Consider the following 144179-nt stretch of genomic DNA (forward strand, 5'->3'; position numbering starts at 1 on the left):
AAGCTTGTCTTTCTTATATATAATATATTAAAACTCGTTTCAAATTTATAATAAAAACAGTTATAACATGAGAATAGGCAGATTAATAAAGTAAATAAATCCCCAAACCAGAACCAAACATAAGAATCTACTGTATGATAAAGATGACATCTAAAACTAGTGGATGATTGGACATAGTAGTGCATGTCTATAATCCCAGCACTCATTGTGAGTTTGAGGGCAGCCTCGGCTATATAGTAAGACCTTATTGCAAAAAATAAAATAAAGCCAGTGGAAAAATGATGTGTAATCAATAGATGACATTGGAACCACTAGGTGCATACTTGTTTTTAAAAAGTTAAGGCCAAAGATCAGATGTAGCAGCTCACACCTGTAATCTCAGTTGCTTGGGCAGATATCGGGGATCAGAGTTCCAGGCCAGCTCAGGCAAAAAGTTAGCAAGACTCCGCCTCAACCAATAAGCTAGGCATGTGACCCAGCTATGCAGAGGCCACAGGTAGGAAGATCACTGTTTGAGGCCAGCCCCAGGCAAAAACATAAAAACCTATCTGGAAATAAGTAAAGCAAAAAAGTGGCTTAGATGGTAAAGAGCCTACCTTGAAAGCACAAAGCCCTGAGTTCAAACCCCATTACCACCATCAACAAAAATAGTAAGAAGACTAGAATTTAAAGCATCATCTGGAAGTAGCTGGGCAGAGGTGAGGGAAGGAACTTAGACGCTTTAGACAGAGGTGAGGAGGGAGAGCAGTCAGGAGGCAGCTGCATAGAGACCTGCCTGCTATGCTGAACAGGCTCAGACTTGATCCTAAAGTGGATGGGAAACTGCTGAAGGTTTTAAGCAGGAAACCGTTATGGTCAACTTTTCACTCATTTATTTATTTATTTAATAGACAGGGTCTCATGTCCTTGTCTGGTGTTGAACTCCTAAGCTCATATGAGCCTTCTGAGTAGCCAGAACTACAGGTACACCCTACCACCACCATCTTAGCTTTTTATTTTAATAAGACTACTCTGCTGTCTGCTTAGAGGATGGATTCAAAAGTCTAAGATTAGAAGCAGAGTGGCCATTTAGGATATATTTATATAAGGTGAAGTTTCCACAAACATTTAGGAATAGAAGCCAGTTTATAAAAGTTTAGGGGAGAAATACAATAGCCGCTGTGCCCTTTATTCTTGGTAGATACGCTTCAGGACCTGGTTCTCCTACTTGGTAATTCCAACTGAGCTCTACCCATGAGACACAGAGTAATGTCAGTTCCTTTGGATAAATACCCAGTAGTGGGATTACTGGGTCATATGCCAGTTCTATTTCTTGTCTTTTGAGGAACCTCCATAATCTTTTTCGTAGTGGTTGTACTAATTTACATTCCCACCAACAGTGTGTCAGAGTCCCCTTTCTCTGCATCCTTACCAGCATTTGTTTTTGTTTTCTTTTGTCTTTGATAATAGTCATTCTAATAGCTGTGAGTATGTATCTCACTGTGGTTTAAATTTATATTGTCCTGATGATTAGTAGTGCATATACCTGTTAGCCATTTCTATGTCTTCTTTTGAAAAAAGTCTATTCAGATTCTTCATCCATTTTTAATCCTATTATGTGTTTTCTTGCTATTGAGTTGCTTGAGATCCTTATATATTTTTGTATTAATCCCTTATCAGATATATGGTTTGCAAATATTTCTACAAGGGTATAGGTTGTTAACAACAGTCCTAGCCTCTAAGATCCACTGCCAAAATGGAAGGCTATCACCAGTATGGTGGTGCAAAGCATGCTGTAATCCTAGCACAAGTTCAAGGTCAATTTGAGCTACAAAGTGAGACTGTCAAAAAAAAAAAAAAAGGATGGCTGTCATGGAAACAAGTTAATTATATTACATGGCTATAAGGGAACGTAGCTAATGTGCTTTGGGAATCAAATATCCACAGAAAAGAGCTTCTCCAAGAAAATCCCTTGTAACTTTTTAAATTGTTCCATAAAGAGGATACTTTGCAATCTCTTTCTTGCTCATCCATGGTGCTGACTTTGACATTGTGCTATATTTCCTCAATTTTGAAACTTCTATTGTTGCTGATTACCCTGGAACTGATTTCTCTCCCTGATTCTGTTGCATTCAGCCATATGGAAGTTCACTTCTGAGTACTTCTAATCTCTTACTTCTACATATATGGGGTAAAAGCATCAACCTAGTAAGATGTGTTGAGAGAAATAAGTTAACATATATAAACACATAGGAGGGTGGTAACAAATGTTAACACAAGATGTTGCCATATGATAGTCTGGGAGGCCTAATCTGTCCTCATGGTTTTAATGACCTCCTATCACCAACCTTCAGATTCCAAATCCAGGTCTCAAAATCAGTAGGTCTAGAACTCAGCTCATTTTGTTCTTCTCAGGGAGAATCTGTCTCCTGCAAGAGTCTCTCAGCTAATAGCTCCTCTTCTACTTGAGATACCAACAGGAAACGTTCAGTATTCTGGATTTCCTCCTCTCCCTCACACTCATAACTTAAGCCATATCAAATATGGCTTGTTTTTTGTCTACAACATTTTGGAAACCCGTTCTCTCTTCTGGACTCATCATCCCTACCATTCTACCCAGTCAGACTTAGCATCTTTTCTTCTGGACTTTGGCCTCCTAACTTGCCCCTTCTGTCAAGGGGGCTCCCTCTTCCACACATACAGAGTGATCAGTCCAAAATGCAGGGTCACTTTTTGAATTAAGCTGTTCGCTGTTCACCTTGAAGGTATGAGATTAAACCCAATCTATGCATCGTAGCACTTGAGGCCTTCCATGCTCTGTTTGACTCTTTAGTTAGATCTCCTGCCCCTTCTAGCAGTGCACTCTATATGCCGATTTTGCCAAGCATTTGTGGCTTCCCTGCACAACTGTCCCCAAAACAACATCCCTTAAACTCTTTAGTAGCTCCATACCAATGTCTAATGCTTAGATACCACCTCCTCCAGGCAACACTGCTTGACTTTCACCTTGAGCCAAGTGCCCTTATTCGGGGCTCTCAAAATACCACCAAACACCCAGCATGTGAAATTACTTAATGATTGCATTGACATTACATTAGATGAATTACATCTGATTAATTAAACTACATTAGATGAAGTCCTTTCTAGTGCTATAATACTATGGCAGGTATTTTTTTCTGCTAATGGTTCTATCGAGATATAATTTGTATACCATGTAATTCATTTTTTGAAGTATGCAATGTATAAGAATTTTTTGTATATTCATAGAGTTTTGTGACCATCAATGCAGTCAGTTTTAGAATATTTCACACACACACCCCAAAAAACCTGTAACATTTAGCTATCACCTTACATTTCTTCACAACCTCCCTAGTCCTATGCAACCCAAATCTACTGTCTGTCTCAATGGATTTGCCTATTGTGGACAATTCATGTAAATGGGATTGTAGCTGGAAGAGAGGCTCAAATAGTTAGAGCGTCTGCCTAGCAAGCACAAGGCCCTCTGCTCCACTCCCAGTTTCTGTCTAAATAAATAAACGAATTAAATTGAATTTCACAATTGTACAATATGTGGTCTTTTATTTCAATTAGCAGAATGTTTTCAAGATCCATCCATGTTATAGCATATCTCAATAGTTCATTTCTGTTTATTCCCAAGTAATATCCCATTATGCAGGTATGCCACATTTGATTTATCCATTTATCAGTTGGTGGAAATTTGGGTTGTATCCAATTTGAGACTGTTATGCTGCTATGAATATTTTGTATAAGTGTTTCTGTGGCTGGGTGTTTTCATTTCTCTTGGGTATACACCTAGGAGTAGAATTGCTGGGTCATATGATAACTTTATGGCTAGCCTTTTGAGGAGTGACCAGAATATAACTAGTATTGCGCCAATGAAACTGTGTTTTTTTGTTTGGGGTTTTATTCTACCAGTCCTACCCAAGTGAAACTAATGCAGACTAGAATTAGGGAGAGTTTGGGACTCATAAAAATATACGACAATATTTTATGTGTATGTATGTAGGTTGCCCACACCTGACCCAGAGACAGCTTGGACTGCCTGCACCTGGGCTGTACCCTGGGCTGCCTTGCCTCCTCCCCACTCATTGATTGTTGGATGGGAATCACCTGGCTCCTGCCTTCCCCTAGGTTAAATAACATAGGTTTTTAAAGCACCTGCAGAAGAGTAGCACAGGCTCTGCTTCAGGGTTTCCACTTGTATTTCTCTTCCCTTTTTTTTGTAAATGTTATCAGGAACAACACAATATTTTATTTTTTTTCTTTTGTTCATATGTGCATACAATGTTTGGGTCATTTCTCCCCCCTTCCCCCTGCCCCCTCACTTGCCCCTCCCTTACCCCTTGCTACGGCAGAAACTATTTTGCCCTTATCTCTAATATTGTTGAAGAGGGAGTATAAGCAATAATTGGTCTTCCTCCTTTTTGACCACCCCGCCCAAGCACCCACAGTGGCCAGGGGAGGGTGATCAGTGCTGCCCCAGGGCACTGGATAACGCTAGCCATTGTGGCCATCACCCCAGGCTCTTGGGCTGAACCCCTCTTGGCCTGACCCAGCTGGCCCCAGGCCTTAACCTGCCTCCTGGGGGACCGGAGACATGCCCACTGGCCAGGCACAGGAGAGACACAAGTCTCCATGGGCACCACGCCCCAGTGACCCAGGTCTCTAGCCCCACCTCTCAGTGCGGGCTTGGGGAACCACATCTGCTGTCAGGAACGGAGTGTGCACCGCCTGCAGCCCATGGGGGTCCCATATAGCTGGCAGGAGGAGGAGGGAGCAGCCCAGACAAAAAGCAGGGCCAGCACCTGCCTGGCCCTGCTCCACCACCACCACCAGCACCAGCGCCAGCGCCTGGGAAACTAAAGGTGTTTCTGGCACCATAGCCTTGGGCCTCAGGCCAGACCCCTCCTTCCTGGGGCTGCTAGGTATCAGCCTCCTTCTTCCTCTCCCTCCCCTGGCCCGCTGTCTCGCCAGCCTCCTGCCAGGCCTCTGTTTGCCCTGGACACCCAGTCCCAACTCTCGCCCGTGCTCTTTGTCCTCCTGGCCTGCAGGGGTCACAATCCGCTGCCCAGGGCCCACCAGTAAATGACCCGCACCCTTCACTGATGGGATTAATGGCCCACCAGTAAATGACCCGCACCCTTCACTGATGGGATTAATGGGATTGTTTATCAGATTCTAAAGATAGTTTCTAAGTCTCTTTTCTTTAGGGAAGCCAACAAGGACTCACAGAATGGCTCAAGTAATAGAACATCTGCCTAGCAAGTGGGCGGGCCATGAGTTCAAATCCTACCTTAGTTTGTTTCAATTATTTAGTCTCTTCATTAGGATGACAGTTGGGCTACCATTCAGAATCAGCATTCCACTCAGGGGCCCCAGGAAGGGATAGAGAGGTAGGCTCTTAGGAGAATGGTTGACTGGAAGCCAGGGGCCTCTGCTACTCATTCACTCCAGAGACATCCGACAGAACCAAGTAGAAAGGGACGCCTCAGAATCCAGGATGTTTTCCCTCTCTCTCAAAGGGCAAAATTCCCTCTTCCCTTTCCCTCTCCACCAGCCAGCATAGAGGAGCCCAACGTATGCACTTGGCTGTATCCTTAAATACTGGGAGTACTTTGATCCTGCCACTCGAAAAAAGATGACGAACTCATAGGTCTCTTGAGGGAGATGTCTTTTACTCCTATAACTGATTGCTATTTTGAGCCTGTATATTGCATGAAACATGTCTTTGTGTTCCATTTGAGAGACCCTTTGGAGAGAGCATACGGTCACAGGAAAAGCTGCCCCCATGATAAAGCCACCACGTGTCCAGCACCATCTTGCCACTCCTTAGGGACAGGAAACTCATGGGTGACGCCATCTTGCCATCCTCTAGAAAAATAACTAACTTGTGGTTAAAATTCTCTAAATTAATATAGTTTAAATTCACTTTAATCTAGTAAGGATTGGACAAAGAATAGAGTATTTGTGTTAAAGATCTGTTATAAACTACTTAAGAATCTAGCTGATTAATCTAGCTGGTTACTAAAAATAATGACAAAGAAATCATTTGCTTAAGAGTTCACTCTGAATTAATGTCATTGTTTTGTGAGCCCTTGTGTGTGTTTTCTGTGTATGTCTTTGTCTCCTACCAATTGTGGCCCCTGAATTTTTACTTTTTTGAGCTCATACACCCATGCTTAAATTGACAGTTTTGACACACCTAAGTCAAAACATTGGTGTGTGTTTAGATGTCTTTAAGATAGTTCTTAAACTACTTTTATGAAGTTAATGCGTAAAACTGTCTCAAAAGTTATCGAAAGTTCTAATCCCAACCAGACGTAAATATCATCTGCCTTAGGACTAAAGAAAATTTATGGACAATAATCTGTTTCATTCTATAGTGCTTGTAATTTACATTTAACTCTTTTTTTTTATGGTACCAGGGTTTGAACTCAGGACCTGCACCTTGAGCCACTCCACCAGCCCTTTTTTGTATTAGGTATTTTTGAGATAGGGTCTCGAGGAATTAATTGCCTGGGACTGGCTTCGAACCTCAATCCCCCTGATCGCTGCCTCCTGAGTAGCTAGGATTACAGGTGTGACATTTAACTCTTTTATAATTAGGTTTATTAACCCATGTGTTCTTGTAGATTGCTATTATAAAAAAATAGTTTACTTTTCTTCCTGAGTCTTCTTTTAAGGTATAAGGTTGCTAAGAGTTTTATTAAAAACAGTGTTATCTCAATTTGGGTTTTTACAAAGGTTGTTCCAAGATACAAATTAAGGTCTTAAAGCTTGTAAGTTTATATGTGTGTGATTGAGTTGGCTATAGTTTAAAGTTTGCCTAAGAATTTTCTGAGATCAAAATTTAACGTAGTGATCTATGTTTAAAAATGGGTTTCTGTTTTATCACAGTAACTGTCAGGGATTTTTGGTGCTATAGCCTAATACAAAATTTTGCCAAAACCAAAAAAAAGTTCACCCACCAGATGGAATGATGAAACCTTACATCTTTATTGGGGTTTACTAAAAGGTGATCAATCCTAAAATACTGGGTTGTGCATGTCGTTAGCTCTGTGACTGAGCCTGTTATTCTTGGGCTCTAGGGCCCGTATGCAGGTCAACAACAACCCTGCCGCCCAAGCTATTCTGTTAGTTAACATCAAGTCTGGGATGTGATTTCTTATTATTATCCAAGCCATGACTCTCGGCCATTGGGTTTCCTAACTTTATGCTTACTCCCTTATCTCTGTTTCTGTATCTAATCATTTGGGACACTAATCTTGTTGGTTTATTATTATCTTTTTAGAAAATGTACTGTTCCACCATCATTCTCAGTTTATAAGCTGACTACAACTCTATGGCCTGATATGTACCCATGCTGCTGACTCCTTCCTCACAGCCATAAAATCCTGAGCTTTCTGCCCATATCTTCTCACTGCAACAAGCAAAGGACACAGGTCTTAAGGATAACTGACCACAGACTATGGGTTTGTATCAGCCGAACTTACCTTGGTATGATTAGGATTTGGTAGATAATTCTGTACTGGTTACAAAGTTCATATTAAGATGTTTCCTTTTAACACTAAACAGATTCTCTTCCTTTATATTATTGTCTTTTCATTTACATGTTATTTTTGTTATCTGTCTCTTTGCCCAGTGTATAATAGTTCTGATATTTTAGTGTTTATTGATAAACATATCTTAAATGTTTTTTTAAATCCCATCAAACTCAATGAGTAAGTTCTCTTAACCCACTTAAAAGTATTTACTATTCTTAAATTAGTCTCTTGCCAGATGCAAAAACCCTAAGGTATTTTTCTGGTAACACTGAGGAAACTGAATTTAAATTAAGTAAAGTTTCCTTTAAAAGGTTCAAATATTGCTAGTGCCTTGCACATGTATGTAAATATTATAAAATCATTTACAGAATTAAGAGTGTGTACATGTAAACAACTATTGCTCTTTAAGGTGCATTCTATCTAATAAGGTTTTTTGACATTTCTGCTCTTTACGACAAATGCTAGAAGTTCTGCCATTTAGGCCTGACATCTGTTTGTAAAATAAACAATGGTTTATCTGACATTGGCTAGATAAACATTGTTTTATATATATATATAATATGAAATTGAACATTTAAAAAGGGACTATTTGGGATTACTAATACTGCCTTCCCCTAACCATTAAAAAGTTTAGGGTTTTTAATTGTCAGTACTGTACTGACAGTACTGACAACCACTATCTTGTTACTTTACCTAACCAAATTTCAAGGTTTAAACTGTGATGCTGCTGCTGGCTCCTTCATATGTTCTTCATTTATGTGTTCATTTATGTTCTTCAAATATATAAGCCTTATAAAATAGTTATAAAAAAGACACTGTACAAAACTGGTATCTTAACTTTTACAAGTTTGTGCATATGTTCCCAGTCATAATAAGAAGTTTAGTAATACTACATACAATTAGAAGGAATTAGACTGTTATGTTAATTGCTAAACCGTTAACCGTGATTACTTTAAGTTTTGTCATTACAGTTAGGATCCTTCTGAAACATTTACAGACAAGCCTATGGAAAACGACTCTGACAAGTGATTATCTGTCAACCAGGACAGACATTCTTAAGTATTGGGGTCATTTTGTATATTCCTTGTAAGACTTTATAACTGTTGTCTGCTGACACTTTATAACAATTTAAAGGTGTCACTACATCCTCTGTGGGACAATTAGATTTAATTAAGCCCAGACTGAGGGCCATTTTTTAATAAATCTGTTTGTTGCTTAATTTGGCCAAAAGGATCACATTGGCACTGACTTCTGATCTGTTTGATGTGTTACTTCCCCTCCTCCATGGGACAAATCTGACTTTCTGGGAGAAGTTATGACTTTCCGAGAGAAGCTACTCCTGGCTCCAAGGAACAAAACTGGCAAATTGGCAAAATCTTCAGAGGCAACTGTTCAGAGAAATAGTACAGAGGACTACAGTTCAAAAGGACTACACAAATTAGAGGACTTCTTCAGACCTAGAGAAAATCAATTATGCCAGACCCCTAAAAGTAACCAAAGCCGAGAGATTTTAAAAAGGGACTCTAACACATATGCTCTAATGTTTAAGCCTTCTAGGCTTCTGGCAAAAGGCAAACTCATGTCTTTAGCCAGGCCTCTGTTTAAACAAAGGCAGTATCACTTTCAATGGTATCTAACTTCTGCTTAGGGACACTGTGAATCTTCTTTCCAGAACTGACTCATTAATGTTACCCTCTAATTGTAGATATTGCCCCAAACAATCAGTCCTTAACTGCCCACTACAGTGGCCGTCCAAATTCAAGAGTTAAAAGTAGCTACAGGTATAGACACCTATAGAAAAAATAACCAATAGACTCGGTTGTCACCTTTGAAAATAAAAATTTTAATTCTTTATCCTTCCTGCTACACCTGGCAGGGCCCCTTCTGTGTTCATGTTTGGGTCATACCTTCTAAACCAGATGTATCTCTTCCAGGATAAAAGCTTTTAGGACCCAAATCATGAGACAACAGGGTTATCGATTGCTATAGATGAATGAGATCTCCATGAGGAACCTTAATTGTACTGGACAATAATTCAGACACATTTTGTCTAAATGAACCCCCCAGGAAAAAAATAGGAGAGACAATTTTTCTTCATATGTAGGGTCTTCTGCCCCTTGTCACCTTGGAGCAGATTCAGAAAAAGAGAACTCCAGCTCCTCAGCAACCTCAAAAAGATTTTTTGGGATCTTATCTCTCAGGGGGAAAATGAGGCAGGCTAGAATTAGCAAAAGTTTGGGACTCATAAAAAATATATGACTTAATATTGAATGTGTACATAGGCTGCCCATGCCTGACCCGGATGGTTTGGACCACCCTGACCCAGCCCAGAGCCACCTATACCCCACCCTAGTCATTGATTATTGGATAGGAATCACCTGGTTCCTCCCTTCCCATAGGTTAACATAGGTTTTTAAAGCACCTGAAGAAAAGTAGCACATACTCTGCTTCCCAGCTTCCACCAATTGTTCCCTTCCTTAGCTTTTAATAAACTCCATTTATACCCACGTGTCCTGCTATGGATTCTTCCCAGTGAGACACAAAGAATTTGGAAGTCTGCTCATCACAGACTCCACCCCTGATGCTAACAGAACTAGGGATACCATTTGTCTTTACTGAAGTTTTGTGCCATTGACTGAAGATCCTGAATGAAAGAACTTCTCGTTCAGGTTAGTTGACCTTTTGAAGGACAAACATTGCACACCAATGCCTGACAGACACACAAAGAGCTCCTTTCAAGGGCAGGACTCTGCCCTTGGCACTTTAAGTGAGGTTTGGAAGATGACTTCTAAATAAGATCATCATCGTTTTCATCTTCTCTCATCTGCCCCCCAGCTACACATTAACCTTAAATTAATGCATTTGAAATATGATTTTTAATTTTATTTAGTTATTCAAAGTGTGTGATAAACTACTGGCTATAACATTCATATGTAGATGATAGCCACAGGTTGTATTTTATGGTGTTTGTTTGATTTTCTTTAACAGAATAAAATACTAAGCTTTAATTATACCCAGACCCATGTACCCTGCATATATTTCCAAAGTTTACTGTCTGCCAGGTCACTACACTGTTCAAAGACCTTCTGTTCCTCTGGGATAAAGAACAAACTGTGGGCATGGCTTCCAGGAACCCTCACAATCTGTCCAAGCCCCGTCTCTATCTTATCTTCCCCACCACACCCTCCAAGAATTTCTGTTCTGTAAACTCTGCTCAATCTCTCCTGAACACACCTTCCTGAGTCTATCTCCTGTCTCTCTGCACCAAGAATGTCTCCCTCCGGTTATGAACCGGGTATCTTTCACCTTCCAAACTCTAGGCCAATGCCAATTCCCTTACGAAGGCTTCCTCCTGCCTCTGAGATCCTGCAGCATTTATTTTTGCCATGCATTGTTGAATATGTATTTATGGACATAGCATCTTTATCTACTAAGTTGTAAGTTCCTTGAACATAGGCTAGTAACATGCCCTTTGCCCCTTATCCATAGTTTTTAGCCTACAGGTACAATTTTGGTTTATTAGATACTTAACTAAAGCTGTCTTAGATAATGTATATAGGATTTACTATAAATAACTTTTCCTTTTAACTACTTCAGTAAGTCCCTACATTCACCTGGTTCTGTGCTTAGCTTTTGGACTTCTTATTGTGTGTGTTGAATTTATAATCAATCTTTAGTAAGTACTTTGGGCAAGGTACTGGAAAAATGATCCAATCACACAGTGTGTTTGCCCTTATAAAGTTTGCTTTCTAACAATCCAGACTTTTAGGATTGTGCTATAGGAACTGGTGTTCAAATCCCCAGAAAGGACAAGCAGATGTGGCGGCAGAATGGATCAAAATTGGGAAGAGGACTCGGGGTTTCACAGACTCCGGGATATAGTAAGTTTACCTGAGAAGTGAGCGTGTAAGCCTGCTCTTTTACCTTCTGCCCCTCTGTCCCATTACACTGTGTTGAATTTTTGTTCTGCTACCAAGTTCACACTTTCCATTCTCCAGACACTTTTTCTCTATTTCCCTTCAGCTCAGTTCAGCAAACATATATTGAGCACCTACTGGGTGGAAAAGCACTGGTTCCCTGATTTTTCAGTAAATCTTATACATTGTTATAAAATGCATTATAGACTTAATTTATAAAATATGTGAATTTATATATACATGCTTTTATAAGTGGAATAGAGTAGTGATTTATAAGAGGGTAAGATTCTAAAGTGAATATGTTAGGTGAAAAACCAAGTAAAAGTAAAATTACCCTTGCTAAGTCCTTAACTAGCCTATAACAGCAGACCAGAAAGAGGTAGGAAGGGAGAGCCACCTTCATGCTTGTATGGCAGACTCACTCCTGGGTGAGTTTCTTGAGAGTAGTACCCATGAACAGTGCATTTGGTGAGATTTTGTTGTATGCATGTTTCCGTGTGTGTGCCTGTCCTTTTTTGTGGAGAAAACAAAACTACTGTAAAGATAAACACACCAAATACTACAAAGCATAGTCTCTTTCTCCTTTTCCCATTCTAACTTTCCCTACACACCTGTTCTCTATTCACCACCCTGGCCATATTCCAAGCTGCTGGGTCTCTGAATGTTCCTTCTATAATGTCATAGTTCTAAGCTGCCACCTTGTGACTATTAAGTGTATGTGTTTTAACTGCCTGGAGTAGAAAGCTCACCCAGGAACACTTGTAATTTGAAGCCATTCCTTTTGCTTTCTGCATTTTCCCCCCTGGCATTTAGGAACAATGTATTGCTCATATGACACATAAAGAGTAGAAACGTGCTTCTCTCCCAGCTTGGGTAGTTTTCCTGTCATAAAATAGTGAAAATGGGTTACAGTACTCTATATCCTTCAAGATAACAAGTGTCCCAAGACCCCAAAATCACTGCAGGTTTACTCTGGAGTCTGGGCATAATTACAGTTTTGTCCCAAGTTACCTTACATTTAAAAAAAATTTTTAAAGTCTCAGGATTCCACAGGCAGTTCCAGATTCCTCTCAGATACATTTATTGAGTGCCTATTAGTCACTACCTTCAGGAACTCCCAGGCTTGTGAGAAAACATATGGGACCAGGTGACAAGTGCTGTAATGCAGGTGGGTCTTAGTACAATGAGCAACTGGCAAGAAACACACAGGTCCCTGAAGGGGTCAGTGATGTCTTCACAGAAACATCCAGGCTAGGCTTAAGCCAGAAAGTCAAGGGCCAGTGTTGGGGCTGGTTACACATTCCCAACAGAGGGAAGAGCTTACTATTTCAGTGAAAAAGAACACATACAATTCTGGGTGTGTGCCAGGTTTCACCAGCCCAAAAAGCACTTTCGGGATCTCGTTTTTCAGAATGTTTAAAAACATTCTATATCATTAAAATCAGTTATTTGGATAGCTGAGTGTTGTAGTGCACACCTATAATCCTGGCATTTGGGAGGTAGAGGCAATAGGATTATGAGTTCTAGACCAGCCTGGACTACATAATGAAACCCAGTTGCAAAAAGCACACAAACAAAAAAGACAGTTATTTGGATTGGGATGGAGTTCAGTGATAAAGCAGATGCTTAGCATGCATGAAACCGTGGGTTCAATCTCCAGCATCAAAATTTTAAAATAAAATACATTAAAAATTAAAAGTAAGATAATCAAAGTGATGAGGCTGTTGCTTGTCGTTCATCCTGCCACATAAAAAGAGGCCATAACAAAGAATGAACAACTGTATTCCACCTGGAGGGACTGAAGAAGTAACTGGAGACTATCAGGACAGTGGTGAGATGCCTATAGCACATGAAAACCCAAAACAGGACTACAGATAGGAAAACAAGGCACCTGCCTCCACCACACTCTCTCCAACCTGAGAAGTTCAGAGCTGAGAGAGCTCTTCTTTGGGGGAAAAGGAAAGCTGGAGGCTTCCAATTCTTCCCACTACAACAGCAGACAACCGCACAGGAGATTGCTGCAGCCCTCACAAACCCCATACACAGGCTGGAGCGTTGCCTGGAGTCCATGTCGGTGTATCATCACAGAGTAGGATCAGTGTTGTACACCTGCCATCTCCCATGACCTTAGCTACTCCCACTCGGTGCCATCTTTTTTTTTTGTTGTCTTTTTAAAAAATTATTATTTTACTGGTGTGCATTGTGACATTTAACAAAGTTCTTGCAATATATCATAGTTGAATTCACCCCTCCATCATTCTCCTTTATCCCTGTCTCCCCCATTCCTGGAATAGTTTCAACAGATCTAATTTTTCCATTTTCATACATGAGTACATAGTTTTTCCACCATATTTGCCCTCCCACACCCTTTCCTTGTATCCTCCCCTCTCCCACTGTTGCCAATCCCCAGATAGGACCTGTTTTTTCTTCCTGTTCTCCATTTTTGAAAAAAAGATATTTTTGTTTGTATAAGGTAGCTTGTACAGAGAGTTTCACTGTGACATTTCCATGTATATATGTATTATAACCTGAGTTGGTTCATTCCCTCTATTTTTCTTCTTTCTACCTCAGTCCTCTTCTTTCGGTGATTTCAACAGGTTTAAAAATTCTATATTCACTCTTGTATAGGAAGTACATCAACCGTATTCTTAGTGCCATCTTTAAACAACACCCAATGCTAGAGTGCACCCAATGTTGGGGGCTAATGGCCACAACATATCTTCATTCTTCAGATTCTGCAATCATTCCACTCTGCTCACACAGGTGGGTACAGGTGGGTACCACGCTCTAACTGCTCAGAGCACAGGCCTAGTAAAAAGACTGAGACCCTGGCTCACAAACCCACGCACTTCCGCATCCCCCAGGGAGCAGGCAGACTTGCACTGAGAGGAAGTCAACAAATAGCAAGCAGACTACATGTACCTAAACCTGCACCCAGCCCATCAGCCAGTCATGTGTCAGTCCCAAGCTCCTTAATCGGCTTGTTCCACAGCTAGACAGCCCATTGTACCCCACTGTATCTGCAGCTGGCCTGACAACAAACTAGTCAGTGGCCTCATCCCCCTAGAGATCCCACTGCACTGAGAACCAAACTAAAGTACCCCCATAAATGTCCCCAAACCCAGCTCAACAGCCATCCAGGCAGTGACCTTGCCCTTTGATAAACCTGCCACACAGATAGCCACCTATACCACCTCATCCTAGCCCATTCCAACAGCCTGCCAGGTGGCAGCTTTACAGCTGGTCAACCTGCAGTGTCTGCATGTGCCTAGGCATGGCCTGACAGCCAGACAAGTGCTGGGCCTGTCCACAAGAGTCCATCATACAGTAGGAGCCGCAGCAGCTTCAGAGGCTCATGATCAGCCTGATGCTTTGCCTGGCAGCAGCCCTGCCCCCAAGAAAAACCAAACCACACCACCACTGTCGATAAACACCCACAGCTCCCATCACCACCGGCGATAAACACCCACAGCCCACGTCACCAGCACAACTTCAGGCATTGCTGATGAGGAGTACAACTGAAGTAACTTCACAAAGGCCATACTACTGAGTCTACCCAGAATCAAAACCAACACACTATTCTTAACTGGCTCCCTAGAACCCATCCATAGAGGTAAAATCTTCTCCCTGTGGGAAAAACGAAAACAAAGACCTCTAGAAAATTGGAAAAGGCAACCATTGCACCAGATATCAATGTAGGAACATAAGAAAGAGGAAAAAGCAAGGAAACACAATGCCCAAAGGGAACAAAATAGTTCTCTAATATAAAAGGCCCCCAAGAAAAAGAAAACTTATTAAGTGCCTGAAAAATAATGATGTTTAAGAAATTAAGCAACCTAAAAGAGAATACAAGCAATTCATGAAATCAAGAAAACAATTTATGATCTGAACATGAAATGCAAGAGATAAAAAGGAACCAAAGAGATGTATCTCAGTTATAGAGTACTTGCCTAGCATGTGCAAGGACCTGGGTTTTATCCCCAGCATTACAAAATAAATAAATAAAACAAAAAAAAAAAAACAAAATAAAAAGGATCCAAACAAGCCTCATTAAGTGAGCAAATACTCACATTATGGAAGTTCCAAAAGATGAAGAGCCATCTAGAAGCACAGAAAGCATATTTAACAAAATAATAGCTGCAATCATCCCAAGTCATGGGGAAGAATGAATACTAATATTCAAGTAGCTCACTGAGCACCAGTGGCTCACACCTATAATCCTAGCTACTTGGGAGGCTGAGATCAGAAAGTTTGTGGCTCGAGGCCAACCTGTGCAAATAGTTTACAAGACCCTATCTTCAAAATAACCAGAGCAAAATGGGCTGGAGGTCGGGCTCAAAGGGTGAAGTAACTGCTCTGCAAGAGTGAAACCCTGACTTCAAACCCCAGTCCCACCGAAAAAAAAAAAAAAAAAAAAAAAGAAAAAGATTCAAGAGGCTCAAAAGTCAGGCATGATGGTGCTCACCTATAACCTTAGTACTTGGGAGGCTGAGGAAGGAGGATAACAAGTTTAGGTCAGTCTGAGCTATATAGCAAAACCCTGTCTTAAAAAAGGAGGAAGAGGAGTAGAGAAGAGATGTAGAAGAAGCTGTGAGAACCCCAATTACCCTCAACCCCAAAGGTCCTCTAAAAGACACATTATAAACACCTTCCCAAAGTCAAAAATAATCTCTCTCTCTCTCTCTTTTTTTTTTTTCAGTGAAAGTAACAGTAAAGTTTATTAGGAAAGCTACACTGTCAACTGACTGAAAGCGGGCGTCAACGGGGTCGGGGGGCGGGGGAGAGAAAAAAAGAGACATTTCCTGTTCCCCGTGCAGGAAATGAGAGCAAAAGCTCCTCTCTCTTTTTTATTTTTGTAGGGGAGAGGGAGGAAGAATTCTCTTGCATGTACCACCATGCCTGACTGCAAAGACAAAATTCTAAAAGCAGCTAGGGAAAAATTTCAAGTCACGTATCAGGGAACTCCCATTATACTCACTGAAGAGTTCTCAGGAGAAATCTTGCAGGTCAGAGAAAATGGAATGACATATTTGGAGTGCTGAAAGAAAAAATACTACCAGGCAAGAGCACTAGTACCCAGCAAGAACTAATTTTAGAAATGAAAAAAGAATAAAGTCATTCTTAGATAAGCAAAAACTGAAGTAATTTGCCATTAGACCAGCCTTGCAAGAAAGACTGAAGGAAGCCTTATAATCCAGAAGCAAAATCTAGATAATAACAGCCCATACCAGATGTGATGCCTCATGCCTATAATCCTACCCACTTGGGAAGCTGAGATTGGGAGCATCATAGTTTGAGGCCAGCCTGGGCAAATAGTTTGATAGAATGCTTGCTTTGTAAGTGCAATGCCCTCAGCTTAAACCCCAGTCACCCCGCCCCCCGAAAAAAGATAACTGCCATTATGAAAACCCACAGAAGTATAAAACACTCTCATATAAATAAATAATGATAAAGAAAAAGGAATAAAACCTATCAATACAGAAAACCACCAAAACACAAAGATTAACAAGAGAGGAAGAAAGGAACAAGAGATATATGAAACAACCAGAAAATAACAAAATGACAACAGTAGGTTGTTACCTATCAATGATAACCTTAAAAACTAGATGTGGCAGTACATACCTATCATCTGAGCACTCAGGAGCCTGAGGTGGAAGGATCACAAGTTCAAAGCCAGCCTGGATTACATAGTGAGTTTGAGTCCAGCCTGGGCTACATAGTGAGACCCTGTCTCAAAATAAAACTTGAATGTAAACAAACTAAATTCCCCAATCAAAAGATATAAACTGAAGTTGGGTGCTGGTGGCTCACACCTGTAATCTTAGCTACTCAGGAGGCAGAGATCAGAAGGTTTGCAGTTCAAGTTCACCCTGAGCAAATAGTTTGCAAGATCCTATCTTGAAAATAGCCAAAGCAAAAAGGACTGGCAGAATGGCTCAAGTGGTAGAGTGCCTGCCTCATAAGTGTGAGGTCCTGAGTTCAACTCTCATATACTTTTCACATATCCTGAAAAGCCAGGTGTGACAGTACATGCCTATAATTCCAGCACTCCAGGAGGGTAAGGAAAAAGAACCTAGGCCTGCCTGGGTTGCATTGTGAGATATTGTCTCAAAGAAAAAAATAATTGTATGTGTGTGTGTGTGTGTGTGTATGTGTGTGTGAACTATATGCTGCCTACAAGAAACTTACATCACTGGAAGAGACATATGTTGACTAAAAGTGAAGGGTTGGCACACTAAGATTCCACCTCACCCCTGTTAGAATAGCCATCATCAGCAACACCACCACCAACAGGTGTTGGCGAGGATGCGGGGAAAAAGGAACCCTCTTACACTGTTGGTGGGAATGTAAACTAGTACAACCACTCTGGAAAAAAATTTGGAGGCTACTTAAAAAGCTAGACATTGATCTACCATTTGATCCAGCAATACCACTCTTGGGGATATACCCAAAAGACTGTGACACAGGTTACTCCAGAGGCACCTGCACACCCATGTTTATTGTGGCACTATTCACAATAGCCAAGTTATGGAAACAGCCAAGATGCCCCACCACTGATGAATGGATTAAGAAAATGTGGTATCTATACACAATGGAATTTTATGCAGCCATGAAGAAGAACAAAATGTTATCATTTGCTGGTAAATGGATGGAATTGGAGAACATCATTCTGAGTGAGGTTAGCCTGGCCCAAAAGACCAAAAATCGTATGTTCTCCCTCATATGTGGACATTAGATCAAGGGCGAACACAACAAGGGGATTGGACTTTGAGCACATGATAAAAGCTTTAGCACACAAGGGAGGGGTGAGGATAGGTAAGACACCTAAAAAATTAGCTAGCATTTGTTGCCCTTAATGCAGAGAAACTAAAGCAGATACCTTAAAAGCAACTGAGGCCAATAGGAAAAGGGGACCAGGAACTAGAGAAAAGGTGAGATCAAAAAGAATTAATCTAGAAGGTAACACACACACACAGGAAATCAATGGGAGTCAATGCCCTGTATAGCTATCCTTATCTCAACCAGCAAAAACCCTTGTTCCTTCCTATTATTGCTTATACTCTCTCTACAACAAAATTAGAAATAAGGGCAAAATAGTTCCTGCTGGGTATTGAGGGGGTGGGGGGGTGGTAAGGGAGGGGGTGGGGGCAGGGGGGAGAAATGACCCAAGCCTTGTATGCACATATGAATAATAAAAGAAAAAAAAAAGAAATTCTACTTTAAAAAAAAAAAGTGAAGGGTTGGGAAAAATAATCTATAAAAATGGAAGCTATAAAGCATGCAATGCATGAGTAGCTATATTCATATAAGATACAAAAAACCATATCAAAAATGTAAAAAGAGACAAAGGTCACAGTATAATTATTAAAGGATCATATCATTGATCTTGGCTCAAGTGGTAGAGTGCCTGCCTAGTAAGAACCTGAGTTCAGTTCTCAGTAACAATTCAGCAAGAGGTAACAATTATAATTATGAATGGACCCAACACCGGACCAGCCACATATATAAAGATTATGCTATTCATTCAATACAAAGGGAAAGATGGACTCCAACACAATAAAATAGTTGGAGACTTCAGCACCCCACTTTCATCAGTGGACACATCATTCAGACAGAAAAATCAACAAAAAATATCAGAGTTAAACTGCATTGTAGACTAAATTTTTGAACCCATGTTTATAGAACATTTCGTCCAACATCTGCAAAATGAATATACATTCTTTTCATCTGAACATGGAACATTGTATAGGATAGATTATATTTTAGGCCACAAAACAAGTCTCAATGAATTTTTACAGTCAAAATTATTTCATACCAGGCATGATGGTGCATGCCTGTGTTCCTAGCACTCAGTAGGTGGAGGCAGAAGGATCCCAAGTTCAAAGTCAACTTGAGCTACATTGCAAGTTCAAAACCAAGCTACATAGTGATACATGCATGCGTGCGCGCACACACACACACACACACACACACACAGTCTCTCTATATATGGTCTCTCTCTCTCCATCTGTTTCTTCTCTCTCTCTCCTCTCTCTTCCTCTCTTCTCTCGCTCTCTCCATACAAACATATATATGTCTTTTGGGATCATAATGCTGTATAATTAGAAGTAAACAAGCTGGGGGCATGGCTCAAGTGCTAGAGCATCTGCCTAACAAGCATGAGGCCCTGGGTAGTCACTACTGCAATCACTGAGCTTCATAACATGAAGTGAAGCAGATGTGAGGAGAAGGTAAGCTACTATGAGTTAGAGATGCTTGTGAGATCATTGGAGATGCTGAACCAAGAGTTGGATGAATAGGTCTCGTGCTCCAAGAAGAGACACAGATGAAAAATTTGAGATTGGCTAAAATAAAGCTGGTACTTGAAATCTGTATGAATGTGATTAGTAATGACAGTGAGAGATGAGAGTCCTTGACCTCAGGATAAAGTGAAAGAGAAGGAACAAGACTGAGTCCTAAAGAGCTCTGACTCCTACAGGTGAGCCCACAGAGCAATTTGAAGAGAACCAGGAGAGAAGTATGCCACCCATGACAACAGAAAACAGTACAACCCAATAAAATGAAACAATTACTAACCAGCTATGAGAGCTCTATGTAGGAAAAAGGAGATTTTCAGCATTTACACTCAGGTTGCAAACCCTGGCTTCCATCTTTCCTAAGAAAAATACTGTTAATATTAAACTAAAAAGAGTGCCATCCATGTAGTTCATGGGAAATTGAAGCTCAATATACATGAATAAAAGTAAACAGCTGCTTCAGGTGAATTCTTATCTCTATGTCCAAATAAAGTATATTGCAGTGTGATAAGGATGAGAGTGAACATGTGAAAACAATGACAACTGTTTGTTGAAAAACTTTCAGTTAAAAATCTTCATGCCAAGCCTGTAGATGGCATGGCAAATCAAAAAGGATAGCTGTATTCCAAGGATCTACTTTTGCTAAGATTTGCCTTAAACTAAGCCACACCACAGCATGCTCATACTTCATTCCTCCTTCTCCTGCTGTGTGGGAGTCTGTGGACCTGCATCTCCATCCTCAAACCAGTTAATTGTGGTTCACCTCTTTCCTCTGAAATCAGTGCATTAAGTGGCCTCTGGATTCACCTCCTGAAGTGTTTTGGACATAGCTCACAACCCAAGATGTACAGTTCATAATTGCTGTGATAATAACTTTTAAATTTGTGATGTTATCAAAGAACTACTACAAATAATCCTTAACCAATGATGAAGGCAGGTATAGAGACAAGTCTATATTCCACCAGGCAGTCCTATTTTAAAGTAAGGTAGACACAGAACCATGTTGACTTCATGTGAGCATGTCCAACATGGAATTAAATGATACAATGCCTCAAACTCAATTCCAAACTGTTATAAAATAAATATATCATTTCCTGTATTATCATTTTCATAAACCTCTGATCAACTTGTCTCTTTATCATGACATTAACCCATATCACATGGTAAGCAGCAGAGTATCAGGAAAATGAGAGAAACAAGCCTGCAACTAAAACCTTCATATCGATTTACACATGTTTGTACTGAGTAGCCTCATGCTCACATCAGAGGCTTTTGATAAACTCTAGCCACTCCGTATTTAAGAAAACTTGTCTGGGGCTAGGGAGGTATCTCAGTGGTAGAGCACTTGTCCAGCAAACATGGAACTCTGGGTTCAATTCCCAGCACCAGAGAAAGAAGAAAAAAAATACTTTCAGAACTGGAAATTTTGCTGGTGAATGAGTTTAAACCCCAGTACCACAAAAAAAAAAAATCTGAGAGAGCTAGAAATGTTCTTCAAGATATTGATGGTTTGAATAACAAGTAGAAGAAATAAAAACATCCAGCTCCATAGAAATAATACAGCTATCACCAATGGATGATAAAATATCCCACATGGAGTCTCCTTCAATAAATCATAGCTAATAATCCTGTTTTTTCCAAAGAGAATGCACACTTTGGAAATTAATGGTGAGAATTACATAACCTGATAGAAGTCCAGGATATCTGACTTGTAAGCATTTAGGAAAAAATAACAAAGGAATTCAATGTGTCAAGTCAAACTAAGTATATTTCATATTTTGATATATTTAATAGGTGAGAAGACTAAGAATTGTTAGTGTTGGGGACAATATGCTGGAGTCTAGAATATTTAAGTATTAATATTAAGCAATAGTTAAGTTTAACAACTACAAATATATTGATTAAATAGATGGATGCCAGTGTAAGGTGGTCTTTAGTGGTTTGTTCCTGGCTGATCTTGGGCTTCTGCAAAAAAGCCAAGGCCTTGCTTATGGATCTTAGAGTTGAGCTATCTGTTGTATACCAAATAAATAGTTGGGAACAGTGGGCCAATCAAGAAAGATGAAATTCAGAAGGCATAAATGCAATCCCACATTACAAAAAACACTGTAGGGTTATTATTGACCTAGATGGCTATTAGTATACATGGAGTCTTGTGGTACTTTGATAAAAATATGGTTTGGGACTAGAAGTGTGGCTCAAGAGTTAGATCACCTGCTCAGCAAGTGCAAAGCCGTGAGTTGAAACCCCAGTACTACCAAATATATATATCTGGTTTCTAATACAGTGCACATAATCATACCAAATTATTTTGCATTAGGAAAAAAAAATGTAAAGCACTGGATTATAATGGAGGACCCAACACTTCAGATCATTAATAAAACTGAACTGAGACCAGTTAATGAAGACCAGAGAGATAAGTGATCCTAAAACCAGGCCATGAGAAGTGCTCAAAGAAATTAGTAATTTTAACTTGAAAGGAAGTAAATTTGTGTTGCGACTGTAATAGTCTCTTATGCATTTAAAACGCAGAGGCCATCAGCTTCCATTACATAGCAAGATCCTGTCTCAAAAACAACAACAAAAAAAGCAAGGCCCATAAAAATAGTTTATGCTGGGTATTGAGGGGGTGCAGGGGAGAGGGAGGGGGCTGAGTGGGTGGTAAGGGAGGGGGTGGGGGCAGGGGGGAGAAATGACCCAAGCCTTGTATGCACATATGAATAATAAAACAATAAAAAAAAAAGCAAGGCCCATAATGTTATTTGTATTCTATCAGATAAGCATGAAATGATGAAGTCATTTTACAGAGATCATGTAGATAGTCTGTCACCATGCAACAACATAAAAATGTGTAAAAGCTCACAAGCTGAGAAAGTACTTCTTTGAGCTCAGTGGCTCCAGATCCATAAGTAGTAATCATTGTTTTCTTTTTGCTAAACCATCATTTTGGTTCTGGTTAATCTTCACATCTGCCAGCATTCTGCAGCTTGTCAACTGAAGGGATAATTTAAATTACAAAAGACACAATTTAAACTATTTTCCTCATAAAAAGCACTTTTTAAAAAATGTCCACACATTCATTAGTTTATTCTGAAAAAATTCAAACTTAAAGAAAATGTACAAGACTTCATGCATTAAACATTTTCTCACATTTGTATATGTGTATCCCTTTCCTCTTAGAGTAACCATTTAAGATATCATGATCTAATACTTCTGATGAACGATGACATTCTCTTACACATCTACTATACATAGTGGCTGAGGGATGGATATATATATCCACGGAACAAAACAGAGAACCCCAAATAAGACACACACAAAATGTTCAAGTGATTTTTTGCAAAGCTGCAAAAGCAAATTCAATGCAAGATGGATAGATTTTTTTCAACAAATGGTGCTGGACCAATTGGACATCCAGAAGGCAAACAAAAACAAAAACAAAACTTCAGCCTAAACCTCACCTTTTATATGAAAATTAGCTCTAAATGAACTACAGATTTAAATGTAAGGCACTTCTTTTTTTTAATTTCAGAAGAAAATATCACCTGAAGAGCATATGGCTAAGAGTTCTTAGATGACACCAAAAGTATAATCCATAGAAGAAAAAAAATGAATAAACTGGACTTCATTGAAATTAAAAACTTTGAGATAGGCATGGCAATACATGCCTATAATCTCAGCTACTTGGGAGGCAAAGATCAGGAGAATTTCCATGTCAGGTCAACCCAGGCAAAAAGTAAGATCCCACCTCAACAAATAAGCCAGGTGGTAATACACACCTGTGGGGGAATAAGTAGGAGACTTAAGGTCCTAGGCCTGCACAAGCAAATATGCAAGACCCTATCTGAAAAATAACTAAAAAAAGGGGTTGGGGGTGTGGGTCAAGGGTAGAGCACATGCCTAGCAAGTGTGAGGTCCAAAAAACAGAAAAACATTTAAAACTTTGCTCTGTGAAATACCTCTGTAAGAGGAAGGAATGCTAGGAAGAAAATATCAGCATCCCCTATATCTGACAAAGGAATTGGATCTAGAAAACTACTCATTACCTTGCTTGTCATGTTGAAATTGAATTACTCATATTAGGAAATTAAGAGGACTCTGGAGTTTGTCAAGTAAGGCTGTGAAGATAGACATGGGATTTAATGTATTTAGGGAAGAGGCTTTTTTCTTCTTTCTCGATGCTTGTTCCTTTTAAAAGATGCTGAACCATCACTCTGCTTTGAGATGATTTCTCACTGGCTCTGGCATCTTGCAGGAACTGAATGTGCCAAAATTCAATTCCTTAGAACTACGGTTGCAATACATGGTCAGGAATCAGCTTTAAATATACCTTGTATGTAAATCATGATAAACTAGTCAAAGATGAAAAAAAAAAGTAGGCAAAAGATATGAACATATTTCACTAAAGAGAATATACAGATGTCAAATAAGCATGTTAAAATGTTCAACATTAGCCATTAGAGAAATGCAAATTAAAACCACAATGAGATATCACTGTGTACCTATTTGAATGGCTAATGTTTTTTCTAGTTCTTAATACCATGTACTGTCAAGGATGCATGGAAACTGGATGCCTCATACACTGCTGGTAAAATGATACAGAAATCTAGAAACAGTTTGGCAGTTTGCTATACAAAGATGAAGAATAGATGAAGTATTTACAAAAGCTAAAGATTTGTTTTTTGTTTCTTTTCTTTTCTTTTTTTTTTTTTTTGAGACAGGGTCTCATGGCGGGGCCCAGGCTGGCCATATGAGATGTGTGCCAGGAAGCCCAGCTAAAACCTGAAAGAAGTAATGAGATCAGCCTTTTCCAACTTTTTAGGGAAAAGAAGTACAAGTAATTAAAATGGCTAAAATGGAGTTCTTGTCACATGTATTCATTGTCTTAATCTTTACAATGACTTTTGCGGCAGAACATTTCTACCCTCCTTTTATAGATAAGGAAATTAAGACCTTATTACAGAGATTAGATGATTTACCCAAGGTGAGAATAAATGTCAGGACCTGGTTTTAAACCCAAAGTTGAATGAGTTAGAGCTTAAAGTTCACTATTCTGCTTTTCAAAAACTCCATGAACATAGATTTATATTACTTTTAGAGAAACCTACATTCCTTTAATCAGAGCTTGTTTTTTGCTTAGACCCATTTCTTTACTTTTAAATTTTTTATGGTAATACTGGAGTTTGAACTCAGGGCCTTGTGCTTGCTGGGCAGGCACTCTATATCTTGAGCCACACTCCACCTGTGTTTAGACACAGTTCCCAGAAGCTTGGTTATTTGGTTTCAACCAATCTGTGGCAAGGTAAAAAATGGGAGTAAGTTTAATAAAGAACAATCACAGACATACATTTTAAGAAATTGAAAGCAATATAAATGTGCAAATAGAAGACAGCAGTACATCCACACAGTAGAACACAGTAGACCCATGGTATCTATGTGCCTGGTTCCAAGGACACTGTCCTTGAAAAAAAACCCGCAAATGCTCAAGATGCAGCACTCAGGGCTGTACTGTGGATGTTTGATTTTTTTTTTTTTAACCCATAACACTGCCCAACTTCTACTAAACACATACCATCTTTCAACAAATCTCAAATTTTTACTTTATCACTTCAATTAAGCACATTCTTTTATTTTGCTTCCTGGGCATCATTTGCTTTTTTTGAAGGCATACTGTATTTTCACAAAATTAAGGGTAGGGAAACAGCAGATCACACGATTTAAACACAACTGACTGATGCTTCTTTGCATCAACTGAGCTGCAGAATGCACGCACAGGAACTTTGAAGTTTTTTGTTTTAAAATTACTTATTTAAGGCTGGCAGAGTGGCTCAAGCTATTGAGTCCTGCCTAGCAAACATGAGGCCCTGAGTTCAAACCCAAGTATTGCGCCCCCTCAAATTATTTTTTAAATTATTTTTTTTTTTTTTTGCAGCACTGGGGTTGGAACCTAGGGCTTTGCATATGCTAGGCAAGCTCTACCACTGAGCCACACCCATGCAAAAAAGACTTACAGATGGAGTCACTGGTCTCAGGCTTTTTTCTTTTTGTCAGTACTAGAGTTTGAACTCAGGGCCTTGCACTTGCTAGGCAGGTGATCTACCACTTGAGCCTCACTGCCAGCAATTTATTTCTGTCTATGCTTGGTCAAAACAGCATGTTATAGCTCTGCAAATAAGGCAGACCTGCTGCATATGAAACTACTAAAAATATCACAGACTCAGATGCTATCCCACCATTATAACTCAGGTAACTTGAAATCTTCAGGAAATTTTTGTTATACCTAAGAAGAGACTTACTAAAGTGGTCTATTTAAAAAGCATTTGAATACTAATGAACACGATGGTGTTCAAACTTTTTTTTTAATCTTTATGAGTGGTGCTGAGGATCAAACGCCAGGGCCTCACACATGCTAGATTAGTACCTGAAAAATAACTGAAGCAAAAAACACCGAGGGGCCTGGCTGAAGTGGTAGATCACCTGCCTAGCAAGTATAAACCCCAGTACTGCCAAAAAAATTTATTAAATAAAATAAAAATGGGTGAGTTAAATAAATCATTAATCCTGGGAATACATTTAATTGAGTACTATGATTACCAGCTGATTTTTTTAAATAAAGATTCTTCTCAAAGATATATTATTTACTCAGAAATTCTTATAGCCTAGGATAAATGTAACTCTTAGAGACAATATCTCAGGTCTTTCTACAAAAGTTGGGGCTAGTAAATAAAGACTAATGATCCTTTAGGATCTATAATCTAAAAGGAAAGAAAAAAATACACTTCCAAAGGATTTTATAGAAACTGATGCAGGACTGCCTGACAAATACAATAGGTAGTTTGTTCTGGATGCTCAGTGATAGTAAAGATAGCGGGCTCTAATCCAAGCACTTTGTATATTATCTCATTCAATCTTGACAAACCATAGGGATAAACTGCTAAGAAAATTGTCCAAAATCATACAAGTATCAACCTGCAGAATCATCAAAACCAAGGCTGCATGGCCCAAGAAACAGATCACTAAAGTTCTGTACTTATAGCCTATGACTTAGTAACTGACTGCATGGGGAAATGAATGAGAAATAAAAACATAAATAAGTAAAATAATAGTGTTAAGATTTAAGGAAGTTCACCAAAAGCTGTGAAAAAAGAAAGGGGGTAAGAATGAGTAATAGAAGGGGTGATATGATCAAAGCACAATGTATGCATGTATGGAAATATCACAAAGAAACCCCTCTGTGCAATTAATATATGCTTGCAAAAAAGATTTGAGGAAGTTTTTAAAATTTACCTAAGATTGTGTGTGTGTGTTACATGAGTACTGATGGATATTGCTGATAAAACAGGAGTTATTCTTTCGTGTTCATTAAAGCAATCTTAGGTATTCATAAATACTAATCCTTTATGAAAAACTATGGTTTATAAAAAGATCACTGATTATTGATATTAACAGAATTCAAAAAACACTATCCATGCTACATATGGTGCTGTGTGCCTGTAATCTCAGCACAAGAGGCTGAAGCAAGAGGATTGCCAAATTTGAAGCCATCTCTTGATATACACATACATATGTACATATTCATATATATGTACACACACACATTATAGATGACCACAATGAAATATATATGTACACACATATATATATATATTTCCATAGTAGGTTTGAGTAAGATTTGGGTGCTATTGTAAACTAAAGAAGTATTGTATATTAGAAATAAGAAATACTTTTGCTTCCATTTCTTCAAAAAAGACTTGGTGGTACTAGGGTCTTAACTCAAGGCTTCGCATTGTTAGGCAGGTGCTTGCACTTGAGCCACACCTTCAGCCCTTTTTTTCTCTGCTTATTTTGGAGATCTGGTCTCACTTCTTTTTGCCCAGGCTGGCCTGGACCGCAATCCTCCCATTTTACACTGCCTAGCTGGGATGACAAGCACTTACCACCACACCCAGTTTTTATCTATCAGGATGGAGTCTCATAACTTTTTTGCTTGGGCTTCTCAGGAACCTTGATCCTCCCAATTTCAGCCTCTCACATAGCTTGCAGGAGCACAGAAGCGCCACCACACCACTATTGGTTAAGATGGGGCCTTGTGAACTTTTTTGCTGGAGTTGGCTTTGACCTGCAATGCTCCCAATCTCAGCCTCCCAAGTAGCTAAAATTACAGGTGTGAGCCACCAGCGCCCAACTGTGTGGTTTATTTTTTAAGAGGGTTCACTCTTCAGCCCAAGCTAGCTTTGAAGTTGCCATCCTCCCTCAACCTTCCTAGCGCTGTTTGTCCAGGAGTTCACCACCTCACCCAGCAGTAGCTTTTTCCATTATCTTACCCTAAAGAGTTCCGGTTATACAGGGGCTGGTAACTTAGTGATAAGAGCACTGTGCTTAGCAAAGGCAAGACCCTGGGCTCAATCTCCAGCGCCAAAAGAAAAAGTCAAATCTGAGCCAGTGGCTCACACCTCTTATCCTAACAAGGTTGGGAGGATTGCAGTTTGAGGCCAGCATGAGCAAATAGGTCACAAGACTCCATCTCAAAAACAATCAGAAAAATGAATTGGAGTTGTGGCTGAAGCAGTAGAGCACCTACTTTGCATGCACAAAGCCTTAAACTCAAACCCCAGTACCACCCCTCACCAGAAACTGTTCCATAGAAAATTGTACAGACGTTTAATAAGATTAGTGGCAAGTAGTCATCAGGACTGTCCTTTCTTAACCCCAAGATTAAGACAATCTCAACTGAGGTGTGAGTTGTGACACCCATTTTTTCCTGGGGTTCCTGAATCTCCTTCAATCACTTTATAATCTCTTGATATGCTTTATCTCCATTCCTTTTTTCCAAAAGTATGGAATTTTTTAAAAAATCACATTTTACATCAGAAAGTTGTGGAGTGCATACTTTATTTCTATTATGAATTGTATACTACATATATTCACATTTTCTATGCCATATCTCTTCTATATAGCCTAAAATATCACCTAGTCTACAAAGGGTTACTTGAGTAGCAGCACTAAGGGGGTTTTTATAGAAGCCATGGCTCACTGGAGATAACAATACCTAACCAAGCAATCCAGGAGGTTAAAACATTGCATTTGGCAATATTCTCTTAGAGCCCTGATATCTCAAGGGTAATTTTTCCACATAAAGGTATTTATTAACCAGGTCACTAGTTTTCTGCCTAAGAGGGCCTAAAAATCTTGCTACATGGATACTTTATAAAGTATTTAACATTTGAAACAGATAAAAACAAGTTTATAAAGTTAAATCCAAAAGATGGTCTCAGTATGTACTAGCTTTCACCTATCCACTTTTTAAAGTGCAAAATAATGGATTATCTCCTATATGTCTTTCAGTATGTTATGAGCTAAAATGTTTGCCTCTGAACAAAATTTTGAATAGACACACAAAGTAGGAGAAAACCACTTTTAATTGAAAAATAAAGCAATACATCTCAAATAAGACTCTGTGTTTCACAACATAAACTAATTTGCTGAGAGAAATAGCTTTCCAAAGTGGTATGTAAATTTTAGGTATCAGACTATTAATAGTTTCCCTCCCTCAACTATAAAGCAATATTAAAATAAGGACTTTTTCCCCATGAATTTAATTTCCACAAATTAAATCTGTAAAGTCTATCCCTATCCCCCAATCTACTGACAAAAGGAGGGGAGACTTTGAACAATTATTTCCATACTGAGGAGTTCCCAGAGAAAAGAAATAAAAATAAGTATTTTCCTTATGAAAAAGCTCGTATGTAAAACACACAAGACTATTATAATTTAACTCATCCACAAAAGTTCAAAATACAATTTCATCAAAATGATCTCTACTATAATTTTCCTTTAAAGAAGCTTGCAAATTCCAGAATGGTTTAAGTTGACATACTCAGTATATTAAAGTTAGAAAGAAACTACTAAAATTATTGCTTTAAAACTGGAAAAAACCATGGTCAAAAGCCTCTTTTTAAAAAGAGTTCATTATACAGTCATTCTTAAAATTGCACTCATGTAACCACAGAGAAAATGCTTAACCACATAGTAAACATCACTCTTCAGAACAACAAAACAAAGGCATTAAGATGTATGGCTTTTTTGTGTGTGAGTGATTGTATTACTATCTATAAATAAAGTCATTACTGTTTGACTGAAAAAGGCTTTTACAAAACTCCACTTGCAAAATTAACGTTTTTATTAAATCAAGTAAAAAAATGTTCACTGTAGAAAAGTCAACAAGGGTTTTAAGAAAAACAAAATATACCTTTTTATACAATATATGTATATATTAGCAGCAAACTACTGAGATTTTCTCTTGTGTTTTCTTTAGTTATTTTAAAGCAAGCATAAACATTGTATTAGTATGGAATGTCAGCGAATTCACTCTTCATCCTTCATCCTTCATTCTGTAATTTGGCCCTTTTACAAAACACATTTCCCATTACTGAATACTAAGAACAAACCTAGTTTTGGTTAAAAAGTAGTGAAACAGTAGATGTTAAAAATCTATCTCATTACATCAGTCATGCTTTATTTTTGAGAATAACAAATGAGCACCGTATAAGCAGATAATTGTGTGTATAAACTCATTTTGAAGGTATAATAGCAGCCAACTATACCACTTAGCATTTGACTGTTATTGTTTTAAAAATTTGGTGACATACAAAATTTTAGTCAAATTAGGTAAACACTTCAATCCTATACTGCTTGTCCATTTTAAAATCCTTAACAGAAAGACATAGATATATATGCGGTGTATGTATACATACATCCATATCTTTAGCTTTGAATGCATTTCTTTACTCACTTAAGTGTATCTGTAGAATATATCACCAAGTCAAAGTTTCCAATAAAAGTTTCATTTTAGCTAATGAGAAACACCAACTATTGAAACTCTGAGCTGTTACATAGCTTAGTATATTTTAAACTTACAAATTAGTCAACAAGATTGAAATTACCAACTGAGAAACAAATTTTTCTCAATATTTCCTTTCTAATAGCAAAAGGAAGTACCTTTACAATGCGCTTTCAGAGTTACAATTATTAAAGAAATCTCACTAGTCTTCAAAAATAATAAACATTATATAAATATTTTTAGTTGAATTCTTCAGCTAGAATCTGTATTTAAAAATTTCCTTTTAGCACTTCAAGTTTCCATTTTGCAGCTTTGAAAACTGGCTCAGTTTTTAGGTTTGTATTAATCACATCTTTCAGAATTTGCTGTGTGTTATCTGTATATCGTGGTAAATAGAAAAGACTATACCAAATTTCAAAAGCAACACAGTAATGAAAAATTCTAGAATATGTAATATAAAAAAAGATAAAGTACTACAGGGATTCCCTTTTCACATCAGTGAAATATAATCCTTTGTATGCTTTTAAAATAATATTGGAACTTTAATTTTTTTAACTGTTAAGAGGATGAAGTTTTAATGTGGCCCATCTTTATTTTTCAATTAAAAGCTAAAACAATAGACTGAATTACTTTTATTAATATACACATCAAGTTATTGAAAGTGACTTCATGTAGTTTTCCCCTTGAAGATGGCACTTGCAGGTACAAAGATGCAGAGATGTCTATAGACTTCAGATGTTTACTTGAAAAGATTCTTCAACAGCAGTTTGATATTGGGTTTCCTCATCTAGCTGAAGATTCTTTAAAAAAAAAATTAAGATGTCAATAGGAAAGCAGTCAACTATTAAATATTTGTTCAGTACATTATACATGTTTATATGTATTATACGTACTCAGGAGTTTATATACAATATATAGCATCTTTATAAGATTAAATTGGGCATGGTGGTATGTGTCTGTCGTCCCATCTACTCAGGAGATAGAAGAAGGAAAATTACTTGAGCTCAGGAGTTTGAGGTGATCCTGGGCATAGTGGAGCCCAGTCTCAAAGAATTATAATAAAATAAACTAAAATAAATTTAAGACTGTAATACATAATCTTTAAAAACGAAGCTCAGCTATAAATGTTGGAATAACTAATAAACAATATATTGACAGAGAATGAACTATATACTGCCTAATAATCATTAATCACAATTACGCTTAATTATAATCACAATCATAAGTAAATAATAACTTTGTGTCATCTTTAGAAAAGAGTGACAAATATCTGAAGGTAAACTAATTGTAAAGAATTTATCAAATGAAGAGTTGGGTACCAGCATCTTAATCACAATTAAAACTAAATTCTATAGCTCACTCTTTCTTAGTTATAAAACTGCCCGGTGTGAAGAGTGCTTGCTCAGCATATGCCAAGGTCCTAGCACTTGCGCACACATACGCTACTCTTTAGCTTTAAAAATGCTATTTGCTATCAATTTTATGTTCCATGGGTTTGCTTTAAGATTTGACAATCTTAAATAAAAGTACAGTTTCATATGGCAAGGTAAAAGAATTTGATAATTAGATTAAAAGTAGTAGAGAAAATCTATTTATTTTTCCAAATACAATTCTCCAGACCTTATGAGAATTTAATAATGTACAATTATGCCATAAAATTGCTAAAGCAATGAAGTATAAGTGAATTTTATATATTTGAATTGTTTTGAGACAGCAGACTAAAACTGAAATTTCCACAAAATATTTTAAAAAATTTATCAAGAGGCCCTTCAACTCTGGAGAAAAACATACATTTTATTCATGACATTTTGAGAACTGTGCATGTCTGTGTGTACCTAAACTGGAGAACAGGGTTATCAGCCATTCTTTATCAGAATGAATCAGATGAGTATCTCTCTCTCTTTCTCTCAGTTTTTTGAGGCAGGGTCTCATATATATGTATAAAACCCAATCTGACCTCAAACTTATGGTCCTTCTACCTCAGCCTCCCAAGTGCTGGAATTAATAGGCATTCATCACCATACCTGACAGGGTTATTCTAGAATTAAATAAGGTCTTAATTTACTAAAGTTGAGTAAAATTTCACAATTAATAAATCAGAAGTCATCATCTAATTAAAAAATGGACCTATTATGACACATTCAGGAAGTAGAAATTAACTCCACATTTTTGCTTTGAAGAGTCACTTTTACATTCTGTAACTTCTCTCATTCACCTTGCTAAGTAGACAACCTGGCTTTGCCTGATAATTATTATCATGGAATTAAAAAGCAAACACACACTCTAGGAGAAATACATCCTCCTTCATATGTTGTATCAAATTTGCTTCTCAAGTATGTATAATTTTCCTCTAATTCTAGGCAAAGTTTTTATATAAAACATCATTTTGTTAATCTGGATGTGCTCTTCTATTAATTTTGTAGTATAGACAGTAAATTTAACTTTCACCACCTCCTATAAAGTTCACCAATATTATTACTAGACACCAAAGAACTTGCTCTATAGTCATTCAGTATGACATAATAGCTTGCCTCAAAACTCAACTCTGGAGTGAAAAATTAATTTAACTTGAACATGTAAAAAGTACTTTTTTTTTTTTTAGGCAAAAGGATTTTATTTTTTAATCACCAACATGCAACTTTCCAAGATTCCTGGTGTCTAATTTAGTTCTCTATCGCATAAGAGGAGAAAATAAGTAGTTTTCAATACTCAAATCTAAAGTGCACAATCTGATGAGAACATAGAAATAAGGCGAGGCAATTCAAAGTGAACCTAAATAAATTTTGTTCAACGAGTCTAAGTGACCCAAATAAAACTTCTTTTGTGAAATAACAGGAAGCTGAAAGACAAAAACAAAAAGAGTTCTTTTTAAATTTTCACTTGGAAAACTGAAGAGAAGACATAGAAAATAATGAAAATTCTTCAGAAGCCTTGGCTTAAAAAGTACTCAGAAAATCTAATTATCTCAGGAAGCATAATAGAATTGACAACCTTTGTACCTTCAAATGAATTTAGAAAAGCAAAAGATCTGTGAAAATGACCTTATTTTAAAGATAAAAGGAGGTAATAAGACAGATTTTAGAGCAAAGGGAATCAATGAATGCTAGATAATACAAAAAATAAAAAAAAAGAACATTGAAATAATTATCAAAACCTCATCTAAATTTCAAGAAACAAAATAAAACATTTACATTAAAAGAATAGAAGATAAATGCTGCAGACCATAAAATAATTTGAAAGTAACTCATATTTATGAAATCTGGGAAGTTCATAACCTTTTATTTTCTTTCTCCTTTTATTTTATCGCTTTTACATTTACTTACATGTGTATACATTGTTTGTGCACCTCCCCTCCTTCACCCCCCCCCCCCCCCCCCGCTTCCAGGCAGATAAATAGTACTTTCTTAATCTCCAAGAATTCACTTACCACAAATTCTCCATAATCAAACTGATGTCTTTGATTTAGATGACTAACGAAATTTCTAGTAATCTGGCTAGGATCTCCCCAAGGAAGAGACACACAGATAGGACATGTCTATGAGAAACAGATTGTTTTAAACAAAAAATAGTCAAACATCATATAATTAATGATAGTATTAAAACAACCACACAAACTTTTGTTACTAAAAACACCAAGCAACCCTTGTTTTACTGTACTTTGCTTTACTGCATTTGTAGATATTTCACTTTTACAATGAAGGGTTGTGGTAAACCTGAGTCAAGGAAGTCTATCAGCACCATTTTCCTAATAATTCAAATTTGAACATTTTTTAGCAATTTTTTAAATGGCACTTTTTAAAATGTACTTTGCACAATTAATAGACTATGGTATAAATGTGACTTTTGCATGCACTCAGAAGTCAAACAGTTGTATGACTCTTTTTTATTACAATATTTGCTTTATTGCAGGGGTCTAAAGTCAACCACGATACCCGAGGTATGCCTGCACATGAAAAGCATTTTTCTAAAAGCCACATTTCATGATGTCATTTCCCAACCAAATTACCTTAGGTAAATGACACTAATACAGGAGAGATCTTAGATGTTCTATTACTTAAATCTCCAATTATGTAAATGTTTGAACAGAAACTGTGTAGCCTTTAATAACAAAAATTATAATGACAGTCATCAATAACTGCCAACAAAATATACGGAATATAACCGCATTAGATCTACATAATAATCATTACACATAACACAATTATCAGCTTCATTTCACTTACATGTAAAATTAAAATGAAGTAAACTACAAAGTTTAAATTGCATCCTTAAAGTTTTGAATGAAGAACTTCTTAAGAGAGAATGGACAGCTGGGGGTAGTGGTGCATAATTCCAGCACTTGAGACACTGAGTCAGGAGGACTCATACATATGAAATCTCATGTCTTCTTTGTTCCTGTGCTTGCTTATATAAAAGAAACTGACCCCCCTTCCTTCTAAAGAGCAAAGTGGGTGATCCAAGAGTTTAATGGAATCCTCAACAGTTACTGAGGCATACTTTTTTCACCAATTTTCTAGTTAGTACCCCCACTAAAATATTTTAGAAATATATAAAATTGTATTGATACATTTTCCTTCATTTATTTAATTATTCACTTATTTATTTAGTTGGTGCTGGAGATTGATTGACTGATTGATTTAGGTGGTTATGGAGATAAACCCCAGAGTCTCATATATGCTGGGCAAGCTCTGTTCCACTGAACTACATCCCAGCCCTTGGGTTTTTTTTTGACACTATGCAGCTCAGGTGGCCTCAAAATCAGGATCTTCCTGTCTCTGCCTCTGGAATGCTGGGATTACAGGTGTACACCATCATGCTTGGACTATTCTTATTTTTGAAGACAATATACATGGAAATGTTTATCTAAAAGACAAGTATCTCTTACAGTTCAGGTTCTCCTGTTCCATTACTGATTAGCTGTGAAACTCAGATTCTAAATGACTTCTTCTCAAAGTTGGAACCCTGTGCTCTGCTTTATTTTTGTCATTCATCAAAAATGTCTCATCATTTTATAACTCACCCTCAAAATCACATCCTATAGCTCACTGCCTAGTTTGAATCTCTGTGCCACCAAAGGGGGGAAAAAAAAAGAGATAAAAAGAGATATGTTTGCCTCAAAAATAACTTTAGCAAAATGGACTGGAGGTATTGCTCACAAGGTAGAGAACCTACTTTGCAAATGTGAAGCCAAGTTCAAACTCCAGTTCCACAAAAATAAAGTATGATTCTTTTCCTTCCTTGCTTTATGCATTCATATAAGTAAGTCTGCAAGGATATGATTTTAAAAATGTCTACTGGATTTATTCTTATTGATGGCATTTTCACCTGCATCAGATCTACCTGACTGGATGGATCCAGTTGTCTGCATCATATTGCACAAGAAATTGCCACTGCTCAGTAAGGAGTCACCGTTCATCTTTCATTATTTACTCTTCTTCAGACTGTTCTACATCTCCTCACAATAAACAGCTTCCTTTTTATGCCGTAAATCACTAGAATTTTAAACATCTCATTTGCTTTATACTAATCATTTACTGACAAAAATGTATTTTACTGATAATGCCCCACCTGAATTTAAATCAATAACCTTCCCTTTGGTATGCATGAAGTAAGATAAACTGAACCACATCCTAAAGCAGAAGACTGTCTTAAACATTTGAACTTACCACAGGAACTATCTGAAATAGGTGGTTACTGTTACAGTGATCCAGTAAACGCTGTCTGGTAAAATTTGACTCTTGACACAAGGGACACTTAAAGGTGGGATGTCCAGAAGAACTACAAAATAATTTTAAATGAAACATACTTAATTCAAAATCATTAACATAGGAAAGTAACTGAAGGGTTTGAATAGACCAAAGTAAAGTACACCCACAATGGGCATACATTGAGACACCCCTTTGAACATCAACTTAAATATTAATAATGAAAACCAGGACTGTAAAATAGGTACAGTGTGTATGTGTGTGTATGGGGGGGTACTAGTGGGAGGAGGATGGGTGAAGGAAGGAGATTAAGGTGATGGTATATGGCAGATGGGCTTCATATACCTATAGGAAACAGAACTAAGAACCTCTTGCAATTGGCTTAAGTGGGATGGGGAGGAGGTTGAAGGGGACAGATAATCGGGTCAATGTAAATAATGTACAATACAAGTCTAATTGGAATTGTCACTATGAATCTCCCCCCCCATAATGAATATATCCTATTAAAAACATCGTTAACATAAAAATCATGCTGTCCTATTTTTTACTAATTCACTGTGGATTTCTATTTTTTAAAAAGTTGTAATTTTTAGACTATTCAAGGATTCTCTCATTTTGAAAGGGCTTTTAACAAATGATCTAGAATAGGATTTCTCAAACAATCTCAGTTTACAATTTACAGTTTCAGTTAATATTTTTCATGGTGCCTGCCCAGCCCAAAAACAAAAACCAAGCTGACCATGGAGGGCACATACGTAATTCTAGCACTTGGGAGGCAGAGACAGGAGAAAGAGTTTAAAGCCAGCCTGGGTTACATACTTAGACCATGTTTAAAACACAAGGCCAGGTGTTGGTGGCTCATGTCTATAATCCCAGCAAGTCAGGAGGCAGAGATCAGGATTGCTATTCGAAACTATCCCGAAGCAAATAGTTCACAAGAAACTCTTTCAAAAAACTAAACATAAAAAAGGGCTGGTGGAGTAGCTCAAGTGGTAGAGCACCCGCCTAGGAAGTGTGAAGTCCTGAGTTCAAACCCTAGTACAGTAAAAAAAAAAAACCTCCAAAAACCAAAAAAAACCTAGCTGTTTTTAAGTAATCAGGTCCAAACTTAATTATAATCATTAATGTGATATAAACAGATGTCACTGTGGGTCTTTTAAAAACACTACACATCCTGTAGGGAACCATAGAGTGGAAACCTTGCATCTAGGAACTTACAACTTTTAGAAGGCTTTCTCTAAATTTCATCTTTATTCTGTCACAGGTGCTAGGAATCTCACATATATAATTCATAGAAAAAAAGGATAAACAAAAGCACTGATCACTAGAATGAAGCACATCAAAACATTCTGAAAATCAAGTATCACAGGGTTTTAAAACCTCTGAATGTCAACAAAGGACAGTGCAATACTGACAGCTTTATCAGAAAAATGCATGGAAGACACCTGACCACCATCAAGAGACTAGCTAAACTCTTTCTATGATATGATTCTTTCATTTTTTTCTGGGTGTGGGGGTGGGGACTAGGGTTGAATTTAGGGCTTTGCATTTGCTAGGCAGACAGACACTCTACCACCTGAGCCATACCTCCAGTTCATTTTGCTCTGCTTATTTTTAAAATGGAATCTCTCAAACTATTTGCCTGGGCTGGCCTCGAACCATGTGACCCTCCCAATCTCAGCCTCTAGGGCTATGGCTGTGAGCCACCAGTGCCCAGCTCTAATGTGATTCTTAAAAGCACCAAATATATTATTTCTGAACTTCTAACTTCTAACACTATATGGTCAGTGACTTAACTGAACAGAAGTTTAATTTAAAAATCTATTATTGGAGCTAGGCATGGTGGTATATAACTGTAATCCCAGCACTTGGGAGGCTGAGGCAGGAGGATAAGACATACATACATCCATCCATACATATATATATAAAGACCCTGACTCAAAAACAAACAAACAAACAAAACACCTATTATTTGGGCCTTTAGGTATAGTACTGTGGTAAAGTGTCTGCCTAGCATTCTCATGAGGCTCTGGGTTCATCCCCAGCACCACAAAAAAGAAAAAAAAAAAATCATCTAGCTAGGTATGGTGACTCAAGTCTGCAATCCTAGCTATTTGGGAGGCAGAGTCTGCCATAAGGTTCACAAAGCCCTATCTCAACCAATGGCTTGCGTGGTGGTGTGTATCTGTCATCCCAGCTGCAGGAAGGATCAAGGTCCAGGCTGGTCTGAGCATGAATATGGCACTTTATACAAAAATAACTAAAGCAAAAAATGGCTGGGTACTGCCAAAAAACAAAAAAATCTATTATTATCTGATAAAATGATGAGTATTATTTATTAACGTAGAAGAATTTTTTTCAAAAGCTTACCTTGTATTCTCTTGATAAGTTTCTGTGTTATCAGATGTGGATGTCTCACTCCTATTACTTAAGAAGCAGGAGGGAGGGGGAGAAATGTTAACATCCCAAATAATAAACATTAGGGGTTCATTAACTTGAACTGTTGATGAAGACTAGTCTGAATTTGTTTTAAAAGTCTGAACTTCAAGTAGTTCTGAACTAGGAGATAATTATGGCATTAATTGCTTTTCAAATAAATTAAGATAGGAATACTTACTAGGTTTTTATTTGTGACTTTTAAAATCTGCAGTTACAGCCAGGTGTAGTGGTAACAATGTTGTTTCTTTATATATCGTTCACACAGTTCTTTGCCGTTTAGCTACATACCCCAAAAGACTTTTTTCTTTCTTTTATTTTATCGTTTTTACATTTATTTACATGTGTACACACTGTTTGTGCCACCTCCCCCTCCCTCCCTCTTAGCCCCCCTTTTGGGCCCAAAAAAACTTTTAAAAACCACTACTATGCACCTTAATACCTGTTCAGGTATAAGAAGCACTTTTTTTTTTTTACAATATGAGGAACGCAAAAGCAAAACCTATTTTTTTTTTTTTTACAATAAACCCAAATTATAGAGAATGCATTTAAGGGGGATATTTTGTGATTTTGTGACCAAACCCAGTCTGTGATATCTATTTTAAAAAAGGAAAATCTCAAGTCAAGACATAGTGGTGCATTCCTATAGTCCAAGATACTCAGAAGGCTGAGTAAGGCAGGAGGATCACTTGAATCCAGCAGTTTGAGGATAGTCTGGACAACATAATAAGACCCCATCTTTTTTTTTGTTTTTTAAGGCTGGGCACCAGTGGCTCACACCTGTAATAGTAGCTACTTGGGAGGCTGAAATCCAGAGGATCACAGTTCAAGGTCAGCACAGGCAAATAGTTCAAGAGACCCTATCTATAAAATAACCACAGCAAAATGAACTGGAAGCCTGGCTCAAGCAGTAGCATGCCCGCTTTGCAAGCACAAAGCCCTGAGTTCAAACTCAAGTCCCACAAAAAGAAAAAAGTAAACTCTTTTTTTCTGGGGTTTGAACTCAGGGCCTCACGCTTGCTTGGAAGGCATTCTTGCCACTTGAGCCACTCCGCCAGTCCTAAATTCTTCTTTAAAAAAAAAAGTGCATATTTTAGTTGAGCATGGTGGCATACACCTGTAATCTCAGTACTTGAGAGGTGGAAACAGGAAGAAGGGGAGTCAGAGGTCAGCCTACTAAGACCCTGTCTTAAAAAAAAAAAAAAAAATAGTTGGGCTGGTAGAGTGACTCAAGTGGTAGAATGCCTGCCTAGCAAGCAAGCATCAGGCCCTGCATCCAAACCCCAGGGCCACAAAAAAAGAAAAAGTTGTGCATGTTTTAAAATGTACATAAAGTATCCATGATTATATAAAAGACATGCACAGTTTTTAAATAAACATACAAATACTGGGAATACAATCTCAAGTTTTTTATTGATGGGGTAGGTCAAGTAATCACAACACCTCTGATTTAAAGCATCTTAATAGCAAAATTAATGCCCTTTAAAAATGCTTTCTCAGCTGGGGCTCAGGTGGCTCACATCTATAATTCTTGCTACTGAAGAGGCAGGAGTCATGAGGATTGTGGTTGGAAGCCAGTACAGGGAAATAGTTCAAGAGATCCTATTTCAAAAATACCCAACACACACAAAAAAAGGCTGGCAGAGTGGCTCAGGTGGTAGAGCACCTGCCCAACAAGCATGAAGCACTGAATTTAAGCCCCAGTATCACATAAAAAAAGAAAAAAGAAAAGAATATTTATGTTGGGGGTAGAGATACAGCTTACAGGGATACAGTAGAGCACTTGTCTAGCATGCATCAATCCCCATCACCATAAAAAAATGTTGTCTAGCAAGCATCATACTTAATAGTATAATTATAGGTGCATTCCCACTAAAATCAGAAATAAGAAAAAAAAAAGATGCCTGCTATTTAACACTAGAGAGAGATCCTATTTAGTGCAATAAACCAGGTATGTTATTAAGCATTAAATTAAAAAGCAACAGACAAAACTATATTAGAAAATACTGTTTTTCATAACAAATCTAAAAGAACCTACAGTTAAATTATCAGAACTATTACAACCAAAGTTACTGGATATTAAGATTATGGACAAATATCTATAACATCCCTCATTAGTAATAACCAATTAAATTACTAAACAGAGAAAAAAAAAGACCCATTTGTATAGCCATAAAAACTATATGTTATTAGGAAGAGATGAACTAAACATTTACAGATGCTTTAAATGAAAATTTTTTGTTTTGCTTTATTTTGGGTGCTGCTGGGGATTGAACCCAGGGCCTTGGGCATGCTAGGCAAGTGTTCTATCACTGAACTACATCCCCAGCCTTAAAGATCTTAATTGGCTTCATTGTTGATTCTAAAATCAAGCAAAACTTCATTCCACAAAACAGAGTAAGGGTTCCTTATAAAAGGGAAAGATAAACTATATTCTTAAATTAAAAAAAATAGCATTATAAGATGCCAATTCTCTCCAAATTAATTCATGATTTTAAGAAATTAAATCTTCATAATGCCTTTTTTAAAAACTAGGGTTTTAACTCAGGACTTTGAGCTTGAGTTATACCTCCAGCCCAAAAACCCATAATGCTTTTGATGAAAATCCCTACAGGGAGCAGGCACAAGTTTATAATCCTACTACTGAGGAGGTCAAGGCAGGAGGATTGAGTATTTCAGGCTAGCCTAGGCTACTCAGCAAAAAAACAAAACAAAAAACACTACAGGGACTTCTAGGAAACTCAAAAGTCTGACACTAAATTTTGCATGGAATAGCAAAAAGCCAAGAATATCACAATTATTTTAAGAAAACATGGGAAGAAATAAGAGACTTATCATTAAAGCCATAGGAATTAAGATAATAGTATGACACTAGAGCAATAAATGGACCAAAAGAACAGAATACAGGTATGTAAGAAAGAAGTAGCATTATAAATCAGTGGGGGAAGGAACAGACTCCTTAATGAATGAACAACTGGTTGGTTAATCACATGAGGAAACTTTCCTACATTGCATTATGCATCCCAAATAAATGTGAAAAGCACAGCTTTGTTTTTTTTAAAACAAAACACAACACAACACAACTCAGGGCCTCTCTCTTCGTAGGCAGGCTCCCTGCCACTAGAGCCACATCCCCAACCCCTGTGCTTTTCTTTTTCTGTGGTGCTGAGGATTGAACTCAGGACCTCACACATGTTAAGTACACTCTACCACCGAGCTATACCCCTAGTCCAAATGTTTTCTTCTTTGTATTAACTACCTGAAGTTCTGAAACAGCACATAGAGTAGTATAATTTATTTGACTACAAACTCAAATTCTTACATACTAGACACCTTGCCCTTCCAGGCCTATTGTCCTATATTTTACAACTATGCCCTGTGTGCTCAGAGAAAAACCTGCATCATCAGGCCCCGTGGCTCTGTTTTTCCAGTTGGGTCCAGCCAAGGAGGAGATTTGGTGGCACAAACAACAGGATGGTCAAGATTTAAAACTTCCTTGCAAAACTGCCTTGACTGGCTGCATCTCTCTGACTGTCCTCCCCATTCAACTTTCTTTCAACAGGTTCTGGTATCTACTTCCTGACTTTCAGTAGGCTGAAGATACATCATTATTCTTTGTGGCTTCCTACATCTGTTCACACAATGTACCCAATATACTACTCATTGAAAATAGTTCCTTTAGCTGGGTGTGCTGGGCCATGCCTGTAATTTCAGCAATCAAGAGGTACAGGCATTAAAGATGGTAAATTCTAGGTCAGTTTGGAATATATAGTGAGACCCTGTCTGAAAAATCGAAAAGGCAGGGTTGGAGGCATGGCTCAATGGCAGAGCACTTGCCTCGCAAGCTCAGGCCCTGAGTTCAAATCCCAATACCATACACACACACAAAAAAAGAGAGAAATAGTTCCTTTACTATAGTCTCCTCAAAGTGCCTGGAACACATTAGGACCCTGACAATACTCTGGCATCATATTTTATATTTCCTACCATTAAAACAACAACAACAAAAGCCTTTGTTTTGCTGGACATGGTGTTACATGCCTGTCATCCCAGAATTTGGGAAGCTAATGCAGGAGGAACACAAATTCAAAGTCAGCCTGAGCTATATAATCAGACAATGTATCAAAAAATCAAGGTCTTAAACTGGAGATGTGGCTCAAGCCATAGAGCACCTGATTTGCATGAAGCCCTGAGTTCAACCTCAGTCCCATATCCACCACCAAAAAAAACACAAGGTTTTGGGATATAGCTAAGTGGGAGAGTGTTTACCTAGCATATTCAAAAGGCTCTAGGTCCCAGAGTTCAACACCCAGCACTGCAAAAAAAACAAACCAGCAAAAGAAAAAAAACCCTTTCTTTGCCTACTTCCTTACTAAACATTCATACACAAATTCAATTCTTCCCACTCCAATTAGAACTTTGCATAGACTAGAAAAATGATTAAGACTAAGAAGCCTATTTTACATAAGGATATATACCACTAAACAAATAAACAACAAAATCTGGAGTCTCTAACTGGAGAACAAAGTTCATTTCAAGACGCCAGGAAAGACTTCACAGAGTAGCTGACATCTGGTCTAAGTTTTTAAGGAAAAGAAAAAGTCCACTAGCTGGCAAAATATGGGGAGGGGTAGTGAGGAAAAAGGAAATACAAATGGTAAAAGTATAGAGGTGAGGGAGTGATGATGATGAATTATGATGAAGACAAGGGTAATGAATTTCATCTAATGACAAAAATCAAGTAAACTGAAAACCTGAAAGAATTTTACAGCCCAGGAAATGAAAAATTACTAAAGACCTTTACTAAAGCAGTTTTAACTGAGGAGTATGTAAAAAGCCTAGTGCATTAAGCTAAATATAGAGTGGTTAAGAGTAGTTAAATTACTAAAATTAGCAAATTATATAATGAACAGTGACTAAAATAAAAACTTATCAACTCTAACATACTGTTTCCTAGGAGTTTCTGTAATAGTGGCAAAATTGCCTTTAAGACAGTTGTGCATAAATTTGTTTTTCAAAATTAAACAAAGCATTATTTAGGAATACACACATGATGATAACATATAAGAAAAAGCAAGGGAATAATAATCCAAATAGGAAGTCAGTGGTTTTAGGAGTATAGGTGCAAATGGGCAAGAGCCCACAGGAGATTCCAGGGTTCTGAAAAATGTTCTATTTTTTTTACCTAGTTTAGTGGATTACTGGGTATCTATTTTGTTACTATTTTTCAAATCACACATGCACATGCTGGTCACTCTTCTGTACATATTCTAAACGCATTTAATATACATAAATTCTGAGACAAGATACAAAATCAAATCAAAACCTAGTTTAAAAGAAAATTGAGAGGACTGGTAGATTGGCTCAAGTGGTAGAGTGCCTGCCTAGGAAGTGCAAAGCCCTGAGTTCAAACCCCAGTACCACCAAAAAAAAAAAAAAAATTGAGAATAAAATACGATTATGAATTTAGTTGTACCAAGCCTCAACTTTTACATGAGGCTACTAGAATAAAGACTTCAAATAACTTTAGGTCTATCCTTTAGATGACAGTGAAAAAAGTTCCAGTGTTCAAATACATTACTAAGAGGAACTGTCTCTAACTTTCAAATTATTTCATTGCAAAATCAGTAAGAAAAAAAGCCTTCCACTCTCGTCTGATTTTTATTCAAAGAAAAGTAGATTCTCAGGATGATTTTAAATAACACAAGCTTAACTATATCATGAAGTTGATCTCCTAGACACAGTATTATATGTACCAAACAAATTTTGAAGGCAAATGCTGTAGTTCTGGTAGTATAAGTTACTTTAAAAACATACTGTTATATAATTATATAATTTCCCAAACAATATCCTTTTCAATTTAAAATTTTTTCTTTTCAGATTAAAAGTTGCTTACCTGTTTCCTACTGAATCTTGAGAAATCTGAAAGTTTGGAATGACAGAAGAAACACCATATTCATCCTGATACTTCTTACAAGATTTGTAATGATGTCTCATGCGATAGAATTTAATCTGTAAATTATTAAATGTGATTGTTAATTTAACATAGAACTCCACAAGGTTTGAGACACTTGTCAACCAGAGAAGTAAGATAAAAAGATAACTAAAAATTTCACTTAAGCAAGAAGTTTTGATTTTTGGTTTGGTTTTTTTTTTTTTTTTTGGAGTACTGGGGGTTGAACTTAGAGCCTCTTGCTTCCTAGAAAGGCACTCTACCACTTGAGCCATTCAGCTAGCCCAATAAGAAGTCTCTTTAAAGAAAAATCAGTAAAAGTTTTAATTCTTAAGTAGGACCTAAAAAGAGGAAACATTTTTGTTGTCTATTAGATGCACAGACCATGGAGATGAATCTACATTTCATAAACTTACTACAAAAGAATTAAACAATTTTACACTTGAAATGATAATATTAATTAGGAAAAAAATAGTAAGAGGTTGCTTCATGCTATTGGGAATTTCTTTATTTAACTACTAAAGCCTGGCAGAGTTAGAAGGCACATTTAAAAAGGAACATGTTTTAGTTTCTCACGGAGGAGCAAAGCCAGAAGTTCTCAAGTATGTTTTCCAGTTTTACTTCATTGACCTGTCAGTTACACACCTTCCTCAGAAAGATGGAAAAGTAGATCTGACTTGGGTGAAAGCAGGAAGTAGCAACTGGTTTTGCTCACTGACTTTATTGGCCATTAGAAAAAGTGTCTATGATAAACACCAATAGACACATGAATATGCTCAAAGCCTAAATATTTCTCACCAATTCACTCCTCTAAATAATAGAACAATAAAATCCAGAGTAGAGAAATGATACCAGTTATTTTCCCACCTGTTTCTTAAAACTTAACCAAAGTCTTCTGCCAAACAGTTTGTGATTTCTTAGGTTAAACATAGCTATAGAGTTCCATGGCTATGGGCAAACTATTAGCATTTCTATGAGCCAAGTTGCAATAATGATGCTACTATCAGAAAAACTAAGGGTTGAATCTGTACCTCAATGGGGAACAGGTGAGCTAAATGCTCCTTCAGTTAATTTAGTAACTAATCAGTAAATGTTTGCTTTGAATTTACTAAAAATTATGATAAATACAAAGATTTTATCTTTCAGTCTCTGTTCTCATAAACTCATAATCTAGTAAGATGTACAGCCACAGCTTTTGGCCTTTTCTAACCAATTCCCAACCTATGTGACATCTTTCTTCTCAAAAACAACACTTACCAAGGGAATTCAGACTATTTCAGAGTACAACTTTAAAAGAGCTATATTATATTTACCTGTTTTGCACAGCATCTGCAGCTACCAGAAAACTTCCTCATGATATTTTCAAGATCTAAGGCCCGTTCTGGACATGCTCTTTCTCTTCTAGTCACATGTCCACGACACAAGGGACAATGTATTCCACTTTCTCTCATTGCAGTCAGGAAACATTTTCTACAAAAACTAACCCAAAACATTTGTGACATGTTAATTACAGAAAACAATTACTCTTTTTATTTCCATGATTAAACATAAACAAGTGATTATGGATATGTATTTATGCTAAATAAGTCAGGCTATTCAAATGCACATACATCTCAAAATTTTAAGAACTGGATGAGATGGGAACATAAAAGAAATAACACTCAAGTGTGCTTTACAACTTTTTAACAGAGTAGTATGAAAAGTAAATATTACTATGAAGGGTGGCAAAAAGGAAGAACTGGATCATATCCCAGCTCTGCCATTTGGCTGTGTGAAGCATCACACCTAACACACTGAATATCCATCTCTTCCCCTTATAAAATGAAGGGATGAAGTACATCAGCTTTTGTCAAAAACTGATGTGTGTTCAGATACTATTCCACAAAATACTATTAAGTCTACTACCAAACAATACACAAGTCTGGGGGTGTAACTTAGTGGTGGAACACTTGCCTAGCATGCATGAGGCCCTGGTTCAACCCCCCTCCAACCCTAGCAAATAAAAAAGAGTGCATAGATCGATTTGAGAAATTCTAGGATAAGGTTTTAACAAGCCTATCTGCTAAGGAAAAACAAGTGTTGCCCAAATTTATTTGATCAATAAATATAAAAATTTTCCACAATAGTATGCATAGTATGCAAGGGAATATTTGTTGGTACTGAGTTTGAACTCAGGGCTTCACAATTGCTAGGCAGGTGCTCTACCACTTGAAGCCACCCTTTTTTGTGTTGGGTTTTTCGAGATAGGGTCCCTCAAACTATTTGCCTGAGCTAGTTTTGAACCACAGTCCTCCTGATTTCTGCCTCCTCACTAGCTAGGATTACGGTTGTGAGCCACTGGCTCAAGTGAATATTTAAGCACACTTACAGCTTTAAACATCTATAGTTAGCATTCTAAGTGGAACCACACTAAATAATATAATTTTTATTTTCCCTCTCACATACGATCATTTTGCTTTTAAGAGAACCATAGAAATCACAGAAGTCTGAAGGGAATGATAACCAGAATATACAGGGAACTTAAGAAACTAAACTCTCCTAAAATTAATGAACCAATTAAAAAATGGGCAACTGAACTTAATAGAACTTTCTCAAAAGAAGAAATTCAAATGGCCAAAGAACACATGAAAAAATGCTCACCATCCCTAGCCATAAAGGAAATGCAAATCAAAATCACACTAAGATTCCACCTCACCCTTGTCAGAATAGCCATCATCAAAAACACCACCAGCAACAGGTGTGGGGAAAAAGGAAACCAAATCCACTGTTGGTGGGAAACCAAATCCACTGTTGGTGGGAATGCAAGCTGGTACAACCACTCTGGAAAAAACTGGAGATTCCTTAAAAACCTAAACATAGACCTGCCATATGATCCAGCAATCCCACTCCTGGGGATATACCCAAAGAAATACAACATAGATTACACCAGAGGCCCCTGCACACCCATGTTTATTGCAGCGCTATTCACAATAGCCAAGTTATGGAAACAACCAAGATGCCCCACTATTGATGAATGGATCAAGAAAATGTGGTACTTGAACACAATGGAATTTTACTCAGCCATGAAGAAGAATGAAATCTTATCATTTGCGGGTAAATGGATGGAACTAGAGAACATCATTCTGAGTGAAGTCAGCCAAGTTCAGAAGACCAAAAATCGTTATGTTCTCCCTCATATGCGGACATTAGATCTAGGGCAAATGCAGCAATATGTTTGGACTGGGACCACATGACAAGGGGAGAGCACATTTCAGTGTTATAGGTAGAAAACCCAAAACATGAAAGCGTTTGATGTCCCCACTCCAGAGGAACTAATACAGAAACCTTAAAGCAACAGAGGTTTATCATGAGAAGGGGATCAGTAACCAGGGTAAAGATCAATTAGAGATGAATCAACATGGGTCATAACACATGTACACGAAAGCAATGCTAGGAATATTTCTGTATAGCTATCCTCAACTCAACTAGCAAAAACACTTTGTCTTCCTTATTAGGCTTGTCTCTTTTCTTCAACAAAACTAGTGATAAAGGCAGAATACAACCTGCCTGGAACTGAGGGGGGAAGGGGCAAGAGGGTGGGGGAGGGGAACAGGGGAGAGAAATGACCTAAATAATATATGCACATGTGAATAAAAAAATAATAATAACAAAAAAAAGGAAAAAAATAAATAAATGGTTTGCAAATCTAAAAAAAAAAATCACAGAAGTCTGTATTTGGGATCCAAAGTAATAATGCGTTTAATCCAATTCTGTATACATACAAATATACTGATATTAATCATTTATGCTAACAAAGGTAACACAGAACCTGAGGTTCCAAACTTCACAGCATTGAACAAGTTACTTTTTCACTCTAAAATCCACTTCTTCACCCAAACAACCCAACTACAATTGAGTTGTTCAATTGTAAATAGATCAACACAGATAATGTATGTAAACTACTCATCACAATATTTATGTCAAGAAAGTGCTTGATAGTAGCTAATATCATTAAAGTAGCATTAGAAGTGGTTAACACTTCTTAATTACGACCATAAACTAAACCATTAAAATAGTCACCATAACTTGGAATCAAAATAATGCAAAGCAATCAAGACCAAGAAATCAGTTTATATTTGTCAAACAAAATACAGTTTTAAAAATAATATAAGCCAGTGTGGTGGTATATGGCTGTAATTCCAGCACTTAAGAGGCTGAGGCAGGAGAATCTGGAGCTCAAGGGCAGTCTGGGCTACATAGTGAGTTCTAGGCCAGCATGGGCTACATAATGAAACCCTGCCTCAAAAGCATAAATGAAAAAATTTTAAAAATAAGCACCAGGTTGTACTCCCTAATTATTTACACAATGTACAATATGTACAGTATGTCTGCTGAATGAGACACAACTGGATGATCCATATAATTAATTTTTAACACCTACATACATCACTGGAAACTTTCAAATAATGATTTTTCAATGTCTAGTAGCTTCCAGAGAAGGAATAAAAAGTATTTAAGTAGATCACTTACACAGGAATGAAGACCAGATTATACTAATTGATAAGAAATGGCAAAACAGTGGAATGATGTGCTCAAAGTTCTGATGAAAGATGATTTATAACCTAGAATCCCACCTTCTGGATATTAAAATCATTTGCCGTATATATGTACTTTAGACTTCTTGCAGGGGGCACAGTACTGGGTTTGAACTCAAGGCCTTGTGGTTGCTAGACAGGCTGTCCTACCACTTGAGCCATGCCCTAGCCCTAAGCATTTCTGACATAATGCAACATTTGAAATACTGAAAATGTTTGCATTCTATGTAACTGTACACTAAAACTTACATGGCTTGTGGGAAAAAAATGGTTGGAGTAAACCATCTGTGAAACCTAGTCACCAGAATATTAACAAAAGCACAAATAATCCTAATAAACATAATAAGACATTTTGAAAGTTATTTAAATTCCATCTAGGCATGGTAGTAAATGCCTGTAATCCCAGAACTCAAGATGTTGAAGCAGGAGAACTGAAGAGTCCCAAGCCACCTTGGGCTATATAGTGAGACCCTGTCTCAAAAAAACAAACCCAAAAGTCCCAAAATGTACCCAAAAGTATTTCCTGACAAAACACTTTCCCTTAAAATCTAAAACAAAAACAAAAAGCGGGGAGGGGGAGGGAATAAGTGTTTAAGGATATCAACTAGAGAAACAAATGTAAAATGCATAAAGGAAAAGAGAAGAATGCAACAGGTATTCCAAGAACTCGAGAAAAAGAACCAAGAACACAGGGTAGGCATCCTGTATGAAAGGGTTTAATTCTGTGCCTTGTTATATTGTATATTTCAGTATACTTTTTAGCTGCCTTTGATGATGTTGGGGGGTTTTGGGGTGGGGGAACATACACAAAGCAATCTGTTATCTATTTAGCCAGACACACTGCATCACTCACTGCTCAGTTTATCCTTTGTTTAATCTTGTTTGTGGGCCTCTGAAATGGGAAATTTTAAGTTGGTAACATAGTCTAAATTCATCCAGGTTCCCTAAAATTTCTCTTTCTTTCTCTCTCTCTCTCTCTCTCCCTCTCCCTCTCAGTGGGACGGTTTGAACTCAGGACTTCATGCTTGCAAGGTAGTCACTCATACCTCCAGTCCTGTTATCTAACATTTCATTTTGTGCTTTAGTAGTCTTTAGGTGTTTTTCAAAAAGGGTCTCCAATTTTTGCCTGGACCCAGCCTGGATTGGGATCCTCCAATTAATGCTTCCAGTAAAGCTGGGTTGACAGGTGTGCACCATCACATTCAAGAACTTTGAGATGGGGGACTTGAGAACTTTTTGACCTTAAAGAACCATCCTCCCCATCTCTTGCTTCCCACACAGCTGGGATTAAAGGCATGAGCCACCACACCTGGCTTGCACTTTAGTAGTCTTAAGGTTTCTCATGCTCAGAGATTCCCCCTGCATTTCCTTCTAAGTTACAGGTTTTTTTGGTTTTTTTTTAAAACTTCATTCAGGAGATCGTGGGTTTCAAACTCTGGATCTTCTGACAGCTAGGCTAGTTAGTGCTCTAGGACTTGAGTCACTCTGCCAGCCAAAGTTATAGTTTTAAAGGTTTTTATCCACCTGAAAAAAAGATTTTTATGTGCAATATACAGTGGAGAGCTCATAGGCAGTCACTGACTATATACTTATCTTATTCAGTTAGTTGTTTTCCCCCCTCATTGATTTACAATCTTTTATCTGTCAAAGATAGAAGTCCTGAAATATGTGTGGGACTATTTCAACTCTCTTACATTTTAATGATTATTTATCTACTCCAGAAATCAATACCATACCTATAGTTTCATAGAATGTCATAATCTGATAGGGTTGGCTTTATTTCTATGTTCTACTTTTTCAAAAATCTTCTTAGTTACTCATGGTCATTTACTCTTTTTAAAAAAATTTATATTAGCAGCCAGGTCCCCTGGGCCTCTCATAGTGTTCAAAGCCAGAGTGAACTGTGCCTGGCCTCCGCCTGTAGGATGCTTGCAGTGAACTGGGTTGGCACAGTGAGAAAAAAAGAAAAATTTGTACAAATGGGTTTCACTGTGATGTTTACAACATGCATATGATGTACTTTGATCAATTTCATCCCATCTATATTATTTTCTTAACCCCCTCTTCCTTCTCCCCTCATTTTTAAGTTTTTGGTGGGTTTCATTATGCTATTTTTTGCTATAAAATATTCACACACGCCCATCACCCTCTCCTTTCTCCCTCCACCAACCACTGGTTTCCCCCCTCCCAAATGTCATTAACTCTTCAGATCCAAAAAAAGGCCAGGAATTTATTGGAATTGCATGAACCTCAATCTAAGTTTCCCACATTAAGTGAAAGTTAAAACAGATCATAGGTGGTATTAAAGTGAATAATGGCTACCCAAAGATAGTTGCATTTCCTAGTTTCAAGAAAAGTGAATCTTATCTTATGGTAAGAGAGCTGATTAAGAATTTTGATGAGAGAAAGATTAGCCAGATTTGTCATCATGAGTATCTTCGTAAGGAAGATTTGATACAGACACAGAGAATTCATGTGAACAGGGATGCAGACATTGGACTGCTATAGCTTCTTGCGTCAGGAGGGAACACCTGCCAACACCTTGTTTGTGGCTACTGAAATTGATTTTAGACTTTTAGTTTCTAGAGTGGTGAGAAAATAACTTCCATTGTTAAGGTTGTGGTAATTTGTTAGGGAAGCCCTAGGAAACATACATGGACTTAAATGTAAAACATAAAACGGTTTATTTTGTTTAAAAAATAGGATAAATATTCATGATACAGAGCTCTAGAATGACTTGATATTTATAGCACATTCCATTAAATATGGACAAAGTAGAATTCATAAACATTAAAGGACTAGATGTGTGGCTCAAGTAGTAAAGTACCTGCCTTGCAAGTCCAAAGCCCTGAGTTCAAATTCTAGTTCTAGCACAAAAAATAAACACACACACACACACACACACACACACACAAATGTTGGGCACTGGTGGCTCACGCCTCTAATCCTAGCTGCTTGGAAGGCAGAGATCAGGAGGATCGCAGCTCAAAGCCAGCCAGAGCAAACAGTTCTCAAGATCCTATCTTGAAAATACCCAACACAAAAAAGGGCTGGCAGAGGTTCTCAAGTGGTAGAGTGCCTGCTTAGTAAGCATAAGGCCCTAAGTTCAAACCCCAGTACCACCAAAGGGGAAAAAAAAGCCATAAACATTAAGAAAGACTCTGTTTAAAAAGATGAACAAAATCAGACTAGGAGAAAATATCTGTATATCAAGTACCTAACAAAACACTAAGATCTAGAACATGTAAAGAAGGCTCAAAGATTAACAGTTAAAACCCAAACCATCCAATTAAAACATACACAAATCTGGGTGTGATGGCACAGACCTGTAATCCCAGCAGTCAGGAGGCTAGAGCAGGAAGATCTTAAGTTTGAGTCCAGCCTCAGTTATATGATGAATTCCAGGTCAGGGTCATATAGCAAGACCCTGTCTCAAAAAAGAAATAAATAGGGCTAGAGGCATGTCTTAAATGGCAAAAGCACAAGGCCCTGAGTTCAAACACCAGTACTGCCAAATAAAACATGAAAGGTATAAAGACATTTTACCTAAAATGATATATACTAGGTCGGAGGCATGGCTCAAGTGTAGAGAACTTACCGGCATGTGAGAGGCCCTGAATTCAATTTCCAATATGGAAAAAAAAAAAAAAGACATGCAGATAACAATCATTATACATTAGGGAAATACAAACTAAAACCACAAAATATAGCCAGGCATGATGTTATGTACCTGCAATCCCAGCTATTCAGGAGACAGACAGGAGGATCTTTTGTTCCAGGTCAGCCTGGGCAAAGTTAGTAAGACCCTATCTCAAAAACAAATAAAAAATTCCCACAACACCTATCAGAATGCCTGTAATTTTTAAACACTACCACAAAATGTTGGTAAGGATGTAGAGAAACTAGAATATAAAATGGCACAGACACTGTGTAAAACATTTTGGCATTTTTGAAAAAGTTAAATATGCAACAACAACTGGCACTCTGGGCATTTATCGCAGAGAAATGAAGGTTAGTGTTTACACAGCAATAAAAGGAACAAACTACTGACATACATAACAAACAACCTGAATCTCAAGAAAATTATAATAAGTGAAAAAAAAAAAATCCCAGGCTTAGGGGATGGCTCCCAGTAATAGAGCACCTACTTAACAAGCCAGAGACCCTGAGTTTAATACCCTGTACTGTCAAAATAAATAAATTACTAACCATCACCCCATTTACAGTATATAATTAAATGGGTTTTACTACATTTACAGAGTGGTATAATATGTGATTCTTTTTTTTTTCTTTTATAGTGCTTGGGATCGAACCCAGGGCCTCCTGAATGCTAGAAAGCACTTCACCAGTGAGCCACACTCCCAGCCTTAGAAGATTGTTTTTGGAGACAGTGTCTCCTTATGTAGCCCAGGCTGTCCTAGAACTCATGATGCTCCAGGTTCTGCTTCTCTTATGCTGGGATTACCAGTGTGTGCCACCACACTTGGCTATATTCTTGAAATGACAAGATTATAGAGAACAAAAGAACATTAGTGCTTGCCAAGGGTTAAGGAAGAGGTCAAAGTGGGGATAGGGTAGGGCAAGCAAAAGGAAGTTGGGGGTAGCTACAAAAGGGTAATGTGAGGGGCTGGGCATATAACTCAGTGGTAGACTTGCCTAACATGTACAAAGTCCTAGGTTCAATCCCTAGTGTGACAAAACAAAAACAAAAACAAAAAAGGCACTTTGAGGGATCTTTATGATGGAAATGTTCCATATTCTCATCAATGTAAATATCCTGGTTGTGATATTTACAAGATGTTACGTTGGAGGAAACTGGTTCAAAGTATAGAAGAGCTCTATTTTTTAAAAACTGCATGGGAATCTGTGATGATCTCAAAATAAAAAGGTTAATTTTAAAATAAAAAAAGGCAAAAATGGGCCATGCACACACCTACAATCCCAACACTTGAGAGACAGAGCAGAATTATGAACTCAGTGTCAGCCTAGACTATATAGCAAGACCCTGTCCAGAAAACAAAACAGCCAAAAAAAGGCAAAAGCGATACACCAATCCTACCAGATTTTTAAAATTATGTCCAGATATTATAATGCACATTCAGTTGATAAATATGCATTAACTACTTACCATATACCAGACACTAAGTACACAACTTGGAATAAAGTGACAAAATCCCTACCCTGCTGAGACTCATATGAACGCATGTATATGTGCAGGTTTCTGTGTGTATGCCATTCTTTCCCCACCCCAACAAAAATTAAGTCATATTACATTTTGCTAAAACAGCAAAATTAACAACTGAAATTGAAGGATTCCCAAAAAAACAATTTTTTAATAATTAAAATATATTAAAAAGATATTTAATACAATGAAAAAAAGGCAATCCCTTCTAATAAACATTGAGATAAGGCTGGGGGTGTGGCTTAAATGGTGGAGCCCCTATTTTGCACGTGTGAAGCACTGAGTTCAAACTCCAGTCCCACCAAAAAAAAGAAAAAAGAAAAAAAATTGTGATCAACTGAATAAAAGTGGCAAATTAAGTAAGATTCAAATGAACATATGGGCATTTGAATTCCAGGTGGGTTCAAAAACAATTTTTTAAAAGATCAAAAAACAGAAAAAAATTGCAAGGCATAATTTCAGCTAGGTCCTCAATCATCTCAAAATCTGAACATACAGGAAAGTAACTGAATAGAAAAATATGCTTAAATAAATTATCATGCTTATCATCAATACACAGCCACAGATGAGATCCTAGATAAACCTATGACTTAAAATAATTATGTAAAAAATTGGGGGGGTTTGAACTCAGCCTCATACTCACTAGGCAGGCACTCCAGCACTTGAGCCCAAGCCCCCTGCCCAATAATTCTATGAAGATTTAATATGAGCTGCAATCCCAGTACTCAGGAAGCCAAGACAGGAAAATCAAAGTTCGAGGTTAGCCTGGATTACATAGTGAGGCCCTGTCTCAAAAACAAAGCAAAACAAAATTTAACAGAAATACAACTTTGCTAGCAACTAAAGAAATAGATTTTAAGATGACTTCTAGACACCACTTGAGCTGTATTAAACTAGAATAAAAATGTTTAAAAACAAATTGATAAAGAATAAGGAATGCAGATACATGTTTATAAAAATAGCTTTGTCCATTTATTGAATATTTAATGTGTACCAGGTAGGGTCATGAAGTGCTTTCTATAAGTGAAAAGGTAAAAATTCTCAATTTACTAAGAAAAGGAAAGAAGTTGCATGCTTAGGTTGCTGAGATTTGTGGTAACAACAAATTTTCTATCCATGAAATTATAAGGAAAGAGAAATTTGTGCTAATTTCGTCATTACACCTCAAACCGCAAAGTTATGGCCACAATGCTTAAGTGCTTAGTTTGGATGGAAGAGGCATTCAGTCTGTGGATAGAAAACATTAACCAAAAACATATTCCAGGTGGTGGCAATGTATTGCAGCACAAGGTACAGGGTTTCTGCAGTGTGCAGTTTCAGGCATCCTCTGGAACTCCCAGGCAGATGTGGGGGGGGAGACAACTATACAACCTTATTTGCTGCAGCATTATTTTGAACAAAAAAAGATTAAAGTAACCTAAATGCTAACAAATATGAAATTGGATAAATAAACAATGAAATATCAAATTACTTTGGGGGTTTTAATTTTGTTTTGAGACACTTGCTATGTAGCCCCAGCTGGCCTTAAGACTCACAATCCTCCTACCACAGCCACCCCAGTGCTGGGATTACAGACATGCACCACCATGCCTGGCTGATCAAACTACTTTTATATGGTTGGTTGACTGCTATACCTCTATTTAATATCTATAATATTTGACACTTAACAGACAGTGTTGGTGAGTTGAATGAATTCTACACATCCATAAAAAATATAAGGAGGCTCTTTATATACTGATATAGAATGATCACCAAGATATTTACAAAAATAGGAAGGTACAAAATAACATACATAAAATGCTATCCTTTCTGTTTACAAAAAAAAGGAAAATAATACACTTAAAACCTTTTATATATACATATCTCTAGAGTATAAAGTAACAGATTGTTGAGAGAACAGCTATAGATCCCCTTTTATACCTTTAAAATTTTGAGTCATATGACTCAATTCTCTAATTACAACTTTTTGGCATTAAATATCTACACCAAAAAATTTGTAAGATTCCTTTTTATTTATAATAGTAACCTCTTTGTATTAGGATGCTATAGATATTAAATAATCTATATAATATTATATTATATATCTATAATATAATATCTATTTTGCAAGCGCAAAGCCCCAAGTTCAAATCCCAGTCACACCAAAAAAATTCTTTATCCTTATCTCCCAGTTGGGCTACACTAGATGAATTTCCTACATACATCTTATTTCAAAGCAAAAAAACATGGAGAGGGGGGGAAAAAAACCCTGCTTATTAAGAATTTAATTTTTTCACATATCAAAGGAGCTTATCTCTTTAGGACAGTGTATTATCCTGAAACAACCTAAGAAGTTAGTCTTTAAATTTCTCTGGACTTAAAACTAGCAGATGCCAGATGAATTTGTTCTTATTCATTCTTGACAAAAGGCTGATCAACAGATACTGGGAGAGAAAAATCAACATTCTTAACCACCATGCTTCTGATTTTGCTATCAATTAAATATCTGGCACCCTTTATCTTCCTATACTAAAATCAAAATCATTTTCCAAAGTAACTTAAACTTTGAAAAAAAATTACTCTTCAGGTATTAAAATTAAGTTGATTTGTTATATAAATAGCAGGTATTTTTTTAAAAATTGTCTCTTTACAAATAACTCTACACCAAGAGAATTTGGATAACGTCTTAAAAATCTTAAGAAAAAAGATAGTCTAAAGCAACCAACTATTAACTCAATGAGAACCTATAAAAGCCTGGCTTTCAAAACTGTAATAAACAACTCTGTAGGAAAGAAAACTTAAAAGTACATATTTAGAGCACAACTACTCAAACAATAAGATACCAACAAAATTTTAAGAACTATAAACTGAAAATTCAGGGACTAGATAATCCAAGCAGGTCAATTAAAGAATCACACTAATTTATGTTTAGTAAGCAAAAGGAGAGCTCAATGATGTATTCCTGTTGGAAATGAATCTAAGTGATCTGACTCAAAAAAATTGTTAACTACCACTGAGACAACAATGAAAAAAAAGTAAAAGCTAACTTATATTAACTTATTTTAAAAGATGTCCCTTATAGAAATAAAACAAAGCAAAAGTAATTCAGATTTTCATTTTAAGAATTCCTTAACAAGGAATCAAATGTTTTGTTATATATAATTTTTATTGGGATTGTAGACTACTTCTAATAATGTTCTTTACTACTTCTAAAAAAGTATTTCCTTAACAATTTAAAACTGGGATGAATGGAGACTCAAAGCGCTTTTTAAGATTATAAAGAAAAATACCACTTGGCCACTCAGATGTTCTTCTGAAACCTTATTTTGAATACCAGTTCAACATTAATAATATTCTTGTCTTTACAGCTTTCTTTGTTTTTTTTTTTTTTTTTTTTTTTTTGGTGGTACTGGGGTCTAAACTCAGGGCCTCATGCTTGCTAGGCAGGTCTCTACCATTTGAGCTATTCCACAGCCTTTTTTGTGTTGAGTATTTTCAAGATAGAGCCTCTCAAACTATTTGCCGCAGCTGGCTACCAACCTCTGTCCTCTTGATCCCTGCCTCCTGAATAGCCAGAGTTAGAGATGTGAGCCACTAACACCCTGCTTTTGCTCTGGTTATTTTGGAGATGGTGGTCTCTCAAACAATTTGCCTGGACTGGCCTCAAACAGTGATCCTCCCGAACTCACCTACCAAATAGCTAGAATTACAAGCATGAGCCACTGGCACTCGGCTCACATAAAATGTTTAGCGTAAATCTCTTACACGTCAGTCACACTTCATTTATAGACCACCTTCCCCACTACACTATAAAGACTCTCCAAGAACACATAGTATTCCTTTCACCAGACAAACAGAAAGCATTGGACAGCTGCTGTTTGGACGAATGAATGGGAATAAAATCGGAATTTATATTTTGGTAAAGTTATTCTAGACCCTTTTTTTTTTTAGGTGGGTCAGGGGTTTGAACTCAGGGCTTCATACTTGCAAAGCAGGTGCTCTACTGCTAGAGCCACATCTCTACTCCTAAAGTCATTCTAATGATAATGAAGTTGCTCCTTTGACAGAGGGCAAATTCTTTCCTGATATTGACATGTTGATGAAGACTTGTTTTTAATTTCTTTTTTTCTTTTCTTAGTGGGGGGCAGTGCTGGAGTTTAAACTCACTACTTCTTGCTTGCAAAGCAGACACTTTATCACTTGAGCCCTGCCTCCAGGCCTTGTTTTTAATTTCTAACAGACCTTATCATCTCATCTCTCTCTCTGTATATATAAATCAAAAAACAATTTGGGGGGCTGGCGAGTATATATACATAAGACCGTGATTTCAAGCCCCAGCCCCCACACAAAAAATCTTGATTTTGTGGCAAAATATAAATTTGTTTAATGGCACAACTTTGTCCTTTGTAAAAAAGGGAAAATGGCATAGCAAACTATCTTACTTAAAAATAATTTTGAAACCCCAGCCTGAGATCAGGAAGCTTAGTAAAGGTTCAAAGCCAGCCCGGGCAAGAACTTAAGACCACATCTCAACCAATAGCTAGCTGGGTAAGTGCCTGTCATTTCAAGCTAAGCTAAAGGCTGAGATCTGGAGGATCTTAGTTCCAGGTCAGCCTGTGCAAAAAAGCTGGGCGTGGTGGTGTGTGATTGTCATCCCAGCTATAGCAGGAAACAAAATAGGAGTCTCATGATCCACACTGGCCTGGGCAAAAAACAAGACCCTATCTCCAAAATAACCACAGGAAAAAAGGGCTGGAGATACGGCTCAAACAGTATAGCATCTGCCTGGTAAGCACGAAGCCCAGAGCTGAAACCCCAGTACCACCCCCAAAAAAGAAAATTGTATTAAAAAAAAAAAAAAAGAAAATTCTGCCGGTGCCAGTGGCTCACACCTGTACTCATAGCTATTCAGGAGGCAGAGATCAGGAGGACCATGGTTCTAAGCAAGCAAACAGATCCCAAGACCCTATTTTGAAAGAACACTTAATAAAAAAGGGCTGGTGGAGCTCATGTTGTAAACCCTGAGTTCAAACCCTAATACTGCAAAAAAAAAAAAAAAAAAAAGAAAATTCTGTTTTCAGGCTGGGGTGGGTAACTCAGGGGTAGACTACTTGACTAGCATGCCCAGAACCCTGGGTTAAATCCCCAGCCAAAAAAAAAAAAATTCTATTTTCACACCAAACTTCTTCTAGCCAATTGAGACCATGTTCTACCATTCCTTCCAAATAAAACTTTTTCCCCTCTTCCTATTTTTCAATTCATTGTTCAGCCAGAACTATAAAGCAACCATAGGAGAGATTGTGGGTAGACGGCTACTTGGTTATGTTGAAGACCAGTAAGTTGATTTGAGAAAGATTCTAAGTTAAAAACCAATCATCACCACTTTCTTCCACAGCTTTGAGGTCAAACCAAATTATAGTCCTTGATTTAAAATGTACCACAAAGGAAGAGAATTAAGGCAATTTACATGAAAGTTTTGGGGAAGCTGAAAACTGAAATGAGTTCTGTGAGGTCAATGACTCAAAGAATAGTTGAAATGATTCTATCCAGAAAAGATCCACTATGTAGACCCACACTTAGCTGCTACTACAATTTCCTCTCACCTTGCCTGCCCTCCCTTTCTATTTACTGACAGCACAAATGTAAAAAAAAAAAAAAAAAAAAATTAATATAGGAAAGGCATCAAGTTATAATAAATACTGATTGATTAGAGGCAAAAAGGTATACATTGTGCCACAGACATCTTAAAATATTTTTCTAACAACCTTCATCGGTTGTACCAAATACTAAAAGGAACTTCAGTCATTCATTTCCCTTAAACATTTATTATTCACATAATTTCTATCATTAAAAGTTATACACTTACTCTTGGCTCACACAACTAGCACAAAATAAGATTAAAGTGGACAGTGCAGTTAAGACTGAGAAACAGAGTAGAGTAAAAAGAAATCATTTACAATAATGGCATTTGTGGTTAAGAACCCAAAATTCTACCTATTCTTTTTCCTTTTGGTTTTTTGAAGACAGAGCTTAACAAGTGGTGCTTGGAAATCACTATATAGCCCAGGCTAGCCTCAAACTCAAAATCCTCCTGGGTCAGTCTTCCAGGTGCTGGAATTACAGCCTACATCACCCAATCTGGCTTCTACCATTCTTTGTAAAATTACAGAATCCCAGCCAGATGCTGGTGGCTCATGCCTGTAATCCTAGCTACTCAGGAGGCAGAGATCAGGAGAATAGCAGTTCGAAGCCAGCCCAGGCAAACAATTCTAGAGGCCCTATCTGGAAAAAACCCATCACAAAAAAGGGCTGGTGAAATGGCTCAAGGCCCTGAGTTCAAACCCCAGTACTGCAAAAAAGAAAAAAAAAAAATTACAAAACCTCATCTCTTAAAAAAAAAACGTAGGAGAAACATATCTAGACCCATATTCAGTTCTTTTCAGTTGTTTGTAAACACAGAACTTTCAAGTCCCAGCGTTATTTTTTTTTAATCAAGTGATTTTTTGGGGGGTGTTTTTTTGTTTGTTTGTTTGTTTGAAATCAAGATTTCCAGGACCCACCTGCCACAAATTCTTTTGTAAATTTGGAATGGAAGCTGGGAATTGATATGTTTACTTATAAAGTTCCCCAGGGACTCTGGTCATCAGCCAAGTTCATCAAAAGTGCCTTATACCTTTACATGGTCTCCTTCCAACCCTTTTTCTCACGGGTAGTCTAGAAAGTGATCAAAGTTCTCCCCACAAATTTGCCAAATCAAACAGCACCGTGCTCCCTCACCTAACCCCCAGTGAGGACCTCATCATCACTCCATTCTCCTAACACAACTCTTCTTACCTGCAGTCCTGCAGTGACCAAATAACAACAAACAGAAGGGTAACACAAAGGGGGGCTATCACTCAGATAACAGAAGTGCTGTCAGTTCTGACACGAGGGAAGAAAACTCCTTTCAGACCACTCTAAGACATCACTGCATCTTAAACGAAACCAAATGCACTCCAGGGTGGTATGAGAAGCAGGGTTGGAGGGTTAAGTTGCGTTACGCGCTCTTGAATCGAGATGAGACGGACCAGGGTTCTGCAACAGGAAGAAAAAACTTTCACAGCAGGCAGGTCGCCGGGCAGGCTGTTGACGGGGTGACACGCGACACCCAGGCCTGCCGTCGGGTTGCTAGGAAACACAAAGGCTCCACGTTCCCTGCAATTCCTCCCGGGCCTGACAGAGCGCAGGGGCCTTGGGGCCTGCAGCCGCCACCAAAGAGGCCTGACCACTGCCCGGGGTCGCGACACAAGCGGACACCGGGGACAGGGACCGCGCTAAAGGGGGCGGCGCGGCGAGAAGGCCCGGACCCCGAAAGGAGGCGGCCCGGGCTCTGACGGGCAGGGAACGGCCCGGGGTGAGCGGTGCTCTGCAGGCCGCAGCACGGAGTCGGACACGGAGCCTAAAGGACCTCGGGCTCCGCGCGGGGTAGGGGCGTCCACTCACACGTGCTGACAGGCCGCAGTCCGCACCGGCGTTTTGAGCACCTCCTGACAAACAGGGCAGTAGAAATCATCTTCGGTGTAGGACGTGGCCGCCGAGAGCTCCTCGGCCATGGCGAGGGGTGGAGGAACAAGGCAGCAGAGGCGGCGGCGCCGGTCGAGGTGGCGGTGGCGGCACCGGGCCCGGCTCCCGGCACGAACCCTGCGGGGGAAGGGAATCACGTCAGGCAGCGGCGAGCGTCAGGAAGCTTCTCGCGCCAGGAAGGGGGCGGGTCCGGGGGGCGTGGCTCTGAGGGGGCGTGGCCCGCTGCGGGGCGGAGCCGAACGCTGAGACGCTACAGCCGCACGCGCCGAGCGAGGTTGACTCTTCCGAGTCCTCTGCACAGGGGCAGAGCGCGAAGGCGGGCGTGGCGGGAGGTTGGGTCAAGGAAGCAGAGCTTGGCTCTGTGGTCGCTTCCACCTGGCCTCTTTCGCCCACTACAGAACATCGCCTACCGTGGAGGCCACTCCGGTGCCGAGCTTCGCGATCCCTGGCCCTGCTCTCAGCCGGGTGCAGGGTTTCTCCGGCTCCTTGGCCCCTCCCCGCGCCCAGCCTGGTCCCCGCCCCTTGCTGTGCTCCTCCCCTCTCAGGTAACGGAGATGGTCACCTCGGCTCCCTAGTTCACTGGGTTGGGTCGAGCCGCGTAGCGGTGGCCCAGCGCCGTCGGTCGGCTTCTTATCCCTCCGCTGCTGCCTCCCAACTGAGGCTCCGAGGCTCGCAGTCTTCATCGGCCCGAGAAGGAGCCGGCTCCGAGTTTCACGGTGCACCGGGATCCCCCCGCCCCCGCCAGCAGCTCTCCCCTGACATCCCGCTGCTGCAGCCCGCCTGGCCAGTCACCTAACACAGGAGGGCGGCGGGCGCCTGGCAGCCAGTGGGCAGGCAGGGGCGGGGTGGCCAGGGCGGCCTCCATGGCAACTGTGCGTGGCGCCCGCCACAGGTTGTGACATAAGCGGCTCGGGCCGCCCAAGTACCTGTCACCCTCTCCAGCCCGTAGGCCCACGTGGTGGCTGATGCCTGTAAGAGAAAGCTGAGACTGAGGACTGGTAATTTGAGGCCAGCCTGAGCTAAGGATCAGGACCTTCCCTGTCCAAAAAGAAAATCCATTTGCAGATGCGGTCAATTCTCCACCCCAACACCTTCAATACTTTTTTATTTTTGGCAAGAGGTGGGGGGAAGTTGGGTGGATATTGGTTGGTTTTTGATAGATTTAAGGAAATGAGGTAGAAGCATGTACCTGAGGCATTTCACCAAAGTTATTCACTAATTTAAATGTTTTTGTTTTGAAATTTTTTTTGACAGTATTGGGGTTGGGGGGCTCACACTTGCTAGGCAGGCAAGGCATACCCTACTACTTGAGCCATCCTGAGAGCCTTTTTTTTTTAACCTGGGCTGGCCTCAAACCATGATCCTTCTGTTCTCTGCCTCCCAAGTAGCTGGGATTGCAGATTGCAAGTGTGAGCTACCAGCAGGGCCCAACAAGGTTTTTATTTTTGTGCTCACTTCAACAGCACATATACTAAAATGTTTTTATTTTTTCTAAATGGGCTCTTAATTCCTAGACAAACCCACACAATTAATAAATCTTTAAGATGGAACACAACGATGTAAAAGGAGGTAAGGAAAATCGAACCTATTAAAGCATATTCAGGAAAAAATTTTACCATCCTTTGTTCAGGCCTTTAATCATAGTCTAAATGAGTTATAAATAGAAGTCATTTAAGACAGTTAATTCAATTCTGCCATTTATCGTCTGCTGTCCCTTGCACTGTCATAGACCATTGGTCTGGACTTAGCTCCTGCACTAGGCCTACCAGTCTAGATCAAAATAGAGTCACTGATGCTAAGTCCTTCACCCAAGATTGAAACTACATTGTTTATCTGGCCTTAGAAATGAAGAGAGGGAGAGAAGGAGGGAGAAAGAGAGGAAGAGGGAGAGGAAGAACAATAGCCACATTCTCAAAACAAGACAGTTTTACTCAGCAAGATATAAGGAAGTTCCCTGTGCTTTAACCTTTATAAGGAAAATGACTTTCAAGCACCTAATCCCCTTTTTTGTTCAATTTCTACTTTCCTCAGCCCTTTTCTGGCTATTATGTTAAAACTCAAATTCACTGGTTCTATTTTATGAATTGAGGTGTTGCTCAATTCTCAAATTGCAAATCGGCTTTTATCAATTAAGATTTTTAAGACCTGTTAACAGTTTTTTTCTTGTGCCAATGCTATATTAGGTATTATGCAGATACCATAAATTTTGCTGTCAACTAGCTTACACTCTTGAATATGTAACAAAAAAGGTATTTGCCAAAATATTAAACTTTAATGGTGACTATAATGAGGCTAAGAAATGGAGTCACTGGAAAATGGATTTAGAGAAATCCTTATGGAGAAAATAGGTCTTGATATGCATCTTAAAACATGGCTGCACACCTGTGACCAACACTTGAACGGCTGAAGCAGGAGATCAAAGAATTCAAGGCTAGCCTGGGCTATCTCTGAGTCTGAGACCAGCATGGGTTACATAACAAGACCTTGTCTCAAAAAAAAAAAAAAATTTCTGGAATAACAGTTACTGGTCTGATGAACAGCTAATTCTTTCTACCAAGCTACAAGATTTTATTCTTGTTCCTTTTGCTCTTTGGCAGCAAGCACAGTGGAAGCTAACAGGAAAGTTAATTTTAGCTTCACATTTCCTGGGGGAGGAGCAAGAATATAGGATGGGAGTGGCACCTAATCACAACAGTCCAGGTGCCTTTCAAATTCCTTATGAAATGGTTCTGATTACAAATTTCACTGTGTGGGGCTGGTGGAGTGGCTCAAGCAGTGGAGCGCCGGCTTAGCAAGCATGAGGCCCTGAGTTCAGACCCCAGTGCCACCAAAAAAAAGCCAAATTTCACTATGTTGATAATATATTTCCACTCATTTCACTCATTCTGGCTACTAAAAGAAATGAAGTATATCTTATATGGTATTGTTTCTCTTTATCCACTGGGAATTCCTAACCATAACAATAATTTTGTGACTTTAATTTTGTTTGCTTCACTTTTTGTAACAGCGGTTTTACTTATGACTAATCCAAATGTATTTGCATTTATATTCCTCCATCATGAATTCTAAGAAGTCATTTGTGTACATGTAAACATGTAGTTGGCAATCTGAAAATCCATCAATTTGGGTATAAGGAAGATGTAGTTACCCACTGAGAGTTAGGCGTCAAAAAAATAACAACAAATGACAAAATCTTCAGTCTTGGCAACATCTCATATGAAAAATTAATTGATATTTTAATAGGAATTTCACAGATTTATATTCTGCTTTGCAAATATAATGTCCTAAGCCTCTGAGCAGTGTGTGTGGTGGTGGTAGTGGGAGTAGGTTCCTAATGTTAGACCAATTTGATAAACTCTGTTCCAGTCATTCAAATAGTTCCTTTAAGTTTAGGTTAAACAGCCAATTTCTTTAGGCCAGCTTCCCTCAAAATGGTGTCTGGGGAACAGAAGGGAGAACCGAGGGTGGTTGACATGAACTCGAAACTGTTGGTGTGTCTGGGCCCTGAAATCTGCAGGGTCTCTTGGATTCTTTCTGGATTTTTCTGTAACAAGGCTAATTTTGGCTGCTCCTCAATAAGAGGCTGGTGGGGGGAGGAGTACTTACTGGTAGAGCACTTGCCTAGCACTGGAAAAAATAAAAAAAAATAAAAAAGATGCAGTGATTCCTGGGCATTCCCTTGCTGGAAACTGAAGGTGAAGCTTATTCCAACCTATCTCAGCTGTGTAGAGCTGAGTTGATTTGGCTTTACCAGCACTCTGGAAACCTCTGAACTGCCATGATCATCTTCCAGTTCTTCAATGTCAGCTTGGCAGGCCCTTAGTAGGCCCTCTGCCTCTCTACACAGCTACTGTCCATGATAGCCCTTAGTATCCTCCCTTTACTACCCTGCCAGGGAGAGTCTCTCTGCCAAATCTTAGATATCACTGAATCTGCATCAATTGCTATCCTCTAAGTCAGTTCTGAGCAGCCTATAAGGCCTTGTGTTTCCAGCTCTCCTGCCCTTGGCCCACTCTTAAATTTGACTATCATACCTTTCTCCTCAAGAATGAAGTCCTAACTCTTGTCTTCTCCCCCAGTCCCTTGGGCTAGAAGGAATGGATATTTTCCCTTGCCATTTACTACTACTTATTGGGCATTCTCATATACAAAACTCTTTGGTAAAGTCCACTAGGCCAAGTGATTAATATGTTAAAAGGAAGATAAAAGAATTTACAAAAGTATTAGGGCTAGGACTATGTCTCAAGTGATAGAGCACCTGCCTAGCAAGCTCAAGTCCCTGAGTTCAAACCCCACTACTGCCAAAAAAAGAAAAATATATATGAAATAAAGACTTTGGACTAGAGCCTTTGAGCCTGCCTAGCAAATCAAGGATCTGGGTTCGAACCCCAATACCACTGAAAAGAAGAATTTAGAAAAGTGTTTTCTTAACAGTCTCAACAGTCTGTTTTGCTGGTAAGTGACTGTCTTTGAGGAAGTAACTGGGAAGCTACTGGGAAGATGGAATGGGAGAGAGGCTTAGGTTCATTGTCTGTCCTTTGGTGCCTGTTTAAATTGGTACCATGTGCAGTATTGATGGCTTGTACCAATACAGCTCTGCTAGTTCTTTTCAGCCTCTTCATTCAGATTGGGCAATAAGTGTGTCCCAAATGATGAGTGTCAATTTAGTTGCAGTTAAATATTCTCAGTATTATTCCTGACTTATGTACATAAATAACCAACAAAGTCACATAGTTTAATTTTTGTTCCCTTACTGGGGATTGAACTCAGTGTTTCATGAATGCTAGGCAAATACTCTACCACTGAGCTACATCCCCAGTCCTTTTTTTTTGAGACAGCCTCATTAAGTTGCTCAGGCCGGCTTCAAACTTGAGATCTTCCTGCCTCAGCCTCCCAAGTAGCTGGGATAACAGGCATGTGTCACCGTGTTCAGCTTAGTTTAATTTTTTAACGTGTGTTTTAGAAATACTATTTTTTGGAAAAGTAATGTTCTTTTCATTTCTATTGAATGAATCGTAATTTCTTCTCTTCTTCACCTCACTTCAACACAAACACAGGCAGATGAATGCATTAGGCTGAACAGGAAGGAGGCTAAGTGAATAGAAATGTGAAAGAGAAACCATAACACCATCTTCCCATAAGCAAGCATTCATAACCCCACTCCTACTCCGCTCCCTTACAAATCATGATTTTTGTTCAGTGTCTTCTTTCCCTGGCCTGTGCTTTAGGAGGTAACAATCATCCTCAGCTCATGAGGGAAACCTGTGATTGGCATAAACCAATCTGGATGGGACCCTTTCCTCTCGCTGATGATTTAGGAATGAGCATGTGACTCAGTTCCAACCAAAGGAGCGTGAGGGGAATTATCCTAAGGGGCTTTGGCAAGTGCTTTTCTTTATTGACAGATGAATAGACAAGCAGTCTGGAGATGTAAGTTCAATGGAAGAGTTTGCCAGGTATGTGCAAGGTCCTGGATTTGATCCCTAATACCACAAAAAATAAACAAACCCAGACAACTGAGAGTAAACAATCCCACACACACATCCAGATATGTTTGTGTCCATATCCATATGTGCTGCCTAGAACTATAACAGTACTTAGAAACTGCTTTTACGAAAAAGCACTGACTCCTTCCTTACTGGACCCAAAAGTTAACTAAAAACAGGATATAAGTTGTCATCCCTGCTTCCATTTTGCATTCATCATCTTTGCTCAGAGCCATTCTCCTCTGCAGTCATTTTGGATTCTCGGAATGACAGGACTGATCTATAAGCTTCTTTATGACAAGAGACTGAAACTACCCCCAAACAACAGTGAGCCTCCCCGGACAGGCTACCCTCCAAATGAGAACAATTGCCTATAATGATGAGGCTGCACCCTGGAGCAGGAGTAACCATCTTATGAGAACCAGATTGCTCCCCTCAAGCAATAACAACTTGTCCCAAAATCTCTGTAGAACCAGAACTAAGATAACAATCAATCAGGCCACTCTTGGCCAGGGGTGCTTAATTCTGCATACCTCTCTCCCCCTGCCCCAATTCTTCCTCTATTTAAAACCTAAAGGTCATGTCAGTATCCTGAAGTTGAGCTGAAATGCTTCTCTCCCTCTTCCCACAGGCAACTGGTATGTTATTAAATGTCCTTTCTCTGACCTTCACCACTACTCATCTCTTCAATTGACATATTGGGGTAAGTGACAGAACCTGACATATTGGAACCCCAAGAGTTGTGCCTCTGACCGAGGACTCTGGTTACAGAACTGCTGATAGCATCATGGAATCATAGCACAAGCCAAAAGATAAACCAGTGTGTTGAAGATGGCAGAGCCAAGAGATGCAAAGAAAACAGGCCCTCATAGTTCATCCATTCAAGTAATCTAACCAGCCCAGAAACTGCCCTATCTACCCTCTTTTCAACAAAATAATAAACTTCTAGCTTAAGCCACACTCAATCGGTTCTGTTGTTATTTGTAGCTCTATGTATCTGAGCTAGGCATTTTGCTCATTGACAATCAGATCCATTTCCCCACCCTCTTCTCTTATTCTGCTCTCTGTTGCTGGAAGTAACCTTCAGAATCTACTTTCCAGTTTCTCTGCCAGCTGACCTCAGGCTATGTCCAGCCAATGGGAGGCACTGATGAGAGACTGGAAGAAAGAAACCAAGGTGTTCCTCCCTCTCTCTGCTTCTGGCAGTCATTTCTTCCTGGGCTTTGGTTTCTTAGGACTGCCTCCATGGACCTGCTTCTTGCTGGGCAGGCTGCTCTTTTTCTCAGTGGTTTGTGTGTTTGCCTCACTGGAACACTTCACACATGGACTTTCAGCATTTCCAACATCTTTGTAGTTGGTTTCCCATATTAAACACTGTGGACCCTGTCCCATTTTCCTGAGTCACTACTTTGAAGGAGACAGGAGGCAAGTGAGAAAAAAAACCTGCAAAAGAGATTTCTCTTTCCAAAAGAGAAGAAACTGAGTTATTTACCACCGAGAGTTTAAGTTTTCCCCTCACATCTCTGCAAAATACCACAAATGGAAATTCAACTTACAGGAAATAAAACAACTTACCCTTTTTTAGTCCACCCTAGTTTGGGGCAAATTTTAATACATTAATAAATGTCATTGTGAAGCTACAATTTCATATCACTTACATGTTGTTTAAGTTCTTTCTTTGTGTGTGTATGGGGGCAGGGGTTCCTACATGCTAAGCACACACTCAACCTCTGAACTACACCCAGATCCTTGCCTATGTACTGTTGCCACACAGCTGCCATTTTTGATAATGTTCATATTGGTAGCTACAGTCCCTCTGTTTATCATAAACCCAGCCTCTGAGGTGCGGTTGATTAGAACAGAGTTGTGTATAATCTCAACTCATGCCAGTTACACTCTTTCTCCAAAGAATGTGAAACTGATATTTCAATATTATAGTCGGTCTCTACTGAGTGCCTTAACATGCAAAGTGTGTCAACACAGGAGCTCTGAGGCCCGAGCAACTATTTTTTCCTTCACCCAAATATGGAAACCGGCCTGGTGCTAGTGGCTCACACCTGTAAACCTAGCCACTTGGGAGGCTGAGATGGAAGAATCGCAGTTTGAGGCTAGCAAATAGTTTGTAAGACACCCCACCGCCACCCCCATCTCCAAAATAACCAGAGCAAAATGGACTGGTGGTATAGCTCAAGTCAAGCCCTGACTTCAAACCACAGTCGCGTCAAAAAAAAAAACAAAAAAAACCCACCAAAGAACCAGTCATGCTGTCTTCACAGGCAGAGCCCTAGGTAAGACCAGTTATAGCACAGAGTTTTCAACAAGTCAATTCATATTCCAACTTTTCTTTGTTATCTTTTATGCTTGAGAGACAGATGTTAAAGTTGAAGTCAAAACAAACACATCTCTTTCTCTATTCCCCCCCCATCCCTTCCCATCCCTTCCTTCCTCACTCATTCTTTTTTTTTTTTTTTTTCTGGTGGGACTGAGCTTTGAACTCGGGGCTTTGGGCTTACGAAACAGGCACTCTATCAATTGACCCACACCTCTAGTTCATTTTGCTCTGGCTATTTTGAAGATGGGGGGTCCCAAAAACTATTTCCCAGGCTAGTCTCAAACCGTGATCCTCCCAAATAGCTAGGATTACAGGTGGGAGCCGCCAGCACCTGGCTCCCTTTCTTTTTTACTTTCCTTTACTTCGCAAACTTACTGACATCCTTTAGGCAACTGTAAGATATTAGTTCCAGTATAATAGTGGAAGCGAAAGCCTAACTAAAACCAGTTTTAAAATGCAAACAATGTCTACTTTTGTCTTGCTTTTTGAGGCAGGATCTTGGTTTGTAGTCCAGGCTTGCCTGGAACTTACCATGTAGCCCAGACTAGCCTTGAACTCATGAGCCTTCTGCTTCAGGCTCCTAAGCACTGGGACTTAGAGGAGTACACCATCACACCTGACTTAAAGTGCAATTTTTAATAAGAGAATCCTCCAGCACACATATACATAATATTTCATTATTACAGCCTTCACTCAGTACATAGGCATTTACTAACTTCAGCAAAAGGAAGCAAGCCAAAGTCCCTTCTAGCCATTCTTTTGGAGGCAAGGTCAGAAGACCACCATTTTTCTAGCCCCGTATTACAAATAATTTACTTCTACTTTACTTGAGTAGATCAGATCCAGCTATGATATCTCCTGATTCTGCACCTAGACTAGATCATAAATGTAATCCCTGCCAACCACCTTTTATGTACCACCTGGAAGGCAAATACAACTACAACAAAACTTTTATTTAGAACATGGACAAAGGGGAGAAACCACAGGACATGTGCCACCTGCTGCTGGACAGTGAATAAAGCAAACCAGAGGACCACAGAGTTTCATGGCATCACTGGGATAATGCAGCGGTATTGAGACTTCTGTTATCGACTAATCTGACTCCTCTGGCATTGGCTGCTGGGGTAATTTCTATTGACAGGGAAACATCTAAAAGGACATTAGAGTAGACCATCTTGCTTGGGAAGAAGGGATATGGGTTGGCTTTCTGTTATAATGAAATAACTGAGATAATCAATTTAAAAAGAGGAAAGGTTTATTTTAGCTCACAGTTTAGAGGTTTCACTCCTTGGTCATTTGGAACCATTGATTTTGGGCCTATAGTGAGACAGCACAGCATGGTGTGAGTGTGGAGTAAATAGAACAAGCTACTTATCTGGGGATTGCTACAAAATAGAAAGAAAAAGGAAAGGGGTCTCATTAGCCCCTTTGAGGGCATTAGGCCCTCAGTAACTAGAGGGTCTCCCAATAGCCACACTTTTTTTTTTAATCTCAAAGAAAACCAAAAAGTTAGAGGGAAAGGAAATTATGCATGCTGAAACTGGGAGGGGGACAGGGGAGCATGAGAAAACCTCCTTTTTTTTTTTCTTTTTTCTTTTTTTTTGGCAGCATTGGGTTTGAACTCAGGGCCTCATGCCTGCTAGGCAGGTACTGTACCACTTGACCCACTCTGCCAACCTTGTTTTTAATGTTTTTTTTTTTTCTTTCAATAGAGGATCCCTGGGCTGTCTTTGAACCATGATCCTCCTGATCTCTACCTTGCAAGTAGGTAGGATTACAGGCATGATCCACCAGTGCCTGGGCCTTTTTTTTTTTTTTTTGAGAGAGGCCCAGACTGGCCTCAAATATGCCATCGTCCTGCCTCTGCCTCCAGAGTGCTGGGATTGCTGTCGTGAATCACCACACTCAGCTGCTTCCTCTTTTAAACATTCCACCACCTCCTAATAGGGTAAGACGAGCTCTAAGCCTTCAAGTCATGGGCTTTTGGAGGAACGCTTCAAATCCTGTAGCAGGATGGGTATGCCTCATTTGCGATTCCGTTTTCTGTGTGGTATGTAAGCAGGGTATTACACATGCCAGGCAAAGCTCTACCACTGAGCTACACGACCAGATTTGAAATTCACTTTTTGTAAAAAGTATTAAATTGTTTTGTTTTGTTTTTATTTGTGTGTTTGTTTTGGCAGTTCTGGGGTTTGAAATCAGGGCCTAGGGCTTGCTAGGCAAGAAGCGTTCTATCACTTGAGCCACACCTCCAGCCAAGAAGTATTAGAATCTGGAAATGGCCTGAAGTATAGGAATCAGAACCTAAGTTTTATTTTCTTTCTCTCTCTCTCTTTTTTTGGTGGGACTGGGGTTTGAACTCGGTTTCATGCTTACAAAGCTGGTGCTTTACCACTTGAGCCAAACTCCCAACCCAGAACCTAAGTTTCTAAAGAATCACTTTTAGGAAGTTTTACAGGAACTTCCTAAAAACCATACCAAAACCTTGTCAGGCCAGAGAGACTGCTAAATTGTTGAACAAAGGCTGGCTGATATCCAAAGTGCTTCTGTGTATTATCAGCTACTCTGGGGGTAGCATGTACCACAGTGCACTCTGCAGGACACACTATCTCCGGACAGTACGGGTGAAGAAAGCTGGCTGGGCAGGCAGAGAGCTGTGCTTCTGTAGCTGCTAAAGTTTCACTACTGACCTCAAAATGAATTCCAGCTCAATATATGCAATACATGTGACAATGGTAGTGTTTGTCAAAGAGGCGATGGTGTGGGCACCATCCATGGCATTCCATGGCATTCATTCCTCCCCATTCCAACTGTCAGGTCTCACACTCTCCTAATCAGTATTTCAAACTTACACATAGAAAGGGAAGCCAGTCAAAGAATCTGACTTCTGGCCTTCAATCCAATCTGTCCTCTAATGCCTACTCTCTTGATTTGCACCACACCATATTCATTACCAATTCTTTTCTCTTCCCACACCTAGGAAAATCTCAATGCAAGTGTGTATGTTTCTCATTGCATTTTACTGAAGATGCTTAGGAAAAATCAAACAAAAACTGACTTAGCAGTCTAAGTCTAATCAGGAGAGAAAAATCATAGAGTGATTTGAACAGAAAAAGCTTAAAGAATTTTAGCTGGCCCAGTATGCATTACTTGCAGTCCTGGTGTAAAGGAAGCAATGACAGAAATGACTCCGTTTTAGGTGAGAGAGGCAGTTTAAAAGCAGATATCTAAAGAGGTGTGGGAAACAATGGGCTTCTCACAGAAATAACAAGCTTCTCACCAAAATAACAAGATGTAGCTGCACGATGTGGGTAGTGGGCTCCAAGGCCAGGATGAGTTGGGCAAACTTCTAAGACCAGGACGAGCTGATCAGACCTCCCGGAATGTCCAGTTTGATAAGAAGAAGGATGAACAGGTGGTCAGATTTAATGAGAAGTTGACTAGGCACCAACTAATCACAAATATAGTTTCAAGGTAGAATAGTTGGACCTAAGCCAGCTAGTGCCTTATATCATCTCCTAGACTTCAGCCATTGTTTGGCTTAGCTCTTTCACTAAGTCCCACGCCAGGGTGCTTTGCTATCCTTTCAATAAACTGTGCTTTTACTCTTAACTACTGGTCCGGTATCTTCAATCATTGACTACACCGGGACATGAACTTGGGATGAACAATACAGTATCACTGGCTATATGGGTGGCTGAGGGAAGAGGATCACTTAATCCCATGCGTTCAAGGGTAGCCTGGGTAACAGCAAGACTTATCTCAAAAAAAAATTTTTTTTAAACTAGTGCTGAGGATGCAGTTGAGTTGTAAAGCACTTGACTTGCATATAGGAAAGCCTACAATCATTGACAGCAAAATAAATAGATATGATAGATGTTAAAAAATGAACTGCGCCCCCACACACCGTTTCATATGAAGTCTGACCCCCAAGTATATTAGAATGTGAGTTTATGTGGAGATAGAGCCTGGAAGAGGTAAGTAGGTGAAAATGGGGATAGTACTACCCTAACTGGAAACCCAGACCAGTATCTAAGAGATGATACAGATAACTGCAGCAAATGGGAGGGAAAAAGAAGCAAACAAGGCTGTGTGCCTCAAAAATAGCAACAGGCAGTAATGTTGTTCAACCTCTGTGTTTAAATTCTTTATTTTTGAAACCTCGAGTTGTGCCAATAAGATGACATTTCTTTTTTCCTAAATTTCCCTGACAATTATAATTTCCCAAACTGGCTGTCACTGAACTATAAATATATGTAAACCATGACATTTGGCTTAAGATTTTTTTAAATTGTGGGTAAAAACACCCCACCTAACATAAACTTGCTATCTTGATTATTTTAATGTATAGCATGGTAGTGTCATCTACACTTATCCTGTGCAACAGCTTTAGAATTTTTTCATCTTGCTGAGCTGAAACTCTATGTCCATTAAGCAACAATTCCCATTTTCTTCCTCTTTCTGGTCACTGGGAACCATTATTTTACTTCCTGTTCCTATTAATTTGATTACATTTTTTTTTTAAATTAAGAAGTTATGCCAGGAATCCTAGCTACTCAGGAGGATCAGGGTTTGAAGCCAGTCTGGGAAAATAGTTTCAGAGACCCTATCTCAAAAAAATCTATCACAAAAAAAAGGGCTGGTGGAGGGGTTTAAGGCTGTAGGCCCTGAGTTCAAATTCCAGTACCACCAAAAAAAAAAAAAGTACTCCAGGCGCCAGTGGCTCATGCCTGTAATCCGAGCTACTTGGAAGGCTGAGATTGGCAGTATGGCAGTTCAAGGCCAGCCAGGGCAAATAGAAAGAAAGAAGAAAAGGAGGCAGGGAAAGAGGAAGAACGAGAAGAAAGGGAGGGAGGAAGGAAGGAAAGAAAGGAAGAGAAAAGTAAAAACAGTTACTGTTTCTCTCTTGAAGGTAGTTTAAAACCAGCATGCCTCAAGGTGAAAATTTCTAGAGGACACATCCTTGAAACACGGTCAAAGGATAATACAATTTTGTATGTGAGACTTTACCTTCTTGGATTGGCAGAATGGCTCAAGTGGTAGAGTACCATCTTAGCAACTGCAAGCCTCAGAGTTCAAACTCTAGTTCCAAAAAAAAAAAAATGGAGGGGGTGAATTTACCCATGATATATTGTAAGAACTTTTGAAAATGTCACAATGTACCCTCAGTACAATAATAATAAAATTAATTAATTAATTAAAAAAATAATTTTCAAAGGGACAAAGTTACATATACTTAGAAGTATATTAAAACATAGTGGGTTTTTCATTTTATCTTTTTACCTGACTTAGCCAATTTTATTTGGTTACCTCAGTCAACTCCATAACAGATATAATTTAAAGCATATTTACCCCAGCAACTATAATGTACAATGTCCACCTATCTTTCAGAATAAGCATCACACTCCAATACTGAAACTAAGGGAAAGCCTGAGTAAGCATACTTCCCTTAGCTCTGCTATACACAACACCTCTGACATATGACCCATGGTGGATGCTTTTCAAACTGGTTGAGACCACCAGCCCTTCACTCCACAGATGTAGGATGGGTCATCATTAGACATCACAGGCCTGAGTGTTCCATCCTCAGATCACACCGATGCCTCCCATTTCTGAATATGTGTCCTGTGAAGAGCCACACAGTCTGATTATGCATTTACACCCATAATTTATTTCACTTACTTTGCCTGTGATGAGCTTTCCCTACACCTGCTTCTTCATCCCATAAAACCCCTACACTTTATCCTCAGTGAGGCAGATTTGAGACAAGGTCTCCTGTCTCCACATGTTTGTTTGACACTGGAATAAACTGGATCTCTTTAGCAAAACCATCGTTTTGGTGATTGGCATACTACACAGCTGGCAAAATGGACCTGGTTTGGGAACGATATTATTAAATGAACACAAAATCATGAGAGAGGCACCACTAAACCAAATCTCTGCTTCAGAACCCAGTCTAGGAGAAAAGTGGTCTAGTAGTTTGGGTACATTGGCAGGTGTATCTCTAAGGAGAACAGATGCATCTAGCTTGAAGACATTTTTCATTAAGAACATCTTATAAAGAAAACAATTGAAAACAATTTTTTAAATGATTTTTAAAAAGGGAGGAGGCTGGAAGTGTGACTTGAGTGGAGAGTGGCTGCCTACTAAGTGTGAGGCCCTGAGTTTAAATTCTAGCACCACATTAAAAAAAAAAAGTTAGCCAGGTGCCAGTGGCTCATGCCTATAATCCTAGCTACTCAGGGGGCAGAGATCAAAGAGGATTTCAGTTCAAAGCCAGCCCAGGCTAACAGTTCGAGAGACCCTATCTTGAAAAAACCCAGCCCCAAAATAGGGCTGGTGGAGTGGCTCAAGGTGAAGGCCCTAAACCCAAACAACAACAACCACAAAAAAAACCCACATGCTGTCTAAGCTTATAAAACTATAATTTATTCATCATATTTTTATCTTGTGCCTATAGAGATGCATGTCACAGTGCTAAGTTCGGGAAAATAACAATGAGCAAATTAAGACGTTATACTGCTGTCTATAATTTCGCTCCCTGTATAGGCTTTATTACCGAGAAAAGAATGTGCTGAGAAGGTAACATGAGTCTTCTCATCCATTTGCTCTGATCCATTCACTTAACAAACATAGTGTTATAAATTGAATCTTGGTGTCTTCCAGAATACTGATGTTGGGGCTGGAGTATAACTCAGTGTGGAAGTATGATTCAGTTGTAGAGGGCTTACCTAGCACATACAAAGCCCTGGATTTGAGCCCCAGAACAGAAGGAAGAAAAAAATTAGGTCAGACCAGAGTGGCTGAAGTATAGGAACAGAGAGAGAGAGAGAGAGAGAGAGAAATATGTTGAAGCTGGAAAGGTAGGTAAGGCCCAATCATGATGGAGTTTGAAGGGCTTTCAATTGTAGTCTCATAGTGTAGAGTGCTAGCTGGATATAATCCCCGACACTGAAAAAAATTATTCTAATGACAACAGGAAGCTCTTGGAACATTTTCAGCAGTGGGGAGGTGGTGTGGCAGATCAGATTCGTGCTTTTGAATATCCGAATGCTGTATGAAGAATAGACCGTAATGCCAGTAAGTGCAGGCAGCAAGTCCAATTAGATGGCCGTAGGGATCCAGACAACAGATGATAATGTCTTGGAATAGAATTAGAAATAGAGATGGTGGGAAATGAACAAGCAGAATACATTTTGATGATTTGCTGATGAGTCCCTCCAATGTCAGAGATCCTAATTCTGTGCATCTGGGGGTGGGGTCCAAATCTGCAGTTAATAGGGACAGGGGAATAGCTCCAAGGTAGAGGGCTTGCCTAGCATGTACAGGCCCTGGGTTCAGTTCCCAGGATGACAACAGAAACCAAATTGCAATTCTAACAAGCACCTGATTCTGGTGCAGATGCAGAAGGAACATGATGACAAAATGAGTTGTGAGGGACACAGAACATACTTGGCATTTTTCTTTTTTTGAGACAGGGCCTTGCTATGTAGCCCAGGCTGGCCTTTAATTCATGATCCTCCCATCTCAACCTCCTGAGTGCTGGGACTGTAAGCATGAACCACCACACCCAGTGTCTAAGCATTATGTGCTTTTTTTTTTTTTCCGGCTGTACTAGGGTTTGAACTCAGGGTCTCACTAGGCAGGCACTCTACCACTTGAGTAACTCTACTAGCACATTTTTGTGCTGAGTATTTTTGAGATAGGGTTTTGAGAATAATTTGCCTTGGGCTGGCTTGGAATCTCAATTCTCCTGACCTCTCTTTCCCAAGTAGCTAAGATTATAGTCATGAGTCACCAGCACCAGGCTGGATATTATGCATTTTCATACCTTTGTAGTGGAGGAGATTGAACTTAAGCCTCATACATGCTAGGAAACCTTTTAACACTGAACGACATCCCCAGCCTTGGCATTTCTCATTAATATGAATAAATGATTCAAAATAAGAAATTGTCTTATGTCTGAGAAACTGACAGGTCTTTAGTTTCAAAATGTAACTTTGAGTAAACTTAACCAAAAATTACCATAACAAAATTCAGCATCACTTCATGATTCTAAAAAGCTAGTCTCCTTTTGACATTTCACACACACACACACACACACACACACACACACACACACACGAGTTTCCAAATACATTTTTAATACCTTCCCCTTTAACTCTATCTGGCTTGATAATCTTCATGGCGGGCATTATTATATTCCAGCATCTGGTTCTCTCTACATGAGAACACTGCACTTGATCCAATACCTTGGTTACATGGAGACATAATACCTTAACATTACATATGGCCATGTGACTTGCTTTGGGAAATGAACCATGACTAAAAATGGTATGTAGAACCAACTCTTCAGTGTGCTGTGGTGAGGGGTGACAAAGCAAGCACATGGTGATGTGCAAATACCATGAGATAAAATCACCCCAGAACTCTGAAGCTGGAGAAGTGCCCTAAAGAGTGAATAGCCTGAAGCCACAGTAGTAGATTTGGGGTAGGTGCTAGGATTGGGGTTGTTTGTAATGGATATAATTTCACTTCTGCTCACCAATACTTCTCCCCCTGATTCACCTTCACTGGGCTTTACAGATGGAAACTTTGGGGCTTTAAAACCCATGTGTGATCTCTGAAATCTGCAGGATTCAAGTACCAGATGATTTTCCAATAATAATAATAATGCAAAAATATAACTATTTCTTAGCTCCAAGGATCTCAGACATAGGTGTCCCTCTGTAATATTTTGTCTTACTTATTCCAATAAAGACAACCTAATTGATAAAAGCTACGTCCTTGTCTTTTAGAATGTCACTTAGCAAATGGAGTTATCAGCAGTTATGGCACTGACACATCTGTTCTGGCTTGTACTTCTCAAAAAAACTCTAAAAGACTTTTTGTTTGTTTTGTTTTATTGGACTTTTTTTTTTTTTTGGCAGTGCTGGGGTTTGAACTCAGGACCTCACACTTGTTAGACAGATGCTCTACCACTGGAGCCACTGTGCCAGTTTGCTTTGTTTTATGAGACACCATCTGGCCACGTAGCCCAAGCAGGCTTCGAGTACATGATCCTCTTGCCTGAGTCTCCCCAGTGCTGGGATTACTGGCATGTACTACCACACTAGGCTCTAAAAAGGTTTCATATACTCCTGACACATAGGTAAACATGACAGCTGTAAACACCCAAAACTTAGTGTGGATTTAGCAGGGATACAGTATTTGCATTCTACCTTTATTTGCTTATTATTATTTGTGATGCTGGGGATAGAACCCAAGGCCTCACACATGCAAAGCAAGCACTCTACCACTGAGCTAAATTCCCAACCCCTGCATCATACCTTTTAAAGATCAATGAAGCACTTTGCCAGCAGAAACTATAGTAACTACAACGCTCCATTGGCCATATCAGGGTTTCCACACCTCGGCATCATCAATATTTGGGCAGGTTAATTCTTTATTGTGAGGTACTATCTTGTGGACATACCCACCTTCTGTCCAGAGCAGAATGGCACAATCACCCCAGTGATGAGAACCAAACATGTCTCTATACATTGACAATTCTGCTGGGACACAAAATTATCTCCAGTCAAGAACTTGTGGCTAAAATGAATGTATATTTTTGTGATAGATATTGCTGAATGAGTACAGTTTAAAAGCATTCAGTGATAGGGCACTTGCATAGCCTATGTGAAGCCTTGGGTTCAATCCCCAGCACTGCAAAAAAAGAAAATGAATAAAGAGCATATTAGGTTTACGTTAAAAAATGATCAAGACTAATATTTAAGAATAGAGGATTGGAGGTGTGGCTCAAGTTCTAGAGTACCTGCCTAGCCCCCCTGAGTTCAAACTCCAGTAATCCCTTGCCCCCCAAAAGAATAGACACAGTAAATATTTTAATGAAAGCAATGGTCCTGCCATTCTTTATTTCTCATAATACAATTTTCAAAAGAAAAAGAATTGTACATTTAAATTCTGAGCAGTATACAGATCTTTATACAGTTGAATAATAAAAGAATGAATCTCTTAGTACTTTTTAAAATACTTTCAATGTCTGAGGATGCACATTACGATATGATAAATATTTAAGAACTGGAGTAAGCTCACTTTGGAACGAAGACACTTAGCACCCAGGAACAGTAATGAAGCAACATCATTGGAGACAGGGTCTCTCAGGAGACCTGACTTGGAACCCTGTCATTACCACAGATTAGCAATCAATCCAGTTTTCTATCAACACTTTGGAAACTCGGGTGAAAAAATACATGAAACAGAAATCTCCATAGCTTTTTATAGGGTTAGGAGATTTTAGCTTTAGAATAACATATGAATTGGTTCTTTTCCTTATATAAAGCCTTCATAAAGTTGTATCCTGAGGCACCATAAAGTGAGTGAAACATTTTGTGGGTAGTCAAAAGCTTCAAATATTGGTTTTTATTTTTTAAGGAAACAAATTATAAACTCCTTTTTATAAAAGGCTAAAGGCACAGTGAAACAATCATAGAACTGAATAGAATTCAGAAAACAAAGCATTTCAGGCAGCCAGCACCTGATTTGTCCTGTAGGTGGCAAAATCATCATAAGACAAACTCAGGGACAGGACGCAGAACTGCTGCACTGGTGTTAACAGTGGTAGATGATTTAAAGCTGTACTTAGAACACAGTTTTTAAAGTTTTAATTTTTTTTCAAGTTTTACAGATATAAAGATATCATTTCTATTGCTCTAAATTAACTAAGGTTTATTGTCTGGATAGTAGGCACTAATGCTCAGAAATGTGTCCTATTTTCAGTCTGATTACTTCTAAAAAAAATTCCTCTCCTTTTGCTCTTGTTGCCCAACAGGTTTTGCTGTATTGTATGATCCACCCATATTGGAGACAGGTTGTGAAACTAAAAATCTGTTGCTACTTGTTAGCAGGTGTGAAAAACAACTTTGAAATCAATATCTAAAGTGGAGGACATGGCTGGACTAGGGGTGCAGCTCAGTGGTAGAGTATATGTCTAACACACACAAGAAGGTCCTAGTTTGATCCCCAGTGCCACCAAATAAACAAATAAAAGGGAGGACAGGAGGCCTTCTAGATTTCATCCAGGTTATTTTTTCTCAATTATCCTGTCCTGGATGGGAAAATACCAACATAACTTTTATAACATCATGGATAATTTATTACAGAAAATTTGGGGCAAGGTAATTATGATTGTATTTATAGGTAAGGAACAAAGAACTTTATAAATGATTACAATTAAGAAGCTAAGTCAAATAACATTCACCCTCAGGAGTTTGATATCCCTAGTGCTTATTTTTCTTTCCTTTCTTTCAAAATGTAAATACTAATCTCTATCCTGAATGTATTTTTAAAGAAAAACAGTCAGTGCCATCAAATAAAAACCAGTGGCAAACGTTAAATGCATTGTTGAAGAAGACTAAATGGAGAATAAAAGGAAGAGAGCAGAATATGTTATACCAATGTTCTGAAAAGGTTAACATAATACAATTATTTTTAAAAATAGGGAGAGCAAATGAAAAAAATTTTGCTTTGGCTATCAACTTGGTTGTGATTGAATGATGTTATTCTGGTACCATTGCATGTGTAAGGTAAATAAAGGAAAGCAATTTTGGTATTCTAGCTCTATCATGCCCATGTCCTTGAAAACCAAGATTTTAAGTCCAGAAATAAATTTGTAATAGAAGTTAGGTAAAAATGCTATAATACCTAGTTTATCTGAAAGTATCAAAAGAAACTCATGAAGTATTTTATCTTTAAAAACATAGCTAGTTCCTAGTTCTTTCCTTGAAACAATGACCAACATAGTAGCAATGAGTACCCTTGGAGCCTGGATTATGGTTTTGAACTACAATTTAAGACAGAAACTAGGTTTCCTAGAAAAATGGCTGATTTCATATCTGGGCAAGAAATGTACAAGTTTGGCGGGGGATCTCATTATATGAGATAGCTAGGAATCTATCTATTAACGTTTCAGAAAGACTCAGAGTCAACTTGAAGCTTTCAATGGCCAAAGATGGGACAATGTGAGTTTCAATAAGGTAATACTTGTATGGATTGAAGCCCATCAAACATATTTAGATACATGAGCTCATGATGTGTTTGTAAAAAGTGATCTCTAGAAGATAACAGGAAGCAAATCTATAATCTCGAACCAGATGACAAAGGGGAAAAAAATCAAGTACGTATTTTCATTGTCTTATATGAGCTGTATTACAGGTTAACCAAGTAGGAGATATGGGGAAGCACCTCCTTATAAAAATGTTGTAACTAATAAATGAAACAGAAATGAGAGCATATGCTCAACCCAATTAGTGGATCCAGGCACTGAGTACCAATTTCAGCTAGCATCAAAAAAAGACAAAGCCAGCCACACCGTGACCCATACTTTCCCCAATCGAGCCTGGGTCTGCTCATATCTCTCATCCCACATGCCTATATTCTGAGGAACATACTGCATTGTGCCATGGGTATTCAACCAGTAAAATACAGATTGGGAGAAACTAGAAAGGTCCTAAATTCAGGTTCACCATTAGGTAAATTTTAAGGGAAAGGAAGAAGGAGGAGATACCTATAGATTAAAAAGAGATATAAAGGGCTGGGGATGTAGCAAGGCTCTGCTGCAATCTCCAGCATCGAAAAAAAAATATTAAAAGATATGTAAAAAATATATATCTTAGGTTTTTTTGTTTGTTTGTTTTGTGATGCTAGGGATTGAACCCAGAGCCTTGTGCATGCTAGGCAAGTGTTCGACTACTGAGCTATGCCTCTAGCCCCCATAAAATATATATCTAATAAAAGCAATTTTCAATGAATAAGATTTTTAATGGGCAAATATATGGTGACAAATAAATGAATTCAGTGCAGTGGTTACTTCTGTGGCAGGATAAAGAGGACAATGGGATGTCTGGCAGAATTCCAAAAGAATGTTTCTTAAAATAATACACTGCATTATAAATTTTGTGTTTGCTTCATTATTTATGTTTTATTTTGTAATTTTTAAAAGGTTAAAATTAAAAACAAAGCCCTTAGGTTTTTCACTAAAATTTATGGATGTGAGTACTTCCACTGGATATTTCAACAGATTGTTCTAAAGAAATTACTTATATTATAGAAATATTTCTAAATAATAAACTACAAATATTTTTAAAATATAATAAATTCTTAGGTGTGCACACTTATAAAAAGTCAAAGAATTAAGTATACATTTCTAACACAAAATTCTGCTACACCATTATGAGATACAGTTTGGTTAAAATGGACTTTGTTGACTTAAAAATTTTCTTTTCCTACTCCTAACAAGACTACCCACGCTATCATACTAGACCCAAGAACATGGACATTGGAACTGATTTCATATTTGCTTGAATGTCTACACTCTGTTTCACTCCCCTTCTTTTTACATAGAACAAAGACCAGTTACCTTCCTAACCATGATGGTAAGTTACGAATATATAGCATCACACAGGGTCATCCAATTTGCAAATGGAGGTCCTCCAGCTATATACTCAGCCTCTGTTTCTTCCATAAAGCAATGACAGATGGAGACTATTTCTTCTTGTTCAATGTCTAAGAAACTCAAGCATGTAGAACAGATCTAAACCATCAAAATTAAAGCAGTTTTTAAATGTAATATAACAATAAGCATGAACAAACATATAAGTGGGTTGTACATTGTTCCCCATCAAACATTAACAATTTCCCTCCAATTGGTCAAGCAGCATCTTAAATGTGCAATTGAATGGTCCTCTTTCCCTTCCTATTAGTAAAATTATGTGGTGTTGGATTGATTCACATATTCAAGAAGTGACCCGTCTAAGACTCTTCGGATAAGAGCTTCCTCAATAATATCAAAATCCTACAATAAAGAAAAATTATTAGAAACACACAGAATCAATACTGCTTCAGAAATTGGACAATGAGGGTCAATACAACACCTTCATTTTAGAGGATAGCAAAGTCTTGAGTTAGTTGACTTGTCCAAGGTTCCACAAGCCTGACTTTACTGACATAGCAATTACTTAGTTACTGTCATAAGAACCAAGTCTTAGCAGGGCTCTGGTAGCTCAGACCTAAATTCCAGCTACTTCAGAAGCTGAGATTGGGAGAGGCAGCCTGGGCAAATAGTTCTTGAGACGCCCCTCTCCAAAACAACCAAACCAAAATGGACTGGAGGTGTGGCTCAAGTAGTAGAGCACATGCTTTGAGAAAGCTTGTTCAAACCCCAGTGTCTGCCTCCCCCCACATTACCTCCACAGGAACAAAGTCTTGACTTGAAATTTAAGGTTTTTATCTTGAGCTAATTAGTAGGGCTTTTGTTTTTTTTTTTTTTGTACCGGGGCTTGAACTCAGGGCCTTCATCTTGAGCTACTCCACCAGCCCTTTTTCGTGATGGGTTTTTCGAGATAGGGTTTCAGGAACTATTTGCCTGGGCTGGCTTCAAACTGCGATCTTCCTGATCTGTGCCTCCTAAGTAGCTAGAATTAAAGACATGAGCCACTGGCGCCCAGCCTTAATTACTAGATTTAAATCAATATTATAAATCCTGGTCAGAATGCTATCTATATTTTACATAAATACAAAAAGAAAAGTTAAGACATCCCCCTAGGGGGATGGGGATATAGCTCAGTGGTAGAGCAAGTACCTACAAGGCCGAGGTGTTGATCCCTCACACCACAAAACAAAACCTCCTAGGATTCACACAATGCCACAGCATATTAAATATTTGTGGGGAAGCTGTTATAAATAAAACTGTCTTCTTGCCTCTTTATGTGTCAAAATGGAATTTAAAACTTAACATTAGCACATTCTGTAAGTAAAGCAAGTCTTAAGAGCCCTATCATCTGCAATCCCTCTTCTCTTCCACAATAAACAAAGGTAAAATCGCTATTGGAAGTCCATTCTAAAATGGAAACAAACAGAAAAACTCCAATGGAAAGCCATAAAGCCAAGCGAAGCACAATGTTTGGACTCAACACTGGCTTGTTCTTAAGCAATTTAGTTATTAGCCTTTGAGCTTTAGATAGTTCACAGCTCAACAAGGATAAAAATAGAGTATTCACCTCGTAAAGTGCTGTAAGGAATGAGATAAGGTAAAAACTGCCTACCTTGGTACATGGGATCTTGAAAAAACAAACAAATAAAAAAAAAAACAGAATAGAAAAACACTACCTCAATCTCATTTTCATAGCCAAGACTATAATTTTACTTGGGTTCATCCTGATCAGCCAAGGTTCATAGTCTGTCTGAAAGAATGTGAGGATACACTGAACAGGGTGGCATGGACAGGCATGGGATGAACCCAGCTAAGATTAATAGGAACCCTATTGTGTTGCTGAGAACAAATGGACCAGACCCAGGCTCTGCTGAGGCCTTGTGTGCCTTTCAGGAAGACACCACTAGAGAGTAAAGAGAATATGCAGCTTCTGCTGTATATCTTGCTCAGCTCTTCAAGGGATCCTAATAAGCCCAATTTACTCCCTCCTCATGTCCAACTTGACTACACTATCAGTGCCTGAACTGTGCAGATAAATTACTTTGCATGCATTCACTTATTTCATCCTCATAAGAGCTTTTGGGAAGAGGAGCTTTCACTCGCCTCACTTAACAAATGAACAAACTGAAGTGCAGAGGTTAAGTGCCTTCCCCAGAGTTGCACAGCTGTGACGGAGCTATTACTTCAACCTAGGTCAGAACCCAAGCTCCTTGGGTCCAGTCTGGGCAATGACAGCAGGCAGACCAGAAAGCATGGAGAAAATGTCCACATGACAATCTTCAACAATGAATAAATCTTATCTTGGAATTGTATAAGAAGAAAACAGTCAAAAGTATGTGAAAATTATATACAAATTCAAATTTAGCCATTTCTATTTCATGTATTTAGATAAAAGGAACAATAAAGTATGATTTCTGAACACAGCTAAAAGTGACTTTTCTTCACATAATAAATAATATTCTTGCTAAAAGGAATTTAGGACTTCTTGGATTGTTCCACATGGTAAAATATAGAACAACAGCTGGGTCATCATTTTTGATAATAGAAAATATATCCATAAGTATTAAAAAAAACCTACTATGTATAAATTTTTCTCCCAAGTTTTTCAGTGCTGGAGCTCAAAATCAAAACCTTCTGTGTGCTAGGCAAGTTCCCTCCATTGTGAAAGACTTTCAATATAAAAAGACTGGCCCTGAGCTGAGTACTGAGGCTTGGTCTTGAGTATGTGGGGGTTCCTTATTATTGATCTACCTTTGCGTGTGTTTAAACTTTTCGTTTTGTTTTGAGATACAGTCTTGGTATTTAGCCCAGGCCGACCTGGAACTCATCTTCCTGCTTCATCTTCCTGAGACTGAAATCACAGACATGTCCAACCAAACTTAAACTTTTAAATAAATGTGAGTCTTACGATTTATAGATTTTAAATAAAAAATGAGAATGCCAGTCTTACTAGCCTGATAATATCAAACCTGCTATTAGACATTCAATGATCTATAAAAGCAACCGGATGCAGAACTCTGAGCAGTTTCATTACTGATTTGATTACATCTCAGCTATATAAACATACACTGTAATAAAAATTAAAAATGTGTAAAAGGAAGGGCTAAAAAATAAAATAACTTAAAAGCTAAATCTTTTTGGCTTTTTTTTTTTACAATGGCTGATTATCTAAATCAAAAAGAAAGTAATTTTGTTCAATGCAAAAACTAGCTCTGTTTTTGGAGACAGGATCTCATTTGAGGCCCAGACTGGCCTCAAACCTCCAATCTTCTTACTTCAGCCTCCTGAGTGCAGGGATTACAGCACTGTGCCTACATACCCAACTCAAAGAAAACTGCTTTAATATTAGTAGTCAAATTTATAGAATACTTTATGTTTATGACTTTCTATTTAAGGCCAATGCTTAACACTTTAGCTATAGACACACATTTCTCCCTATAATTTTATTCATCTGGATTATAAAGGGAGAAAAAGGTAGGCTTAACACAGACAGCAAAGAAACATCATGTAAAAAGTAAGAAAATATACTCACTATGAAATCGTCATAAAACAAAGTATGACTAACTTGCAGATGTCTTATCAGACCGCCACTGAAACTGCTTGGGTTCTCATCAGGTATTAAACGGCAAAGCGGACAGAACTGGAAAGAAACAAGACCAAGAGTTCAAAACTTAGTTCTAAATTGTTATTAGTGACAGAATAAAAAAAAAAAAAAGTAACCATTCAACGTGAACTTTAACCTTATGAATCCATTGGCCTTATCTCCACTGTGTTGCAAAACTAATTTATTTTTCATGTACATTTCTTGTCCATTTATACACATACTATTTCTCTAATATTTATCAACTTTTAATTTAAATACTACAGTTGATAGATGTACTATAACTTACTATCTTGGTTGCCCCCCTTGTGAAATATATAGGACTTTTTGTATGTGGATATTGTGTTTTTGCAAATGACATTTTCTCTAGTGTTACCATTTGGAGAATTATTCTCTCAGGACAAATGGTGAGAAGTGGAGAGTCTTACTATAAAAGTGACAAATGCTTACGGCACATATTATTTATGCATCTATAGTTTTTTTTTTTGGCAGTCCTGGGGTTTTGAACTCAGGGCCTCACATTTGCTAGGCAAGCACTCCACCACTGGATCCACTCTGTCAGCTCTTTTTTGTATTGGGTGTCTTTGAGATAGAGTTTTGTGAACTACTTGCTTGAGCAGGCTTTGAACCTCGATCCTCCTGATCTCTGCCTCCTGAGTAGCTAGGATTACAGGCATGAGCCACTAGCTTTCAGATGACACTACTGTTTTTTATTGCCATTAGCAATATAGGTTGCAACATATCAGCAATAGCTATTAATATAGACACACATTTTCCTAATTTAATAGCCATTAAGGGTCCTTTAAAAACATTTTGAGAGAATTATAAACTCATAAGAAATTACAAACATAATGCAGGGAGGTCCCACATCTTTACACCCAGCTTTCCCAAATGGTAACACCTGACACAACTAGGGTACAGACCCTACATTTCACCAGTTTTTATACTCATTCTCGGGGGTGCACGCACCTCTATGTGGAAGTAAGACTTGTACAACCACCGACACACACCATGAACACAAAGAACAGTTCTGCCACTACGAAAGAACTCCATTGTGCACCCTGTTACTTCCTCCTCCCTACCTTAACCCCTGACACTCATTGACCGATCCTCTACCTCTGTAATTCCATCATGTCAGGAATGTCATGTGAATAGAATTCGACAGTATTTAACCCTTTGAGATTGCTTTTTGCACTGAGCACAATGACCTTGAAATCTATCAAAGTTGTTCCTTTCTATTGCATAGGAGTACTGCATGGTATGGCCCACTGTTTGTTTAAGCATTTACTTTTTTAAGGCCATTTGGCGTGTTTCCAATTTGGAGTTGTTACAAATAAAACAAATAAATCTGAAATGAGTATTTGTGTACAGATGTTTGCATAAACATAAATTCTCATTACTCTTGGAAAAATTCCCAGGAGTTTTTGTGGCTTGGTCACCTGGTAAGTGTGTGTCTGTACTGTGAAAAATTGTCAGACTGCTCTCCAGGGCAGTAGTACAATTTTACATTGCCACCAGCAGGGTGTGGATTCTTTAGTTTTTCCTTATTCTCTGTAGCATTTGCTTCTGTTAATATTGGTTTATTTTAGCCATTTCATAAGTATATAGTAACATCTCCCCCATGTGTTTTTGTTTTATTTTTTGAGGCAGGATCTCTCTTTATAACACATGCTGGCCTTGAACTCACTTTGTAGGCCTGGCTAGCTTCAAACTCACAATCCTCCTGCCTCAGCTTCCTAAATGCTAGGATTAAAGGCATGTGAAACCTTGCCTGGCTACCATGGCTTGCTTTAAATCACTCATTTAAATCTCAGTGGATGTGTTATTCCCCTTATTTTGTTGATGAACTCAGTTTCAGAGAGAAAATATTAGCTTTATTTTATTTAGATGTAAGTTCCAGATCAGATTCTATAAGCCCCATGCCAAAAGCCAAATGCATAGTGATGACTAGCTCAGGTCCCTACTATGAAGGAGCTCATTAGAATTTAGTGGAGGGGGCTTACAGCTTAAGTAAGAGAGCACTAGCCTAGCAAGTGCAAGATCCTGAGTTCAATCCCCAGTACTGAAAAGAAAGTTTAGTGGAGAATAGACAATGAAAGCCTGGATTATAAGCAAAGGAGTTTTTATTTATACTCCAACTTTAATAGGGAACCAGAGGAGACCAGTGGAGTTTTATGGTGGTTTTCTTGTATAACTAAGGAGACCTTTATCAAAAACAGACTGTAGAACAATGGACTAAAGTCTAAACTACTCAAAAAACTTGTTTGGTTTCCTTAAGTGGAAGATTTGACCTGAGGGAGAAGAGAGTAATGATAGGAAGGGGAAAGAAATGGTAGGTGAGAGCCAGACTGCTTACCACCTAAGCTATATGAGTGCTCATGACACTCCCTAATGTGGGCAGTTTCCTGCCATCAGCTCAGTCTTTATTATTTGTCTCTCCTCATCGCTCCCAGGCCATGCTACTTGCATTAGGATCAATAACTGCACAGTGTACATTCAAAGGAGGTTGGCCTCTTCAACAAAATTAGAGATAAGGGCAAAATAGTTTCTGCCTGGTAGCGAGGGGGTAGAGGGGGAGAGGGAGGGAGCAGGGTAGGTAAGGGAGGGGGTGGGGGGAAGGGGGGAGAAATGACCCAAACATTGTATGCACGTATGAGTAAAAGAAAAAATAAAAAATAAATAAATTTTAAAAAAGAGGTTGGCCTCATTGTTTTTGGCAGTACTGGGGTTTGAATTCAGGGCCTCATACTTGCTAGGCAGGTACTCCACAGCTTCACCCATTCCACTAACACTTTTTTGTGTTGGGTATTTCCAAAATTGGTCTTTCAAATTATTTGCCAGGGCTGGTTTTGAACCTTGACCCTCCTAATCTCTGCCTCTTAAGAAGCTAGGATCCCAGGTGTGAACCATCAGCACCCAGCCTGGCCTCATCTTAATATGCACATTTTTGAATGGTGAATGAAATGAGTGTGTAACAGCCCACGTATTAGAAGGTACTAGCACCCTTCAGATAATGGAGAACTAGTTCTAGGATAACTTCTCTTTCATAAGTACAGTGATATCATTACCCTGTTCGAGTGCCACCTGGGGGGCAGGTCTTTGGTAGATGAGCTCATAGACCACTCACCAGGACACCAGTCTGACAAGACTTAGGAGGGAGGAGTTTAGAGAAGAGCCTCACCCTATCCTACTGAGGCCTTCAGTTGACCTTCCTTAGCCCTGGGAATTATATTTTCTGGTCTTGAGCCTGTTGGTTCCAAATAGTCTCTTTCCATGTAATGAATCTTCATTTATTCTCTCTTTTCATGAAACTATAATGCCAAAGACCACCAACTGCATGGAGCTGATTTTCTTTTTTTTCATTACTGGGGTTTGAAGTCAGGTTTTTTTGAGATAGGGTCTCTCAAACTATTTGCTTGGGCTGGCTTCAAACTGTGATCCTCCTGATCTCTACCTCCTGAGTAACTAGGATTACAGGCAAGAGCCATCAGCGCCTGGCATGGAGTTGATTTTCTATACCTTTGTTTTATAGATGACCAAACTGAGATCAAAGGAGCTTACTTGCTACAAAAAAGAGACAGATCTAGAGGATTCACTGAAGGGATTAAGGCAAAACCACAGATGATATGGGTGAAAACATGTTACTATTCAGATGAGAAGATTCTTTTCACAGGGTATTTATTTCCCAGCTCTCTAGAATGTAGAATATTTAATATAAGTCAACACAGAATCAGATAAATAATAGTCATATGTCTAGTTTGACCTTTCTTCAACATTTTACAAAGCCATGTTTCTCAAAGTCAGGTCCCCAGACCTGTGGCATTAGCATCTCCTGAGAACTTGCTAGAAATACAAATTTGGGAACTGGGATATAGGTCAGAGTATAGCACTTGGGCCTGGGTTAGATTCTCAGCACTGCAGAGAGAGGTACGGGGGAAGGGATGACAGAATAGAATCCAGTTATCACATTATATCATCTCTCTCTGTCTCCCCACCACCACCCCGTACTGGCGTTTGAACTCAGGGCCTCCTGCTTGCGAGGCAGGTGCTCTGCCACTTGACCATGCCTCCAGCCCTTTTTTGCTTCAGGTTATTTTACATAGTGTCTCATGTTTTTTGCCATAGACAGGCCTGGGACCATGATCTGCCTACCTATGCCTCCTGCATATCTGATACTACCTGGTTTGTTTGTTGAGATGGGGGGTCTCACTAACTTTTTGCTCAAACTAGCCTTAAATCTTGATCCATCTGATCTCTACCTCCTGAGTAGCTTGGAATATAATAGTGAGCCTACACCTGGCCTATGAGGAGTCTTCTCTGAGCTTTGTAGGACAACTTTGAAACAGTCTAGATTCACAAGAAATTATTACTCAAAGTCTGTTCTCTTCATTCTTTTTTTATTCCCACTCCAGCCCTCATCATTCTCTTCTGTGATGAGTCTTTTTAAAAAAAAAAAAATTAGGACATATTTGTTATGGGGAAGGGATTCACTGTGACAATTCCAAATAGGCTTATATTGTATGTTAATTAGATCACTCCTACCATCCCCTTCATTCTTCCCACATGATCCACTTAATCTCCTTTTCCAGAATGTTGAAGAGAATGGGAATCCTTGGGAAAGTCACAGAAAAAATTCTTATGTGATATAGAAAAGTCTTAGGGCTGGATATTCAGCTCAGTGGTCTAACAATTGCCTAACATGTGTGAGGCCCGGGTTTGATCTCCAGCACTGTATGTAAATAAATAAATGAATAATGCCTTTCAGAAAGAAAAACAGAATAGATAGTTTCTTTTTATTTGCTTGTTTTTGTTTTTTGGATTTTTGGAGGTTTTTTTGTTTTTTTTTTTTTGTGAGACTTGGGTTTGAAATTGGGGCTTTGCACTTGTAAAGCAGGCACTCAACTGCTTGAGCCACACCTCCAGTACTTGCTTTTGAGACAGGGTCTCACTATGTAGTCCTGGCTGGCCTGGAACTCAAGAGCCTACTGCCTCAGCCTCCCAAGTGCTGGGATTACAGTCATGGGCCACCACACCCTGCTTAAGTTTCTTAAAATTAATCACATTTTTTTAAAATTTTGTTTTTTGAGACAAAGCCTTGCCATGTAGCTCAGGATAGCCTTGAACTCAAATCCTGTTGCTGCAGTCTCCCAAGTGCTGGAATTACAAGTATGTGAATCATTTTTTCTTAAGTCAACAAAATTAACTATGCTCTAGCTTTTGCAAGATACTATAAAACTTCTGTTTAGGATGAGAGTATTTTGGTTCAAAATGAGCAAGTTTACTATTTCTGGAGAGAGTAAATATTTTCTTCAAGGGATTCAGTGTTGTTTATTGGTAGATTTTTCCCTACAGGGGATCCATGTGTTAGAATAGTTCAGATAAAGTTAGAATGGCTGAGTGTAAAATTCTAGGTCTGGGGGTGAAGGTTGAGTTCTTGCTTAGCCTATTGTGAGGCCCTGGGCTTCATCCTCTGACACACACACAAACACACACACACACACACACACACACACACACACACGCACTTAAATGGATTTTCTAATATATCTTAAATTCAGACATTGCTTGTGTATGTGCATGATAACAAAAATCCTTACCACAGATCTTCTTTCTGATCTGTGATGAGTAAGACAATGATCCAGAAAACTGTCTTCATCCAATTCCTTCTGACAAAATGGACACACACACCTGGAAATTGCACAGAATTATAAACATTAAAATCATTCACTTAACTGGAGATTACTAGTTTCTTTTTTTTTTTTGAGACAGGGCCTTGCTATGTAGCCCAGGCTGGCCTTGAACTCGTAATCCTCCTGCCTCAGCATCCTGGGTGCTGGGAATTCAGGCATGTGCCACCACACCTGCGTTTAGTTTCTCACTGATTCTTCCTCTGCTTTGGTACATTTATCCTATCCTGAGGATGGTGCTGGTGACTACAGTTTTCTCACAAGAAATGTCAATGTGTACCCTCATAGGGATAGGGCAGAGAAAGAGCTATAGTAAATTTGGAGTATCTTATTTCGTTTGGAAGTAAAGGGCAACCTGAGCACCTATTAACTGAGACTATGAGAATCACAGTACCCTGCGTTAGCTTTTTTTCCTCCTTTTCCTAAGTCAGATGATATCTGACTTGGGTGTTATTTGTTCTCCAGCTCTATGAACATGTTGTGTTTTCAACTCACACTCCTACTTTCCAGTAGAGGATGAAAACTGACTCGCCGCTACCTTGTCAGACTCTTATGTACACTTCATAGAAACTGGCCTTTACACTTGTGCTATCTTACATGTCTGTCAAATACCTGAAATGGCTAGTCACAATTAAATCTGGGGTGTTTTTTGGAGGCTCTGGGGATGGAACCCAGGACCTGGCACACGCTAAGTAAAGTGCTCTGTCACTCTGCTACATCCCCAGCCAATACACTGAATGTTGGTTTAATGCAAAAAAAGAATGTGAACTATCTCAATAATTTTTCTATTAATTACATGCTCAAATGGCAATATTTTGGCTGTATTAGGTTTTCTTCCTACTTTTTTAAAAGTGGCTACTAGAAAATTTTAAATTGTGAGCTGGGTGCTGGTGGCTCACATCTGTAACCCTAGCTACTAGGGAAGCTAAGTTCAAGAGTAGCACTGTTCTAGGCCAAGCCAGGCAAAAAATTTGTGAGATCTTATCTCAACCAATTTCTGGATTCGGTGTTGCATATCTGCTATCCCAGCTATGAGAAAGGCTGAGAATCAGGGTTCCAAGTAAGCCTAGGCAAAAAAGTTCCCAAGAATCCATCTAAATGGTAAAAAGCAGGATGTGATGGCACTGTCATCTTAGCTATGGCAGAAGCGTAAAGTAGGAGGACAGAGATCCAGGCCAGCCCAGATAAAAAGCGAGACCCTATCTCCAAAATAACCAGACCAAAAAGAGCTTGGGAGTGTGGCTCAGCAGTACAGTACCTGCCTAACAAGTGTGAAGCCCTGAATTCAAACCAGAAAATAAAAAAAAGAAGAAAGAAAAATTTAGATTTTGTATGATCCATGATAAGTACCACATTAAATTCTAAGGAATAATATGTAGACTTGAAAGATTTTGCTCATGTTCCTCTATAGATGTAAATTCCTGTTCCCTACAACTTGTACACTGGACAAACTTTTTTTTTTTTTTTTTGGTGGTACTGGGGTTTGAACTCAGGGCCTACACCTTGAGCCACCCCACCAGCCCTTTATTGTGATGGATTTTTTTTTCAAAATAGGTCTTGCCAACTATTTTCTTGGACTGGTTTCAAACTGCGATCCTCTTGATCTCTGCTTCCTGAGTAGCTAGGATTACAGGCGTGAGCTACGAGTGCCTGGCTTGGACAAACTTCTTGTAAAACAACTTTGAAGATTCAAATCATGTAGTAAATTCTTCTATAAAGCAAAGATTTCTAGCACAAATGAAAATATTAACCTCTCCTGTATGACTGATTAATCAACTATCATTTTCTTTTCTTCTTTTTTTTTTTTTCCTCCCTTTGTGGTGGTGAAGATGGAACCCAGGGCTTTGTACATGATAGCCAAGTCCTCCACCACTGAGCTATGCCCCTAGTCCCATCTATTTTTAAAAAAATTCTTTACTATGTAATGCTAATCAGAAGAAATTAGGGTTTTTAACAATTTTTTTTAATTTTTGATTTATCATACATTAATAATGAGGGGATTTCATTGTGATAACGCCATACATATTTACAGTACATCTTGAAAAAGTTCACCCCCTCCAATATATTATCATTTCCATATCTGTGGCCCCTGTAGAAATTAGGATTTTTTAAAATTTTGGTACTAGTGTTCAAACTCTGGACCTTGAGCACACTAGGCAGGTGTTCTATCATTTTAGACACATCCCAAGTCCAGAAATAAGGACTTAGAATTAGCCTTCATATATTTTTTAATTTTCTTCTTTTTTGAGAGTGGGGTAGTACTGGGATTTGACTCTGGGCTTTCAGCTTGCAAAGCAGGCACTCTACCACTTGAACTAAAACTTATTTTTCCTCAAGTCTTTGCAATCAAACCCACACATTTCTCAATGCCTTGTTGTTGCTACCTTTCCTTCCTTCCTACTGGTACTTGTGGTCAATCTGGCTTACAGATAAAACCTTCAATTAAAATTTGTAGCATCATAGTATAAAAGGAATCCTATGATCCTATGATAACAGGTATGTTTGCAAGGCATTCTCAAGTAAAACAAAAGGAACGGCGTGATGACTTAGTCTTTTAGCTTAAGACAGTTTAGCTCAATTTTCAGTAGATTTTCTTTTGCAGTGTGCGGGGGTGTCGAATTCGGGGCTTTGTGCTTGCTAGGCAAAGTGCTCTCTACTAGAGTCATGCCCCAAGTACTTTTTAGACAGGTTCTTCTGCTTTTTCATGGGCTACCTGGGACAGTGATCCTCCTACCTCCTCCTGCCTATATTTTCTTAAAGCAGGTAGAACTAACATTTTTCTTCAGGAAAATAAAAGATTGTACTCTTTCTGAATACCAGTATTGGGCCACTAAGTTCATAAGTAAATTTAATGGTTTCAGGGTTGTCAGCCTAGGTAGGAAAACAAAAATCACTTTGTTTCTTTTCTCTTTTCTTTCTTTCTTACTTTCTTTCTTCCTTTTTTCTTTTTTTGTGGGACTGGGGTTAGGGTATACCTCCATTCCCATTTCTTTCTTTTTTTTTTAATTGTGAATTTATTTATTTTTTATTATTGTGCTGGGGGTACATTGTGGCATTTACAAAAGTTCTACAATATATCAAATATATCATACTTGAATTCATCCTCTCCATCATTCTTGTTTAACACTTCTTATTAATAAAAACAAACAACAAAGTTTGAAGTTACTCTGATAAAGTTAAATTACCCTTCCCATCAGGAGAAAATTGCTTTGCTTCTTTTTGAACGAAAAAAACTAGTTCATGATAAATATCATCCAATATACTTACTGGTCACCTCTATCCTTCCCTTAGTGCCACAGAACATTACCCAGCCAAAAGGAAAAGGAATCAGGACGCCTGTCCCAGGACTGTTCTTCCTTTGCTAGAATATATACTGAGTTACACTGCCTATCCTCTAAAGAAAAGCAAGCAAAATGACAGGGAAGGAGTGGGGAATTGAGCAGTGTGATGAAAGCATAAAGATGAATAAATCCTTTAATTACAATCTACTTCAGGAATCTTAGTCAAAAAGCAGAGCCTGGCAGAAATTTAACAGTTCTGCATCCTATTTTTGGATCTTCCGAAATAATAAAAACTTGTGTGAGGAAGTTACCCCCATGCCTAAATGTGGTTGGGTATCCCCCGTATCCCCAAAGCAGTTTTTAAGTTCTAGAGAAGAAAATTCTTTGATAAGGATAGCTATTACCAAATCATTAGAGTTTATTATCAAATATTAGAGTTAAGCGCCTAAAGATAACTACATAAATACTTCTATAATGAAAATGTTAAGCTTTCCAGCCCATTAATTCTTTCTAGCCATATCAAATTTAGCATTGTATTATACTGTATCAAAACATACCTTGTGGCTGTCTCCCCAAGTTCTTGCAGTGGTCCATACTTATCGATGTACTTCTCACAAGTCCTTATGTGTGCCCGCATTTCACTGAGGCAAACCTACATAAAAGCGAATTCAAAATAAACTCCCTGCTGAAAAGAGGCTTTATGTGTTCCAGCTTTATAACTTTCAAATAAGGTCATCCTGGGCCAGCTGATTAAATGGATGCATTCATGAAACAGTATCACAAAGTAAAAGCATTAACAAGAATAACACTATTTTTAATTTTTTCCCAAGACCCAAATGGTAGGTTTTAAATTTGGTTTTTGTACAGAGCATGTATCTTTTTAAAGTGAAAAAATGTATAGTAATAAAAAATCGCTTTTGCATGCTGTTATGTAAACAGGTTTTAGAGGAAAGGAAGAAAAAGAAAACCAGGTGAAGAAAAAGAATGAGGAAGAAGGAAGAAAAAAAATGAAGGAGAAAGAGACAGAAAGAAGAGATTAAAAAACTAAATGAATTTTAGAGGTGTCTATAGTGAATTAAAGGAAACCCTGTACTTTTGGCAAACACATAAACACCATGGTTTTATCACACGCCCTGTCATATTGCATGAATTCACAATACACAGTATGCTTAATGGCCCCATTAACAGCAAACATAAAAGACAGCTCTCGCAGTCCATTTTTGTCAATGCAGAATAAAGAGCCCTTGTTCCTCCAGATATACATTCAGAGAGCCTAACCATGAGGGATCTGTTGCTAGCATAACACATATTCTACTAACTGTTTCATTGGAGACTCTGATAAGATCTCATGCTAGAGGAAGCTTTTTACAGCTGTGGTATAGTGGCTGACCTACTCTGCTTCATTTCACCCAAGCTACGGAAGTTCAACCTCAAACAAAAAATCTACCACGTTAAGGAAATAGTGATCATTGTTTAACAAAAGGCAAAAACAAAAGCTAGTGGGAAATTAAAAACAAAGCCCTTACTTTATAAATGCTCATCTATAACATATAAACGCCAGGATTGATCTAGGTGGCAGCCTTCGACAGATGTGTTAAGAACCTTTAATCCAACACAATAAGGTTATCTTAGTATTTCTGCTAAGAAAAAATTTCTTTCTAAACCAGATGTGGTGGTGCACACCTGTAGTCCCAGCACTCCAGAGGCTGAGGCAGGAGGAGAGAGAGTTGAAAGCAAACTTGGGCTCCCTAGGGAGCCCAAAAACCTGTGGGTTTTTTTGTTTGTTTTTGTTTTTTAAATCTTTTTTCTTTATATTCCTTATTCAACAAAGATAAGAAGCATTTCTCAGGTAACTCAGAAATCTACGGACTATGTATTGACAAATGACTTAAAAAACTTATAGTTTAGACACAAAATGATGTCAGACACTGCAACAGACAGCAGAAGAAACATAAGCCATATGTCTGTTCCAACAGTGCTTATAATCTAATAGAGAAAAAGGATGTGATGATAGGTAAACAGGCAATTGTTTGATATAGGAAGTTGGAATGCTGAGGCCAGGCTGCATGGAGTGGCAAGCTGGCCTGAATAATGATGAATAGGTAGAGTCTAAACTTGTGGTAGAAAGATTGGGCACATTCCTGGCAAGAGGAAGAGCATAGAAAGGAAGAGACAGACAAGAAAAGTTTCCCAAAGAGAAATCAAAATCCTTGTCAGCAATCAGACATGGAGGGGGAGGAAGTGAGAAAAGGAAAGAGATTTGTACCCATGATAACTGGAAGAAAGCTGTTGTTTCAGACAGACACCAACGGTGAAATAAAATAGTGAATTGTGGAGTAACACAAGTTTGATTTTGTATAATGTTAAAATTTACATAATGACAAGTAAACTTATTAAGCAATATTAATCTATTATGAAGAATGCAAAAAGCTTTTGGTTTTTTTTTTTAGCATTTATAATGTTCCAGACACTGCCTTAAAAGCTACTTTTAAATAATTGACCTCCATGCCTGCCCTGTAAGGTATTAGTCTTCCTTCAGCTTACAAAAAAGTAAATAAAAACTTAGATTAATAACTTGCCCCAAATTATGACAGGTGAGAGAATTAGCGTTTGGTATCAGAATATCTGACCAAAAGACCAGGAAGGAAGCCATGAATGGACGATTGAAGCTTATTTATTTGAAACTGCATTGAGCCCTCACTTTCCAAAGTGCTTAGCACAGTGGTGGAGGAGGCACCACGCTGTACAGGACTGGGGCTGACACATGGAAGGGGACCCACATACGTCTCTAGGGTAAGAAAGCAGCGGGAAAACAGCGTAATGGAAGAAGATGAGAGCCCTGACCAAGTGGAGGGTCAGGCAGCTAGAATCAGAAAACGTCACTCACAGAAGCTAAGGAGTTGGGATACCTGAACATTTGGCACCTGGGACTTCTGCCACTGCAGTCAGGATTAACTCCTCAGAAGCCTGTGGCTGGAGGAAAAGTGCCCAGCTTGTAGCCTCCCCCAGGTAATCTCTAGCCTCTCTGGCAGAGGGGCAGAGAGCAGCCCTGTACATACACTGCCGGAGACTGGGTTTGTGTGCTTTTCAAAAACTCTGTTTTAATAATTTTATTTTTCTGCTCTTGGTGGTGGTAGCAAACAGGCGAATGCATATTTAATGAAAGTTCCAAGTTTCAAAATGAAAAAAAGATTGAATGCTGGGTTCACAGATGTCAATAAAACAGACACCATTTTTATCTTCATGGAATTCAAATTGGGTGGTAGTAAATGACAAAAAAAAAAAAAATCCACAAGGAAGTGGCCAAGAGGCATGAAAAGAAATTCCAGGATGCTAAGGAAAACTGTAACAGGGCTGTGGTTTAGATTTAATCTAACCTTGGCAATCTGTCTATGGCTTACTATTGCATTTTGGATAAAATCTAGAATTTTTTTATGTGGCCTCCAAAGCCCCCACACTATCTGCCCAGGCCAGTATAGTTATTACCAAAGATGGAAAACTACCACCAGGAAGAAATAGTCAATAAAAATAGTCAAAAAAAAATAGTCAAGTCCAGAATAACTGGAATATACCACTAGAGTTGATAATGAAGCCATTAATTTGTGGGTTGCATTACAGGACCAGGAACAGAGGCCACGGAACAGGGGACCATGGGAGTGATGGGAAGAAACTGAAGTGGTCAATAAATGCATTTGGTTGACACATTAGGCAATAAGTGACAGTAGTTCAGGGGGCTGTTTGCAGTCTACACATAGGAAACTGGAGAAATGGAAATGGAGAGGATGGGATAAAATACTTCAAAAAGGTGAGCGAGCTGGGGTCAAAAGCGTAGGTGAAATGATCATTTCCTCGGGAACCTAAAGTTAGTAATGACTAGCCTCAGTAGAGTACATACCAGGGTGTCACACTCAGTGCAATTCTGGTACTCTGATTTCATTCTTTTAGCTACGTCTGTTGCTGGAACTCCTTCCGAAGGAAGATATGCCCGGCAGTATGGACAGGTCCACTTATTGTTCCTTAGGCTGGTAGCAATACAGGAACGGCAGAATCTACCCAAAACAAATCAAGAACACATCAGTTTCCTTCAAAGCCATCAAGGTACCACTACCATGTGTTTGTATAAGTTATAATTTAATGACAACTTGCATACCACAAACCACACTGGCAAATTATAGGTTGATTGGCATCGTACACTTCCCAGAGAATCACTTACTTTTCCAGTAAAACTTCTTTGGATCAGCACATGTACTTGCATGCATTATTCAAAAATAAGAATGCAAAGTGGGAGCAAAGCATCCTGATAAACTAAGTTAAAATTATAACTCAAGAGATATGTTAGCTGGGCTCCTTTTGGAGTGGCTCAAATGGTAGAGCATCTGCCTAGCAAGCATGAAGCCTTGAGTTTAAACCCCAGCACCGCAAATTAAAAAAAAGGTATGCTCTTCCTTTTCCTTAATCCTCTTTTACCTCAATGTTTTTGGGAAAAAATAGGTCTTTGGGGTTTTGTGTGCTAGATAAGAAAATAGAAGCAGGCTGAGAGGTATGGCTCAGTGGTAGAGTCCTTGAATGACACACAAAAGGCCCTGGGTTGGATTCCCAGCACCCCCATCCCCCACAAAACAAAACAAAACAAACAAAACAAAAAAAGAACCAGCAATAAGCTGAAGGATTAAAAAACACTAGACACATTTTGATTCATTATAAGATAATTTTAAAGCTATTCTCCAATATAGAAAATTATTCAAAATTATCAGTTTAGAAATGCCCTAAGTCCAAAAATTTAAAATGCTCTTATGTAAAGATGATCATAAAATCTTCACATAATCAACAGAATTCACAGGAAACCTTGACCTACTTATACAAGCTATTGAAGGTGAATTATACATGGATGTAAAAGGATCATTTAGAGTGATTATATACATTTGTAAGATTTGGTTTAAACTACTCAACATATATCTATTTGGAAGTATTAATACATGCTTTAAAAAGTTACTTTTTAAAAGTTTAAGTGCTTTGTAATGTTGAAATGCTTATATCATAGGCATACAGTTTAATGAAATCTCACCAATTTAACATTCACAAACAATATGCTTATAAAAATCTGACCATTGCCTCCCACCAGTCTCCCTTCCAATTTCTTTACAGTTACAATTTTGATCTCTCCATTAATTTTCAAAAAATTACACATATACTTTTAACACATAAAAGGGTACACCAATTGTTGTACCAATTGGCAGACCACAGTGTTATCATTGCCACTTACCAGCCTTCATGGCTACAATCACTGACTTCTAAGAACAAAGATTAGTTTTGCCTGTTTTTGTACTTTCTTTTTGGGGGGCAGTGCTGGGGCTTGAAGTCAGGGCCTCCTTGTACTTTCTATAAATGGAATCATCAGTAGGTACTTTGTGTCTGCCTTCTTTAGCTCAATATTTTGATCAAGAGATTCATCCACATTGCTGTGTGTAGTTGAGATTGTCCATTCTAATTTTGTGAAGTCAGTTGTGTGAATACACCACAATTTATTTCCCATTCTATTACTAACGGCCATTTAAATCCATTCCGATGATAAATCTTAGTAACGGACAGGCACAGCTGTCTTCTAAACCATTGTTTTGTTTTTCCTGTTGACTCCCAATTACATTAGCCATTACTGATTCTTAAAAGTATTCTCTTTTGTATCAAATTATTTTAAGTATATAGAGAATACTTAACACTTGCACAGTGCTTCAGGCATCTTGATGTTTATGCTTGCCTGACATCCACTCCCCTTTTTTCTTGCCATAGCATCTTGTTTTGCTCTGCAGAAACTACTCCTCCTATTGCATACATTCTTTTTTTTTTCTTTTATTCATATGTGCATACCATGTTTGGGTCATTTTCCCCCTCCACCCCTTCTCTCCCCCCCATTCCCTTGCTACCAGGCAGAAACTATTTTACCCTTATCTCTAATTTTGTTGAAGACAGAGTATAAGCAATAATATTGCCAAGTGTTTTTGCTAGTTGAGATAAGGATAGCTATACAGGGAGTTGACTTGCATTGCTTTCCTGTGCATGTGTGTTACCTTCTAAATTAATTCTTCTCAAAATAACCTTTGCATACATTCTTGATGGGACCTCAGTCAAGGTGCATGCTATCCCCTGCAGATAATGTGAACCCTCTCTGGATGTTGAGCAGTGAACAGTGACAGTGACTGATGCAGCACTATCTGGATGGGACCATCCCAGATCTGCCCAGGTCCCTACCATCCTCTTTCTAGCTGTTTTTATTATTGTTTGGTAACACAATTAATTTTTATATAATTTCAAACTTGATTCACTAGTTTTGTTTTTTGTGTCTGGCCTGGCCTCCCAAGTAGCTAGGACTGGCACTCAGTTTCCATCCCTTCTTTAGCTCTGTCTTCTGGTATGTTATCTTTCCAGTTGTGTCTAATCTGTTCTTCAACTAATCTACTGAATTTTTAGATTCAGTAATAATTCTTCAAATCGGCCTGCTTTTGTTTTTTTATGATTTAGATTCATTTTTATATATTTAATCATTTTAAACATATGGCTATTTTTATCTATGTTCTATAATTCTATCACTTGATATTCTTAGGAGTCAAATTCTATTACTCATTTTTTATGATGACTCAATTCATAGTCAACTGTTTAAATTTTTTTTCTTTTGAGGTGTTGGGGATCAAATCCAGGGTCTTGAGGATGACAGACATGGACTCTGCCCCTGAGCTACATCCCCAGTCCTTCTACTCAAAATTAGCATTCCACATACAATACCAATGGTTCTGGCCTTAGTCATCTGCTTACATTATTTCAAAGCAAGCAGATGACATTTTGGTCTTGTCAACTACAAATTCCCACCTTCATCTGCCAGCTTGAGTTTTATGCCAATCCAAACAGATGAGGAATACTGGTGCCACGCCCAATACACTTGCACCCATTATAAGTACACCTGTACACTTGTGTTACTTGTACACTTACACATGCCACTTGTACACATTATCTGTTTGCCCCTCCAGTGATGGGAAAGGCTGCTCAGCTTTGGCCTCATTTTGCTGATAGCAAATTGAGGTTCAGAGACATGTGACACCTGCCAAGATAAAAGCCAGAGACAGTCATGCTTCCCTCAGTTTGAACAGGGCCTCCATGTTTGTCATCGTTTTCAAGATGTTTTGATTCCTGCTACAGGCGTACAGAGGCAGCAAACTGTATGACAGACAACACCTGCACAAGCCAATGGTGCCAGTGCAGTGCATTCAGCAGTCATTACGTAAATGCTCTGTGCTCCGGAAATGCCTAATGCATGTTCATGAAAGTAGCACCCTTGAGGCATTTTCCTCCAGTCCCCCTGCATCTCAATGCTAGGGAGTTCACGCAGTGTGAAACTCAAATGAGTGCTATGTAGATGCTATGGCATTATGTGACAATCGTAGCAGCAAACTGGCAGACTGGTACTCATTCCAGTAGAAGTGATTATTAGATGGAGAAATCACAAAAAGACCAAAGGGTTTGGAAGAAACAGAGCTTATTGATTCTGAGTACATAAAAACATGAATTTTAGCCAGGCATTGTGGCACACAAACAGCAATCTTAGCAGTTGGGAGACTGAGGCAGGAGGATCCCGAGTTCAAGGCCAGCCTGGGCTACACAGCAAGACCCTGTTTCTAAATAAATAAATTAATAGACAAACAAACAAATCAATAAATAAAACCATGCCAAAGTGTGGCCATGGAAAGGAACCAAATGCTACTGCAGCTCATCCTCACCCGGTGGGCTACAGAAACAAGACTGCAGAACTACTTGGTTAAAAAAGACCCAAGGTTAGAAAACAAGCAAACAAAATCACTAAAGCACATGGGATTAAAATTCTCCCTTAAAGGTACAGCAACTGAATATAGTTGTAAGAACTACAGAATTTAACACCCTTACTCTAGTTCATTAACATAAAAAATGTACAGGTTTAAAAAGGAAAAAATCTTAAAAAGTGTACAGGAGATTAAGCATGTTATGAATTGCTTAATTAGAATCCATACAGGGTTCTTCTGCTTTAGGTAACAAAAAGTAAAGCATAGCTGGGGCACGGTGGCTCATGCCTGTAATCCTAGCTAAGTGGGAGGGAGAGATGGGGAGGATTGCAGTTCAAGGCCAGCATGGGCAAAAAAGTTTGAGAGACTCCATCTCAACCAATGGTTGGGTATGAAGATGCACATCTGTCATTCCAGCTACACAGGAAACATGGAGAAACATGAGTAAGAGGACAAGAGCTTGCAGAGTGACTCAAGTGGTAGAGGGCCTCCTTGGCAAGTGCAAGGCCCAGCATTCAAACCCAGTATCACCCTCAAAAAAAAAAAGAAAGCAAAGAATTAGCTGAGTGTTACTGAAGTACGACTTACATTTACTTTTCAGAAAAACTTACTTGCAAAATTAGAAAGGGAAAGGTTTGGAGGATGTGATACTCAAAATTTTGAATGAAATGATTTGAACAGAAAAGAATTTATTTTAAGATGATTCAAATTCAGTGTGAGGAAAAGATTACAATGCATTTATAATTATGTAAATAAACAGCACAGAATGCTTTGAAATAAAAGGAGACTGAAAAGAGAAAACCTGAAACTTTTTAAAAGAATGTGTTTTTTATTTTTAGTAAGAACACTTATTCCGTGGTTATAATGTGTAAGTTTCCATACCCACCCATAAGCATCATTCAAGACAGAACTTTATGGGGTAGGTATGTGTGGGGGCCAAACCCAGAGCCTGGAACATGGTAGGCAAGAACTGAGTTATACACCTCAGGCCAAAGGTAAAACTTTTACTACCACCTTACTACTGCCAGACAGCATTTGACATGCCAGACAGAAAACTGGCTTTGTCTAAGAGCACTGGCTCTCTCGAAGGCCTAGAATAGGAAAAGAAGAAATAAACAGGTAGTTCCAACAAATAGACCAAGAAATGATAAATGTTTTAAAAAGAACAAAATTGTGGACCAAAAAAGCAGAGAAGAAGGAGCGGTTAGATGAAAATCAGGTAGGCTGGGGACTGATCCAAAAGCTAATGCTAAACGAGGTGTGGTGGTACATACCTGTAATCTCAGTACTCAAGACTCTGAGGCAGAAGAATCTCAAGTTCAAAGCCAGCATAGGCTATTTGGTAAAACCCGGTCTCAAAAACAAGGACCAAGTCTAAAAGTGATGGGAAGGCACAGAGGGTTTTAAGCAGGAGACAGACATGATTTGCTTTATATTACATAATTACTCTGGTCCCATGCAAAGAATTACAGATTTATAAGAGCCATAGCAAGTACAGGTTTAAGTTTATTATAATAAGAGTTTATTCAAGACAAAATAGTCCCTTATACCAGCAAAGAACAATTGACAGGAGTAAACAGACAGGCAAAAGGAGTTCCAACATATCAAATGAAATAAATTTTATGCCCCGTTATGCTAAGTGAGAGAAGTCAAATACAAAAACTACTGACTGTACGATTCTGACAGACCAATGGACTGCTTAGGGCCTAGTGGTTAGGAAATGAATTGACCCCAAAGCATAGGAGGGAATCTTTTAGGGTAAAGGAAAAACTGTTTGAAATCTTGTTCATGGTCGTGGTTTTAGGGCTATACCCAATTACCACAATTCATCAACCCATTATACACTGCGTGAATTATATTGCATAACCTCAAGAAAGCTGAAAAACAAACTCCTCTACTGACAAGAGGCAGTTAACAACTTTATGTAAGAAAGATCATATAAACAGGTACGGTCCGTCCAGAACATTTAGCATTCTGCCTCCTTCCTACAGCGCCTCGGGCACGCACCGGCTCAGTAGATGGTCAGTGAGTTGAAATAGGAATCAGTTACGATAAATCGCTAAAAGGAGGATGTTTCTGGGCAGAGCCCCAAATTCCCACTAGTGAATAAGAGTACAGTGTCTTTCCGACTGGCAGACCCCCCGGGATGGGACTGGTTATGAACTTAAGGTGGTGAGGGATTCCTTTGTCCTGCCCAGCCTCCATCCTTAACATGGTTGAGAAATAATGAATCATAAAAGGCAAGGTCAAAATAAGGAGAATTTAGTTGAAGGATAAAAGCTGGGGATGGAGGGAAGTCAATCACATTTTTTAAAAAGCCGGCTCAATGTTTTCAAATATTCCAAATGCACTGCCATTGCTTTAAAATTGGATTTCACACACAAATCTAATTTTCTGGCTTCACTTGCAAAGCAAGTCACTAGACTCCTGTAACTTGAATCCCATCCAGGGGAAGCCAGGCAGGCTGGTGCCCTACTGTGGGGTACTGCCCCTTCACTCATGAACATCACCTGCCTCAACCCCCTCCCCACCCCGGTGAGTTTGCAGCAGCTCTCCATGAGGAAATCAATGAAGAACTAGATAATGACTCAAACCAGCTGGAAACTTAATTACCTCATTCCTACTTGTTATTTTATGAACCCTTTTTTGTTTATCTAAATTAAGTAATCAGCCAGAAATCCCCTACAATGAAGAGGCCAGCAAAGTATTGGAAGGAAACAGGAAAAGACAGCCGAGGACATTGGGTAGAGTAAGTACCCAACCTCATACAGCAAAATTAAACCTTAAGTGGATTTTAAAAGAAAGGGATGCATTAGGGAGTCCCTGCAGTCTAGGGCTAGAAAGGTAAAACAAGGATCTGGGGTTGGTCCCCCCAGATGTGGTTCTGGAAGAGGTTGTCAACATGTGGCTGTTCTAACCTTTTATTTATGTTCTCAACTCAAAGCTGTCTCACTGTGGATACCAATATGAAGTTGAATTAAAAACTTGAGCTGTCATGGTAAGGTGAAAGTGGAAATACAATTAAGAGAAGTTCTTGCTGTTCTTCAATGTGCCAAGAGTCTCAGGTTAAAATATTCCATTATAGAACAATAAACGCATGCGCACACATAGACACATGCCACTTCCTCTTCAACAATGGATCATACCGAACAAGTACAGATATTCTTAGAGTGCAAGCCCTCCCACACGCCAGGTCCCCAAGACTTTCTTTGATGTGTTTATGTATTCAAGTAGATTTCACTCAAAAAGTCCAGGCTGGGAATTGGTCTTCCGGTCTCTGAAATTGCGTATCTCTGCACACCACTATGTGCTGATTTCAATTTTTGTTTTTTGAGACAGGGTCTCACTATTGTAGCCCAAGCTAGCCTTGAATTTGCTCAAGCAAGTTCCTCCTGCCTCACCCTCTGGAGTATTGGAATTACAGGCATGTACTACAATGCCCAGTTTTGATGCTTACATTTTACCCTCTAGGGAGAATTTTAATTCCTTGATCCTAAAATCTTAGGAGTATCTCTCCATAACTCTCAAACATGATCCTTATCTTACTACATGTTAAAGAAAATTAAATAGTATCATCGAAGGCTGTGCTTCTTAAACATTAAAAGGTAAAACCTCCTAGGCATGTGGTTAAACTGCACATTTCTATTCAGTAGATCTGAATTCTGCAATACCGCTGAATCAAAGCCTAGTAGCCAGGATCTAAGCAGAATTTTGGTGCAAAACTCAATCTGCCACATTATTTAGGTTCTGATTGTCAGCCCATACATAATTTAATAGATCGGTAATATTTAATTTGCCTATGACAGTAACAATGCTGTGAAGTAAACATGGAGAAATCCAACCACCAGAAAAGTAGGCCAGCTGAATTGCTTCTTTCTGAAATTTTCATCACTACAGGCACAGATGAGTAACCCTATACAAGGGAGTAATGGTGTTCAAAAGCTATCATGGGACGCCTATTACCCAAACTACAAGTCCAAAATGCATAGAACAATATAACATAAGGTGACTGACACTGTGGGACAATGGTCTGCTCCCCAAATTTTATAAATTGTGGTTATTTTTTTTGAGTCATTCATTAATTGTACTAAATAGCACTGAATTGCCTGACTTCCTAGGAGTAGCAATGTGGAAAGTAGCTTCTTTTATTACAGCAGTCATTCTCAAGAGTTTTGGGATTGTTATGGTACAAAAGACCTTATTCAGTGCATTTTACCCAAATACCTTGGAAAGAGGGGGTGTTCTGTGTGCTTTTGTTTCAGCATCAGGGGCATGGATGGCTTGTGTTTAAGCTGCAGGCTCAATCTGAAAGTCATTATTAGAAAATCATAGTTCAAATATTATGTGAATGATAGATAATTCGCAGTCAGGTGGAAACTTCCAAAAACTCCCACTATTCAACTACCTGTGTTTATGCCCATTCGCCATGCCATACCCTGTTGAATGGATGTGTGAACTGTCTGTGCTGGGGCTGAGACCTCCAGTGGCCCACAAATTATTTTTTTTAAGCAGTACTGGGTATTGAACCCAGGGCCTCATGCTCACTAGACAAGAGCTCTGTCATTTGAGCCACATTCCTAGTCCTGGTCCATAAATTCTTACCATTCCCTCCATATAAAGGGACAATTCTCCTGGAATTCTCTCCTCTTTCCTGTGCATCAATCTTTTGTTTGTTACTGGTTCATTTCCATCAACATTCAAAATATTCCATTCTTCCTCTTCTCTTAGATGAAAACTCCCTTGAGCCCACTTTTCCTTCCTAGCAAAGTCCCCAACTTTTTCCCCAACTTTACAAGAGGGCTTCCTATCATCGTTGTCTCTAATTCTCTTATTTGAGCACTTCTGAATCCACTCCAGTTAGGTTTGGAGGCCACCACGCCACTGACATTGTTCTCGAGTTCACTGATGGCCTCCACATCACTAATTCATCGGTCACTTCTGTCTTCATCTTTTTTTATTTATTATTGTTGTGCTGGGGGTACATACTGACATTTATAAAAGTTCTTACAATATATCATAGTTAGATTCTTGATCTTTAAGTAGCACTAGGTTTGGCAGTTCCCTCTTTCCTCCTGGAATACTTCTGTACTCTCATGTCATCCAGAATCCATACTTCATTTGGTTCCCTCCCACTTGATGGCTAGTTCTTCTCTGGCTTTCATATCCTGGTCTCTAAAAGCTGGCAGGCACAACTGTGCAGTCCTTGGATCTCTATTCTTTTCTAACTGCATCTACTCCTCAATAAGCCTGTCCAGTCTCATGGATTTATAACAAGTATATGCTATGACCTCTAAGGTTACAATCTACATCTTCCTCTGAACTTCAAACTCAGAATTTAAGTCCTACTCAACATTTCCACTTGGTTGTCTCCATCTCTGAAGCCATCCTTGATTCCTCACTTTCTCTAATACCCACACTGAATGCATCTTGTCAGCTGAATCTTCAGATACATCTAAAATCCTAACATTTTCAGCACTCCACTAATTTCCCACTGGTCCCAACCTCTCGCTTAGATTGTTACAGAGGCCTCTCCCTACAGACTATTTTATCAAGTCACTTCCTGACATGGTTCTGTTGAAAACCACTCAGAGGAAGTGACATAACAGGGACAGCCTGACCTAGGGACGGCTGTTCACACATAGTTAGAAGATTGGCTTTGACCCAGATGCTGCGTTTTGCTGGAATTGGAGCCCTTTTCTTCAGAAGCTGTGTGTAGGCAGCTGGAGAGGGTAGAATCCAGCATGCTGGTCAATGGTGTATGCACACAGAGCCCCTGTGTAGACTTTTCCCAGCTGCCCAGATCCCAGGAGATCCAGGCTAAAGTCTTCACAGCCATGTAGCTCTGAATTCTCTGGTGTTTGGGGCTGACTTAGGTGCCGTGCTGGGCCACTTTCCATATCCAGATTCTTCCCAGTGTTAAGATGAAAAACACAAGCTCTCCTTCCTGATGCTGAAGATTCAAAGTATAGACTTAACTCTTTACAGAGCCAGTTGGGAATTTCAAGAAATTACAGACTTCATACTATACATTAAAGTTGTAAATTGAAGAGGTTTGATGAGGAAAAAGAAAAACCCACTCAGCAATAAAGCCCAATGTCCTCACTCCACCCCATACAACTGCCCCTGACTCACTTAGCTGTGCCAAACTAGCTAGCTGTCTTACCCTCTTCCTTCCTCAGGACTGAGGCTGCATAAAATGAGGCCTTGTAATGGGTATAGAAACTGAGCCGGTTATGGTGGTACATTTCTATAATCCCAGCTCTCGAGAGGCAGAAGAATCAGAAGGTCAAGGCCAGGCTGGGCTTTGTAGTGAGATGCTGTCACAAAATGCCAATAAAGGGGAGTGAGCAGATAGTACTTGCTTATCACCTAGGCACATCCTCCTGCAGGCTTTAAATCATCTCTCAACGATCATAATACCTAATACAATGTAAATACTATGTAAATCATTGCTATATTGGTTAAGGAGTAATGACAAGTACATATGCAGGAAAAGTGCAGGGTTTTTTTTCTGAATATTTCAGTCTGCAATTGGCTTGAATCTGAGGATGCAGAATCTGTGGATAAGGAAGGCCAATCAACTATGTAACAGACTGCATACTTAGCATTCGTATCTTATTTGTTGCTCATTTTCCCCATGATAATTTGCTGTATTGATAAATGAATGCATTGCTTACATTTGTAGATCTAACCAAACAAACCACAACAAACCAAAGCCATAGTGACAAAGTTAAACGAATAATCACTTATTTTTGGCCTAGAATAGATTTTATTATTCATCAAACTTGGAGACTCAAACATGAAGACAAAGGTGAAATACTGACAGCATCCACTTGCCAGACATACCTTAATATTTAAAAGAAGGTTAACATGACTTTTACTCTGTCTCTGTCTAACCATTCAGGGAGATTGCTACTTAATGCCTGAAAGACAGGAGGATGATGGAAAAGCTTTCTGTTTCAGCTTTTACTTCCTAGTTCTGGAATCTGCCCCTTTTATTGTTTTTAATTTCCTTTTCACCTTATCTATCTATCATCTATCTGTCTATCTATCATCTATCTAATTGATCTATCCTGCCTCAATTACACCTTCAAGGGGCGTGCCAGACTGGGATGTGGGGACTGAGGATACAGAGCTGTTACCTTAATCTTCAGTCCAAGATGTGGACCATCTGGGTTTAGAATGGCATTTTGTAGCTGGGGACCTTTCCTTATTCCTGATCAGGCCTACCTATATAGCACTCTCCCCTCAGAAGCTCAGGATCCTGAATTCTTTCAGGGGCATGGACTGTGAGATCCATGTGGCTGCTTCTTGCTGATTGTGCTGGGCTGGGCTGGGGAGGTTCTGAGGGTCTACAGTCTTGCTCTGTCAGGACTTGGGAAAGCTGATTAAGCTCAGGCAGTTAGAATAACATTTCTGTTGGATCAACAAGACTATAGTAGTCATGAAATGAAGTGGCCATCTTGTCCAAGGGTGAAAAGGTATTCTGTAGCCTGGAGTCTATTTTTTTTTATGGTACTGGGTCTTGAACTCAGGGCCTACACCTTGAGCTACTCCACCAACCCTTTTTGTGCTGGGTTTTTCAAGATAGGGTCTCACAAACTATTTGCCCGGGGCTGGCTTTGAACTGTGATCCTCCTGATATCTGCCTCCTGAGTTGCTAGAATTATAGGCCCGGCTGAGTCCATTCTTAAATTTAATTCTGCCTGTCCTGTACTGATATCCTACTACTTCAAGATACTGCTCAGCTTGCTTTGTTAGAAGTTGTGCTTTTGCTACAGTCATTTTTCATGAGTTCGATTGTAAATGAGGAATCAGAATTTAAATTTCCCCCGAGAGGATCCCAGTCATGGCACCAACATGTTGCTGGTGGGTGAGGTGTTTCAGCTATTCCTCCTTTCTTTCGTACATGTCTAAGTTAGGACACTGCCCCAGGTGCAGGGAAAAAAAAAAAGAAAGAAAAGAAAGATAAAAGTGACTGAGGGTCAGAGCATGGCTCAAGTGGTAGAGTACTTGACTAGCAAGCAACTGGCCTTGAGTTCTCCAAAGAGTGAGGTAGGCAGTTCCAGTCAGGATTGACTGCTTGAACAATGATTTTTAATTTAAATAAAATTATGCAGATTCCTTCTAGAAACATGTAGGTGCATGCATTGCTGCCTAACAGCCAGACCTCTTACTATAATTCTAAGGATCTCTAATAAAGACCAATAATAATATAATTATTGTTTTATATAACCAGATTTTAATAACCTATAAAAACTCATTCAGGGCTGGAGGTGTAGCTTAAGCAGTAGAGTCCCTGCCTTGCAAGTGCAAAGATGGGGTCTTGCCTGGGCTGGTCTCAGACCACAGTCCTCCCAATCTCAGCCTCCCAAGTAGCTAGGGTTACAAGCGTGAGCCACCTGCTACCACCTATCAGTTGACTTTTAAGAGATCACCAGTTCATACTGTAAATCAATTCCTTAAAATCTCCCCTTCCCCCTCTCTCTACATAGACATACCGTGCATAAGCATATGTTTATATGTATATGTAATGAAGCACAGAAAGCAATACCCCACAAATTAGTGCCCTGACATGCTGAGGACTAGGCACTAAAGAACCAGTCTATAGTCTGGTTCCCAACCTAACCCCCCCCCACACACACACCCTATTCCTTCTGAAACACCAGGAGGGGATTGCTCTGAAGTCCCTTATCTAACTAAAGTCAGATCTTCTAGAAGATTACCTTACAGGAAAGAAGGACAGAGTTAATACCATACCCAGATACAAACTTTGTCCCAGTCTACTGAGTTCTCTGGACTCATTCATTTTCCCTAAAAGTCTTCCCCCTCCCCCGACCCTCTGAAAGTGCTTACAGGTCCCATTTATCTCCTATATGAAGAAAGTGTATAAATTCCTAAATCTCATTGAGTTACAGGGTAGTCCCTCTCCTGTGGTGCTCCTGGACAGAAAGGTAATGAACTTGTGTGCCTTTTCTCCTGTTAATCTGTCTACTACCAGTTCATTTCGGCAGACTCAATTATACCTCCAGGAGTTGTTTCTCTGGAAGATAATATATAAGGAGCTAGGTAAATATCTATAACTAATAACAGGATAAGAAGATTTAATCTTAGGTGAAAAAAGAAGTCTTTGGAATTGCTCATCTCCTGTAAGAATGAAGGCACTAGGGGTAGGGGTGTGGCTCAGTGATACAGTGTTAGCCTAGCATGCTCAAGGCCCTGTGTTTAATCTCCAGCAGAGAGAGAGAAAGGGAGAGAGAGAAGACAGAGAGAGAGAGAGAGAATATAAAAGCACTAAGTATATTTCTGGATCCGTTTATAACTCATCAGGAAGCCTGTCAGACTCTACTTAGAGAACCACCAATTTGGGGCAGGCTTTACTGCTCCTGCTTGACCACAAATGGAACATTTTAATCCATTTACCTGAAAGCACTTCAGAATTACCCTCAAAAGAGTTTCATTTCAGGAACGTTAGGCACATTCTATGACTTACAACAGCTGTATTCATTAGCTCAACGGAGATGTGGCTCTTTCTACCTTAGGCCCATTCTCAACTTTAAGACCTTTTTAGGTAATTCCTTTCGCCTCCAACTATTTCCCCAAACTTCACCTTTAGGATATTACACTTGAATATATCCTTATCAGATGTCTGTAATTCAACAAGTCCATGAATTCAACTTCCTCCCAGCCAATCTGTCCTTCATCATTGTCAAAACCCAGAGTTGTCTTTGACATTTCTCCCTGCATCTACCATAGCCAACTTGACAACAAATTCTTTTGACTATTTCTTTTAACTATAAGTCAGACTCCTTCTTAGTTCAATTCATACAACTTCAATTTATATACACTTCTTTCCCCAGTTCTGATAATAGAAGATAAGGCAAAGGTAGGAAGCCCTTTTCCTCAAATCTATTTTTGCAACTGATATAGTGATATGACTACTCAACTCAAAAATACAAAACATTAAAATGAAACCACAAGGGGAAAGAGATAAGCTAAAAGAAATATACATTAACCTTTTGTGGTCCAGTTTGCTTTCTAAAGAAATTCAAACATAAGAAATAATACCTGTTCCTGGGTATCTAGCTCTCTTCCCAACCCCCACTGTGGAATGACTAAAGGAAATAGATTACACATTTTGAGACCTTTTCCCCTGCTTTTTTCAATGCTAGAGATCAAAGCCAAAGCCTGGTGCATGCTAACAAAAAAAGGCTCTGCCACTGAGCTACATTCTCAGGCTTTGAGGTTTATTATGGACTTCTTTTACATTTTGAATGTTCCAAATGTTCATAAAATTTCCACACTGGAGGCATGGCTCAAGCAGTAGAGCCCTTACAGCAGGAAGCCCTGAGTTCAAACCCCAGTATCACCAAAATTTTTTTTCATTACCCTATTTGAACAAAGGAAAAAACAGTTCAGGAGGGTAGAGGATCAAGGCTAGCCAGGAAAATAGTTTTACCCCATCTCCAAAATAACCAGACAAAAATGGATCAGAGCCCTTACTTTGCAAGCTTGGAGCCTTGAGTTCAAATCCTAGTCTCACAAAAAGAAACAAACAAACTGAGATTTAAAGAGTAAGCAATTTGGTCACAAACTGGCTAGTTGCAGAATTGACTCTCAAATGCAGTTCAACAGAATTTATAAAGTACTATATATTCATCCAGGGTCTTGTCATTTATTCATCCAGGGTCTTGTTGTCATTATTATGTTTGTTTGACCTGAAATAAGTCTATAAACCAAAATCAGCATAAACAAGCTAGTTCAAACCTAGCTTCAATATGGGATAATAAAACAGAGAGGTTCCATTGTATTTCTTCATTTTCTGACTTCGGCTCAGTGGAGAAGAGTAATTGATTGAGAATGTACAAATGGTGTTAACAACACTCACAGTTTCCAGTGCAAAAGGGACTCTGGTTAACATTTGTAAAGTGGAAGGGGCCCAAGTAAGTGTGCCAAAAGGAGGAATATGGAAATGCTGCCCACAGCCAGAACAATGGACATGGATTTGTTAAAACAAAGGACTGTTAAGTGAGAAGGCAATTTGTCCAGCCCTTCTTAGGCTACGTTATGACTATTTTTTTCTAGTTGTTGATTTCCTATTCACTTTAACAAAGAAAAAGATTAAACAAAAAATTTAACATTTTACAAATTTATTATCCTTTAGGAGAGGCAAGAGCACTGTAAACAGTAAATTATAATCTTCAAATCCAAACCCGGAAACCAGTCTCCAGTCAGACAATTACAATAGCAATGCTGGTCATTCCAGTCCCATAGAAGGAATTTTCAAGACTCACTATTTATCTTTGGCACAACTTTAATGCTAATTAAGATTAAACTTAAAGGGCTGAGATATAGTTCAGTGGCAGAGTGCTTGTCTAGCACACACAAGTCCCTGGGTTTGATCCCTAGCACTGCAAAAACAAAAAACAAGAAAGCTTAAATGTGGTTATCGTAGCTCAGTGTCGGTGGCTCATGTGTGTAAATCTGAGCTACTCAGGAGGCAGAGATCTGGAGGAATGTGGTTTGAGGCCAGCCTGGGCAAAAAGCAAGACCATATTGGAAAAAAAATACCCAACATAAAAAGGTCTGGCCGAGTGGCTCAAGTGCCTGTAGCAAGTGTGAGGCCCTGATTTCAAACCCCAGCACCGAATAAATGTAGTTAGCTTATTATTGCTCTGAACTAATCAATACATTTTATACTGTTACCCAAGAGCACCTGAACTCTCAAGTTGGCCTTTGGATATCATGTCAATGAACAATATTAGGACAACATCAGTAACTAGAAAAGACATAAATTTAAGCTTTGAGTTTAAAGTACAAAGCTGAGAAAAACAGGCTCTGAAAATAAAGCCATAAAACAATGCCAGAGTATTTCATTTAAACTTTGTGTGGGGAGCACATTTTTCTCCCTGGCCCACTGATGTGCAGTGGTGAAACTGTTCCTCAGGTAGGAGGCTCCAGGTATCAAGGACCACTTAAGTCCTTTTAAAAAAACATTCTGTGCATTTGTATTTATGATATGCTACTTATTTCTTGGTAAGCCAAAAGTCCCTTAGAGCAATTGTGGGTCTGCTCTGATGCTTCATCATACTATAGTCCACCAACCAGAGGGCATCACTCCTGATCTATGCACTGTGGGTCTCACACACACACACACACACACACACACACACACACACACACTCCCCACTCCTATGTAACCACTGCGTGGGGTGGGGGAGCCTCCTAAGTAAACAGTGAACACAAACTCACAGACACACTTCCTATCACCAGCTATTCAAACACACATTGAGGACATGACTATTTTATATAGGGACTTTGTTTATCAACCCTTCTAAAAACTGCCAGTGGCTTTGTACTAACAGTGAGTGTTTATTAAATAGCACGTGATTTTGAAGAACGTTATTTTAATCTATACTTCCGATTTGGGGAGGCCGTGATAAGACAGGTAAAATGCAACCTCCTGCCACTTTGTAGCTGGGGTTTAAACGACTACATTCATCGAAGTAGGGCTAACGTTCAGCCCTAAGCCCCACACTAACCAGGGGTTAAATTCTAACGACTGTAGAAAGTCATTGTCATTTCTCTCTCTCTCTCTCTCTCTCTCTCTCTCTCTCTCTCTCTCTCTCTCTCTCTCTCTCTCTGTGTGTGTGTGTGTGTGTGTGTGTGTGTGTGTGTAAAGGGACGGATCCTTGCTTGCTCAAGAGTTGTGGAACACGTGCACAGCGCCAGCAAAACAAAACCGACCTGGGTCCTGGGGGAAGGGAAGAGAAGCACGCCCCCCCACATCAACCCAAAGTCAGCGGGATTATTGCTGGGGAGCCCCCAGCCTTGCACCTGACTGTGGGGTAGGGGGGGGAGGCGCTTCTGGATCTCCATCTCTGGAGCGCTGCACCTGGGCTTCGGGAGGAGGCAGCTCCCCGGGGCTGTAGGCCCTCTGACTTCTGTTTTGTCCTTGCCAAATACTGTATAACCTCCTCATTGGGCACGTTCCCCGGGGTCCGAGCCCCCCGGTCCAGGTCTACCTCCGTAGGCAGTTTCCTAAGGCGCTGGCTTCTTGTCCACACGCGCACACCCCACGCCCTCGGCTCCCCAGCATCGCACTCCCCAGGAGGTGGGCGCGCGATCCCAGCTCCTCAGACACTCACACGTGGCCACAGCGGGTCCGGACAGGTTGGTGCAACACCTCCAGGCACACGGAGCACTCGAAGGACGTGATGGGCAGCTCGGGCCCCCCTCTGCGCTCTAGGGCCCGTGGGGTGGCTGAGGCGGGCGCCGATTTGCCGCTGTCGCTGCTCAGCAGGGAGCCCATGGCTGCACGTCTCGCTCAAGCTGCTGCCAAGGGCTGGGTGCCGGCTGTCGGTTGTTTTGTTGTCCTTTGGTGGAGGAAGGAAGTCCAGGCCCAGCTGCGATCGCCGCCTCCCAGTTCGCTCTGCTCCTGCAGCCCGGAGCAGCCTTGCCGCTGCGCGCAGCCCGGTGGAGCGCAGGCCAAGTGCGCCGCCCCAGGTTGGCAATTTAGCGAGCTGCCTCGGTTGCTTTGCAGAGGCGGAGACGGCAGCTGCACCGTGCACGCTGCAACGTTTCCAGATCCTGGGAGAATTGAAACCTGAAACCTCCACCGCAGGGCACAGTGAGCCTTCCAGGCCACCGCACACAGCTTCCTTGTCCACTGTCTCAAGTTCAGGAAAGTGCAGTCCTGGTCATGCTTGACAGAAATAGAGAACACCCCCATGTGAGGTCATGATCAGATCAGACCTCCAAGTTGTAATCATAACAAGCTACAAAGATAACCTCTGATCCATTGAGCGTCTCCTAAGACACGGCTGGTCACTACTTAGGTTATCTAATCAAAACTCCATTGATGGAGAGTTAGCGTGGGGTGGTGGAAAGTTTCAGAGATTCAAATTCGAGTCCCAGTCTAGGACAGGGACTCCGGTTTCCTCGGATTTCCTCCATGTGTGGACTCCCCCCACCCCCTGTCCTCCTTAAACACGACCGAGTACTGTATGACACTCATTGATTCAGGCATTTCACGAAGGTAATTTACTGCTCACTGCATGCCAGACTTGGTGAGCAGTTTTCAACAAGCAAATTCCCATTTCTCAAAGAAGCACAGAATTTACTTTTTTAAAAGTTTGAGGGCTGTTGGAGTGACTCAACCAGTAAGAGAGTGCCTGTCTAGCAAGCATGAGGCACTTAGTTCAAACCCCAGTGTAGCCAAAATGAAAAAAAAGTTTGAGATAAGAAGAGATTCACATGCAGTTGTAAGGAACAACACATATAACCAATGCATGCATACAATGTATATTACATATAATAATACATAACAATACATATAATACATAATAATCTTATAAATGTCACCCAGTTTTCCCTAAACTTTCCTTTTAATAAGAAAATATAAATAATCAACAAATAAATAAATAAACAAGATCATTTCAGATTAAAAGTCATGAAGATAAAAACATGGAGTAAGGATGGGGGAAAGGATAAGAAGGTCAGAGAAAACTTTTTGGTTGAAGTGACATTTGAGCAGAGATATGAATAATGAAAAGGGGTCGGCCATTCAAAAATTTAGGAAAAAGTAAGGTAGGAACAGGGAACAGAGAAGACTTAGGGACTTGGAGCACAGGGGAGAAGATGGGTACATAAAAGATGAAAGATAACTCTCTAAAAACCAAAAACAAACAAAAAATCTCCTTGATCCCACTGGTGCCCTAAATTCTCTTCAAGGATAAATCTCTTGATCTGATTTTCTACCTTTATGTCTCCATTTCTTTATTATCCACACCTTTTCCAGTCTAGTCTGGGTTCTGAACTGGCTGTGCCACCTCCATCTGTCACCATCTATGTTACTGCTGCCTTTTATGTAGCCAAGTTCAAAAGATTTATTCCCTGTAGAAGATATGAAAATAAAGTATTTACAATTCCAAGAATTGTTGAAGAAATGAGAAAGACATTCATGTTATTCTTTGAAGCTTATTTTTATCAACAAAATCTTATTTTTGGTGGGGGTGGGACTGGGGTTTGAACTCAAGGCTCTGAGCTTGCAATTATTAGCAAAATCTTAAAGGAAACCTAAATGTCCATCATAGGGAAATATTTTTGAAAATATAGTAAATTTATTTCACAAATAGATAAAGCAATGTTAAAAATGGCTAGCCCTCCATTTTTAGGTCCATTTAGTAGTATATCATAAAATGAAAAAGTATGCAGGCAAAAATGACATGGATGTTTATTGCAGTAGCCTTTGTAATAGCAAAATATTAGAAATAACTTAAATATCCACCAATAAATGCTGCTTAAATAAATTATGGCACCTCAGAATACTATGCATCCATTAAAAAATAAAGGGGAGCCAGGCATGGTAATACACCCTTGTAATCCCAGCACTGGGGAGGCCAACCTGGGCTACATAGTGAGACCCTATAAGAAAGAAAGAGAGAAAGAAAAAGAAAGGAAAGGAGGAAGGAAGGAAGGAAGGAAGAAAGAAAAACATGAGAAAGAAAGAACCAATGTGTGGGCAATGTGCACACTAGAAGGCATAAATAGAAATATTATTTGAAGTATTGTCTATAACATAAAAAACGTCCATCAGCAAAATTTCCCTAGAGGGATAATTAAATGTATCAGAATATATACATGTGATGGAAGATAATGCAGTAGTTAAAAACAAGCAAAAATTTTTATAGTAGTTAACTGTAAGTACTATTCTAAGTGCTTTTTTTTTTTCTGGTAAGACTAGGGTTTGAACTCAGAGCTTTGTTGAGCCACACCTCCAGCCCTCTAGGTGATTTTTTTTTTTGGCAGCACTGGGGTTTGAACTCAAGGCCTCACACTTGCTAAGCAGGTGCTCTTATAGCTTAAGCCACTCCACCAACACTGTTTTTGTGTTGGATGTTTTTCGAGATAGGGTCTTTTGAACTATTTGCCTGGGCTGGCTTTGAACAAGGATCCTCCTGATCTCTGCCTCCTGAGTAGCTAGGATTACAGGTATGAGCCACAGGCAGCACCTAGTAGGATACACTTCTTATGGAGAAAAGGCATGATATATTTATCACTGGGGAAACCAACATGGACAAGTACAAAGTCACAGAAATTTTCTCTTGCAAACTGAATGACTTTGGCAAGTTTCTTCATCTGAAATTGTTTGCAGAAAACTGTTGACCTGCAGAATTTTTGTTAAAGGCTAAATGCAGCAACAGTGTAACCCTTGACACATGGCCTGACTGCCAGTGTTAATTAAGTGTTAGCTCTGTCTGACTTCATTCATTCTGCAAGCATTTAATAAGCCTTACTTTGTTTTCTTGAGTTTGGGTTTTTTCTTTTTTTTGGTGGGAATGGTGTTTGAACTCAGAGTTTTGTGCTTGCAAAGCAGGTACTCAACCATTCCACACCTCCAGTCCATTTAATTTCTCAAGTTATTTGGAGATGGAGTCTCAGGAACTATTTGCCCAGGCTGGCCTTAAACTACAATCCTCCTGATTTCAGTCTCTCAAGTAGATAGGATTATAGACATGAGCCTCACAGACCACTTTTTACCCTCATGGCCCTCCCCTTTCATGGGTAGGAGCTCTAGTAACACAAACAGCTGCTCCAGTTTCTGCCCTTCCTAGGCATAGTTCATACACTTCCTTTTTATCCTAGCTATGCAGTACCTTACCAGTGCTTTCTTGTTTCTTGCATAATTAATTCAAAGTTGAGTTCTGTTGCCTGCATCCAAATCAACACATTTATCTTATCCTCAAGGCTTTCAAAGACGGTAGATAAGATGGACAAGAAAATAACACATTTATAATTCAACAGGATATTATCAATGATAGCGATCTATACAGAGAAAGAGCAGTGGTGCTAACTTAGCCCAGGGGATGTAACTGAACGGAAGGGAGAAAGAACATTGCAGATAGGGTAGACCTGGAATGAAGGAAGGGAAGGTAGAACATTCCAGATAGAGGGGCTCTGGTGAACACAGACAAGAAGGCAGGAAGCACTACCTCAGGCTGGTGAGCAGGTGAGCAATCATTGTTGCTGGAATTTTCAGCACACAACAGACAGAGGAGAGAGAAGAAACTGGAGATCCAAGCAGAAAAGAGATCATGAAAGTTGCATTTGACAGATTAGACATGTGTAGTTGGCTTCTGAGACTTCATGGAGCCAATTAAGAGTTTAGGCATAAGTGCTGGTAGAGTGGCTCAAGTGGTAGAGCACCTGCCTAGCAAGCATGAAGCCCTGAGTTCAAACCCCATTACCAACAAGAACATCAAAAAATTGTTTAGGTAGAGGAGTGACATGGACCCACCTGCAATTTTGGCAAGTTACTGTATTTAAGACAAGGGCCCTCAAATTCCATCTTGCATCCGATTTACATGAGATGCTTTTAAAATGGCCCCATTCCAAGAAATTTCAGTCAGTGGCTGGGGTGAGCTATGAATGTTGCATTTTAAACAATGCCCCAGCTGGTTCTGATGTGAGGTTCAGTGAACCATTCAGTGAAAAATACAGTTCTAGGTGAAGGCAACAGCAGGCTTTACAGGTTACTTTGACAACAGCAGAGATGTTGGATGTAATCTGTCAGCATTGCACCTCCCCATTACTGGACAGCAATTATGCTGATTAAATACCCAGGCACTGAGCCAGACATTTCTGAATTTACAAAGATAATTTTAAAAAGTTCTTATCTATAAAATTATTGAGAGTAAAGAGTAATATTCATAGTATTCTATAGAAACACAAATATCTGAGGTGTGATGTTTTATTTTTTTCTGGTGGCACTGGGGTTTGAACTCAGGGCCTCACGCCTGGTAGGCAGGCACTCTACCACATGAGCCACTGTACCACCCTTTTTTATGTGTTGGGTATTTTCGAGATAGGGTCTCTTGAACTATCTGCCCAGGGCTGGCTTTGAACCGTGATCCTCATGATCTCCCAAGTAGCTACGGTTACAGGCATAAGCCACCTGCACTAGGCTTGCAGTATGCTCTTGAATAGTGTTTAGCATACCTCCACAATCTGAAGTATTATTTGATGATAAAATGAGACATCATTCTCAAAGTGAGAGTGACATCATCACAAATGATGCTCTGCTGAATGAAGGACTTAGGAGTTCATCCAAAGTGTGTCAGAAAAGGACCTAGAAAGGGGGTAGGAGGGGTTGTTGGTCCAGGAGTTCTACCACAGGGCCCTGTGCTTGCTGGGCAGGTGCTGTACCACTTGAGCTGAACCCCCAGTCCTTTTTGCATTCTAAGTTATATCTCAGGTAGGATATCCAATATTTGCTCATGGTTGGCCTCAGGTCCCAACTATACAGAAGACATAGTTGGGACCACAGGTGCATACTGCCTCACCTGGTTTCTTGGTTGAGGTGGGATTGTGCTAACTTTTTGCCTGAGTTGGGCCTTGAACCATGATCCTCCCTACCTCCACCTAGGATTAAAAACATCAATAACAGGATTGGTGGATGGCTCAAGTGGCAGAACACCTGCCTAGCAAGCTTGAGGTCCTGAGTTAAAACCCCAGTACCACCAAAAAACAAAACAAAACAAACAAAACCATCAATAATAAACTAAGTAATAGCTTAAAATAAAACTGGAAACAATACAACAAATTAGTCCATAATTAAATGCATACAATATGGGATCATTTGTGACTATTTTTATTGCACATTATCAATAACCATGTAGTTTTCCATTTGACATTTTTCTATTTCCTACACAATTACTTATCTTTTATATCAGTGCTTCAGACTTTAATTTTGAAAATGTGATGGCTTCTTGTGCAAGCACTGTAAATAACTCAGATAAATTATATCTTTCACCTAAGGTAAGTGAAAAAATACATTTTTGTCTTTATTTGTGTGAAAATATATTATGTTGGTACATATAAGTTTATATAAATATGCTCTATTTAGGAAAGTTTAAGTTAGGAGACAACAATAAAACTACAAATTAGGCCAGTCATTGATGGCTCATGACTGTTTTCCTAGTTGCTTGGGAGGATAATGGTTTGAGGCCAGCACAGGCAAATAGTTTGCGAGACCCCATTTCCAAAATAACCAGACCAAAATGGACTGGAGCTGTGTGGCTCAAGCATTGGAGTGCCTGCTCGGCAAGTGCAAAGCCCTGAGTTCAAACCCCAGTCTCACAAAAAAAAAAAAAAAAAAACCTAGTACATGATGCTATTTTGATTGGTTACTATGGACTCAGTACAATGTTAATGTAATGAATGTATGTATGTATATGTTAGTGGTATAACAAATCCTGTGTATATACTCATGCACATTTATTGTATATTTATACATATATGAGTATAGGTTAATGTTCACAGCATGTACTTATTTCCTTCTTTTCCCTTTTATAAAACTGAGGCTCTGAGAACTTAAGTAACTTGCCCAAAGCCAGACAATCTATAAGTGGTAGAACAGAGTCATTTGTGTGTTTGTGCTGGGTATTGAACCCAGGGCCTCATACATGCTAAGCATGTACTCTACCACAGAGCAACACCTCTAGCCTAGAGCCTTGTGTTTTAGGCTCCTAAGTCTGTGCTTCTGACCACTATGCAAGCATACAAGCCCACAGTACTATTTTTCCCATTATACAATCAAATAAATGGTTAAGACTGAGTCTATTCTATTCATATAGCTTGTTTCCTTTAATGTGTTAAAAGCTTAGCACTCTGAATTCTCAAATACAGAAAATAATAGAGAGTATGACAAAAATAGGCTCCAGTGGCTCACACGTATAATCCTAGCTACTCAGGAGGCAGAGATCAGGAGGATCAAAATTCAAAGGCAGCCCAGGCAAATAGTCCTCAGGACAAATAGTCCTCATCACAAAAAGGGGCTGGTGGAGTGTCTCAAGGTGTAGGCCCTAAGTTCAAGCCCCAAGCAAGTGGCTAGCACACTGCAAAGCACTGGGTTCAATCCCCAGTATGAAGGGGAGGAACTCTCAAAAACTTATAAAAATGTCACCCATGGAGAAAACCCCATCAAGAAAAGGAACAGCAGGACCTCCTCAGGACAGACCACCTACCAGGCAGTAAGGACAAACTTATACTGACAGCAATAACAACTTCTCTAGAATAAGGACTGAAATCATGACCAACCAGGCCATACCTTCGACTAGGATGATTTCACTGTGCACACCCTATCAGTCCTCCTCCCCAACCCTAGCTCTTTTTACCTAAATTCTTTTTTTTTTTTTTTTTTGGTGGTATTGGGATTTGAACTTAGGGCCTCAAAATTGTTAGACAGGTACTCTTACCACTTGAGCCACTCTGCCAGCCCTCCTAAATTCTATTTAAACCTAAAGTTACATCTGTATCCCCAAGATGGCTGAAGTATTTACTTTGCCTCTTCCTAAAGTTGTATCCTGGGCTGCATAATAAATTTTGTTACTCTTCTCTCCAAAAAAAGAAAGAAAGAAAAGAAAAGAAAAAAATGTAGCATAAAGAATAAAGCAGATATAAACTTTACTATTCCTGTCTTACAAATGGAAAACTTAAGTGTAGGGTTGGGGACAGTTGCTTAGCATGCATGAGACCCCGGGCTCAATCTCCAAGTACTGAAAAAAAAAAGGAAAAGAAAACTTAAGCATTTAAATAGACCTGTAACACTGTTTATCTCTAGTCTATGTCCTCAGAATTTGAAACATAGGGCAGCTGAGAAATAGATACACAAAAATTGTGGTAACAGATATTAATGATCTAAAAATGATCAGCCATCTTGGGGGGTGCAACAGCAACTAGTATACAGCTTTTATACAGGGATTTCAGGGAACACTAGTGGTAAGAGGTGTTTTTCTGTGCCTCAAACTAAGAAACGGATTTCTTAAAAAATGTTGAGAGCTGTGGGTGACCTTTTTTTTTTTTTTGACAGCACTTGGGTTTGAACTCAGAGCCTCACACTTGCTAGGCAGGCACTCTACCATTTGCCAGTCCTGTGGGTATCATTTTGATATCACATCACTTATACCATGGAAAAGAGATGTTGGAGTAAATGGCAGTCGCCTATGAGAAAGCATTAGCATGTGGGGTGTGGCTCAGTGGTAGAAGGTTTGCCTATCAGGTACAAGGCCCTGGGTTCAATTTCCAGCACAGCAAAGAATAAAACAAAAATGTGTTAAAGCAAATACATTTTGTGCAGTGTTTGTGTTTGCTGCCTCCTCTTCCTCCTCCTCCACCTCTTCTTCCTCCTTCTCTGTTTATACTTGGTGCTTTGGTTCTTTATGTAAGCAACAGGAAAAGTAGAGAGACATGGTTCACTCGGAGAGGGCCCATGGACTCAGGGTGAGATGAGATAATACAATATTGTGTGACAACACTCTAGATGCTATGCTAGGTACACACAGCCTTCTCACAGTTCATGTCTTGCCAGCTTAGATGGCTTAGTAGCTAGGTAAGGTCATTCCTTGCCCCTTTCACTGGGTTCTTCCTTTCTAATAATAATAATAATTTTAATTTTAATCCATTTAAAAAATAGCAAAGTGTGGTAGTGCATGCCTGTAGTCCCAGCACTCCTGAGGCTGAAACAGTAGTTCTAGGCCAGCTGGGCCACACAATAGGGCCCCATGTCAAAATGAATAAATAAATATGAAAAAAAATCATAACATTGCTAATCGTAACACATAAACTAACAAGCAAAAGATTTCAGGATATACTACTTTATTAGATTTGTTTCATTCAGAGAATCATTGGGCCTCCATTACCAAACGAGAATGATAACCAAAAGGTTGTTCCAAAGTGGAAGTTAATACTAGTAATCAGAGCTGGGTGCTGGTGGTCCCACCTGTACTCCTAACTACTTGGGAGGCTTGAAGCCAACCCAAAGAGATAGTTGTCCAGACCCCATTTCCAAAATAACCAGAGCAAAATGGACTGGAGGGGTGGCTCAAGTGGTAGAGCACATGTTTTGCAAGTTTGAAAGCCCTGAGTTCAAACTCCAATTACACACACACACACACACACACACACACACACACACACACACACACAAAGACCTTCCAGGAATAAAAATTAAACAAAATTTATTTATTAATTTTTAGTTTTGATACTTCAGGAATCAAACCCAGGACCTAACACCTACTAGGCCTGTGCTCTACCATTGAGTAAATTCCCAGCACTAAAAAAAATTTTAAACTCAACCAGTGGGCGCCTAACTCCGGAATAGTGGCTTTTGTATATACCCTAGCAGTGACCTGTCTCTGGCTCTTCTCTGTGTTATCAAAGTGAGTGTAGAAAAATCAGGTGCTTTTAAGTCAGCAGTTGCAGAGACAAGAGAAGATCCAAGGTTGTTTACTTCAGGGCTCCGCAGTGCCCTCCCTCAGGAAGTACAGTGGAAAATCAATGCCAGATGGCTCTCAAGGAGAAACTCTAATGGCCCTGCTACTGTCAGCTCTCCAAAGACAACTTTCCTTCGCAGTGAATCAATCTGCATGCAGCGCCAGCTCCAGGGATTCTGTTCTGCAGGAGCCACAGACCTCAGCCATCTCACAACTCACTAGAAGGCCTGAGTAGACTCTCATTGTACCAATGACTTGGGAAATTTCCATTTTTTAATTTGTTGTAAACATGGTTTTTGGATATTTTTTCATTTTGTTTTGTTACTAGGGATTAACCCCAAGGCCTCACTCATGCTAAGCACTTTTTTTTTTCCTTTTCAATTTTTAAAAATGAGTGATAGTGCACTTGTGTAGCATGTGCAAGGCCCTGGGTTCAATCCCCAGCACTGCCACCCGAAAAAAAAAAAAGGTTCATTTAATTAAAAAAATATTTTAATTACTGAAGGAAAATTTACAAATAATATCAGCTACTGCTTATAAGGTACTTTCTATGTACCACTATGGTACAAAATGTACCACAGGTTAACCGAATTCATCCTTAGCCATTGGCCAAGTGTTGCTCTTCTCACCTGAAGCTAAGTAACCCACATAGGCCAGCCAAATAATACAGTGTGGGTCTGTGCCACACCAAAGTTTCTGCTTTTAACTGCTGCACTCTATTGTTTTTTTCTAAAACACAAAATTTACAGGAATAACTTCATAAATAACCCCATAACTCTGACACACGTTTTCATTTTCTGTATCCCATTTCACTGTTCATAGAGTACTGCTGGGAGCTTCTGTTCTGTCTATTGTTCTGTTTGCCCACTTTTACCTTTCAGTTCAGCAAAAGTAACCCCTTTCCTAGAAGTAACCTTGAACTTGACCTCATTCCCCCAGCCACCAGCCAGCCATTGCTTATTTATTAGCTCAGGGTGCCTATCTGATCCCAGTTGGGCTAAGTCTATTTTGTAGAAATTTCGAAATTCAGGCAGAGAAGTTTCAAAAGATCGAAAAGAAGGAGGGAGAGAAAATAAATCCATTTCTTTCTGGGTTAGCTGTAATACCCCAAATTCAAAAATTATGTGCAGTCATGTTGTTTAGTATGGACTGAAGAATAGAGAAAGTCATTTAGCCCTGGAGAAAGATGGAGAAAGAGGACCTACATATAATGTTTCAGGTTTTGGTTCGGAGGCCAGCTGTGACTGTCCTTGGATTCTGTGAAATATCCCAATTTTCCAAAAAGTTTTTTTTTTGGCTTAACATAGGTAAAGTTACCTGGGGCATGATGATGCCTGTACCCAGAATTCACGAGGTTAAGGCAGGAAGATTGAGTATTTGAGTCCAAATTGGTCTACGTCGTGAGACCTGTCCCAAAAAAGCAAACAACAAAGAAACAAACAAACAAACAAAATAGCTAACCAAATTTGTCCCTTGTTTCTTGAAACCAATAGAGTCTAAATTAATACTTTAAAAAATATCCTTAGTATTTTCCCAGTAATTTGTTTTCTTCTTCTCCTTCTTCTCCCTCTCATCCTCTTTCCCTCTTCCTCTTTCTTTTTTGAAAGTACTGGTGCTTGAACTTAGGGTCTCAAGATTGCTAAGCAGGAACTCTGCTACTTGGGACACAGCCTCACTCCTTTTTTGCTTTAGGAATTTTTTTGGATAGGGTCTCAAATTTTTGCACAGAGCTAGCCTATCCCTTGATCCTCCTATTTATGCCTCCCAAGGAGGTGGCATCACAGACACCTGCCACCATGCCTGGCTTATTGCTCCAGATTTGGGTCTCACTGACATTTTGCCCAGGCTGCCCTTGAACTTTGATCCTCCCTATCTCCACCTCTCTAGTAGCTGGGATTACAAATGTATAATCCCACCACTCTTGTCAGGTCTGGAGGAGGAGACAGTTTGTGCGAAGTCTGGAGTCTCTCTTGTTCTCTAAAGCAAGTGAAAACAGTAGGACTCACATCTCCAACAGTGTGAGGACGCACTGGCTCAGGTGGCTGAGAGTCTGGGCTGCGCCATTTCCCTGCTGTTCCCCTCACTTGCCTCCTTCAAGCCCACCTCCTCAAGGACACTCACCTCTTGTTCCCCAACTCATTTTCACTGGCTCTAATCCTTGTCACAATCGCTATGGCCAGGGATTGTATTGGACTCTTGACCCAACATCTGTGGAGATTCCTCACTGTCCCAAAGAGTGTGGTTGCTTCTGTCAGATTGGGGCAGAACAGTTGATGGAGATTTTGTTCTCGTTTTGAGACAGGGTCTCACCATGAAGTTCAGGCTGGCCTTAAACTTGAGGTCCTCCTGCCTCAGCTTCCTGAGTGCTGGAATTGCAGGCATGAACCACAATGTCTGGCTATAGTGATGGAGATTTTACCCTTTTGTTCTTCTTTATTGAGAAGCAATGTATGTGTTCTGAACAGCAGACCACGGCTGTGGATTCAGGCTGCTTGGGCTTTTTCAGATTCTTTGAGTCTTTTTCCTGTCCCCAGCAGAAACTGCTCCTGTCACATTGCTTAAAGGAGGATTGAGTCTTTGGTGTGTGTGGAGGAGCCTGCCCCAGTGACCTCAACATGGTCAATGGATGCCCAGTCCCAGACAGCTTGGGAAGTCAGGAATGAGCCAGGGTGCTCCTAGAGTCAGTAATTCTTTTGACCTTGGGCAGGCAGAGCCCATTATCAGACTATATCTGGGTTGCACCTGCCTCTGTAGCAGCTTGGTATTTTCCTTGACACTGCATTCTTCAGCAGGGTTTTGAAGGTAGAGGTGGGGCACACATGGCAAGCAATATCCAAGTGTTTGAGAGGCACCAGAGGTCTGCAAACAAAATACCTAGGCTTGGATCCCAGCTTTGACACTTACCAGCTGTGCAAACCAGGATGTCTAATTTAACATCTCTGTGCCTCATTCTCCTCCTCCATAAAACACGATCGGTAATGACACCTGCCACACGGGTGTTAGGAGAATTGAGCTGACATATGTAAAGCACCTTGAAGAGTGTGGCTGACTCATAAGAAGCCCTCTGTAAGTCTTGTTACATGACTATCATTATCATTTATTATTCCAAGTTGTATTCCCAGGATAGAGACGCTGAGATAGGAATTCAGATGTAGGAGAGTGTTTAGGTTGTACTCTTGGGATCAGCCACCATGAGGGAGAGAAGAAAACAGGATTGGGCAGAGGAAGAAGTGTAACTCTTATGCAGATGGCACAGATGCCTCAGCGTATTCAGGGAAAATGGAGCAGAGTAACTGATAAACTTTCAAGGTCATGAGGATCACATGGGAATTGAATAGTCCTAAGATGTTCAGAGTAAGTACACTTAAAAATTCCCAACAAACTTATTGGCTTGAATTGGGTCATACCCATTCTTGAAATAAGAATGGTCTGGGGTGGGGGGCTCATGCCCTTAATCCTAGCTACTCAGGAGGCAAAGATCAGGAGAATCAAGTTTCAAAGCCAGCCTGGCAAATAGTTCACCAGACCCTATTCTCAAAAAACTTCACAAAAAAGGGCTGGTGGAATGGCTCAAGGTGTAGGCCCTGAGTTCAAACCCCAGTACTAAAAATAAATAAATAAATAAATAAATAAATAAATAATAAAAGGTCTAAATGTTAGGCCTGAAATCCTGAGGTAGTAATTGGGGACGGGATGGGTTCATTGAGTTGGGGCACATCCCTAAAGCTGTTCAGTTTCTCAACCATTTGGTTCAACCAATGGTAAGTGAAGTAATAGATTTTGAGGAGTGAGTCATACATTGCTCTATTAGTAATTCAACTGGATTGACTGGTTTTATAGGCAAGAAATAGAAAGCAGTAATGAATCTGGAAAAGTTTGCAGACTGCTTTCCAGTCATATTCAAGAGTCCTAAACTGTGTTGTCAACCTAAGGAATTGCTCAAGAGTGATGATTAATTCTAGAATATGGTTTAGAGGTAAAGCTTTCATGGGATTAACAGGGAAGAACAGTCAGCTAGTGAATTTATTTTGCTTTCCTCATGTTGCAAGGAAAGTCCTTGTGGGACTAGGATTTGAATTCAGGGCTGTGGGCTTGCAAAGCAGGTCTCTACCACTTGAGCCACACCTCCAGGCCATTTTGCTCTGGTTATTTTGGAGATGGGGGGTCTCAGGAACTGTTTATCAGGGTTGGCCTTGAACCTTGATCCTCCCCATCTCAGCCTCCCAAGTAGCTGGGATTACAGGCATGAGCCACTGGTGCCCGATTTAATTTTGAAATTGTTAATGTCAAAGGGTTAAGTAGAAATAAAAAAAAAAAAGCAATAGAAATACAGAATGCCTAAGACTAAGTAAAAATGAGTCATCTTGTCTGTCTCCCCAGTTAGGTACCTACTCTCATTCAACTTTATAGGCCTAAAATTCTAGCACAGGTCTTTTTGTTTGTTAATTATATTTTGTTTTATGAGACAGGGTCTTGCTACATATCCTAGCAGGATGGCATCAAAAGATCCTCCTGCTTCAGCCTTCTGAGTGCTGAGATTACAGGTATGAGCCACCAAGCCTACTGAATATCATTTTATAAGGAAACAACATCTTCTAAATTATTTAAAAGTGGTTGAAAACACTTCCTTAAGGTGTATAAATACATTGTTTGTGTTCACGTGGTCAAACTTCGTTATGGGAACTGGTGGAGTGACTCAAGTAGTAAGAGTGCCTGCCTAGCAAGCGTGAGGCCCTGAGTTCAAAAACTAATCCTGTCAAAAAAAAAAAAAAAAGAAGCTTCATTATGGGAAAAGTAAAGGTGAGCCGTTTTTTAAGGCTTTGTCTGTGTACAAAACCTATTGAAACGCTCAAAGTTCAGTGATCCTCAACCCCACTCATGCAGAGCTTCTATCCTGACCAGATTAACCATGGCATTTCCGGAGGTTATCAGGAGGTAGCCCACATATGTTGACAAGAGTCTATGCCCACCACAGACCACCACTGCTTCACAGCACCTCCACACATCACTGGGCTGTTTGCTTGGTGCCCTACAATTTTGATAGTCATTATGAGGCAGGCTAGTGACAGGGAAAAGTTGTCATGTGACTCTAGCACCAGGAGCCTCTTCTCACTGTGTTTCATTCCAAATCCTTTGCAGTTGTAAATTTCTTTTAAATTATAAAATCTTAGCAGTTGTACAGTCCTGTTTTAAATCCTTTACAGTTGTAAGTTTCACCAAAGACAGGATATCTCGGAGGAATTTGGCTCTCCATTACCTCTCAGGTAAAAGCCCTCTGCCTAAAACACGTCATTCCTGTAATTAAAATACCTGAGAGTTAGTGAAAGTGCATGCACAGAGTGCCCCATGTTGTGGGAGACCTTGTCAATCAAACCTGTCAATCACCCAGCCCATCCTGCAAAGACCACCCAGATTTCTCCCACCCTTTGCCATTTTAATTTATAAGAGCCCTTTTAAAGAGAGATCAGTGTCTGTACCCACTGCTCTTTACTTTGCGGTACATTCCCCTCACCTTCAATCAACTTTACTATCACTTTCACTACATGTTTGCATCTTGCCTGAATTCTTCTACCACTTATAGGAGTATCTTCCCACACTAACAAATATAATTATATAAAATATCTTTATTGGTTTATATTTTTATTCATTTGAGCATATCAGAATTTACAGAATTTTCCCATATATGGCAATGACATTGTTTGCAAGTGTCTTAATTGATTTAACCAATCCCTCACTATTGAATATTTGGTTGTTTTCTTTTTTTGCTACTGCAAATGATGCTGCTAGGAACAGCCTTTGTAGTCAAACCCTGCATATTTCCTTAACATTTTGTTTTAGGATCATAATTGCTCATTTAATCTGTTTTACATGCTTCTTAACAACAAGGAAATGATTTCAGAAGTATTCAAGGACTGAATAGTTTTCAAGATTTAGAAGAGCAACTAGATAAAAATAGAAAACATTAACAAGAACATGCATGGTAGTTAATTACCAACTACAACAATTCAAGGAAGAGCTGTCTAGTGGCCTAGAGAAACTATCTTCCTGGCTACCTCAGTTGTGTTTAGAAATTTCTTACCATCAGGTAAACAATGTGATTTTTAAAACAATTTTCAGATATTTTTTATTACTTTGCTTTCAATATGCATTTAAGCCATTTTATCTTTTAAAAAAGTACAACTGAATAAGAACTAAAAAATAGTTTTACTATTATTCATCTGTTTAAATAGTGTAAACATTTAAACAGAAGTGGAGTTTATATAAGAGTATATTCTGGAGTAACTAATGAGAACAAAGAAAGAATTTATGGAAGTTTCTAAAGCAGAGCTGGCTGTTTGGTTTATTGGGAGCATAGGAAATCCCCTAGATGGAAACTAGAAATAAGGAGACTATGGCTATCAACATCTATGTCAGCTCTGCCTTGTTTCTTCTGCTGATCTCTGGTCCCTATGGACCAGAATCTAAATTCCAGGTGCTAGGGGAAAATCCCAGTCAAATTCTATACTCTTATTCCTTTTTGTTTGTTTGTTTTTCAGAGACAGATTCTGCTTACCATAAGCCTTGCTAGTAGGAAAGTTCTTTCTTTCCTTTTTTTTTTTTTGAGATGGGTGGAAATTTCCAATAGATCTTCCAGTAGTGATTACTGTAATAAGTGATTTGCAAATTAGTCACCTGCTTAAGATAATAAAAGTAATAATTTACATGTACCATGCACTGGACAAAAGTCTTTATTCATTTGATTTTTATCTTCACAATAACACTACTTTTTATAATCTGCAAGTAACAGAAACCTAATTCAAACTTGCTTAAAGAATAGGAAATTGGCCAGGTGCCAGTGACTCACAGCTAATTATCCTAGCTACTTGGGAGGCAGAGGCCAGGAGGATTGTGGTTTGAGGTCAACCCAAGCAAGTAGTTCAAGAGACCCTGTCTTGAAAATACCCAACACAAAACAGGGCTGGTGGAGTGGTTCAAGTGATAGCAAGTGTAAGGTGCTGAGTTCAAACCCCAGTACCACCAAAAAACCAAAACAGAGTCTCATTCTCTGTTCTGGGGTCCAGGCACAAATCACTAGGCCCATACATTAATAGCTGTCCATGCTCTCTGCATTTCTATTTCAGGCTTTTCACAAACTCCTCCTCACCTGGCTTTTTAGGTGGAATACTACTTCTTACTTTCCTGTAGTCTCTACTCTTGTAAAATGGGGCTGCGGTAACTCCAAACACAACTCCCATTGTCACAGCTCCAGAAACTTGTCAACTGTGCAACCTGTCTGGTAACTTCTAATTGCTTTTGTGGGGTTTTTCCCTCTTGGATAAAATAGAAACTTTGAAAGAAGATACATATGGATCTGAACAGGCTCAGTGACCTGGGACAGTTTGCGTAAATCCTGAGTCTCAATTTCTTTCTTTGTGGGCTATGGATAACAATACCAATATCACAGGATTGTTCTGAGAAATAAGACAAGTAAGTGTACAATAAATAAGAAGTCCTTCAAGGGCTGGTGGTGTGGCTCAAGCTGTAAGAGCACCTGCCTAGCAATTGTGAGACCCTGAGTTCAAATCCCAGTGCCACCAAAGGGAAAAAAAAAAGTTCTTCAAGACCTAAAGTCCCAGTTTCTTTCCTAAGTTTTCTTTGATCTTCCCAAATTGAAGTGGTTACTCTTCCACTTTGAACTCTCATAAAATTTATAGCCAACACAACTAGTTTGCTATTAACCAGGCACCAATTTTTGATAACTCTTCTGTTTCTGTCTTGAACTAGTTAAAATTTTTGTAACTATTTAACTTTCCAATTAGATTATAAGCAATTTGCAACCTCTGCATTGTGTGGCAGTGTCTTGTCCATATAGTTGTAAAGAATAACCCCACACAAATTTTTTTTTGGTGGAACTGGAGTTTTGAACTTGCAAAGCAAGTTTTATGCTTGCAAAGCAGGTGATTCACCATTAGAGCCACACCTCCAGTCCATTTTGCTCTGGTTATTTTTGACATGGGGGTCTCTCAAACTATTTACCTGCGTTGGCTTCAAATTTCCATCCTCTTGATCTCAGCCTCCCAAGTAACTTGGATTACAAATGTGAGCCACCATTTTCTGGTTAGATAACACTATTTTACATGGTAAGTGGCAGTCATCTCAGCTATGACTTTGAGAATAGAGATTCTGATATAAGAAGACTGTATCAGCCCAGTGAGGTGGCACACACCTGTAACTCCACCACTGAGGAGGCTGAGGTAACTGAGGTAAGAGGATTGCCAGTTTGAGAGCAGCCTGGGCGGCAAGGCAAGACTTTGTCTTAAAATTAAAAAAACTTGGGGCTGGCAGAGTGATTCAAGTGGTAGAGAACCTGCCTAGCAAGCATGAGGCCCTGAGTTCAAACCCTAGTACCTCCAAAAAAATAAAATAAATAAATACATAAATGAACTGAAGTGAGTGCAAACCTCTGAGCTCAAATTTCAGTACTGCCAAAATAAATAAAATAAACTAAACTTTAAAAACTGAAGAAAAAAAAAAAGACTATATCCTTTGGTATTTTGGAGGGCTGCAGGGGCCATTGGGCGTAAAGAAACAGACTCTGTTACTACTATGCTGCTCATGAGATGCCACCAGCATTGTCGCTGAAATTTCTAGGAACAGCAAGGACAGCCTTGCTGTCCACCCAGTGGTCTTGGCTCGTACTTCACGCCTTGATCTCCTCTTGCCCCGGTTTATAAAGCTGGTCTTTGCCTTGGTCTCTGTTATAAAAGTTGTCTATCTGGTATCTTTCTAAGTCTGCCATGCCAATAATGATATAAGAATTATTGGCCTGAGCAGGATTTTATTTAAAATGACGGGGGATGTTATTTATATCAAGACAACAAGAGCCACACAGTACTGTCCCAGGTCAATTACTCAAACTGTATGTAGGAACTGGTACAAGAGCTTTGCTTGCATTTGTCTGTCTTTTCCTTGGGGACTCAAAGCCTAAAACCTAGGATTTTTGGTGAGTGGAAGTCACCATCCAGCAAGAGCTCTCCCCAGCACTGATTGCCTTACCCGAGGACACTGTCCTCTGTCCTCTTGGCTTGACTTCTACTGTCAGCTGAGCCTGACTCTCCCACCCCCTTCCTACAGGAGCAAGTCCAGGGCCAAGTCCCAAGACTGGTGCCAGTTTCAGTCCCAGAAACAGCCATGCTTCCTGTAATAGGGCAAGTTCAGCTGTTAATCTGAGTATTTGGTTAAAGTTCAAACAGTCCTCGAATAAAGAGCACGTAGACATAAGGTGTTTTGCATTTACAGGACTCAGCCAATTGCATTTTGCTGTAACCTACAGCACTCCCAGCTCTGCATGAACTAGGTCACTGGGTCAGATGCTTTTGGAAGTTTCAGCAAACTACAGCAACTCCTTGGCCATGACTCCTAAACACCTTCTCTCTCACCCCAGCTCTTCTCCTGCCGGGGGAAGGGGGCGGGAAGAGCTGCGGGGTCGGGGGGGGGGGGTAGGGTGAGGCTTTTAAAAAAAAAAAAAAGAGTAGCTACTGAAAAACAACAACAAATAAGACGTGCACCTTCCTCAATGGAAGTTTCCCAACAGGTCACTATTGCATTCTAGCTCTCGCTATATCTTCTAGAGATTACTTTTTGGTTGTTGGATTTCTCTATATAAAGTATCTTAAATACAACTGGATTCACACCATAAATCCCCATGCCTAAGTGTCTATTCACTCCCGTCGCTTTTTGCAACTATGCATGCGCCCACTATGCCTTCCCTCTTCTTTCAGGAGCCAGAGAAGATGGAGTAGAAAGGTGTATCCTGGCTGTCCTCACAGAGCTGAAAGCCCACCAACCTGTGAGAGATGCATTCACTCTGTCTTTCTCTGAGGTATAGGGTTGGGGGAAGGACCAATGTGCAAATTCAGAAGGAACATAAACCAAAGCCTTCTAATGATAAGAGTTTCTGAAAAAACAAAAACAAACAAATAAAAAAACAAGGGAATGAAAGGTCTTGAAAGGTGTTAAGGTCCTTTTCATTACTTAAAAAAAAAAAAATTTTGGCAGTATTGGGGCTTAAACCCAAGGCCTCTCCTTGCTAAGCAAGGGCTCTACCACTGAGCCAGACTCCTAGGCCTTTTTTCTTTAAACAAAGCTGAGGCTGGACAACCATGAAAGGGGTGCAGTAAAGATGAAGATACCCACTTTTTTTTTTTTTTTTTTAACAAAGCATTGCTAGCCAATACTCAAGGAAAAGATCCCTGACCAGCCTGAACTTGTTAGGTAGTCACTCTACCACTTGAGTCACTCCACCAGCCAGCGGACCTCCTTTTTCACTGTTCCCTAAAATCCTGAGTATGGAATATTTATTGACTGGTCTTCTTTCTCTTGGAAGTAGAGGAAACTATATAAAACCATATCAACATAACCATCCAGGTTTGAAAATTCTCAAGGAGGCTTTATTTTATTTTACTTATTTATTGGCTGTACTGGGGTTTGAATTTAGGGCCTGGTACTTGACTAGCAAGTGCACTACCACTTGAGTTATGCCCCCAGCCCTTTGTGATTTACTTATTTTTTCAGATAGGGTCTTGCCTTTTTGCCTGGGCCAGCCTCAGACCTCAGTCTCCCTACATATACCTCCCATGTGTCTGTATTTCGGTGATCTGTACAAGCTCACCACAATACCCAGTTAATTTGTTGAGATGGGAGTGTCAATAACTTTTTCCGTTGGACTGGCCTTGAACCTTAATCCTCCTGATCTATGACTCCTGAGTTTCTGGGATTAACAGGGGTGAGCATCCAGGCCCAGACATCTTTTTGGTTTTTTGAGGCAGAGTCTTTCTATGAAGCCCAGGCTGGCCTCTAACTCACAATCCTTCTGCCTCGTCCTCCCTGGTGGTAAAATTACAGGCATGTACCACCATGCCTGGAGGGTTTGCAGCCCCTGCCAACATAGAAACTTACATCTGTTTGAGAAGTGACTGACTCACTTCAGGCTAAAAGGTGGTGACTTTTTAAAAGGGATAGAATCTGGGTCATTATTCAAGCATTTAGAGCAAAGTTTAAAACCTAAACTAGGATCAGTGCTTGGGTATTCATCAACTTAGTAAATGAAAGCAACATAAAATTGAAAACAATCTGCTGAGATGAAGTAGGGAAAAGAGTCAGAGGTAACTTTTCACATGTTTGTGAAGGTGAACTTTTCATAATGCTGTCACTTGCCATGTGCCATTGATGACAATTGAGAAACCAGTTTTAAACAAATTGAACATTTCATTACAGCTGTTTTTTAAAAGAACTGTATCGTTAACTTACAAAGCTGTTTGGATACTATACAGGCTTTTAAGTATTAACTTGGCTCTTTGTCTGGAAAACTAGCACATTCGGATCCATACCTCTAAGTTATAAAGAAATACTTCTCATACTATGAGACCTTAAATTTAGAATTCTGACTCATCTGCATAGCAACTGATTTGTGTGTGTGTGTGTGTGTGTGTGTGTGTGTGTGTGTGTGTGGATGTGTGTGAGAGAGAGAGAGAGACTGAGGTTTGAATTCAGAGCTTTGCACATGCAGAGCAGGCACTCTACCACTTGAACAACACCTCCAGTCCATTTTGCTCTGGTTATTTTGGAGATAGGGTGTCAAGAACTATTTGCCTGGGCTGACTTCCAACCATGATCCTCCTGATTTCAGCCTCCCAAGTAGCTAAGATTACAGGTGTGAGCCACTGATGCCCGGCTTTCTGTTTTTGTCATAAGATACTGTATATTGGGGATAGGTGAAAGACAGCACACATACTAGGTTGAGGTTCTTATTAATAAGGTCAAGAACCCAACCAAAGAAACAAAGTGCCTGGCAACCACTTTATCACATACCAATCTCTTTAAGATTTGAAGTTATAGATTTCTCTATATTTCCTATAGACATTGTCTTTTATAGTGAATTACAAAACCAAATGCTGGAAGTGTCTTGATTTTTCAGGTTTTCCCGTTCTCATAAAATGTGCCTATTTATCCATCTATTATTCTACTTGAAAAATTATATATGTCTATAGTAAACATTTAAAACATTACAAAAAATATAAAATACAAGATAAGTGCCCTTCTACAGCCACCCCCACCAGTGATATACCAATGTGACCAGTCAATGGGGTGTTCATCACAGATATTCTAAGCATAACAAACATATAAACATATACATAACATCCCTTCAGTAAATATAACCAAATGTATACTAAATGGAAGTACATATACAAAAGTTTACCCTTGCTTTAGTCATTGAATAATAGATCTAACAGATGGTCTCAAGTCAGTACCTCATTCTTGTTAACAGCATATCCACTTTCTTAGTGCTGTGGTTTGAATATGAAATATTCCCCAAAACTCATATACTAAAGGCTTGGTCCCCAATGCAATGTTCAGAGGTAGCGTTTTAGAGAAGTGATTGGATCATGAGGCCTCTGATCTAATCAATGGATTCATCCATTGATGGATTCATAACTTGATGGCATTATTGCAAGGTGGTAGACACTACCAGGTGAGGCCTAGTTTGGGGAAGTAGATCACTGGGATCATGCTAGCCTGCCCTGGAAGAGTTTATCTTGTCCCCAAGCCCTCTCTTTCTCTCTGTTTTCCAGCAGCCATGAAGTGAGCAGCTTTGTTCCATCATGGCCTCCTCACCATGACGTTCTACCTCACCTCAGCCCCAAAGCAATGGATCCAGCCAAACATGGAATAAAACCTCTGAAACCATGAGCCAAAATAAATTCTTCCTTCCATAAGTTGTTTTGTTGAGCATTGTGTTAGAGTGATAAAAAGTGACTACTAGTTAGAATGTAATGTAATCGTGGTTTCCCTTCTTTCACTTCATGGGTCTGAAGGTATCTTTCTGGAATACTGAGATCTCTTTAACTATTTTACCCTTCTGTTTCCACGCCTTCTCAACTCTGCTTCCTTACAGTATGATTCAATGTAACTAATGAAATAGCAGGGGTTATCAACCCCAGTCTGTTATTCAGATTCATCCCAGTTAGATTTTAAGTTTGACCAAAAAATATTGCACAGCTCACAGGTAAAAGAAAAATTAAAGGGGCACACAGGAGAAGTTTCTAAACCATATACCTGTATTTGCCAAAGCAGTGTTTTTCAACAGCAGGCCATGACCCTTTACAGGGTGTGAAATCAATGTCATGGTCTTAAAAATCTAATATATGCTAAAAAGAAAGTATAAAGAAAGAAAAGTAGAATAGAAAATATGTGCAACATATATAGAAAAGGTAAGTATTATTTCATGCAACATTTGTTTCAACTTTACATTCTCAGTGTGTGTGTGTGTGTGTGTGTGTGTGTGTGTGTGTGGTGGTTAAAATATGTCCCAAACCAAAGAAAAAGGAAGCAAAGAAAGGGAAGAATATTTGTATTAGTCTGTTTGCATTGCTGCAATGAAAACCTGTGATTGGGTAACTTTACAAAGAAAAGAAGTTCATTTGGGTTCATGGTTCAGGCCCAAGATATGGGGCTGCATCTGGTGATTGTCTTCTGGTTGGTAGAGTCCCAAGGTGGTGTAGAGAGTCACATGGCAAGAGACAGGGAGCGTGGATGTGTGTGTCTTCTGGTCTCTCTTCTTCTTATAAGATCACCAGGATTCAATCCCTCAGATCACCATGATGATTTTATCTAATCCTAATTATCTCCCATAAATTAAGTTCCCACTCTTTTCATGCCCACTAAAACTTAATGGGGATTAAATTTTAACACACAAACCCTTAGGGGATACACTCAAACCATAGCACTGTGTTCCCCAAATGTATTCCCTGGGAAAAGTAAATTATTTAAATCTCAAGGAAAAGTAAGAGGTTTATGGTGAACTAAGTGCAAGAAAGTCTGAAAACCAACTTTCCTTTTGGAGATTCAAAACTCATATTAATATACTAAAACCCCAGAGAAGTCCTACAAAGAGTGGTTGCAGATCATTTTTCTGTGTTCCAGCAATAATAATCTATTGGTATCTCCCAGTACTGGTGTTGGGGAAATCTGTGTTGTCACATACCTCTCTGTCTCTTTTTTGTGGAGTTGAGGTTTGAACCCAGGATTCCATGAATGCTAGGCAAGTGCTCTACCATTGAGCTACATTCCCAGCCCAAATTGTCATCTCTGAGAGTGTTACTCCTGTCCCTGAGTTTGATCTACTGCAGTCTAATTTAGGTTAATACAAAGAGTGGACTTTGATACATGTGTGTACAGAAGTACAGGCCACTGGCAGTAAGGAAATAAAAACAGCATATGTTGATTTACACTTACTGGTGTCACGGGAGTCCTTTACTATGCCTGGACACCATGGCTTGCTTTTGATCACTCATTTGAATCCCAGGATGTCTTCCAGATCTGTGACTATATTAGTTTATTTTATATTGTTATTAAAAAATACCTGAGATGGGGTACTTTGTAATGTAAATGATCTGATGGCTGCAGGTTCCAAACAGCATGGTGCTGCCATCCTGGTGAGGGCCTCCTACACCACAACATGGCAGAAAAGTATAAAGAAAACTCATGCAGGGCTGGTGGAACTTCTCAAGTGGTAGAGTGCCTGCCTAGGAAGTGTCAGACCCTGAGTTCAAAACCCAGTACCACCAAAAAAAAAAAAAAATCTTAAAAAAGAAGAAAATTCACGTACAAAGGCCATTTGTGTAAGGAAGCAAGAGATTGGGGAGGAAGGAGCCAGTCTCTCTCTTCCATAATAACCCGCTCTTGTGGAAACCAATCCATTCCTCTGAGATCTTGTTGTGGGAGTCTCAAGCTGAGATACAGGACACTGAGGCAGTTTAGCAGGAAGCAACATTTCTTTGTGCCAACACAGACCCAGTGGACTCGTGTCCAAAGGCTGAGCCCTGAGAACAAAGAGGTTTCATCTCATATAACCTTGTAAGCAGGTTACAGAAGCAAAAAGCAAAGTTCAACCCACATATGGCTGCATGTGACTTCATTGGCTATTTCATTTTTCCAGTGCTATATGACCTTCATATTTCAATTCTTTAAGTTTTATCTCTCTGCTTTGCCATCACTTTTCCCTGTCCCTTTGGAACACAGCTTGTCTGTTTCTCTTCTGGCCCTCCTCCCTGCTACATCAATCTAACCTACTTTGAGAGATGGGCATTAACCCCTTCATGAGAGTGGTTATGACTCTATTTCCCAGTAGGTCCCATCTCTTGAAGGTTCTACCTCTTAGGGAGAACCTATGGCTGTAGCTCAGTGGTAGAGTGCTTGCCTAGCACTGGGTGCCTTGGGTTCTATCCCCAGCATCACCACCACCACCACACACACACACACACACACACACACACACACACACTCACACACAATCAAGTTGGATAGGTTCCACTACGTCAATGCCACACTGGGGGACAAGCTTCAGCACATGAATTTTGGGGGAACAAATCATACACAAAACAGCAGTGGCCCAGACTCCTCAAGCTTCTTCCAGTCTTGCCATGCTAAATGTGAAAACCTAGGAAGAGCACTGGATTAAGAATCAAAAGTTTGACTGGAGGTGTGGCTGAAGCAGTAGAGCACTTGCTTTGCAAGTGCAAAGCCCTGAGTTCAAACCACACTCCCAACAAAAAAAATTATAAAAGAAAAATTAAAAGTTGTGCCAGGAGTAGTGGTAAATGCCTATAATCCCAACACTCAGAAGGCTGTGGAAGAAAGATCTCCAGTTCCAGGCCAGCCTGGGCTACACAGTGAGACCCTATCTGAAATAATGACAAACAAGAAAACAAAACTAAAACCCAAAAGTTGTAACATGGAGGGATGACTTGGTGACGAATTAGACTGAGCTGCTGTAACCTGGAAAGTTAGTAACTCTTCTTTGTCTCCAGTATTTCTGAAAGGAGTTGGATGCTGATTTTTGGAAATATTATCCTGTGCCAATATTTGGGTTTTTATCTGGTGTTCTTGAAACTTCTTCCACTTTCCCTGTGGTCCTTTCCTCTTCCTTTCTTTACTTTCTACAGTTTTTTTTTTTTTTGAGGGACTGTTATTTGAAAGTTATTGAAAGCTGTTGAGTATCTACTGCTAGAGCTACAATGACAAACATAATTTTTTTCATCTTGTTCCTAGTGATCACTTTCTTGGACAAAATGGTGATTTATAACTCTGTCCATTCTTGGCCCAAGTGCATTTAGATCAGGCTGGGTTTTTGGTTTTTGGCTTGTTTGTTTTTCTTTTTGGTGGTCCTGGGGTTTGAACTCAGGCCCTTGCACTGCTTGTGCAAGTGCTCTACCGCTTGAACAACATCTGCAGTCCTTTTGCTTTTAATTTGTTCCTCAGATGGGGTCTGGAGCTGTTGCCAGGGGCCAGCCTCAGACTTTGATCCTCCTATCTGCATCTCCTAAGTAGCTGGGATTACAGTTATACATCACCAAGCCCAGACAGGCCATTCTTTTAAACAATTACTGCAGAAAACAGTTCTTCATCTCACAGAAACATCCACTCTGCTCAAAGTAAATAAACTCCCATTTACATTAGAGAACAGATGGCTCACACCTGTAATCCCAGCTACTCAGGAGGCAGAGATCAGGAGGACTGAAATTCAAGGCTAGCCCAGGAAAATTGTTCCACAAGACCCTATCTCAAAAAACCCATCACCAAAAAGGGCTCGCGGAGTGTCTCAAGATGTAGGTCCTAAGTTCAAACCCTAGTACCACAAAAAAAAAAAAAATACTCAACACATGAAAAAAGGGCTGGTGGAGTGGCTCAAGTGGTAGAGCACCTGCCTAGCAAGCATGAGGACCTGAGTTCAAACCCCAGTACCACAAGGAAAAAAAAAACAAGCAAGCAAAACATGCTGGTTTTTCTTTTAACATTCAGAAATACTTTTGGAATGCCTGTTGTATAGAGACACCAGTTATTATAAAACTTAAAAAAAATCCTATTTGTTAAATGACATTGAAAGAAGAATATTCTCCTAACGATGGAATAAACAGTTGCCTTGTATTTTGTGATGGTCATATCACATCTGGAATGCCACGCTCAATTCTAAGCATTGCACTTTTATGGAAACACAAGTAACTGGAGGTATTCTTAGAAAAGTGAGGGGAAATTGGAGAGAGGACTTAAAATAATACCTAAAGAAAATGTATGGTTTTAGGTGAGAGAAGGGCAGGTTACAAAGGCACGTGAAGGCTCACTATTCCACATAGCTTTGGAAAGAAAAACCCATATCAAAAATGAAGTCATGAGGAGGCTCAACTGAAGATCTAGATTAGGTCTTTGCTTTGATACTCAATGACTTTTTGATCATCAAAGTAATCAAGCTTAGGCTAGGCTATCACTTGGCTGGAACATTGTAGCCTTCCATTCTGTTTTGAATATTAGATATTTATGTCCCTTCTTGACCTTTGGTCAATGTGTAATCCAGAATGTGATGAAGGAATTAGGCTATGCCTTACAGTTCTATGATACATTTGAAAAGGTTTAGCTGATATAATTTGATATAACACCTAGGTCTTTCTTGATTACAGCTCTGAACTAGTTGCAGAGTTGTGCTCGATCTCATGCATATTTCTGATGTATATTTCAAGGATAAATAATACAAAATACCTCATGACCTCAAGGACAAAACTTGAAGATATGTATTATTTGCAGAACCAAAAATGTCTTGATTCAACTTTTTAGAAATTGAAACTTCAAGAGTATTTTCTTAAAACAGATTGAGTTCAACTTTCTTTTTCGTCTGGAAGAAATTTCGTTATCAATTTTCAAAGCATCATCCTGGAAAGTGCTCTCTGACTTTCAGAAGTAGGGTAAAAATTATTATTCTATGTATATCACATCCCTGGGGTGGGCAGAATGCACTGGAAAGTATTATTCATGGATGTATTGCCCAGAGAGAGGGGTGAGGGCAAGGGTAACAGGACCAAGACAATAAATGCATAGGGGATGGAGCAGGGAGGAGAGAAGCAGGAGGGCAAAGCTCAGTAGAGGAAGGAAGGGAAGACTGATGGGGGCCACAACAGGCAGTGTACAGGATAGTCAGTGGGGCCCTGAGATTATTCCTTTTCCAGAAAGGGAATTAGATGGATGAGCGGAGACTGTACACTCTCAGATTTCAATCAATTTGTGTTGAAAAATAGAAAAGCCTCTAGACTGGTCATGGTGCTCACTCAGCTACTTAAGAGGCAGAGACAGAAGGATTAAAGTCCAAGGCAAGGCCAGGCAGAAGGTTAACAAGACCTTATCTAAAGGAACAAGCCAGTTATGGTG

General features: G+C 39.3%; 2 protein-coding genes, 1 long non-coding RNA gene and 1 other non-coding gene across 9 annotated transcripts; 2 read left to right on the forward strand and 2 right to left on the reverse strand.

The window, feature by feature from the left end:
* Positions 1-29159: 29159 nt before the first annotated feature.
* On the reverse strand, positions 29160-62878 carry Rnf138 (ring finger protein 138). Of its 4 annotated transcripts, XR_012447074.1 has the most exons (9): positions 62553-62878; positions 61910-62107; positions 46006-46171; positions 44636-44751; positions 38674-38730; positions 36265-36376; positions 34026-34133; positions 31492-33437; positions 29160-31398 (listed from the first exon to the last, which is right to left on the reverse strand). XR_012447074.1 is itself a non-coding variant. In XM_020185800.2 (7 exons), the coding sequence occupies exons 1-7, from the start codon at positions 62017-62019 to the stop codon at positions 31330-31332; spliced, it is 738 nt and encodes a 245-aa protein (XP_020041389.1). In that variant the 5' UTR covers positions 62020-62162; the 3' UTR covers positions 29160-31329. The 4 variants fall into 4 exon arrangements, 1 of the variants encoding a protein (XP_020041389.1); XR_012447073.1 differs by lacking the exon at positions 62553-62878 and having other exon boundaries at positions 61910-62164; XR_012447076.1 differs by lacking the exons at positions 61910-62107; positions 62553-62878 and adding an exon at positions 61262-61393.
* On the forward strand, positions 57376-57446 carry LOC141422989 (small nucleolar RNA SNORD70). The gene has a single exon (XR_012447668.1). It is a non-coding gene; the product is annotated as a small nucleolar RNA SNORD70 (small nucleolar RNA).
* A 16810-nt stretch (positions 62879-79688) lies between the features above and the next one.
* On the reverse strand, positions 79689-117346 carry Rnf125 (ring finger protein 125). 2 transcript variants are annotated; one of them, XM_074070085.1, is made up of 6 exons: positions 116820-117346; positions 99762-99915; positions 96424-96518; positions 92496-92586; positions 86830-86937; positions 79689-83399 (listed from the first exon to the last, which is right to left on the reverse strand). In XM_074070085.1, exons 1-6 carry the CDS (start codon positions 116981-116983, stop codon positions 83247-83249), a joined length of 765 nt encoding a protein of 254 aa, XP_073926186.1. In that variant the 5' UTR covers positions 116984-117346; the 3' UTR covers positions 79689-83246. The 2 variants fall into 2 exon arrangements, with proteins under 2 accessions (XP_073926186.1, XP_020041392.1); XM_020185803.2 differs by having other exon boundaries at positions 83257-83660; positions 116820-117342.
* A 16154-nt stretch (positions 117347-133500) lies between these two features.
* LOC141422341 (uncharacterized) lies at positions 133501-138690 on the forward strand. 2 transcript variants are annotated; one of them, XR_012446889.1, is made up of 3 exons: positions 133501-134188; positions 135707-135807; positions 138557-138690. It is a non-coding gene; the product is annotated as an uncharacterized lncRNA (long non-coding RNA). The 2 variants fall into 2 exon arrangements; XR_012446888.1 differs by lacking the exon at positions 133501-134188 and adding an exon at positions 135230-135282.
* The last annotated feature ends 5489 nt before the right edge of the window (positions 138691-144179 follow it).

This window comes from Castor canadensis, chromosome 4 (genome assembly GCF_047511655.1).
Source record: "Castor canadensis chromosome 4, mCasCan1.hap1v2, whole genome shotgun sequence".
NCBI classification, from domain to species: domain Eukaryota; kingdom Metazoa; phylum Chordata; class Mammalia; order Rodentia; family Castoridae; genus Castor; species Castor canadensis.

What these genes read in the sequence shown, in the direction of transcription:
- Rnf138 (XM_020185800.2), bottom strand. Translation starts at nt 62,019, where the DNA reads ATGGCCGAGGAGCTCTCGGCGGCCACGTCCTACACCGAAGATGATTTC. An exon ending in ACTGCGGCCTGTCAGCACGT is followed by an intron (nt 46,172 to 61,909) that starts GTGAGTGGACGC and finishes GTTTTGGGTTAG; the next exon opens with TTTTTGTAGAAAATGTTTCC. An exon ending in ACTTATCAAGAGAATACAAG is followed by an intron (nt 36,377 to 38,673) that starts GTAAGCTTTTGA and finishes ATTATTTTGTAG; the next exon opens with TTCTTCTGGACATCCCACCT.
- Rnf125 (XM_074070085.1), bottom strand. Translation starts at nt 116,983, where the DNA reads ATGGGCTCCCTGCTGAGCAGCGACAGCGGCAAATCGGCGCCCGCCTCA. An exon ending in CGGACCCGCTGTGGCCACGT is followed by an intron (nt 99,916 to 116,819) that starts GTGAGTGTCTGA and finishes TGTTTTGGGTAG; the next exon opens with ATTCTGCCGTTCCTGTATTG. An exon ending in CTTGGGGAGACAGCCACAAG is followed by an intron (nt 92,587 to 96,423) that starts GTATGTTTTGAT and finishes TGCAATTTCCAG; the next exon opens with GTGTGTGTGTCCATTTTGTC.